This window comes from Meriones unguiculatus, chromosome 19, assembly GCF_030254825.1.
Source record: "Meriones unguiculatus strain TT.TT164.6M chromosome 19, Bangor_MerUng_6.1, whole genome shotgun sequence".
Taxonomy (NCBI): domain Eukaryota; kingdom Metazoa; phylum Chordata; class Mammalia; order Rodentia; family Muridae; genus Meriones; species Meriones unguiculatus.
In genome coordinates this window covers 66,739,325-66,855,556 of record NC_083366.1, presented here as the reverse complement: position 1 = coordinate 66,855,556, position 116,232 = coordinate 66,739,325, and the positions used below count along the sequence as shown (strand labels likewise).

The 116,232-nt window shown below is 48.4% G+C and overlaps 1 protein-coding gene and 1 long non-coding RNA gene across 4 annotated transcripts; one reads left to right on the top strand and one right to left on the bottom strand.

Annotated features, from left to right (window-relative positions):
• Nucleotides 1–70,855: 70,855 nt before the first annotated feature.
• On the bottom strand, nt 70,856–94,177 carry LOC110552353 (uncharacterized). The gene is made up of 4 exons (XR_002476644.2): nt 93,466–94,177; nt 74,273–74,328; nt 73,114–73,238; nt 70,856–71,684 (listed from the first exon to the last, which is right to left on the bottom strand). It is a non-coding gene; the product is annotated as an uncharacterized LOC110552353 (long non-coding RNA).
• A 2,776-nt stretch (nt 94,178–96,953) lies between these two features.
• On the top strand, nt 96,954–110,301 carry Nfil3 (nuclear factor, interleukin 3 regulated). 3 transcript variants are annotated; one of them, XM_021643589.2, is made up of 2 exons: nt 96,954–97,086; nt 108,503–110,301. In XM_021643589.2, exon 2 carries the CDS (start codon nt 108,655–108,657, stop codon nt 110,035–110,037), a length of 1,383 nt encoding a protein of 460 aa, XP_021499264.1. In that variant the 5' UTR covers nt 96,954–97,086; nt 108,503–108,654; the 3' UTR covers nt 110,038–110,301. The 3 variants fall into 3 exon arrangements, with proteins under 3 accessions (XP_021499264.1, XP_021499262.1, XP_021499263.1); XM_021643587.2 differs by lacking the exon at nt 96,954–97,086 and adding an exon at nt 98,765–98,944; XM_021643588.2 differs by lacking the exon at nt 96,954–97,086 and adding an exon at nt 104,529–105,199.
• The last annotated feature ends 5,931 nt before the right edge of the window (nt 110,302–116,232 follow it).

The window sequence follows — 116,232 nt, the reverse complement described above, 5'->3', positions numbered from 1 at the left end:
GGGATGACCTTCAATCTCTGAGCCTCCTGCCTCCACCTTGCAAGTGCTGGGATTACAGATGTGCACCGCCTTCTCCCCAAGATGTGCTGGGGATCACAGTGCCAGGGCCGTGTGCGTGCTAGGCAAGCACTCTACCGACTGCACCCAACCCCCATGCAAGACTCTGAAGGTGCTTAACAAGTCAGGCAGCTGTGCTCGGTGCTGAGAATGCAGTGCCGGAACACAGCGCTTGATTTCCCGGCATCCTGGAGGAAAGTTGCTGACAGAGGGTGCTGCGGGGCCAGAGAGAACCAGAAGGTGAACAGGAGTCTGGTTTTGTCCACGTCCTCCACGGTAAAGCAGCAGCATTGTCCGAAGGGGGATAAGAAGGTCACAGCTATGCCAGGCTATTTACAGAGAGTAGGTTCGGCATGAAAATCCCCAGGAAAATGCTAGCTTGAGATGTTTGGTTAAATGAGCACGTGTGCTATGTATGTGTTCCGTGGGTGTCCGTACATGTGCCTGTTGGTGGTAGGTGTACAAAAACTGTGTGTGTGTGTGTGTGTGTGTGTGTGTGTGCGTGCGTGTATGTGTACATGTGATGCCAGGGTCAAGTAGGAAATCTTGTACTTCATCTTATTTTTTAAGAAATGGTCTTTCACTGAAGGTGATGTTCATGGATTCTGCCCGGCTGCTAGACCAGGCAGCTCTAGGGATTGCCCTGGCTCTGCCCTGTGACCATCCCTCGTTAGATTTCAGACATGTATCACTACATCAGCTCGTATCTGACCTTGGGTCCTTGTGCTCGGGTGGTGGGCATTTACTAAAGGAGCCATCTCCCCAAACTGATGCTACCGTATCCAAGACACGACTCACTCTTTTGTTCTCTGTCTGTAAGCTTAAACTTATTTTTAAAAATCATTTTTCTGCAACTGTATCACTGTGGTGAACTACCTGCACCAGTCAGCTCAGTGTGCTGTGACAAAATGTCCCTGACTAGGTGGCTGAATCGCAGACATGTCTTCTCTCCCACTTCGGGGTGTTGGGAGCCTGAGGCCTACTCTTCAGCTGCTAGACGTGTCTCCCCACAGTTAGTCCCCCTGCACCCTGATCCCATCTGATCAGTCTCGGGATGTGGGCCCTCTCTAGGGACCTCCTTTTTACTCCATTACCTTTGAAGAGCCCCCTACCTGTGAGCACAGTCACTTCTGGGATATTAGAGGTTACAGCTACAACAAATGAGTGCCGGACAGGGTTGGGACCTGGGGCGAGAGGGACTCATTCTCAGCCCCGATAGTCTATTGTCACTGTCAATTACTATGTGTATTGGACCACAAGGTGCCTGGGCCTCTGACCAGTCGGCTCATTTCATGTTTCTATAAGGATGGCGAAGGCTCCTGGGAGGGACTCCATGTCCTTGTCAGTGAGAAGAACTGCCTTTGGACATTGTTGTGCCCGGCCATGCTACACGCGCATGTGAAACAAAGCGAGGTCCAGCACTAGACACAGGCTCCCTACACGCACCTCACCGGTCCTGAGATGACCTTGTGGGTGGGTAGGGGGAGAGGAGGCCTCGCCCACATCACTTCGAGATTGTGGGGAGAAGGACGCTTGCTTGGTCCTTTAAAAGCACTTCTCATTGGATCTGGAAGTCACACCTTGCCGTAAGCAATCCTTCCTTTCCCAATTTCACTGAAACTTACATCTTTATTTCCTTAAATAAACACAGCTCTCCAGACCAGAAATTCTCCATTTTGGCATCTATCCAAAAATGTTCTTTCTGCCGTCGCAGGCGTGAGTATGAGCTAATGCCACCCCCCCCCTTCCTGCTGTCATGTTCTCACAGGAGAAGCAAGTGGGAAAAAGCATTCCTCTTGAGATGAGTAAATTCCCTGTCAAATGAGTTGCTGGATTTATGTCACTGAGATGCAAACACTGCCACCCCCTGACACCAGGAAGCTCCAGTCTGCTCAGTTTGTGTCTTAGGGCTTTTATTGCTGTGATGGAACACCATGACCAAAAAGCAAGTTTCAGAGGAAAGGGTTTATTTGGCTTCCAGATCACAGCCCACCACTGGAGGAAGTTAGAACAGGAACTGAAATTGGGCAGGGTCCTGGAGACAGGAACTGATGCAGAATCCACGGAGAGGGGCTGCTTATTGGCTTGCTTCCCGTGGCTTGCTCAGCCTGCTTTCTTATAGACCCCAGGACCACCAGCTGAGGGATGGCACCAACTACAATGGGCTAATTGAGAAAATTCCTTGCAGCTGGATCTCATGGAGGCATTTTCCCAGCTGAGGCCCCTTCTCTCTGATGACTCTAATTTATGTCAAGTTGACATGTAAAACCAGCCACTACAGTTTTTTTTTAAAAAACATATATATATATAATTTTATATATATAATTTTTTATAAGTATATATATTTTTTTAAGACAGGATCCTACTCAGCCAAGCTGGCCTGGAACTTTGGGAGTTGCTATATAGACAAAGATGGCCTTAAACTTCTGCTCCTCCTGCCTCTGCCATTCATGGACTAGGATTACAGGGTGGGCCTCTATTCAGGTTTCATTCTGCTGCTGTGATAAAACACTGAGCAAAAGCAACTTTATTCTGCTTCCACAGCCATGACACAGCCCATGAAGTCAAGGCAAGAACCTGGAGTAATGTTTATACACTAGAAGGTCCATGCTCAGCTAGCTTCCTTATATAGCCCAGGATCACCTCACTAGGGAATGGCAGCTCCCATCATGGGCTGGACCATCCTATATAAATTATGGCATATCCACAGGCCACCCTGATAAAATTATTCAAGTGAGAATATTTTCCTCAGGTAACTCTAGACTGTGTCAAGTTGGCAGTTAACGAGGGCAGCGGTGGGAACGAACTGTCCGTGATGCTGGGGTATGTGCTAATGCTGGGGTGAGCTCTCTCCCCACTGAGCTGTGCCCCCAGCTCCATCTTGCTGTGCCTTTTGTAGAGGACGACGGCCAGTGAAAATCGGGGTCTACACAGTATTTTCAACAGGGACACCCCACACAAACAATCGGCCTCACGACTCTGAAGTAGACACACCTGGGTGACAAAGGCTAGACCACAGCAGACGATGCAGCTCTGACTCCCACCCACAGCAGGGTCTTGCTGTATAGCAGGCTAGCCCAAAACTTATTAAGTGTACCAAGGTTGCCTAGGCCTCCTGGTGGGAATCACGCATGGAAACGGGTATAAAGAAAAGCATGTTTGCTCTACTTTTTCTTATTTTCTTGCCAATTCAGGACTCAAACCCAAGACTTCACACATTCTAGTCCAGCACCAAGCTGCATTACTGGTATGGAAAGCAAACTGTCCTTGATTCACTGTAGTTGGAAGAAAGTAACAGTAGCAGACTTCAATAAGTTATATTGATGAAGTCATGCCTAGAACAGCTGGTGAAAGGGCGGCACAGAGGCACACTCACAGTCAGGTGGGTAAATAAAACCAAGTGCTGAAAGAGGCTGAGTAGCCAAGAAAAAGAAAACCGAGAGACGAAGGAAAGAAAAATACAAGGTGGGCTGGGATGCAGCTGGCTTGCACTGGTTGAGTGCTGGCCTAAATCCCGCTGCTTAAGAAAGAAGAAAGGAAATGCCAGAGGAAAGTCTCAGCATGTCAGTCAAGGCTCAAGTTAACTGTAGATGCTCTAAGTGCGTCAGTGAAAAGGCTGAGACTGGCGGGTTTACGATCAGAACCCAGGAGCTGGAGGGATGGCTGAGCATTAAGACAGGCAGTGATCATGAGAGGACCTAGAGTCTCCAGCACCTGAGCCAGGCAGCTCGAAACACCTGTATCTCCCTCCCCAGGGGATCCAGAGCCCTCATCTGGCATCTATGGCACCCACCTGCACCCACGCATGCTCATAGCCCCGCCCAGACACACACAAACACAGAAATAAAAAAAAAAAAATCTTTTAAACCAGCTGTATAGTCAACAAAGTTGCTTCAAATATAATCTGGGTTGCAGTTCCCACTCAGGCAGCCATATTAATATAAAAATTACCTATTGTGAAACAACAAAAGTCTATTGAATTCAAGTTATGTATATTGTGGGACTCATCTCTGAGGCCTGCTTGTGTGTGGATGTGTCATCCAGCCAAGGCCTTCTCCAAAGCCCTGCCTTTTCAGTACACTGCACATGAGCCCTTTCAGAGGCTGGAAAGTAAACAAGATAGTTTAGGGGGTTAACATCTGCCCAGCTCCAGTGTGTTAAGGCTTATTAAAAATCTAACAGGTGTATGTGTCCTTTATTTATATTAGTAGTGAGTTAAGGAATATTTACATATGTACTAATAATCATATGAATCAATACTAAATATTAATAATCATTCTACAATAGACAAAAACTGAAAACAACCTAGATGTCCCTCAACCAAAGAATGGATTTTTTAAAAATGTGGTACATTTACACAATGGAATAATACTCAGCTATTAAAAACAAAGACATCGTACAAATTGCAGGCAAATGGATGGAACCAGAAAATATCATTCTGAGTGAGGTAACCCAGACCCAGAAAGACATACATGGTATGTACTCAGTTATAAGTGGATATTAGCCATAAAATACAGGAAAACAATTCTACAATCAACAGACCCAAAGAAGCCAACGAGGGTCCAAGAAGGATGCTTGAATCTCACTCAGAAGAGGAAATAAAATAGACAGTTGAAGTAGATGGAGAAAGGAAACTGGGTGAGAGAGGGGTTGGGGAAGGTAACGGGTAGAGATCAGGTGTGGGGAAAATGGGGAGGGGTCAGGAGATGGGGGTTAGGCCTAGAGGAGAGAAGGAAGTCAGTGGGGGGGGGGAGCATCACTGGGACTCAGTGGGGGAGGGGCATCACTGGGACAGGGAGGCTCCTGGGGTTCTATAGGGGTGATCCTAGCTGAGACCTCTAGCCTCAGGGGCGCCTGAGTGGCCACCTTCTGTCAGTGGAGGGAAGGGGACAGTAACACACCCATAAAACCTTCAACCCAAAGTTGGTCTTGCCAAGAAGAAGTGTAGGGATAAATATGGAGCAGAGAGTGAGGGAATGGTAAACAATGACTGACCCAACCTGAGACACTCCCCATGGGAGACAGCCAACGCCTGACACTACTACTGACACTCTGCTGTGCTTGCAGACAGGAGACTAGTATAACTGTCTTCTGAGAGGCTTCATCCAGCAGCTGATGGAAACAGATGCAGAGACCCACAGCCAAACAACAGGCCGGGCTCAGGGAGTTTTGTGGAAGAGTGGGAGGAAGGAGAGAAGCATTTTTTTAAACAACGTAAAACTACAAAATAAACCATATTTAAAAGCTCATCATGTGACACTTATGTACTTTTTGTAAGTAGTTCTTCAATTTTAGATTGCCACCTAGCTTGTGTATAGTTAAAATCTGCTTATCGGTGATCGCATGATGCTTTACCAAAGGTATTTTTTTAATGCAAAGGTCATGTAATAAAATAAACTTCAGTGTTTAAAGAAAACCTGAAAGGAGAAATAGGTAGTTCTTCCATTTACAGTTGGAGGCTTTGACACTCCTCTCAGCAAATGAAAGAGACTGACAGTGGCCAGCACATGCCAGCAGCTACTGAGTCTCTGGTTTTGGGATGGAGACCACACCCTACAGAGATCAGACTGAGCTGCAAAGTGAGCTTCCGTGACTTTTCAAGCTGAATTTAAAGCGTGTGTATGTCTGTCTGTCTGAATGCAGGTGGCCACAGAGGCCAGGGCATCAGATCTGCTCAGAACTGCAGTTATAGGTAGTTCTAGGCTGTATGTCATGGGTCCTGGATGGAAGAGGTCAGCACTCTTAACCACTGAGCCAGCCATCTCAACAGCCCCCTTCAGAAAATTTAAAGGAATTGAAAATTTACACAGACTGTTCTTGGCCATTTTAGGATTAATCAAGAAATAAGCAGCAGAAAGATAATGGGGGTTTTACTTTCACAGGTGCTTTTCTTAGTGTCTGAATGACACACTTGTAGATAACCTGGAGGCCATAGCAGAATTGCCAGAGAGAGTCCTCAGAATCCACATCAAAGCCAAATGCGTTAGCGGTGTGGTATACGTAGCAGAAAGCCAGGAACTCCACTAGAAGGTAGAAGGTGAGGGTTGAGGCTGGAGCTTGCCCTCTGACCCTCACATATGTGGCATGGTGCATGTGGGCCGCATCCACAGATAAACACACTACACACACACACAGACTTACACAAGTACTTCTGAAGACGCAAAAGTTCCCAGTGAGATTCTTAGAAAACAGACTCCCTCAATATATAAAATGAAATAGGCATCACACCACATTCCAGGTTTGCAAAGCTGGCTTGATGATGAAAGGTGGATTCATCCAACACACTATGTAAAGATGAAAAATCGCATGATCACATCAAGGAAGGAGCGTCTGAGAAAGCTCAGCAGTCGCCAATGACTTTGGAACTCTCTCGGGAAACTGCACCTAGAAGGAGCATCTTCAGCTTCATGAGCAGCACAGCGAGGACCTTGCGGCTAGAGCCACACAGAGCGACGGGGAGTCCCAGCAGCTGAGTTCTGTGCCGGGGGCAGAGGCGCGAGCCAAGGGCCCCTCTCACCACTGTAGTCAATGCACTGTCCGCGTTCCAGGCTCTCTGGGGAAGCAGAAAAGAAAATGCAGGTCAGGTCAGCTGGAAAGAGTGATATAAGACTATTTCTCTTTGTAAGTGACATGATGGCTAATGTAGAGAAAACAAGGAAGAGTAAAAGTAAATGACAGACAACAGAATATCAAATGCGTAGAGCTAGTGAGTCAGTCCACGGCGTCACACAGCGTAAGCTAGTGTGACATGTCAGGCTCATTTCTTAGGCCTAGAAATGAAAACTAGTGGAACGCCAGACTTAAATCACCATTTACAGCCACTCAGAGACAGCTGCGCTTGTGTGCTCACTGTGAGGGACAGGGATCAACCCTGTGCCCCTGTGTGCTTGCTTGGGGTACACTTGGACCAGTTGAGCAAACACTGGTCCAGTTTCTAGAGCACATACACAGGTTTTTGTTTCTGTTTTGTTGAGACAGGAGCATGTGTGGCCCAAGCTGGCCTTGGGCTAACCTTGTGTCTAAGGACGCGCTGTAAGTCTTGATCGTCCTACTTATACCTCCCGAATGCTGGCTTACAGATGCCCAGCATCACCCCTAGCTGGGCGCCACGCTCACTAAGTGAGCGCTCTACCAGTTGAGCTGTATTTCCCGCTGCCTACTCATCTCTGAGACTTGCAGTAGTGGTTTGTGAAGGAAGGGTAGACGTTTCAACCTAAATCTCATACCGCAAACCAAAATCGGCTCAGAGCAGACCCCATGTGTGATAGCTATTCTTGGTTGTCAACTTGGCTACATCTGGAATTAAATAAAAATCCAAAAATGGAGGGCACATCTTTGAGGGATTTTTGCTTAATTTGAAGTAGGAAAGTCCACTTCTAATCTGGATCACGAGGCAGAAATACATACCCTCTGCTGGAAGGACGTGGAAGGAGGAAACTTTTGCTCTTTGTTTTGCTGGTAAGTTCATTCCTTCACTGGCGTTAGAGCTTATTCCTTTGTGATTCTAGCATACAATGAAGGCCAGCTAAGACATCCAGCCTTGAGGACTAAGCAGCTATGGGATTCTTGGATGTTCTGTTTGTTCATAGGCAGCCATTGTTGGATTAGCTGAGCCACAGCCTGTAAGTCATTCTAATAAATCCCCCTCTATAATAAGTATATAACATATAATACAGTAGACAATATAGGATAGTATATGATATTTAGTGTATACGATACACTATCAGTTTAGAGACCCTTAGAGAACCTTAGAGAACTCTGACAAAAAAAAATCATATTTTAAAACAAAATGTAAAGGTTATACAAGTAGAAAGAACATAGACCTCTTTGGGGGCTCATAAAAGGCATGTCACATGAAGGGAAAAGATAAGAGTGTAGACTTTACAACAAATATAAAAAATTCTGTGGCCAACAAGATGACTCATCAGGTCAGGGTGCTCGCCACCAAGCCTGGCGACCTGAGTTTGATCCCTGAGCCTCACATGGTGGAAGAAAGGAGCAGACTTCTACACATCGCCCTCTGACCTCCACATGGGCAGTGTGGCAAGCACCCACCCTGACCTTCATATACAAAATAGGCATACATTTTTCAAAGTAGTAAAATGTTAAAGCTCTCGTTCTGGAAAAAAACAAAACAAAACAAAACAAAAAAAAAAACAGGGATTAAGTATTCCACAAACCACTTGCTTGATGAGAACTCATGTCCAGAATAATAACACCCAAAAGTCAGCATTGAAAAACATTAGAAAATGGACAGGAGGCAAGAAGAGGACATGAAGATGGAAGATGGTCATTGGAAGATAGTTGCTGGTACTGTTAGCTTATTAAGAAAAAGTAACAAAAAAAAAGAAAAGAAAAAGTCAGACACCATTGTGGATCTATTAGACAAGCTAAAATTAAATCTGAGTATCAGCTGTAACCCAGAATGCTGCCACAGGGGCAGAAGAATATGTCCCTTGTGGGTGCAGCAGAGAGATGAAGCAGACACCATAGAGTTTAGTGGTTTCTCAGAGACGGAAGCAACTCCCCCAGGGTTTGTAGCTGCTGAGGAGCAGAGCTCACTCCTGGAGTGTGTGATGGTCTCATTCCGTCACCAGCGAGACAAAACACACACCACACACCACACAGTTACTACCCAACTCTGCTCCCTGAGCCTTTATCTCATCCCGTCAGTGAAATCTGGGCTTCGTGCAGGGGCCTGTGAACAACTGTGGAAACATCCATACCAGCCCACTCACTCCACCAGGAGTGGCTGGTTAGGGCCACCTATGGCACTCCACTCATGGAACACACAGGAACGGCTCTGGCAGTCCATGCCTGGACATCATACAGGGCGCAGATGATGTCAACAGAATGCACATTGTGTGACCTCATCTGTGTCACAACCTTGAAATAACGAAACTGCTGAGATGGCAGAGGGATCAGTGGTTGTCAGGGCTACAGGCCACGGTGGCTCTGACAGAAACAGAAGGGAGGATTTTACAGTGAGGGAACACTTTCATTTCTGAAGCACAGTGGTAACTATGAAAGTGCTCCCATTGTAAAGTGACACACACCATTCAGTGCCAGCCTCCTTATTCTTAAGCTGTAAAGCGTTGGAGGAAGCTGTCAAAGCACTGGGGACCTTTCTTCACACTCTCTGAAATTTTCAGGATCTCTACATTCAAAAGCTTTAGAAATAACAAACTTTTTTTTTTTTTTTTTTAAATTAAGATTGTCCATTCAAAGCGAAACAACTCAGGCTTTCAGGGCTACACGCACAAATTCAGAAGGACTGAGAAAATAAACACCCAAGGATTGTCCCTAGGAATAATGGACATCGTCATACCAGGTAGAAGGGGTCTTTCTGAGCAGGCCGTGAAGTCCGGAATCCCAAAGAGGAAGGCCAGCGAAGCTGACAGTTGGCAATGCCAGTTCTGTTCCACCATCCGTTGAAAATGTAAGACCTGCCTGTGACGAATTTGCGGCCCATATTTGGAACGCAGTACAAATAACAGCACACAAGGTCCTTCTAAGAACAGGAAGTCGAAAACAGTCCAAAGAAATACACAAGGGGAGAAAACCAGAACAGGAACAATCCGTAGAAAGCAGCGTGTGATCTGGATAAATAACCCACGAACCGTGGAGGGAGGTACCACGGTGTTCTAGAACATTCCGAAGGGGCTCTCAAACACTTAACAGAACCTTGCATTCTTCAAGGGTGTGGCCGACGAGTGCCTGCAAGTCATGGACAAGGTCACTCTGAATATCAATTTGATAATAGCCATAAAAATCAAAGTATGGTGACCCCTGGATCCATTTAAGCATGAGAAGTTTATCTCATGGGATTAATGGGTCAAGGGAGGAGCAGCACAAAAGGAGAGGAGTCTGTAGTGTTGTGTCTGCGGTCCAGAGTGAGAACAATTTTCACCTCTTTCACTTAGTACTGGTGTGCTTACACAGAACATGATGTGGCCAGGCATGAGAACAGCACACAGAACAAAAATCAGTGAGACAAACCAGCCACAGTGTAAATCAAAATATAGAGGCGGCAGCTTTCATTTTGAGGAGGAAGTTACTGGCGCTTCTGACACACACCCCAACAATTATGGATATATGCACATACGCAATGCAGTCCCCCGCCGTGTCCCCCACCCTCGCCACAGCCTCGTGCTTTCAAAGTCTCCCATTAGAAATAACTCGACGTCATCCTACACCCTGGGCTCTCACAGTCTTTCTGCCCTCTCTTCTGGGAAGCTCTCTGGGCCTGGGTTGGGGGGAGCCTGTCCCTCGTCTGTCCCACTTAAGACTGAGAACTCTTCTCTTCTCTGCGCATTACCAGTCGAGAGCCTGTGCTTTCCGGTCACAGCGAGGCTGTCAGCGATGGCAACAGCGTTCACGAGGCCTGACAAGCTCAAGCCAGACGGCATCCCAGCACGGAGTGGGGCGAGGGGAGGTGGCCTCCGTGGGCAGTTCATAGCTGCTGGGAGAGCAGTCGGCTTTCATGGCTTGACTCCTGGCAGGTTGGACACAGTGCAGAGCAGGCCCCACGCTCTCCCAGGAGCAGTTGGGAACACAAACTGGTGGGTGGAGGCGGGGATTTCAAAGTTGGGTGAGTAAGGAGGTGAGGGTGGAGATGGGAGGAGTTGGAGGATGAGTGGATGTGATCAAAATACACTTTGTGAAACTCTCAAGGAACTTATAAGAATGTTATTACAAAGATAAAAGAGCAAAAACAGTTTCAAAAAGAACGCAAGCTCGCTGGAGCAGAACCGGCCCTGGGGGAACAAAGGAGAGAAGGTGAGCTGGGCGGCACTGGGTCAGCCCAGACCTGCTTTCATCCTCCTGCCTTGTGCTCTCACACCCACCTATGGAGTCCCCACTAATACTGCCAAGGCAGCAGAGCATCACCCTGTACCCGACACCTCCACCAGGGTGCGGAGAAGCAGCAAGAGACCTGCAGCTGACAAGCAGTGGCATTTGTGGGGTAGGCGTGGGAGGTCAGACGAGATATGCCTTCTCAGACGTCCTGGGCCACGGCAGCACTGTTATCTCTTCCTGGGATGGAGACAGGAAGACATGGATGGGAGATAAGCGAAGACCAAAAGTTTCCCTAGGACCCACGGCTGCCTGGAACCTCCACCCCATTTCCAGTTTGTAAAGTACTTGCTTTGCAAGCAGAAGCGACTGAGTTTCAGCTCCAGACCCTAGGTGAAAAAAATAAAAAAAAAGCCCAGTCTAGTGGTGTGTGCTTGTAATACCAACATCGAGGAAGCAGACAGGTGAATCTCAGGGCTCGCTGAACAGCCTAGACTACCTGACAGTAGAGGGTGACCTCTGGCCTGCCTACCTACCTATGTGCGCACACACACACACGCACACACACACACACACACACACACACACACACACACACACACACACGTTATCAAGAATATTGACACTGAGAAGGACTGAAGCCGTGGGATGGACCCATTTTGAACACCCTGCCCCTAGTAAGCCCCACACTGTTCTTGGCAGACTAGAAAGAGAAGCCAGCCAGCGCTCCATAGACCCTACCCCCAGAATTCCAGAGGCCCCTTGTCACCCACCCTCCTAATCTTTCCTGATGGCTCTGGGAACTGCCAAGCATGTGATTTCTCCTAGTATATATGTCTTTTTTTTTTTTTTTAACATTAACAAGCAGCAGTGTTTCTCTTTGTGGAATTAAACTTCACAAAAATATCTTTGCAAGCAGATTTGTGTCTTGATAACAATCTGTTGATTAATTTGGCTGCTGAATGCTGATGGGTGCTGGAGTCTCTGGGAATGCTTCCAACAGATACGCATCAGTGTAATTAAATCCTTCCAGCGTTTTACAACTGTCACAGTGATGTTTCACCACTGACACCAGCCTGGCTTCAGCTCCAAGTGCTCTGTGTGTGTGTGTGTGTGTGTGTGTGTGTGTGTGTGTATGCACTTGTGTATGTATGCACATCTGTGTCTTTCGTAGCATCCAGTATTACTGTGCTTGTGTTTCCTCCATGGCCAGTTTTTTAAGTGAGCTCCGTCAAGATCCAAGCACTTGCTATCTGAGGTACTTTGTATTGGAAACTGTCCCCTAAAGGGTCACGAGTGAAACGTTTGGTCCTCAGCTGTGGCGTTTTTAACATCCCTTGTCCATTTCTAGGAGTGTGAGAGTCCATTATTCCAAGAGGTGACTCTTTTAGTAGCAGCAGTGCTTGCGTGGCCAGGCTCCACCCTGGGAAGTTACTCCTGCTGTCTAGATTCGGAGTCATGTTGTTGACTTGTTTGTAGCCCTGGCTGGCCTGGAACCCACGGAGCTCTTTCTGCCTCTGCCTCCTGAGGACTAGGATGAAAGCATGCACCACCAACCATGCCTAGTACTAGACTCTGTGTCTTAGCAATGTGCTAGCGCTGCCTGTGCACACTGCTTGACTCTGCACTGTCTCGTGAGCATCAGAATCCTGGAGTCAGAAGGGCTTGTTAGGCTTGTGGGCAGCCCCCACAAGTCCTCAGTCTTGTGGTCACTGTCACATTACAGGGCTTTGGGGTTTATAAAATGCTCAGTTGTAATCTTCTTAGTCACCCAGATGCCCAGTAGGACAGGACCTGACAGCCATAAAGAAATGTTAAAGCAGAGGCTCAAACGATTTTCTTCTCTAGTTTCTCCTTGAATTTTCCACATGACTGCACACTAAAATACGTGTCTTATTCTACTCACTCATTTCTGCATACTGGCTATAGACTGGAGTGTGTCTCTGTATGTGTGCATATGCATATAAATATGTATGTGTGTACATATGCATGCTTGTGTGTATATATGATGTATGCATATATGTATGCATGTGCATGTATGTATGTGCATATATGTATCCATGTATGTGTGCATATATGTGTACATGTATATACGTATATGTATGTGTATGTATATGAGCATGTGTGTGTGTGTGTGTATGAGCATATGTATGCATTTCTAATATTCAGCATGTGGCACTGGAATATAAATGTAGAATATAACAAAGTGTATTATTTAACAAGTGAGAAATCAGAGATTTTCACCTTTTTTGTAAAGACAACTTTATTGACATAGCCATACCTACTCACCTACATGCTGCCTGGGGCTTCTCTCGCAGCAGGCCAAAGCAGTGGCTGCTTAGGCTGTTTGTCCTTACGGAATAAGGTAAAGTCCCTCCCTGCTGGCCAAGTGTGCCCAGCTCTGCAATAGACAATAGACTTTACAATGCAGCACATGTCATATATAGCACATGTGCTGCTAACTTACACATTACAATAACGTTCTACATTGTGCTTAGCATGTGCACATATGATTACACATATGTCTTATCCTGGCTAAAGTTTGCCCTCTTGAAGCATCAGAGTGTTCCTCTCTAAACTGGGTTTTGTCATGTTGGAACGTCCTAGCACTGCCTGGTGGGTTTGCTTAAAATGCACAGAAACTCTTAGACAAAAGTAGTGATTGGTACAGCAGCTCCCAAACACGGCTCTGGCTGGGTTCTGTTCTGTCTTCCACAGGAATCATTAGCAGATGTGGTTGCTTTTGAGGCTGGGCCTCACTGAGCACTGCTATTCAAACTGGGGTTGAGAGATTGTTTCCCTGGGCCACCAGAAGGCATGACACTGGCAGGGAACCAGCAGAGTTGAAGGTTGGGGTACCGACAGAGCAAGAGCTTTGGTGTCCAGAGCATTTCAAAGCCGATTTGAGGCAAGAGATGGAATAAAGATCCACATGTGGTAAACAGATGTGTGGAGATTGTGTTCACCGTGCTCAGTCTGCTGTGTTTTGCTTCCTAGACAAGACGTTATCACAAGAACCAGGGTAGAGCATTCGGTGCTATTATGCACTATTTATCCCTCTAGATGGCACAGGAAGCAGGCCGTTTCTTTTGTATCGGCTTCTCAGTGTGCTCCGGAGCCTTTGACCGCAGCAAAGATTGTTTGCTCCAACCCACGCAGCTGAAGTGGGCTCTGGTTCACAGGCGTTAATGAAGACAACATAAGCTGTTGGCAGAATGGCAAACCTTTCTGTTTGTTGACAAGGACGCCTGAATAGCCTTCCTGGAGCCAAACTGCGCTCAGCTAGCACACATGAGTACTCACAGAGGGCACCGGGGCTCTGTGGACAGCTACTGAGCACCAGTTCTTGGAATGTCAACAAAGGTTTTCGCTGAATAATACAATAAACTCTGAGGCTCTGTGAAACTCACCAACTGGGAGATCCGAGTGTGGAAGTGACCTGCCTAGTGGTCTCCACTCTCCCTCCCAACGTGATGACGTTGCCAGAGCTGATCGCACTTGCAGTGGTCCTGGCCACTGCTCAGCTCCTGCACGGAGTTTCTTCTCTGCATATCCCTGCCATCCTCAGGGCTTTAGTTCATAGCAGGTTTGTAGCAGCGGCTGGTGGTATGGAGGCCTAATGACAGAGAAGCCTCTGGATGTTTCAACTGGGGAATGCGTCTCTGAGTACCTGGCTTTTCCTGAAAGAATATCACATCCAGGAGAAGGCTTGTCCATGTGACCTCAGGATGGCTCATTTGGTGCTCTCTGCACCTCTCTCTGGAGCGCTGTGGCAAACCAAAACACACGTGGGCTCTCGGGGATGGGTACTGATAGTCCACCACACTTTGGCCTCATCTTGATCAGCACTCTGGGAACTCATAGGTTTGATGAGCTACGGATACATAGCTGTACTGATATCTACAAAAGAGCAGTTCCGGGAGCCCCCACCTCCACTCACGGGCACCCAAATCTTAAGATGCTCAAGTGTTTGCAAAACCAACATGTCTCTGCACACAATGATGCCAAATCCCCTCTCTTATTTTAACTTACTATTACTTATAAAACTTAACGTGGTCTGGAGAGATGGCTCTGTGGTTAAGAGCACTATCTGCTCTTCCTAAAGGACCTGGGTTCAATTCCCAGCAACCACATGGCAGCTCACAACTGTCTGAAACTCCAGTTCCACAGATTCTGACACCTTCATACCAATGTAGAGAATAAAATTAAATAAGTTATTTTAAAAACTAAAAACAAAAAAAAAATACTTACAGAGACTTGTTGCACTGCTTAAGGAATAATGACAAGAAACAAATGCACAGGGCTGGGGATATGGATGGCTCAGTGGGTAAAACTGAGACCCTAGCAAGCCCGGTGACCTAAGTTTGATCCTTGGAGCCCATATGAAAAGCCTGATTCAGCAACATGGTGGTGAGATGGGTGCATGGTCCACCAGGCAGCAGCAAAAACACCAGGAGAAACTCTGCCTCAACAAGGTGGGAGCCAAGAACTGACCCCAAGCAGTCCTTTGCCCGTCACGTGGGCACCGTGATGTGCAAATGCTTGGCATGTGTGTGCATGTGAGCATGCTCGCACACACATACACACACACACACACACAAACACACACAATTTTATCGAGATGCAGCTATGTTTTTTAACCCCTTCTCATTTCCTTTCACTGGTGACAGAATCATGGTTTGGGGCTCACTGCTAATAGATGCAACCCTCTGGAAGATGGCCGGGTGGAGCCTTTATGAGCCCGTGAGGTACTTCATCTGCAGACTGCCAGGTTGCCAGAGTCGCGTGGTTTGCCTGTGGGCAGCCGCTGCATTGTTAGTGGGTCGGCATGGGCAGAGGAGAGGAGGATTCCCTAATTACACTCGGCTTTCCTCTGTATTGCTAATTAACTCTGCTCTGGACACGGTACAGCTCTTGCAGAGATAAGGATCGGCAGTGGCTCAGCCTTGCTCTCACCTGGCTGGTGCTGGCATCAGCCCCTTCGATGGGTTTTGGCACAGCCCGCACAGCTTACAGGCTCACAAGGCCACAGGCCTTTGGAAAACCCTGGAGCTCGCTTGCTGTGCTGTCAGGCCTGTGGGGGGTGGGGGAGGACTGCGTCACCTGCTAATTATCCCCAGCTCGTTAGCTCCAGCCATGATGCAGGCAGAGGGGCGTCTCCCCACACAAGGCGCTCCAGGACAGCGGTTGTGTGAGCTGGCTGTGATCTAGCAGCATGGCGTCTCTTGTTTGCTGTGCCCTGATGTGACCGAGGGGTGGGGAACAGCTTTCTTCTCTCAGATGCTGCACGTCTCACTGCACGGAATTGTGTGATCCCGGGGCAGAGAACTCAGTTTTCGTCTCCTGAGTCTGGACCATGCCTGAGCTCTGGGCCTGGCAGGGGGATGGCCCAATTGGCCAAGCGCTTGCCTCACAAGTGTGAGAATCTGAGCACAGTCCCTAAGGCCCACATGAAAAGGCAGGCATGGCAGTGTCTCACACACACACAGGGATGATGGCTCATAATACCAGGGCTGATAAGATGCTTTTCAAAAGTAACAGTGATGTTATTGCTGAAGCTCAAAGTTATGATGGAGGGAAGAAGACTGGAGTATGAGGAACACACAGCATAGCAGAAAGGAAATGAGTACCAGGGAGCCTGAGGGGGGGAAGTGGCCGGATGACAATTGGGGCTATGGGCTCAAGTGTTTCTGCCCAGCTATTCAGGCTGAACCTCAACGTTGCCGTGCAGATGGTCTGCGTGTGGTCAAATGGCTCACTGGGATTGTCTTCATTCAATATTAAATCTCATTCAATGTTTTCATTCAAAGATAGTGCTTGCACTGGGCAAACACAGAGGCATACACACACGCATCTACTATACATATGTGCACACAGAGGCATGCACAGGCAGACACAGATGCACTTATATGCGTATGTATACCCCCAAACACACAAACACAAAAATGCACAACCATATAAACATGTGTGCACATACAAGCATGCACACATGTGTGAACACACACTAAAGAAACTGAGGCAGCGTCTCCTGTCACTGGTCTCAACATTTACTTTTCAGCGTGCACACGTGTTTGACTGAGGAGGAGCCAACGGGAGGAGGAGCCAACGCCGTGTCCCTTTGCAAGCAAGCAGTGCTAAGTGGCTTATTTATACACACCTGGGGAGTTCCCAGCTTGTTATTCGGAGGAGGCGTGAATGATCCAGGAGGCAGATCCAGGGTGATGCGGCTTTCTCTGCTTAATTTCCCCAGTGAGCTGTAATTATTGATTTACCAAATGAAGGACTCCTCTTTTGGGTAGGCAATCATTACTTCAGCTAATCCTGAATACCTAAATGAAGGAAGCCATGAGTTCCCACTGTCTTCTGTGCCTCCCAAGCCCCAGGCTGCTTGGGGTTAGAGTGCCCCCTCCTGGGAGCTGCCCCAACGAGCCACCAGCCTTGTTTTTAGCGTTATGGGTGGTATGACTGAGTGTGTAGCACACGCTCTACTTGTCTGGGTGGTTTTTTGCAGTGTCTTAATTGATCTTCAATTTCTCCTTAAAACAACACACTGCTGTGTGAAGCCAGGCAGTGAGATCCCCCGACACAAGCCGTGCCTGTTATTTCTGACTGCAGCAGCTGCATCTGGGCTTGCCACGGCTCTCCATGTGACCCACCGTCCAGCCACCTCAACAGCACCTGTGAACTTTCCGGGGCTCCCACCAAGTCCCACTCAGCCGAAACCCAGCATTTGAACAGCTGCTCAACCATTCTTCCCACTAATGTGGCACTGTTGTCAGTCTGTGGGGCTCCACCTCGTGCCTTGTTCCCATGGGGCGTGCTGAGCCTCCCAGAACCTGATGCTTTCCCCACAGAGTGCCAGTGCTCATTGCAGAACGGGCATGCTGGCTGCTCAATATCTCCCTGGCCACTGTCACATCTGTAGTGAAAATTTTGGTTTCTTAAAAAACCTGGTTGTGTTATGTGAATGGGTTTTTTTGTTTTGTTTTGTTTTTTGTTTTCTTTTAAATCCCAGGTGTGGGATACAGTATTGCTTCAGATTGTCCACAGCAGCAAACTATAATGTGTCTCATGCTCTGGCAGGGGCATGATTTCTACCAGCTGCAGATAGTTTAATTCTGGAAACTCTTGAGAGGGTATAAATAGGAACACCCCAAGAGGGCCTGTGGCAGCTGCTGTCCCCCCTTGCTGCTCCCTCTCCCTCCCTCCCCCCGCTTCTGGTTCATCCTGCTGCTTGCATTTGCTGTTGCTGGTTTGCTGGACTGCTGGATATCCTGGCAAAGAAGTTTGGATTCAGCAGGAAGTAACCTACAGAGGACTATGCCCTTTCCCCTCTAACCTTTCCCTCCCAACTAGTGTTGGGGGGTGGGAAGGGATTAGGGTGGAGAAGGGTTAGAAGGGAGGTAGAGGTACAAGAACTCAATAAAATAAATGAAAATCAAGCAAGCAGACAAACAAATGTGCCTAAATATCTCCTCTCCCAGGAGCAGTCCTTTGGTTCTTCCGCTCTGTCTAGCATCTGCCCACGCAGCTGCTGGGAGCACACTAGGCTCTCCGAGCTCCTCACACCACAACCCAAGTATGGAATTCCTCACTGCATATGCTTTGTCTGGAGCCAGTAAATTTAGATTTTATTAATATGTGGGCTTAATGAATGATGTTTCTGAGGCCCCGGATTCTACATCCCTAGAAGGTGTCTTGAGTTTGATCTTTGGTGATGGTGGTGATGGTGATGTGTGTGCTTCTCTTCCTTTTACTGGTGTGAGATTATTTAATCCCTGTGTTTTCATGCCTGTAGTTAACTTTCTTGGGTTAGACTTTTCTTTCTAGCACCTCCTGTAAGGCTGAATTTGTATGTAGATATCGTTTAAATTTGACTTTATCATGCAATATCTTATTTTCTCTATCTATTATGATTGAAAGTTTTGATGGGTATAGAAGTCTGGGTTGGCATCTGTGGTCTCTTAGAGTCCACAGCACATCTGTCCAGGCCCTTCTGGCCTTGGAGTCTTCATTGAGGTGTAATTCTACTAGGTCTGTCTTTATATGATACTTTGTTTTCTTTCCCTTGCATCTTTCAATATTTTATCTTTGTTCTGTATGTTTAGTGTTTTGATTATTATGTGGTGAGGAGCTTTCTTTTCTGGCCCAATCTGTTTGGTGTTCTGTATACTCCTGGTACCTTTACTGGCATCTCCTTCTTTACATTAAGAAATTTTTCTTCTATGATTTTGCGAATACATTTTCTGGGCTGGTGTCTCAGCATCTGGATTTAGGTGCTGATTTCTGGATTCGTCTTTGTTGGGTGGGTGTTTTGTTCCTTGCTTTCTGTTTCCTGTCTGGATTTTCAGAGAATGTGATAGCTGGTGTGGTCACAGGGAATGCCCACTGGGGTTGGAGGCTGGGTGATTGGGATGAGTTGGAGGAAGGAAGGTTGTGATCCACTGTGGATGGGGTCAGAGAGGAAAGGGAGACCACAGTAGATTTCCATTTACAGAGCTGGTATTGAGACATGAGGGAACCAGCTCTCAGGAGCAGTAAGAGAGGTGTGGGTCTGCTTCCAGCCCACCTTGCCCAGAAGGAGGTGGCTTTTGGGTAGCAGGGGCACCTGGTGGAGTTGGGGTCTGGGACAAGCCAGTAAGTGGAGGAAGGGAGGTTAGAAAGAGATGCTCTGGGGGTGCATAGGCGATAAGGGCAGCGGTGAGGATTTGTAGCTGGAGTTCTGTCGCAGTGCTAGGGACAAGGCTCGGGGCTGGGGCTGGGGAAACAGAGAAAGGAGAGGGTCTGAGGGCAGCCTACCTGGCTTTCTTTAGTTTTTGACTTAAAGTCTCCCTTTTCATATCTAATTCATTAATTTGAGTTTCTCCGTCTTTCTTTGGTTGAGCTAGCTAAAGGTTTGTCAATCTTTTCAAAGAACTAACTCTTGGTTTCATTGATTCTTTGTTTTTTATAACTTTCACTTCTTAATCTTTTCATTTCATTAATTTCAGCCATGATTTTGATCATCTCTTCTTGCCTAGTATTTCTGAGTGTTTGTTCTTGCTTTCCTAAGGCCCTCAGGTTCATCATTAAGTCATTAATTTGAGAGTGCTCTAATCCTTTGTGTAGCCCCTAACCATTATAACTTCCCCTCTTACGATTACCTTCTTTGTGTCCCATAGATTTTGTTATGTTGTTTTTATTTCCACTAAATTATAAGAATTAATTTTTTTGTACTTGATTTCTTCCTTGACCCAACTATCACTCAGTAGCACACTGTCTGATCTCCATGAGTTTGTGTGTTTTCTGTGGTTTCCATTGCTGTTGACATCTCGCTTTCTTTCGCTGTGCTCTGATAGAAAGCAGTGCATTTCAGTTCTCCTGTGTTTTCTGAAATTTGCTTCATGTCCTCACATGCGGTCAGTTTTGAAGATAGTTCTAGGGGATCCTGAGAGGAATAGGTATTCTTTAGTGTTTGGGTGGAATGTTCTGTTGGTGTCTGCTAGGTCCATTTGATCTGTGATGTCATGTACCTCCAGTGTTTCTCTGCTTAGGCAAAACACTCATACACATGTAAAATAAATAAGTCATAAGGAAACATCTCAAATCAGTGTTGTGGTTTGAATGTGAACTGTTTCCTATAGGCTCAGATTGAGCAGCTCAGAACTCCTGTCTGTTATCTCAAAGTGCTTGTGGGTCCTCTGTGACAGACACCGGGTGTCACCCAGGGAGGCTTCTCATTAGAGGCTTGATGGGGAGATGTGCCCACTTTCCAGTGAGCTACCCAGAAGCGAGCTCACACGCCCCCACCTGTTTGATGTGGAAAGTGAGCCCTGTGGGTCTGCGGGGCTGGACAGGAAGGCTGAGCTCGGATGCAAAGAAGAGCAGAAGCTGCTGCAGAGTGAGCCCTTGGGGCTTTGCCAAGTGTCTCTTAGTTAGAAAAGCCAGTTTTCAATGGTGAGTAGGGAAAAGTTAATGCTTCACTCTCTGTCCTGACCCCGAGGTAAAGCAGGAGCAGCCTAATTAGATTATGTTTTACCCAGTCCACTCAGTGAGCCACTGATGACCCAGAATCCCAAGGGTGAAGCCCACGGTCCCCATGTGAAGGATGAAAGTCCACTGTATGCTCAGACGTGAATGGGTTAATACAGATGGATAAATAATTCATACTTGGGTTTTTCTTAGATGTCGTAAACAAAGAATACCTTGGGGAAATCAGACTTTAACAATCTCACCTTATGGTTCCTTTGAGAAAGGAAAAATTATTCCTAAAACATTGTGAAATATCACATTATTCTTCTCTTGTGGGGAGCATCTTGTTCTGAGAATGTATTGTGAATTCTAAGAGCGTGTTAGAGAGTTAGGCAAGGGAGCTTGCTAGCTCCAGATGCCACTGAGGAACTACAGACAGACATCGGTGTGGGGGAGGGAGAGTCAGTTTTCTTTAAGGGTGTGGCTGTGGGCGGGGGCAGGTGGGTCAGGCTCCAGGGGGTGGATTCACACCTAGAAGTTTATCAGCAGGACAATCTGACTCAATCAGTTATTCTAAAAGAGGGAGAAAGAGAACAGGAAGTTGGAGGTAGAGGTATTGGGAGTTGGAGAGACAGGTTTGGCTCCAGGGGTAGGGGACGAAGCTGAATACAGTAAAGATGCATCCTGTGAAACGTCAGTGAATCAATACAAATGTTATACTAAGAATTAGAAACCCTGGAGAGTTAAACTTTTTAATTAGAGGCTAATGGAGGCTAGATATAGAATTTGCCGTACTACATTTGCAATTTGATTTTTAAAAATGATTCGTTTTAATGTGTATAAGTGTTTTGTCTATATGTATGTAGGTGCATGACACGTGTGCCTGGTGCCCACTAAGGCCGGAAGAGGGCATTGGATCCCCTGGAACTAGAGTTAACAGAAGGTTGTAAGCTGCCATGTGGGTGCTGGGTACTGAACCTTGGGTCCTGTGCAAAAGCCGCCACTGCTCTTAACCACTGAGCCATCTCCCCAGCCCCATAATTTTTAAGTTCATGATTATTTCAAAATTTTAAAAAAAATTAAATAAAGGTATTAGAGAAACAAACCCCTAGGTGTATCATTTTGAAAGATAAGGAGTTGGCCTAGGATTGAATAATAGTCTTCAAAAGGTGGCACAGCTCATACAGTAATTCGTTCCTGCCACCCCTAGTGACATGTGAGAGAGACTGGAGATGTCTTTGAAGGAACCCTGGCTGTGTCTCAGAAAGCACCTTTGTATGTCATTCTGCATGAAGGAAACACATAGCATAGCAGGTGGACCCCAGTTAAGGAAAATGGTGACACAGAACAGCGTTCCCTAGATTTAGAGAGTCCCCAGGATACCACTGAGCTGGGGAATGAACTGGCAGGGCCGCCTCATAGTAGGTGCCGGGCTTCTGTGCACCCAGCAAGTAACAGGCCCTCACACATTCAGCCAAGGAACACAGTCCAGAGCGTGCAAGGCTAGGTTGACTTCCGGGGAAACGCTGAGCTGGGCGCACCACAGATCCCCGTTCCATCGCCATGTCTACTGAAACAGGCGACTGTTGGGCAATACCTCAGCAGCCTTGGTGGAGGTGCCTTGGCCAGGAGCTCCACCCTCACTGAGCCTTCTCAGTGCAGCTCAGTACCCTGTTCCATGCTTCTCGCTCACCATCAGTGCTGGGCACAGCAGCATCCAGAGAAGGCCCCTGCGATGCACACCCTGGTCGCCTTGCGCTCTCGCTTGTTAGCAGCCTCACCTTCCTAGGACAGGGAGATCAGTTCCTCCACCATGTAGGAAGTCCTGTCACCACCTACTAGACTGTGTCAGAGCAGCGTGCAAGTGCCACTCGGGGGAATGCTGGATGACACACACACAGTTGACAACCTTACTTCTGATGGACATGCAGCCCAATGAGAGTGTGGTGTGTGTGTGTGTGTGTGTGTGTGTGTGTGTGTGTGCACATGCATGCATGTGCCTCTGCTCTGCACTAGGTCTCCTGAGAAAGAGCTACATCCCTGTACATCCTGTCCCAGGTCACTGGTGCTGCTAATATGACAATGGTGAACTTGAGGCCATCTGGGTGGACCATCTCTCACTTGTGTGTCCCGAGAAGCTTCCTTTGCCCTGAAGAAACTCACCACAGCCAGGTTGGTCCTGAACCCATTTCTGACCAAATGTTCAGAACACCCTGGCTCATGCTTGCTGTTGGTGGCTACACAGACAGTTTACACGACGCTGTATCTGAAGGTCAGGGACTCTCAGTTTGGTGAGTACAAAGTCAACGCAAGCAGCTACAGGGCATGAAGAGAGGCCGCAGTGCTGAGCAGGTGAGGGGAGCACGGAACACGGAAATGTTCCGTGGGGATGTTATTCAGGAGCCTCACAGATTATGAGCTATATGGTTACAACCTTACATTACATGCTCACTGGAGGAGAATCCTACAGTCCTGAGCACGTCTGGTTGAATAAAAGAAATGACAAAAATGTCTGCAGGCATGCTCCGTGTGTGCTGTGATGGTACAGCTGAACGTGACAGAAGGGCCACTTTAAAGGTGCATGGACACGTGGCCCTGCTCTAGGAGGGGCCCGCCACGCTTCTTGTCTGACAGTGCCACAGTGGACAGTGGGGCTGGTGTTGCCAGCTCTGGAGCACGGTACCACCGGGAGCTGTTTGAGCATGGGCAGCCACTTCTCCTCGACTTCATGCTCAAAAGCCACTGGTGCTCTGGGTTCACATCATTCACTGCAAGTAGGAGCGAAAATGCAGCCACGGCATGCCAGGAAGCACTGAATGGAAAGGAGCACAACGGGTCAGTTTGTTTCCCTTCTCTCTCCTTGCTCCTCTACAGGTCGTGCAGGATTATCAGCACAGTCTTCAAAAATGATGTGCAATGGCTTCTGTTCACATTTGTTTCCCCCCTGGGTGAAGAGGGCTGAATGACAAGAGCTGGTCCCTAAACCACAGCCACAAGGCTCAAGATGGAGCCCTCATCCTCGGTGATGATCTAGGCACACCACTCACGGGAGGTGCTGCGTGCCTACTCTCATCTCAACATTTGCCTCTCTCTTCATGGTGCTTGCAAACACAGAGCTGTCCAGTGGCACTAACTGTCCTGCACTTTCTCCAGGCTTCTTTTGGCTGTTGCAGGACACCCTGTGCGGTTGTACGGTCTGTCTGTGTGTCCACTTTCAAGCTCCTTGCACAGAGATGTCTGTGAACCAAATGGAAAACAGTAACATAAATGCTAAGCTCTGTTCTCCTCACCATTGATGAGGATCACAGCTCATGTCCCAAAGCTTGTTTAAAATCACACACACATACACACACACACACACACACACATACACACACACACATTCTGTCTCCTCCATCACTCTGTTAGGCATGGGTCCCCTCTCTCTAAATTGCTGCATGCACACTTAGTGACACTTGATTGTCTATGCCACAGTGTCCTCTTCCCACATTAATCAACCTTCCTTGTGACTTTCTATTAGGTAAGTGACAGACACAGATCCTTTAATAGACCTGTGTTGACAGGAAGCCTCCTTAGAACATAATGTGCAAAACATGCTGTGAAAAGCAAGACTTTGTCTCCTCCTACAGTAACAAGACACTGTCCATCCTACAGTAACAAGACACTGTCCATCCTACAGTAACAAGACACAGTCCACCCTACAGTAACAAGACACTGTCCATCCTACAGTAACAAGACACTGTCCATCCTACAGTAACAAGACACTGTCCATCCTATAGTAACAAGACACTGTCTCCTCCTACAGTAACAAGACACTGTCCATCCTACATTAACAAGACACTGTCCATCCTACAGTAACAAGACACAGTCCACCCTACAGTAACAAGACACTGTCTCCTCCTACAGTAACAAGACACTGTCTCCTCCTACAGTAACAAGACACTGTCCATCCTACAGTAACAAGACACTGTCCATCCTACAGTAACAAGACACTGTCCATCCTACAGTAACAAGACACTGTCCATCCTACAGTAACAAGACACTGTCCATCCTACAGTAACAAGACACTGTCTCCTCCTACAGTAACAAGACACTGTCCATCCTACAGTAACAAGACACTGTCCACCCTACAGTAACAAGACACAGTCCACCCTACAGTAACAAGACACTGTCTCCTCCTACAGTAACAAGACACTGTCTCCTCCTACAGTAACAAGACACTGTCCATCCTACAGTAACAAGACACTGTCCATCCTACAGTAACAAGACACTGTCCATCCTACAGTAACAAGACACTGTCCATCCTACAGTAACAAGACACTGTCCATCCTACAGTAACAAGACACTGTCTCCTCCTACAGTAACAAGACACTGTCCATCCTACAGTAACAAGACACTGTCCATCCTACAGTAACAAGACACTGTCTCCTCCTACAGTAACAAGACACTGTCCATCCTACAGTAACAAGACACTGTCCATCCTACAGTAACAAGACACTGTCCATCCTACAGTAACAAAACACTGTCTAAACCTACATTAACAAAACACTGACCCATTTTATAGTAATCAAACAGTTTCACTTTACAGTAACCAAACACTGCCCCAACCTGCATTAATAAAGACACTGTTTCATCCTACAGTAACCAACATACCTTCCGGTCCACAGAGCTGACACCTGGTGGACAGGAAGTAGAAATTTTAAGGCTTCAGCTCAGCAGCCACGCATGAGGCCCTGGCTCAGTCCTGAGCAGCTGGGCACAAATGTGTTCAGTCACATGCACTGTGAAGAGACAAGCACAGAGGCATGTGCCGTGAAATCTGTGGTCTTTGAAGGCAGGAATAAGGGTCTGAGGAGCTTGTTTGGAGGAAGGAGCTGCTGCAGAGTCTGGAGCTTGTAGATGGCGTGACTTGTCCCTTCAACCTGGAGCAAGGCTGGACTCAACACAGAAAATAAGGGTCAGGCTGTGGGGAGCGTGTTCATACTTCACCGTGTCTTCACAGCTGAGAAAGGTGTGGGGCACAGCAAGAGGAAAGCCATGCACAGGAAAGTCTTTGCATACGTGGGGCCACTGGTGCAGGCATGCTTGCTGCTTCCTGGCTGGTGTGAGCTGCTCTGCCCCACCACATGCTCCTGGGTTGGGTTGAAAGCTCTGAAACTGTGAGGCTAAACCTTTCCCTTGAGATTGTATTTGCTCAGGCATTTTGCCACAGTGATGAGCAAAGTCCAATGCGAAAGGTTCTGGCAGGGCCTGGGTCGATGGCTTATCGGCTGAGAATGCTTACTCTTCTTCCAAAGGACCCTAGTTTGATGCCCAGCACCAACACCGGATGGTTCACAACCCGGGCTTTGGCAATGGTAGCAAACGCTCTGCTCCGACCCACCCCCCACCCCCCCTCAGACCAGACTTCAGATGTGCTCATCTGCTTCTTGTCTGAAATTGTTCTTTGTTAACAGGGAACCCCCTTTTGTTGAGTTTTAATAACAGAGTTAAGGTCTTTCATCACCCTTTGGCCTCGTTTCCAGAGAGTTCTGTGGGCAGTGATGCTAGTGGAGGTGAGAATGACGAGCCGGGCTGGGTACGTGCGGAGCGAGGAGCTGAGCTGGGCACGCTCATACAAAGTGAGGAGCGGGGCCCGGCAGGTGCTGAGTGAGGAGCTGGCCTGGGCTGTCTGCACACACCAGGCTGCTGACAGTCTGTGGGAGGATCTGCTGCGTCTCTGGTGGAGGCTGCCCACATCAAAGCCCTTCGTGGAGCTCCATGCCCCCCGGAGCCTCCTCCCCACATTCTGCAGAGACCTGCTCAAACAGTGACGTGTCCACCAGACACCGTTAAAAACCAGCGTGCAGAAGACAAGCAGGGAGCGTGTCCGTGTTGGCGCTGGGCAACGGCCAGGTCCGCTTCATTCCAAAGGCTGTCAGAGTAGCTAGGACCTCATCCAGAAGAAAGCCGCCCGACTGACGGTGCGGTTTGGCCAGCAAGGCTGTTTGTTCTTAGAGTTGCTTCAGAGGAACCCAGAGGACGAGTCCGCCAAGAAGACACAGTATTTCCTGAAGCATTACGTCACACGCAGCTCTAAGCCAACAGGGGCATCTTGACTGTAAGAAGTCCCCATGAGATGGATCGTGGCGACTCTGCCCTTTAGGGACACATCTTTAGCATTGAAGCCCACATTTGTCTCTTGATGAGTCACTGCAGCTAGCAGTCCCTCAGCCTTCCTGCTTCCCAGGCATGGGCTAAGGTACTTTGCAGGTACAAACTCTTGACACCTGCTGCTTTATAGATGGGGGATCTGGAAGTGAAACAGCACACTCGTGCCTGCGAGTGGAGAAATGGGTGGAGCCAGATGCTGCTCCGAGGACTGTTCCCAGTCCTGGAGCTTCTGGAACTTTATCGGCTGCAATACAGAACTGATCCCTGACCCCTGACCCCTGGTGGAAGCTCTTCTTAGCACCACGGGAAGAGCTGGGCCTTGCGTGTGGAGCCTGTAGCGAGCAGTTAACCCAGCAACCTGAAAGCCTTGACTCTGCCGCTGACCGGCTGTGTGATATCGGTTCACTGATGTTCAGCAATGAAACACATCAAGTTAGCATTACTCCCCATGCATTGTTCTAAGGAATGATGTGGAGATGCGTGTCCCATGGAGTGAACACAAATGGAGTCGCTGCTGCCCAGCTCTGGGCCTCTCCAAAGCGGTCCTGTCCTGCAAGTAACCCAATCTCAGGCATGAAATGGTACTTGAACCCTACCTCCTTTACCATCCCTGAATCTTAAAACATAAAGACCTGAGGACTTTCACACTGCTTCTATAATTGTATCAACGCCCTATACCGCCAACACTACCAGACACAATAGAAATTTAGTTCTGGCCTCCTTAGTTTGAACTTTGCTCTAAAGAACCCACATGTTTGTTTGTTTGTTTTTGTTTTTGGTTGGTTGGTTGGTTTTTATTTGGTTTTTGTTTTTTGTTAGCTTTACAGCAAGGTAACAATGCGGTCAGAGTGGGAGCAGCTCACATCACCTCCTCCTCCTCCTGGGCAGTGGCACTCCTATTTCTACAGCTGCCCTTGGGCAACCATCCAAATTGGCAGCGAGAGACTTAGCCAGCCAAGTGAGAAAGCCAGGTGTGTGAACACACCCTGCCTCAACAAAGCCCGGCAGTCATGGCTGAAGACCGGGGCCTCCTGACCCAACCTGCGCAGTGAACCGGGGAGGGCCGAGCCCAGAGGCAGGGGCCCTTGCCTGCCTCCAGCCAAGTTCAGAAGTAGACCCTCATGTGTCCGCCCCTTTTCAAAGGGTATTTTCTTTTCTTTATTTTATTTCATTTGGAGGGTGCCTGTGGCGGGGTAGCGTGCGTATGGCATGTATATGTGAGCATAGATGCACAAACGTGTCAGCCTATGCGCGGAGCTCAGAGGACAACTTTCAGGAGTTTTTGAGGCAGGGTCTTTTGTTTCTTTGTTACCTCCTGCACCAAGCTAGCTGGCCAGTGAGCTTTCAGACAATTCTCCCTTCTCTACCTTCCATCTTGCACAGGAATGCTGGAATTACAGGACTGTGCCACTGTGTCTGGCTTGTTACATAGATTCAGGGGTTCAGACTCAGGCCATGAGGCTTACGCGGTAGGAACCTTTACCCAGTGAGCCATCTTCCTGGTCCCTCACCATTCTTGAATATGTTCTTTCAAATAGTAGCCATGTGGCATTTGACAATGTGCCAGAGGGGGGTTTCTGCTGAGGCAGGTTTTGTAGAACCTGTAAGGAAAAGACATTGATAGGCATGAGTAAGAAATCCAGAGCGGCAAGACAGAGCTCTGAGGACTGAAGAATCACAGGCAAGGAGCGGGAACAGAGGCTGGGTTCTGAGCCCGAGGTCATTGGAGGGTAACATTAAAGACAACAGTGGGAAGCAGCCAGAGCTTAGGAGAGGCTGAGACAGTGAGCCAGGCAGCCTGGCTGGAAACCTGGGTTCTCGGAGCCATGGAGAGGGAGATTGGCAAGGGCTGACACAGAGATCCTACACTGTTAGAGCATGGTGAAATGGTGGGTGCTTCATTAGAGAAATAAAGTTAACTTTTAACTTCTATAATAAACCCAGGCTCCCAAGAGACTAACAGCAAGCTTGACCTCCAAATAGCTCACCCACCGTCCATCCATCATTTGTGTTTATGTACTCAGGTCAGTCCATCCACCAGTTCATCCATACACCCATTGATCCATCCACCCACCCATCCATTTCTCACCCACCATCCATCTACTTGTCATCAGTCTATCTATGAACCAATCATTCATTTACCTACCGGCAAACTCACCTACACACCACCCTACCTACCATCCTCATTAATTTGCCCACATAGCCATTCACGTACAGACCTATCCACTTACTGTCAGTCCATCCATCTATCTAATCATCTACCCATCGTCCACCCTTCTAGCCCTTCCGTCCTCAATTCAATATAAATACTAAATGTGAAGTATTTTTAAATAAAATACTTGAATAAATAAATAAATAAATAAATAAATAAATAAATAAAATAAATTTCTTGAAACTGAAAAGGGGGATAGTGCTGAACGACTTGAGCCAAGGACACGTTTTCCTGTCCTGTTAGGGACTCCACTCCTTGCCTCTGCATGGATGTGGTCAGGATCTGTCTACATTGATAGTAACTTAGAGAAAGTGTGGAAATGTAAGAGCCAGGTGAGTTGTCAGAAAACAGTTAAGTCTCTTGGAGGAAGAGCTGCCTTCTCCATCCAGTGATGGATCATTTGAGTGGAAGTGGGTGACATCCATCTGAGGGAGTTACTCACTTGTTGCTTAAAAATGCAAATTCAGCTGCTTCAAGCAACAAACTTTTTTTTTTTTTTAGTTTAAAAAAGTAGGTGTTTAAACGAACATCAGTACAAAGTCCCAATTTATTTCTAATATCAGAGATCAGACCTCTACTCTTGCCTGATGCATCTAAAACAAAAAGGGGGAACTGTAGAGAGCTGCGGAATGCTATGCCTTAAAGATGGAGCTGGTTTCCGCCTTCCACCTTCCCGATGGTGAGTGCTCTCTGTCACGAACAATTCCACATTTGGCTAAGGCTGAGGATCTGGCTTGCTTCCATGTATGTGGACCTATCTGCATTGCCCACGTGGCACGCCTGGGTTGGCTACCCAGAGGCTATTTAAGCTGTGGGCTGGCTTTCCCCAGGGTCTGAGGATTGTTCAAGGTTTCTAAATAAACTGCATTGAAAAAAAAAAAAAGTAGGTGTTCAACCAGGCATGGTGGTGCACACCTTTAATCCCAGCACTTGGGAGGCAGAAGCAGACAGATCTCTGGGAGTCTGAGGCCAGCTTCGTCTACAAAGTGAGTCCAGCAAAGCCAGGGCTACACGGAGAAACCCTATATCAAAACAACAACAACAACAACAAAAGTGTTGCCTGTATGTACCTGTATGCACCATGGGCCTAGTGTACCATGGAAGCCAAAGAAGGTCATCTTTGAATAATGGATCATCTCAGAATGGAGTTACAGATGATTGGTAGATGATTGGATGTTGGGAATCAAACCCAGATCCTCTGCAAGCAGTAAGTGTTCTTAATGAATAAGCCATTCTCCAGCCCAGTAGACACTTTTTTTCTTTTTGATTTTTTTAGACAGGGTTTCTTTGTGTAGCCTTGACTGTCCTGAACTTGCTTTGTAGAGCAGGCTGGCCTTGAACTCACAGCAATCAGCCTGCCTCTGTCTCCCAAGTGCGCCACCACACTGGGCTCAATATGCATTTTTTTTTTTAATCTCACAGTTTCTGTGAGTCAAGATGGTGAATGCTTCCCCGTCAGGGGCCAAGTGTTTTCTGTGAACCCCAGCCCTATGTGCTGGATAATGTGCTGGTTGATCTCTGACTCGACAAAGACCCCTCCGAGAGCTGGGTTCTCCAGAGGAACAGCCTGGCAGAAGGAATTCTACTCACTGCCCACTCCATCATTCAGAAGGGCAAGTGGGTGTGTGGTTGCAATCCCAGTTTCAGCCAGCCTTGGCAGAACCTCGCTGTTGAGGAAGGGGAAGAAAGTCTCTCTGAAGCTCATAGAGTCAAAGTGGGCTAGTCAATGCCACGCTGGCCTCCATTAACCACTTAAACCAACTCTGGCTTCCTTGTAGAGCATGGACAAACATCACCACCGTAGATCATCTGACACTATAACTTGATATAAAGTGTCCACACTGATACCAGTGTTGTCACAGAAGGTTTTCTGTCTGGAAATGACACATGACATTTTGTGACACTCCTCCTGCCATCACCATTTTTGCAAACACATGAAAAAAAAAAGGCAGGGATAGTTTCTTCTGGAACTCTGGTTGGTGTCTCTGTCCATGAGCAGTATGAGATGTTTGAACCTCCCTTGCCTTCATGACACAGGAATGCACCTGAGGAGTTCAGAACAACCTTGCCTTCTGTCCTAGAAGCAGCCATTTCTCTCTTTAGCCAGACTCATACATTATTGGGGGAAGGAGGGAGCCATATCATAGAAAAAGACAGAAAAGTCAGCAATGACTCTTTCTGACTTCCAGCAGAGACCCTTTGAGACTACTTTCTGAGAAAATAGATTTTTTAAATGCAGGGTTTTAGATACTGCTTTGGAATACCCACATTTACTGGCATCTATAAACAAGGAAGATGAGAAGTACCAGCCTTTAATGTTGTCTCAGCCAGCAGAGGGACCTGAGGGTCTGCCTGGGGGAATCTCTCTCAGGGAAGACAGAGGGGGCCTCTTGCCTGCTGAGGAATAGATGAGAGGATTTCTCAGAGGAGCAAGGTTAAGGTGAGGAAAATGCCACAGTCCTCCACACCCTGGCTCCCTGTGAGAAGGACACAGTCAAGATGGAATGTGGGTGTGCAGATTCCAAGCAAGCTTGTCTTTGCTTTTGTCTGAGATCCCCCCAAACAGCCACAAAAAAGCAGCAGTGATATTGAGAAGGCAAAGACAACAAGCTTGCCCCACCATCTGTCGTTGTGGAAGCTGCGGGATCACCTTGCACAGTGGAAGATTGTGTGGGTTGCAGAATGAAGCTCACAAGGACCCAAGAGCCGATGATGGTGGGGCCTATGGAACATATGTGCAGTCCTTGGAGATTTGTGCTCTGTAGGGCCGAGTTGAGAACCTTCCCAAACATTCTCTTAAGCCTCGTTTGTGTAGCATTGGCAGCAGTGGCAAACAGAGTGATTGGAGCCAGAGAGCCTCCACCAGATTTTTCCCTGAACCGGATCCTGCTTGGGGAAAAGCACCTGAGGCAGCTTCGATAAAGGATCCCAACAGTGGAGTGTTCCGTGGAAGGACTGCCTGGCGTGGAATTCTCCAAAGGAGTCCCATGTAACCCGAGAGAGTGGAGTCAAATGTCACTCAGAATAATTAGGAGCTTTAGTGATGACTTTGACTTCTTATTAAGATGAAATCATTCCCCAAATAAAGTTACATATCTCTGGCAGCTGTAAATCATAGCACATGCTGAAGTTCATACGGTTTGCCCCTCCCGCCAAAGCTCACGTGGAAACTTAAGTGTCGTTGCAAGGCTGAGAGGTGGGGCCCTCTGGAGAGCTGAATGCCTTTCTTTTGGGACTAGATTGATTTTTGTGGGTGTGAGTGGTCAGACTTGCAGTATTCAATACCATAAGAACTGATTTACACACACACACACACACACACACACACATACACACACGCTTGTTCTTTGCCTTTCTGATTTGTCAACCTGTCACCCTCATTTTGTATGACAACTACGTGTCAAAAAAGCCTTTCTTCTGTGCAAACTTCCCAACAGAAAATGGATTAAGAAAACTCGAACTTTTGAAGTGGATTAAACTGAGGTTGCAAAGCTCAGTTGAGGAAGCGTTTGCATAGAATCATAGCCTCTGTTCAAGGTCAGAATATTGAACCAGCGTGCTGGCTAGTTTTATGTCAACTTGCCACCAGCTGGAGCCATTTTGGAAGAGAGAACCTTGGGAAAATGCCTCCACCAGATTGGTCCGTGGGCAAGCCTGTAGTACATTGTTCTTGATAATTGATGTTACAGGGCCCAGCCCACTTGGGCTGGTGGTCCTGATGCCGTAAGAAGCAAGCAGAGAAAGCCACGAGGAGCGGAGCCAGTAAGCACTGCTCCCCATAGATTCTTCGGCATCAGCTACTGCCTCCAGATTCTTGCCTTGAGCTTCTGCCCTGACTTCCTTGGACAGCAGAAACAAACTAACAGGAAACAAACCCTTTCTTCTCTAAGTGGTTTTTAGTCACGGTGTTTTACCACAGCAATAGAAACTTAACCAGGATGGCTGGTGAAGAAAGAACAGATCTGGGCCACCCTGCTGGGTTTTGTCTTCTCTATCAGCTTGTGTGGTGTTCCCCCCATCTAGCTTTCCCTCTAAGTCAGAGGTTCTCAATCTTCCTACTGCTGTGACCCTTTAATACAGTTCCTTATTTTCATTTTTTTCCTGGTAACTGTAATTTTGCTGCTGTCATGAATTGTAATGTAAATGTCTGTGTTTTCCAATGGTTGTAGGCGACCCCTGTGAGGGAGTCATTCCACCCCCAAAGGGCTCATGGCACACAGGTTGAGAACATTTCCCCCAGGAGGGCTTCCAACAACTGAGCATCACCAGGAAGCAATGAGTCCTCCAGGAGTGCGGAGCCCACCAGCGGATCCCGGGGACCACAGTTCCTCCCCTGATGGGTGATTCCAGGCCAGAGGGTCTCTGGCAAGTCCTAGATGGCAGATGAGTGTTGAAACTTGCCCTTAGGACTTGGCATCCTCTTGCATCAGGAGTCAGGAGGATGATGGGTGTGGAGTTTCCAGCTCTGTTGCCAAGAAGACTATTTGCATCTGCCCCTCATCCTGCCTCCGGTGCAGCCAGCTCAGCTGTGCCCGGCCTGCACGGGCCTCGATGGTCCTCATGCTAAAGGACGTTGCAACCGGTTGATCTCTCTCTTTCTGTGTGTGTGTTTGAGAGAGAGAGAGATGTGTATATGTGTGATGTGTGTATGTGTTTGTGAATATGCATCTGTGCATGCAGGTGCATGTGTGAACATACATATGGTATATATGCATTGGTGTGTGAATATGTGCATGTAGGTGCGCATACATGTGTGGTGTATGTCGTGGTGTGTATACATGCAGGTACGAGTGTGTGTGTCTGTGTCTGTGTGTGCGTGTGCACGTGCGCGCTGTCCATGTCTTCCTTAATCCTTTCTCAGCTTCTGTTTTGATTCAGGCGGATCATGGAGCTCCATGCCTCAGCTGGGCTGGCCGGCCAGCAAGCCCCATGTGTCCTCCTGTGGTCGACCCCCATGCTGGAGACGCAGCAGTGCACAGGTGTGTCTGGCTGCCGGGGATCCTCAGGTTCTCAGCAGAGTCAGCCAACCCTTGAGTAACCCATCTTGCCGAGCCCACATTGATGGGATTTATCGATTCCCTGAGGATTGCTTCAGTACCCCCGAGGCATGTCCTTCCTGCCGTGGTGGAAGGCTCTCCCTCCTCCCATCACACCCAGCTGCTCCGCTGGTGGGCCAGTGCTCCCTAAGTCGAAGCAGCCGCCACAGGACATCCACGTGAGCACCACAGCTAAGTTTTCTTCTTTCTGCTTTTAAATGTTTAAACAGTTAAGAATGTAGGGAGTGGAGAGATGTTTCTGCAGTTAAGAACCCTGGCTGCTCTTCTAGAGGACACAGATTTGATTCCCAGCACCCACGGGGTAGCTCCATTTATAGCTCCAGTTCCAGGGACCTCATGTTCAATTCCAGCCTCTGAACGCATGAGGCATGCACCTGGTGCACAGATATGCATGCAGGCAAAACATCCGTACACACAAAATAAACACAATAACTTAGAAATGAACTAAAACACAATGGAAGAGTTCTCCCCCTGCTTCCCACCTGTCCCTCCTCCCTCACAACACAACCACAGTCTCTTTTCCTTTGTCATCGTCACACACACATTTGTCCCTGTAGTGCTCAGTCCCTGTAGTGTTGCCGGCTCTCTGACCAGTGTGCCCAGCCATGACATCCACAGCGTGTTAGCAGCAACCACGGCTGAGAAGCCAGATTCTGGTACTATCCCGGGAGCCTGTGTGGGCCCATGTGGGTCCAAAAAGGCATCTCAAGATGGCCCCACTCTTCTCACGTTCTCTCTAGGTTTTCCTCTTGGTGCTGATGGGTGTGCCTAAAAATCAAGACCTAGTGTAATATGGAAGGGAGAGATAGCTAGCCAGGATGCCAGATGGGTCCGCAGTTTTCTATTGGATGATAAAAGTCCCCTCCTGATTTAAGGAAGTATGTTTGCCCCTGCCGTGGATCAATACAGCAAGCCTCCGCAGCGCTGACAGCAGAAGCCTGTCCCTGCTTCCTCTGACAACATTCTTCTAATGCTCAGTGTGTGTCAGCGTGTGTCAGTGCCAACCTCTCGTAACAGCAATGTGGGCACAACCTCAGGGCACACTCATTTTTTATTTTTTGTACATTATCATCCTGAGAGCCGAGAAAGCAGTAAGAATCAAGATGAAGTCGTTTGTGTCAACTCTGACAAAGCAAAGTAAACAGAGCCGGGAGGGAAGGGAGAAGGCTCTCACACTCAAAGCCTGAGAGGGGCTGTCACGGAATGCTTCAGCTGCGATGCAGAGACCGCATCACACAAGGAGCCTCCGTGGCTGGCGGGCGGCTCAGCGGCTAAGGGTGGCTCTGCTCTGCCTGAGGACTCAAGCACAGTTCCCAGTGCTCACTCCAGGCAGATCACAGCTCCCTGGACCTCCAGCTCTAGGAGAGCGAAAGTCTCCTGGCCTCCGTGGGCACGTGTACACACATGCAGACACTAATGCAGTATATACAAATGAACAGTTTTTTAATTTCCAAAGTGCCTATGTATTCTCACTTTTGTCTTTAAAACCTTCCCCTTGCCTCAGCCTCCTTGAAGACGGGTGTGAATTGTCCCCCTGACACTCTGCCACTCCCTGGTACTGCTAGTCCAGCAGAATGCTTTTATTCTCTGTTGAACTTGTGTCTCCTTCTGTCTCTTAAGCTCAGGTTGACATGTGGCTGACACCCAGCCATCCTCTCTGTGCTCCCGGTTCCTTTGCCTGTAGCCTCCAGGCCTTCGGATGAACACAGGTCAGGCATGAACTAAGACTTCTCAGCCTCCGATGGGTGTGGGCAGCAGTGTGGGCGGGGCCTGGAGGGCCTCCCGTGGATGTAGGCAGCAGTATGGGCGGGGCCTGTAGGGCCTCCAATGGGTGTGGGCAGCAGTGTGGGCGGGGCCTGCAGGGCCTCCAGTGGATGAGCTGCAGCAGTGTGGGCGGGGCCTGGAGTTAGAGCTGGTGCTGCCAGGCAGAACCCACGATGGGATTGTGTCTATATAGAGAGCAGTGCTCCAGGCTGCCCTCTCCACTGCCACTTCAGACATGGCCCCGTGTGTCAGAGATGAGGCAAGGATGACGTTTATGGAGACGGAGTGAGGCAGATGCCAGAGGTGGCGGATTCGGAGGAGGTGCAGGGTGGGGCAGAAATGTGCAGTTCAAGGGAGCGCTCAATGAGCAACAGCTGGGCCTCGAACCTCTTTCTCTCTGGTTTACTCCATAGAGTATGTTGGAAGGGAGGCTCAAACAGCAAGCTCCGACTACAGGTCACCGATCACAGTCACGTTAGGAGTCATAGGGAGGGAGCTTGTGATAAAGCATGGCCTGAAGTACTCCACATAGAAAAGAGACAAAAGGAATACCATCAGTTATGTTCACAGTATACAAAACAAACTTTGCTGTGGGAAATGTCACAAGATGGGGGCAGTTTATAGTATGAAAGGGTGAAAATAACAGAAAAATGCCAATCACAACACAAATGTACATAAAAATAGGCTCTCAAAATACAAGAAATAAGAACTGGGGCCTTCATATTGATGCCCGCAGTCTATGCTGCATGAGTCTGTGGTCCCGTTGCAGCTGGAGGCCATGGTGATGTCAGTGGCCCATTTTACCGCCAGAGGCCATGCAGATACCTGTGGTCTGTGCTGCTGCCATGCTGATGTCCACGGGCCATGCTACCACCGAAGGCCAGCTGATGTCCTCGGCTTGTGCTGCCACTGAGGACTACGATGGTGCCTGTGGCCCATGCTGTCGCAGAGGGCTGTGCTTAAGCCCGTGGTCTGTACTGCCACGGGAGACCGTGCTGAGGCCTGTGGTCCAAGCTGATGGTGGAGACCTTGAGGGTATCTGTGGTCCACACAGCTGCCAGAAACCACGTGGAAGCCCATGATCCGCACTCCTGCTGACTGTAAAGGGCAAGGAAGCCGCTTTTGCGGTGGTTAGCTATGACCGCAGACTCAATTTTTTAAGGGGTCTGTGACAACTTCCACCCCCAAGCCCCTCAAAAGTCACAGCCTGGACAGAAAGCTATGGAAGAGAACTCTTTAAAATTGTAAAATTGCCACAACTGATGACTTCCGGTGGGGTTTCGGGTGGGAAAGGACACAGATTTCTCTAAGGACTGGAAGTTTGACCATGCTCCAGTGGGTATATAGGTAACACTGGACTTGGTTTTTTTCCTTCTTTTTTTTTGGGGGGGGGGTAGGGGTAACAGGATGGGGAGGGTGAGCGAGGGAAGACTGGGAAGTGAGTGTGATCAGGGTCTGTGATGTGAAATTACCAAAGAATCAAAAAAAATAATATGTTGGAAAGAAAAGAAAAAAAAAGAAGGAACAAGGAAGGAGGGAGGGAAGAACTGGAACCTTTGAGGTGGCTCAGCCAGTAAAGGCACTTGCCGGCAAGCATGATGACCTGATCTCAATCCCTGGGACCCACATGGAGGAAAGAAAAAAGAGACAAAGTTGTCCTCTGACCTCCATATGTATCCCATGGCCTGTATGTCCTCTCATATACTCAATAAATAAATGTAATTTAAAAATCTTTAAGTAAGACTGATGAAATAGAGGATAAAGAAATACTCAACAACTCCAGTTGAACATTTTGTTGATAGGAGTATCAATAAATGACAGAGCAATGGCTATTCAGGAAATCAGGAGGAACAGAGAAAAACACCACTCTCACGCAAGCTGACCTCACCAACACACGGAAGTCCCCTTCTGCGTGCACCTTCGTTTCCTGCGCTTTCCGTTAACAGAGTCAAGTGGGGTGCTGTACGCATGAGTGCGTGGTGCCCACAGAAGCTGTAAGAGGGCGTCTATGCCCTGCAGCTAGTGCAAATGGCTGTGAGCTGCATGAGGTAGGTGACCGAAAGCAAGCTCAGGTCCTCTGGGCACTTTCAGCTGCTGAGCCATCGTGCCAGCCCCAAGAGGGAAAGTATTTAAATAAAAAAGAAAGGAAGGAGAGAGGGAAAGAAGGAAGGGGAAAAGGAAGACGGAACTATTTAGCTTCCTTACCAAGAAGGAAGAAAACCCCAGGAATGATGGTACGTACTCCTAATTCTAGTGCTCGGGAGATGGAAGCAGGAGAAAGGTGAGTTCCAGGTGAGCCTAACTACACGGGAAAACTGAGTCAAAAAAAAAAAAAAAGAGTGAACCAAGCAACAAAGCTGTGAGAAAGAATCAAGACAACAGTAAATGAAAGGAAATAATAACGACTGAAGTAAAAATCCATGACAAGAAAACAAACACCTGACCCAGCAGCAATGCAATAAGAAATGCGTAATTGGGAACATCAACAAAATAAGCCCTAGTAGATAAATGATTTAGAAATAGGGAGAGAAGACACTTAATTCCAAAATGAAAGTACACAAAGTACATTACCGCCAGGTCTGGATGGTTGAAAGAACTGTTAGCCCCAGGAAGCCATCTGTGTCCACCGTACCGGGGACACGAACGTGCTGCCACAGCTGGCATTTCACGTGGCCTCTGGGGGTTTCACCGGCTGAGCTATCTCCCCAGCCCCTGCAAGTGGTTTTTAAAGGAAAACAAAGGAGTTCTACCTCAAACATCAGTTACGCACATTCTGAGTCTCAGGTTGCACCCCCCTCCCCCGCCCCCGAACAACCCCTACAACAAATTGCTCTCCCTTCTGGCTTCATCATTCTAAAGGAAACCAGTCAGTCTTGCCACCAGTCTTGAGCTGAGCATTTCTCCACAGAGGAACCGAGTCTCCGAAAGGGAGGACATCCAATCCGTTTGCAAGGAAGAAGCGTCTGTGTGTGTGTAATTCTCAGCAGCTGGGCTGGATATGTTTGGCATGGCTACTGCTTTCTGTAAACTCTTTTAGAATTGAACTGACTTTGCTTTTAACCCCTCCTCAGAATAAAGCAGACAGACAGAGTCCCATATATCTTCGGTGCTCCTGCCCAGGATAATCAGCATGGTTTCCCCAGCTTCTCACCTGCCTTTTTCTTTGCTTTATAAGGCAGCGTGTGCTGACATGAGAATTACTACTGAACACTCAACTTCTGGATGCTCAAAAGCAAATATTATGCTCTTCTTAATTTGTCCATTTTCATAATATAAATGCTTACACCACAGTATAATCATATCATAAACCTGACATCACAGAACTCCGAGCTGAGAGATGCATGGTACCATAATGCCTCTACAGAAACAGGATGGACACAAATGGTGTTAACACTATAACACTAAATTTTAGCACATTAATTAGGAGCTGGTGTGTTGTGACTTACTATTACCATTACTGATAAAACGTCAGTTGTAATTTTGTGATTCTTTGGTCTTGCTACAGGGCCTTGCTGGGTAGTGTAGGCTGACTCCAGACTTGCCATCCTCCTGTCTCAGGATCTCGGTGCTGTTCTGTGCAGACATGTACTTGGAGCTGGGCTGGAAATTTGTATTCTTTGGTGACCTCTTTGCTATCAGGTGATTTTGCAAAGGGCCTGGTCATTCAGGTGAGCTCCATGTGTTTACTTGAAGGCTCTTCTGATTCCTTTCCGCAATAGGGATGCTTTTTCTTCATCATTAGTGGAGGGTCCATCGGGTTCTTTCATTGCTTCATCATCCTTTCCCTAAAACATACTTTCAAAATACAGTTCAGCCTTTGTACACCTCTCCCTCCAATGATTTACACCCTCCCCCCTCCACAATGATAAATATTGTTGTGAAAGTTTTCCTACAACTCATAAGACTCAGGGCCAACGGAAGCACGAGGCTGTTAGGAAGCCTCGTGTCACATATGGAAAAGACAGAGGACAAAAGACAATAATTAAAGGTTCTTTGGATCAAGCTGCTCCACACAGTGAGGGTAGGAGCCTCTGCCCCTAATGGGAATCTGCAAAAGCTGCAGCTGCCAGTGCACTTGGGAGTGAAGGAGCTTCAGAGGGAGAGAAGGATGTCCACCCTGACCGCTGATCCACAGGGATGGAGGCACTTGGAGGAACAGGAACCAATGTAAGGAAGAAGAAAGGAGGGAGAGAGGGAAGGAAGCAGGGAGGCAGAGAGATGGGAAGTCAGGAAGAGACTTCTGGGAAGGAACCAGACCAGAAAGGAAGAAACAAATTATTGTTACTCACAGATAATATAATCTACTATATAAAAGTTCTAATCCACTAAAAAAAAAAAAAGAAAGAAAGAAAAAAGAAATCAGTTGATCATGATTACAATGCAAAAGATCAATATATGAAAATCAGTTCATAGCTCTATTTTATGATGGGCATTCTGAAAATAAAATAAAAAACAATTATGTTTTCAAAAATATATAAGATACTTAGGTATAAGTTTAATAAGCACAAGGCTTATGCAATGGCAACCTCAAATATTATTAAAATAAAGAAAAAGATAAACATAGAATCCTGAACTTATTGATACTGAAATATGCTTGATGATAGCGACAGTTAAAAGATTCAGCAAATTTTTGTTCAAGTACCAGGTAGGTTTTTTTCCCCAAAAACCTTAGCAAGCTGTTTTTAAAATGCATATAGAGGGCCAAGGAAATGTCTCTGTGGATGAAGGTGTTTGCCGTCAAGCCTGATGACCTTTGATTCCCAGGACCCACGCATCAGGAGAAAGAAGAAACTGACCTATTCGTTGTTCTCTGACCTCCACACCCAGACCATGTGGCACAGGCACCCACACCCACATATACAAATTAATTAATTAACAAATTGTTTTTCAATAGAAATGGAAGGGACCAAGGAATCTTCAAACAGAGCAAAATTGGATGCTTCACGCTTCTTGACTGAAAAATATTGAGAATATGCAACAGTCAGGACTCTGGCTGCACAAGGGGAGCACACAGTGACAGAGTAGAACACAGAGCCCACAACAAGCTCTCACATGTTTAGTCAAACACGTTACAACAGAGCCAAAGTGGTTTAATGAGCAGCAGCTGTTTGCTCATTTATCTGTAGGTGCACATGTTCATGTGTTTACATAGCTGGGGAGGTAATAGGTTGAGAGACCAGAGGTCAATCTTAAGCGTCATTCCTCAGGAGCCACACCTTGTTTTGCTCTTTCCGGAGAGCCTCACAGGTTAAGCTAGGCTGGATGGCCCATGAGCCCTAGGAATCTAGCTGTGTACCTCCTCAGCACTGGCATTAGAAGAACACACCACCGCAGCCTGCTTTCTACATGGGTTCTGGGGACTGAACTCAGGTCTCCATGCTTGCAAGGCATGAACTTTACCAACTGAGCTATCTCTCCAGAGCCCCCTTTTTCCTTTCAACACACAGCTACATAGGCACATGCAACAGCATGAAGTGTAGCCCATACATGCCAACTTTCCTTGAAGTGGATCACAGACAAGAGAGCTAAAACTTCAAACATTCCGGAAGACATCACACCACATTGCAAGAATGACTCTTGACATACCAAGCCAAAAACACAAACAACAGACAAATAAACCAGTCTGCAGCAAAATCAAAGACATACTATTAAAAAAGTGAAAGTTGAGCCCACAGAATGATTGAAGACATTTCAAACTATGGATCTGATAAGGAACATGAATCTACCATATGTAAAGAACTCCTACGACTCAACAAAAAGACAACACACTCTTAAAAGGGCAAGTGGCTTAAACAAACAATTTTCCAGAGGAGGCAAATGGCCAAAAAGCATACAAACGCCCAGCCTCACTGGTGCTTAAAGAAACAGCTGTCAACGCACACTGAAACTCCCCACCCACAGGATGGAGCATGGCCGTAAAAGAAAGACAGACAAGGGTCCGAAGAGATGGTCTCGTCAGCAGAGTGCTTGCTGTGCAAGCATGAAAACCTCAGTTCAATCCCAGGATCCACATAACATGTGTGTCTGCAACCTAAGCCTGTGAGAGTGAGCACACTGTGATTTCTGGGGCCCACTGGCCTGTCAATTTATCTGAGTCATAAGGTCCAGGTTCGGTGAGAGACCCTGTCTCAAAATAAATAAGTAAGAAGTAAGTGGTAAAGCAGTTGAGGAAGATACTCAGTGTCTACTTCTGACCTCAGAATACATAGATACACAGGTGCACACACACTGTTGGGAACAAGCAAAAGAAACTTGTTCTCCACACTGCCATTTTGTTTTCAGATTCCATTTAATCATAGGAGGACACTAAGTTCAAGGTCCCAGGCCCTAGGGGAACTGGGGACTTCCCAATAGTTGTCTGAGTCCAGCCATCCCAAGCACAACTTCTCCACCTTGTTTGCATGGTCAAAAAAGATCATGTTCCCAGATTCAGGGACCAACTCTTATCCTGACTGGTGGAAAAACGTAACAGTAACTTGGCACAGATGTTTGTGCTTTGCAAATTTAATGATTCTGTGATATTCTGGCACGGGGTGGCCATTCAGGTCCTGAGACTGTTCGGTCAGTAGCCCTTGATTACAATAAAATTTTTCATCTGCATTGACCTGGTGTTTGAGTTATGTTGGATCTAAGCATAACAGTACACATACACAGACAAACAACAACACTACAGTGCTGGCAAGATTAAAGAAGGTAAAACAATATAGATGTGGATTTAATTCTCTTGGGTATTGCCAGGCGGTGGTCGTGCACTCCTTTAATTCCAGCACTTGGAGGCAGAGGCAGGCCAATCTCTGAGTTCGAGGCCAGCCTAGTCTACAGAGTTAGTTCCAAGACAGCCAGGGTTACAAAGAGAAACCCTGACTCAAAACAAACAAACAAAAATATTCTGTTAGATATTGTGCTGGTTAGTTTCCACTGTCAATGCTATACAAGGTCACCTTGGAAGAGAGACTGAGTAAGAAGAAATTGTCTAGATCAGATTTGTCTTTGAGAGGCTGATCTGGAAGGAAGACCCAGCCCACTGTGGGTGGCACCATTCCCTAGGTAGGGTCCCTGAGCAATATAAGAGAAAGTTAGCTGAGGACAAGCAAGAAAGGATGCGTGTGTTTATTCTCCCTGCTTTTGCCTGTGAATGTGATGCTGTGAGTTCTTGCCCTTACTTCCCTCCAATAAGGGAGCATGACCTGGAATTGCAAGCCAAATAAGCTCTTTCTTTCCTAAACTTGCTTCTGGCATTTTATCATAGTAACAGCACAGGGGTGGGTATAAGCCCAGAGTTCCTGTGATGTGGGGTTTAAGGTTCTGAGTGCTCCAAGGGAACTGAAGATATATCTACACAAAAGTGTGTCAGGATTACAGCAGCACTGTTAAGAGTCAAAGGTGGAAAAGCACAAGCCTGTTCATTAGCTGGCAGGTGGATAGTAAAATGTGGTGTGGCCTTACGAATGGAGTATTCTCAGCCATAGGAAGAAATGAAGTACCAAAGTGTTACAGGGTTCATCCTTAACGAGACTTTCACTGGTGCTTGGAAAAGAAATGCCCAGCTCCTGCAGAAAGAGGTTCTGTAGCCTGTGCAGGGCAAGAATGGTCCTAATCTTGTCCTCTTGACCGTCCTGGGTGCTCTTTTCATCTTGCCCCAAAGGAGACTGACTCTGAAGCTAAGCAGATTTTACAGGAGCTGAAGTGGCAGATTTCTATTTAAGACAGCTTTATCTGTGATGACAAAAACATGTTAATATTTTCTTCTCCATATCAAAAGCACACTACCATACAATGAACCTTGAAATACCATGCTCCGTGTGTGTGTGTGTGTGTGTGTGTGTGTGTGTGTGTGCGCCCTACAAGGTCAGAAGAGGCATCAGATACCTTGGAGCTGGAGGTACAGGTGGTTGTGAGCTTCCTGGCTTGGCTGGTGACATCTGAACTCAGTGCCCTCTGGGAAAGCGGCTAGGGTTCTTGACTGTTGAGCCGTTGCCTCAGCTTCTGTGCTGTGTAGCCACAGCCTTCATTCTGTGTGATGCTATGTCTATAAAATGCCCAAGGCAGACCTACCTATACGGACAGAAAGTATGTGAAGGACTGCTTAGGGGAACGGCTAAGCAGGAGGTTTAGGGAGACTGGCTGCTAATGATTGTGAGGTTTTTCTCAAAGAAAAAGGTGAAAATGTCTTTATTAGAGTTTGGTGTGGGCTGCCCAGCCCGGTCAACAAGTTAAAAAGCATCTGAGTGACACAGAAAATGAGTGAATTATATGCTGGCTTGTATCTGAATAATAACAATATTTAAGAGAAAATAGCAGAGAGTCCCAGAATGTGAGAAGATTGTACAATCTGCTGCTCTAGGCCTGGAACCCTTCGCCTTCCCTGTTAGATATTTCCTAAACACCAGCCTCACAGGACAATAAATGCTTCCTGTCTCGGGCTGGCCCACCCAACTTAGTCCTTGTCCGGTGTCCCTGGTGTCAAGGGAAATTGGCATCTCTGAAAACCTCCCTGACAGTGGGTTAGAGTACCCAGAATGCTCTTTGAGGCTGAATGCTCATGAGGCTGAAGAGCCTGTACCCTGCGGTGGAGCTGAGGACAGATGCAGAAATGTTGACAGCAGGGCCTCAGCAGAGGAGACAGTATCTTCATGGAGCAGCAGAGATACTGAGTGAGGTATTTCTCCGAGGACAGTATGATTCTGATGTATATGGACTATACAGGAGGTGGGCTTGCTGTGTTCAGGACAGGACCAAAAGGCTTGGGTACAGCAAGCTACTCACTCCCACTCTGGCTGCTTGCTCATTCCTGCCATTTCAGAAGACATTTCAGCCACAGTGTCCAAGAGGACTCATTTATGCATCTCAGAGCCACTGACCCACCAGATGTGAAGCCTGGGCAATGACAACACGCATCATTTGGGGAGACATTTACACTTGTAAAGTCTCCACAAATACTTGCTAAGAGTAAAATGGTGGTTTGTGTCTTCTCTAGCCATTCTTTCTGAATATCTATTCCTGGCAAACTGTTTGTCTTTGCAATATTTAATTAAATTTCATTTCACGGTTTAGAGATTTTTCTCCATTTGACTTGTCGTCATGCAAAAATGATCAGCCCGCTCTTGCTCTCTAACCGAGCATAACTGTGCAAACATTTTGAGTAAATGATCGTTTCTCTTGCCAGGAGAAGCTATTTCCATGGGAGGCAATAAGACTGAATTATCCAAGCAAAATGGAATGACGCCAAGTGCTTGCAGATGCAAAGAGACTGTCAGGGGTCTTCTAAGTGTGCCTATTAGCAAGCAATCAAATCAACTTTAAACAGAAGGAAGCAACAAAACCTGAAAAACCTTAAAGCTGGAAGGTAGGCCTGGTCACCAGCAGCACTGAACCAGCCTACTTTCTACTGCCCTGTAAACTGTTTTCAGCATAAAGGCAACACTCAATTTGCATGCTCCAGAACATTCCAGCTTTCTTCCTTTCCTTTTGGAACTCAATTTCCTACAGAAACACTTAAAGGGCAGTGTTTCAGGCCAGCCTGTGAGTTCGCCTTCAATCCTCCTCATATCAAAACAGTTTTGTGAGGAAAACTGTAGAAAGTAAAACTGCAACCATGTTGGTGATTCAAACACCAAAACTATAAAAATGAAAAGAAAAACGAATGGTTATCCCTAAGGTTCTCTGCGGAAATCTCATGCCTTCAGGTATCTGGAGGTTTTAAAAAGTTTCAGCATTTTTCTTCACTCTGTCCTGATTTTCATGCAACTGTCAGGGGCAGCGAAGACATGGGGGAGGGGAGCGGCACAAGAAGGCAGTTCAGCTCAGTAACTGATGTTGGTTCAAATTTTGGGAGTCTGACTCCTAGAGGTTTATTTTAGGCGTATTTAAGCACAGCACAACTTGGGGAAGATTATTCCGGTGATGATTACGTCAATCCCTCCTGTACTATAGAGCATCTATCAATCTTGAGAAACAAAGTAAACTCAGTAGATCAGATGTGACCACATCAAAACTCTTCATAAAGTCCATGAAGATGGGTTCTAGAGACTGACTGAGAAAAACAAATTTAGGGTAAGGGTCTTAGGAAAGGTCTGGTGCTTGAAAAGTCTCTGGCCACACACACAGATCACCAGGAGAAAACGCACACCTATTCCAGCCTTCTGGGCAAACAACAGGTTTTGCATTCCTTGCCTTGAAGAAACAACCCTGTGGGCTTAACATTGTAGGTTCTCCTAGTACAACGGTTCCCAAGCTGTAGGTCACAACCTCTTTGGTGGTTGAATGACCCTTTCAAACATTGGGGTCACTAACGACCTTTGGAAAACACAAATGTTTCCATTATGATTCTTAACAATAGCAAAATTAGTTACGAAGAAGCAAAGAAAATAATTTCATGGTTGGGGCACACTACAGTAGGAGGAACTCTATTAAAAGGTCACAGGGTTAGGGAGGTTGAGAGCCACCGGGCTATTGCCTGTCTGTGCAGCCAAAGATCTCCATGCTGCCGCTGGTGGTCCCCAAAGCCAAGCTTTGTAGCTGCTTCCTCAGAACTGAAGCATCCCCCTTGGTTGGAAGGCTCATTAAGTCCCAGGAAGCTCCAGGGATTTTTGAGGTTCACGAGGCCCTCCCCAAGGTTGTACAAATGTTGACAATGGCTGAGGAGAAGGCGACTTTCCCTCCCATGAGCAGAGCCGCCTGGCAGTGGACAGACACCTTGGTGATGTTGCTCTTACATCTGCCAGGGGCCGAGCATGGCAGTCCTTCGTTCATCTTAGCTGATGCCTGGCTTGGTGGCCAAAGCTGTTTTATGCCCATGACTCGTAAAAACCAAACCAAACCAAACCAAATCAAATCCAGGCAGTCCAGTGCGGAAGCAGGAAGACAGAGCCCTGCAGACTGCCATGCCACCCACGGACCCGCCCTCCAGCACAGAGCAGAGGAGGGCCGTAAATACCTCAGCCACGAGGCCAGCCTGCAGCAGGAGCCACCACAGTGTGCGAGTACATAGTGGACACAGGGGAGAGCAAGAAAGTGGAGCAGCTTGAGCCCCAGGAAGAGAGATGGGTCTGGAGACTCAAGCAAGGAGAGGCGTAGCCTGTGTGAGTGGCCAGCCCTGTCACCTGGGGCCATGTGACATTCCTGCTGGAGCTGCCGCTGAAGGTCATGTCTGAGTCTGTGGAGTTTTCTGTCAATGTCCATGGCTCATATCATCACTAGAGAGCATAGGTAGGTGTCCTGGTCAGGGCAGCCTCCTCGATGTCCAGGAGCTGGCCCTACCTCTCACTAGACTTGGGCCTTGCACTCACCTGGACAGCACAGTAGAGCTGGCTCTGGAGGCATGGGTGCAAGAGCATGAGAATGGGAGAGCTGACCCTGCATCCTGCCATTGGGACACCTAACCGGAGCCATGCTGGAGAGCTTGCCCTGGTGGTGTGCATGAGAGAGAGCCAGTGTGCTGGCCAGCTCAGCACCCACCAGGTCCAGATCCAGGGCTCTAAGTTGGCCTACCCCAAAATCTATATCATCTGCAAATGATTGGGGCAGGTGGATGGGCCAGTCCTGCTGATCCAAAGCTGCAGGATCTCCATGACACAGGGCAACAACAGGATGACTGGGAGGAGTCCTGGTGAGGACCCAATGTTGATGGGGTCACAGAAGCCAGAGATCTTGAACCAGACCCATGACTCACTGCAACACACATTTGCAGTGTGGGACACACCGTGACATACTACAGCTTCCGTGATGGGATGTTTCCTATGCTTTGTCTGTCTGTCTGTTTGTGTGTGTGTGTGTGTTTCACTTGGGGGCAGAGGTTGTAAGGGTAAAGGGTGGATATGAGGGGATGGGGAGATTGGGAGAACTGGGGTGCCTAATGTGAATTAATGAATAAATAAATTTTTTTTTAAAAAAGAAAGCAAGTAAGTACTTATTTACTTAAACAAATAAATAAAACATATACCTAAAAAACAAGGGAAAAGACACATAAATCTGTGGTGAAACTTAAAAGATCTAGAGATTGGAAAGAAAGCCCAGCAGTTAAGAGCACTGGCTGTTCTTCCAGAGGACCTGTGTTCGGTTCTCAGCAGCCACACGGCAGCTCACAACCGTCGGTAACTCCAGTTCCAGGAGGTCTAACACATTCTCTGAAGTCCCAGGGGTGCAAGTGGTGCACAGGGACACACACAGGCAAAACAGTTGTACACATGAACAATTAAATATGTGTATCTGTAAGGTCTAAGTACAGGTGACCGACAGGAAGTAGATTTGACACATATAGAATTGACACCTGTAGCATATAAAACTCTTTGAAATTCCATTAGAAAATGAGTTTAAAAACTATGCTAACTCATCAGATGGTTTTGAAGAAATTAATACTAATGACCAGTAAACATGAAAATATGCTTCCCTTATTGGCCAGAAAAAATTCATTTAAAATTTGCTTTAAAATGAGGGGGGAAATGACACCCTAATGAAGTGAAGGTTTGGGCGAAAGGGCGCTTATTTATGCTGCACAGGGGAATAGGAAAAGCAGCATTGTGGAAAGCAATGTGGCAGCCATTACTAACCGAGTCAAAATACGCACACCCTTTGGCCTAGCGATCTCTCTTCTCAGAATATAGCCTCGTAGACAAAGGCACCCATCTCTGAGGGCACTGAGGGTGACACTCTTGACTGACAGAAGACTGCAGGCCGTGTGCACAGCATCCCGCAGGGAGACAGACACAGGACGAGGCTATCCTCAAAGCAGAGACTGATATCATAAAACTGTGTGGCTGAGTGTATGCCTCTGGTCACAGGAGCACGGCAACAGGTGTAGAAAAGCACACATGGGACCTTTAGCTTTGGATATGGCTGCTGAGTGTGAAAGACAGAACTAGATGATAATGGTGGTGATGGTTTTTCCTATGAGAGAAGATTGTGTTGCAACCGGACCTCAGTTTGCTCAGCTGGAAAATGGCCCACAATCACAGCTAAAGGAGTTGCTGGTCAGCGAAACCCTCAGTACCTAAGTGCTCCAGATTTCATGAGTCTATATCCTTTTCGGCAGCATTGTCCTGGGGCTTCCCACATACGTTGTTCCTCTGCCTGGGAGAGCACCGTTATTTTGCACAGTAAGCTCCATCACAGAGAAGCTAAGTTGAACAGACTGATTGCTCACCTTCTGCTTCTGCTCACGGTCCTGCCTCTTGGCTGTCAGCTGTCACATAAGGATGTTTGGGCCTCATTGATGTGCTTTGAGACACGTCAACATAAAAGTGGTTAGATTCTCTAAAGTGAGTGAGTTTAATGAAACGTATTTGCCACAGTAAGTGCCACGCATGCTCAGGACGTGATTGCAAATTAGCATTTTCCTCTTAGTACAACATTCTTATTTATTCTTGATAATTTCATACAAATATGACAATGGTTCTCAACCTGACACTCATGATGCCTTTGGGGGGTCATGTATCAGATATGTGCCATATCATAAATTTACATTATGATTCATAACAGTAGCAATATTACAGTTATAAAGAAACAACAAAATAATTTTATGGTGGAGGTCACCATAACATGAGGAACTGTATGAAAGGGTTGCAGCATTAGGAAGGTTGAGGACCCCTGAAATACCCAGTGTATTTCTGACCCACCTACTGCTACCCCCTGCAGCACCCAGATTTTTTCTCCCCACCTTTCTCTTTCATTCACTTTTCCCCCTCCTAACCTGCTGAGTCCAATGAATGACAAGCACATTAGCCTAAGTACTGGGGTCTTCTACTGGGACATGGCTGGCCTCCAGGGCTCACACCCTCAAAGAAAACTGTCTCCCTCCTCTGACAGCCACCACCCATAGCTCCTCAGATGGGCTGTGGCCCAGTGTGACCTTCCAGTGCCTGGGCTGGAGTGACGGTAACTGGCTTGATCTTGCACAGGTCTTGTTCAGGCAACCGAGCCGTGTGGGTTCACTACTGTGACCACCCTGTCCTGTCCAGGAGGGCTGTTTTCTCTAGTCCTCCCCAACCTCTGACTCTTAGAGTCTCTCCACCTCCTCTTCTACAAAGAGGTTGTGATATAAATGTCCCGTTCATAGCTGAGTGCTCCATGGGAAGACAGTATGTGGGTATGGAGGAACTCACTTGGTTATTTGTGTCTTTTCTTGCAGCTTCAGTATTTAATAATAAAGCTTCAGGTGTTGTCTTAATTACTTTTCTGTTTCTGTGATAAAACGTCTTGATGAAAACAGAGTTAGGGAGAAAAGCTTTATTTGGGCTCACAGTTAGAGGTACAGTTCACCGTGACAGAAGTCACAGCAGCAGGAGCTGGTCACCCTGCAAGTCAGGAGGCAGAGGGCGATGGACGCTCGTGTGCTGCTCACCGCCTCCTTTTATTCACTCCAGACTTCCCAGCCCAGGGAATAGTGCCACCCGCAGCAGCTAGCTCAGCTGTCCTCAATTAACTCTCCAAAGGCAAGCCAGAGGCCCGTTGCCCAGGTGATCCTAGAACCTGTCAAGCTTACCACACTGTTACAGACATAAATGAAGATGACTTTTTAAACAATGAGGTAATGTGTTTCTCCACTAAAGAACGACCAAGCCTACAGTGTTATTCATTACTTCCTGAGAGAGATCAGTGAGTGTCTGCAGACTGAGTGGACTCTTACAACCACCCCCCTCTCTCTCACACACATGGGCACTGACGAGGCTCCAAAGACAGCTGAAGTTCCTCCACCAAGTGTTTCATTGCAGCAGTCAGAACAGGAGCAAGCGTGGCCTTCATTGAGATTCTGCTGTCCCTTCTGAAAAGCTGGGTCATGTGGGTTTGTCTTTAAGGCGTGTGTCCCAGGAGTGGCACAAGGTACCTGCTGGGCAAGCCTGCCACCACAGGGTCATCAGAGCTCCATGACCTTATGTTTAAGTTACCCAGCTGGTCCAGCAAGAAGTCCAGGGTGGGATGGGGGAAGGAAGACAAGGCACAAATAGCTCACAAGGACAGACCCTGAGGTCCCTGAGGGAGACAGTTGACCGTACCAAGCTATTAATATACGGAGTTATTGGTGTATGGGCAGTGCATCTGTTTCTTTGCACAGACTCAATTTTGTGTTTTCTCTGGAAAAGGGTTCAGTGGTCAGTGAGGGAAAGGGCTGCAAAAGGCCAAGAACAAACTGTCCTGGGTGAACCTTTTCCTAGCCACGGAGAAGTGTTGCTGGACAAATCCAGTCTGTCCTTGTGAATGTCTTTGACTGAAGCCACAGAAATCTAGACTGGAGCCTCTTCAAAGGCTTCCTGATAAACTGAAACAGCAAAAAGAACCATCCTGAGAAGCAAGGGAGGTTAAACACCCAAGCGGGATTGCACTTCTCCCTCTGTAGGGTGACGTCATCTTCTGGTAGATGAGCATGTCGTCTTAGAGCTTGCATGGTGGCGGCCCTGTGGAGGCAGAGCTTCGACATCTGACAGAGCCTGACTACTGTGAGTTTGTCCTTCATTGTAAGGCTTGGTGGCTGTGGGCTTTATTGGGGCAGCAGGGTAAACAAACATGTGGGAACTAGAGACAGTGAAAGGGTCTGTTTCAGAAAACAGACACGAAATAGAATTCTGTGGCCGTGGCCGTGCTGTACCGAGTAGTCTTCAGCTGAGGCACAAGCAATGGCTGCAAGCGCCATTGTTCTAGAACATGTGTTTCTTTAGGGCGGGGCTTAGCTTTTTGCCAAGGTATCTGCACCTGTCAAGCAGGATGGAGACTGTCTTCCTCCCATGGGGTTTCCTGGAGAAAAGGTGGCCCTGTCCCTTACCCACAAAGGAGAGGTTTCCAGTTGCCCTTTGTCAAGCAGAGCCAAGCATACACGCAGTCCAAAGTAGTAGTGCATTTGAGAAAGTCTCCACTCGGAAACTGTTGCAGATGCACAAACAGGAGATTAATTCCACCCACTTCCAATGTCCCTTTACTGGCATTCCTACAGTTCTCTCTGCAAAACCAGACACCCAGCCCTGGCAAAGGGGACTTGGTTCCAGGTTGTGGACAGAACCTGGCTCTGCTCATCTCAGCAGTCCTGGACCTTGCATCATGCTTTTTTTTCTGGAAATGTTCACTATTTTGGCTCACTTGACCTTTCTGCCACCACCAACAGTGGCGACAGGGAACTACTGTTCCCTGCTGCTCTCCAGCCCTCAGCCTGCTGCCTCTTGCTTTCATTGAAAATCACGTGACCAGACATTCCCTGACCGTTGCCAAAGATGGTACTCTGGATCTTGCTTAAATCCACACTGAGAGATATTTAACAAAGCAAATGTCTTAGCATCCCAGTCTAAGGAAAGCCAAGGAGCCAGCCCATCCAGATTCAAGGACAAAACCACCTACAACATGAGAGCTCAAGTACGGAAGCTTTGCCCTTTTGAACTGAAGAACATTTGTTGACATTTATCTGGAAATTAGATAACTTTATATTAATGCCAACTTCATGATTTTAGTATTTGTATTATGTAAAGTCAATTCTCATATCTTAGGAATTGCACACTGAAACTTCCAGGGATAGAGGGGATGCTGGATGAAACTTCATTTTTAAAAATTTATGCTTATGCATTTGCTTGTGCATGTTGTTGTAGGGGAGTGTGCCGTGGCACATGTACAGAGGTCGGAGGACAACTTGCAGAAGTCTGTCCTCACCATCCGCCATGTACAGTCTGGGGACTGGACAAATATTATCAGGCTTGGCAGCAAGCACTGTTATCCACCTTTACCAAACTCACAACAGTCATGCCAGAGCCTTCTTGCCAGCCCTGGAAAAATCTTTCTTTCACATGATTCAGACAAACAATGACACAGGAAACAATAATAATAGCATGGGGTTGGGGGTAGAACTCAGTAGAAGAACCGTGGTTGGTGTGTGCAGGCTCTGGGCTCCACCCCCAGAGAGCAATAATGATAACAGCAGTAATCAGCAGTGTGTTTCCAGAGGGAACGATGGGGCACTCATCTGAGTGACTCAGCTGAGGTCTCCTGGAAAGGTGATACCTGAGGCAGGCACCAGGGAGGCTTCTAATAAGCCAGGAAAGACGTGACACAACAAGGAATGTACTAAGGGTCTTAATTATTTTTCTGTTGCTATGATGACTCATGACCAATGCAATGTATAGGAGAAAAAGTTTACTTTGGGCTTACATTTTCAAAGGGTGAGAATCCATGGCTATCATGGTGGGTAGCATGGTAACTAGCAGACATGATACTGGAACAGTAGCTGAGAGCTTACATCTTGAGGCACAACCACACGGCATACAAAGAAAAGCACTGGGGAGGGTCTTTTTAAACCTCAAAGCCTCCCTCTAGTGACACGCCTTCTCCAACAAGGCCCCACCCTCTAATCCTTCCCAAACAGTTCCACCAACTGAAGACCAAGCATGCAAAGATGTGAGCCTATGGAGCTTATTCACATTCAAACCACTACCTACAGAGACACCGAGACAGGGAATGGCCAGAGCCAAGAACTCTGCAGACCCAGGGCCTACACAAAAAAGGGAGGGGAGGGGAGTTGTTAGTGACAACAATCCAGATATGTTTCCCAATGAGGTATAGAGACCCACACTGCTGAGCTACTCTATTCTGCACAAGACAGCTGGGGGGAAATGCTGGGGTTTTGATAATTTCCCTAGATTCTTGGAACTGTCATTTCTTCACTTAACTTTGAATGCTCCTGCAGAGCAGGCTGTGGTTCTGTTTAATCGCTCTCCCTCCCCACATCTGAGGGTCTCTCCCTTCCTCAGTGTACAACCTTACCTTGCTGCCAGTTCTATACTCAACAGACAGCGGAGGGCTAGGAGTGGTGTCCCCAAAGGCACAGGTATAGGAGCAAAGCCTGGCACCAGAATGGCCCAGGGTCCCAAGAAGTGGTTCAGGATGCAGGGCAGACAACCCCTTTCAATTAAATACCTGGAGAAGGTGGTGGGTGTGCCAGGCTGGCAGCTGCTGGCAGGAGAACAGACGTTGAGTGTGGATATGGCCAGGTGAGGATGGAAAACTTGTAAGGACACAGCAGGGAGCTGTTTACTTCTTGAGCTCACTGAGAAGAGGAGCCAAGGGTGTAGGCTGGCCACTGTGGTCATCAAATGGGGTGTGAGCACTGTAGGAGGATGTGAAGAGGCTGCAGTAGAATTCAAGATCTCAGAAGACAGCAGCTCCTAAGAACTCACACCTGCTTCTCCTCTAAGTGTTTTGCTGTGCTCCAGGCTCACCTTCCCAGAGCTATGTAAGGCCCAAACAGCAGTGTGCTAAGGATGTGTAGCTGAATGCAGATTCACAGCCCTGCCTCTCCTGAAGTCACCACACCAGGGGACACAGGGTAGCTCAGAGCCACCTCACAATCTGTAAGCAGCCATCATCTTCAGACTCAGAGGGTCAGGGCTGGGCATTTTTTTTTTCTCTAAGTGTTTTTGCATCATTCTCTTGCTGAGCCTTCAGTGTCCACCAACATTTGCTTAAATGATGGGCTGCAGGAGAAATCCCCACCAGAGTTTCAGGGCAGACTCTGGCAGCTTTGCTCTGTGGCTGTGTTTCTCAGCCTCAGTACAAGATAGGATGCGCGTTACTTCCCCCTTCGCATTGCACACTAGGTCTCTGGCCTTTCAGTGTGGTCTGAGCAAACTTGGGAGCAGCAATCTGGCTGGGTTTCAGAAGGTCTCCATGGATTTGGGGACAATGTGCCGATGGGTAGCCTATGACATTCCTTTAGACTAAGCTTGGCTACATAAGCATGGTCACATTCCTTGCCAATGAATGGGGCTTTTTTTTCTTTCTGGTTTTGTTAGTAATCTTTCACTTCCTATCACTCAGGGGAGAAGGGGGCTCAAGGGGGCAGCAGACTTCACAGGGAAATTTTCTCTGGAAGCTGCAAAGGCTGAAGGGAAAGATCCAAAAATAGTGTAGGAAATTAGTCATCCTTCTCCAGGCTGTATTTGGTTACAGTTTCAGATTTCACTTTATGGAGCTTTAAGAAACTGGACATGCAGAAAGTTTCATAATCTCTTCCATGGAGGTCAGAAAGATCCATTTTTATAGCCCCAAAGAAGAGGCAAAGTTCTTATTGACCAGAATGTGGTAAACATACTTTCCATAATGGAAAACCATATTTTTGGAACTTGGAAAGAACTTGATTCTTCTACTTTTGTTAAGTTTGTTATACCAGAGGTCATTAATTAGGTTGTCTTTTGATTTACTTACTTAAAACAGAAACTGGAGTCTATGGAAAGTCTTTCTCTAGCATGCATATAAACATTATGAGGCTAATATATTAAACACACATGTATCCATTAAAAAAGTACTCCTGAAGGAGAATTAAAATGGAAGGACACTAATGAAACATTCCTTGCCCTTTAATCTTTGGGACTACACAGGAACTTGTGTAGTGCAGGCTGGTCACTAAGGAGACAATGGTGACCATGAACTTAAATTCTCTTGCCTCTGCTTCTCAAGTGCCGGGATGACCGGCATCCCCTCTCCCGCCCATACCTAGTACGTCATCTAAATACTTCTACCTTATTACCAGGCCAACCAAGTGCTTGGAATTTCACTTTTCACTTTGATTTTGCATCCAGATCTGTCTTAAGCAATAAGTGAATTTGGGGAATGAAAGGGAACAATTGCTGCAGACAGCCCTGTTTTTGGAGTCCTGTGAATGAATGATGTTGAATCCCAATGTGAGAGAAACTGTGATGAAACCCTGAGCACAGAGAGAGGCACATCTAGGCTTCTCTGCCTAGCCTGGGGATTCCTCAGCCACCGAGCTCTGGCTTGATGCTGATGCAAATCATAAAGTGTGGTGGAGCCATGTCTGCAAATAGCATCTCACGGCACGCTGTCCTGAGGTGATGGAGCATGAAGGCACTGAGCATATGGGCTGCTGGTCCATAGCGTCTGCCTCAGTGGGTGCTTTGAGGAACACAGAATGTTCAAAGGCTTTTGTTGGGGTAGGCCCTCCCACCCCACATCCTGGGAACTTTCTGACAACGCTTTGGCAGCAGGCAGGCTCATGCTCCCAGCGCAAAGGAGATGCAGAGAACAGAGAGCTTATAGCTGTTAGCACCACCCTGGTAGCATCCAAAAGAAACCGAAACCCCAGCTAAAGGATGCAAAGGGAAAGCAGGGCTGGCCTGCAAAGGTCCCCATGGCAACCAGGACAGGAATGGACAGAAACTTTCAGATAAGGCATTTCTTTATCTCTGCAGACACATATAGAAAAGGACCTAATTGTGGGCTTCTGGCAACTTTTGGTGGGCTCCTTTCCACCCTCCCATACCAGGCTTGAGAACTCTTCCTCAACTGGTCTTATATTTTCATCTTTAGGACCCAGCTGGCATCTCTATAATTCCTGGTATTTCTTGGCTGCCACAGGATCCGGGATAAAGGACAAAGAAGAGAAGAAGGACTGCAGAGCCTGACTGTGGAGTCGGAAGTGACGAATTGCCTGGGAAAGACTAATGGAAAACTCCCTTTATCAGAGGGTTTTACCCTAGACAAGGAGGTTTTTCAAGTCAGCCTTCAGGGGAGCATATTCCCAGCTCAGCCTCTAAGACTGTGCCTGTGGCTGGACTGCAGAAAGGAGTTTGTCCCTATAGCTCCTTGCCTCCAGGAACCTCCACACTTCTAGGCCTGTTATCCCTGACCTACTGACAGACCAAAGGCCCTTTGATCTGTAATAGAAGACCATCTCATTGAAATTTAAATGTTGACCCAGAAGGCCTGAGTCAGGCCACAGAATCCAAGTTTCTAATGAGACTTGAAGGTAGTCAATATTGCTGGCACAGGTACTACACTTGGGGATTGCAGTGATTTAAAAATAGAGCCTTCTGCATCAAGACTTCTGCAGACTGGACAGCTGGCAAAGCAACTTGAGAGACCATCAGAGGTCAAACTCACTGTGACATCTTTACTGTATTAGTCCTTTGTGTGTTGGTGTCTGTCTTGGTCACTGTTCCACTGTGGTGAGGAGACACCATGACCATGGCAATTCTTACAAAGGAAAGCATTTAAGTGGGGGCTGGATTACAGTTTCAGAGGCTTAGTTCATTATCATCATGGTGGGGAGGATGGTAGCAGGCACAGCAGGCATGATGCTGGAGCAGTATTTGAGCTCTATATCCTGATCCACAGGGATGGAGGGAGAGAAGGAGGAGAAGAGGAAGAGAGAGAGAGAGAGAGAGAGAGAGAGAGAGAGAGAGAGAGAAGGGAGAGGGGAGAGAGAAGCATGCTAACTGGACTAGCATGGCTTTTTCAAACTTGGAAGCCCACCCCCAGTGACATACCTCCAACAAGGCCACACCTCCTAATCCTTCTCAAATAGTGCCACTTCTGATGACTAAGCATTCAAATATATGAGCTAATCGGGGCCGTTCTCACTCAAACTATCACAGAATTTGTTCATTCCTCTCTTTATTATGGCAAAGGTCTACATCTCAGTCTTAGGAATTTTCCTGGAAAGATACTAATGAACATCAACACTTGAAACAGTGGAAGCACCATTGACTAAAAAGCTTCACATGGTTTAGCTAAATAACCTCCATTCTGATCACTGTACACCTGTTCAATATAACATGATCTGGTAGGAAATAAGCTGAATGGTTAAATTTCACTTAAATCATTTACTAGAGAATCATTCATTTAAACTATACTGAAAACATTTGTTAACAATAGTGTAAAAACTAATAGTTGAAAAAGCCTTCGGTACCATCTCCCATAAGTTAAGCCTGAATATAATTTCAAGCATATTTCTTATTTGTTTCGCATACAACTGACATATGAAACATTTTAACAGGTGAGCATATTTTCAGTTGCTGCATAACACAAGTCATTTCTTTAAAGTGGAATTGAGGACTTGGGAGATTGTTTAGCTATTAAGTGCTTGCTGTGCAAGTGTGAGAACCCATGTCTAGATCTGTGGAAGCCCAGGTGCTGCTGGGTGGATGTGACAGGATGCCCATCACTCCAGCCCAGGAGGGTGGAGACCTCCCCAGAGCAAGCTGGATAGTGAGATAGCGTATCAGTGAGCTGTGGGTCCGATTGTGAGCTCCTGCTTAATGAACAGGATGGAAGAACAACCAAGGATGAGTCTTAATATCAACCTCAAGCCTCCATATGTACACATATCTCCACCATCTGTGCAAAAACATGTGTGCCACATACCAAAAAAAATGTTGAAATAAGAAAAAAAAAAACACTAAGGAATACTTGGTATTTACTTTATTCGTGTGGTAGGCTTATGTAATTGTACCTGTCATGAGCAAAGAAACAAATTCTAGTAGAATTATGAAGAGAGAGAGAGAAAAAAGAAACTATGCAGTGATGTTGTGTCCTTTAAGACACGTTGTCTTTCAGGGCATTACTATAGAAAGCCATAAATTTACTCAAGTCATGCTAAGACTGCTCAAAAACCATTTTACAATCCGTCTTTGGGAACAGGTTTCAAAGTCAAAGCTGAATTATATAAAACTGATATCATTTTGTGACCATGCTCAAAAGTGCAATAATGAACCTGAATGAGCCCAGCTGTTTTGCAAGCGTTCTGCAGAGTCAAACTTTATTTTCCTGATTAGCTTCACTGTCCAAACATAACATCAAATAACGGAGCGGGTATTATTTTATAATAAATAAAGTGAAAGTTGGGATTAAAATTCCTCAAGTATAATCACACATGGTAAAGCTTTGCTAAGAATGAAACTACTTAAGATGAGGGGGATTAAAGCAATTATAAAACTGGAATTGTAAAAGTATCAAGTGTTTGTTCTAAGAGAAAAGCATACTTCGAAGGCTGACTATAAAACACCAAGCCTCCCTTCTGTGTGCGGCTAACAGCAGTCTGAAGTGAGAACTTCTCCAGTGTGTTCAGTGCCTTTGGAGACCAGAAGAGGACACCGAATGCCCTAGGGCAGGAGTTACCAACAGCTGTGAGCTGCCACAGCGTTGCTGAGAGTCAAATACAGGCCATCTGTAAGAGCAGCCAGAGCCCTTAACCACGGAGCCCCATCTTAGGCAAGTGAAAATGCATACAAGTAGCTCTACAGTCAGCTCACTTGAAAGCTGATGGGCTCTGGTTCCCACCACCTACTGGAGGAAGTAGTAAGACATCAGGCACCTCCCTCTGCAGGGATGATAAGGAGATGCTGGGCATCATGAGGAAGTGCGCACAGAGGTGCACACAGAGGTGCACACACCGGGCTGTGTGCTCTAAGCTCTTGTCTCCTTTACCAACCATTGGGTAAAGAAGATGGGACAGAGTGGAATTTGTTTTAGGAAAGAGCAAACCTCTTGAGTCCTGGTGCTGATGGACCCCTTGGCATAGAGAAGAGGAGTGGCCACAGATAATTTCATTTCTCATCAGAGGACTGACGTGTCCGGAGAATTTCAAGGAAGGCCTCCAGACATATTGGGATGCCAGTGCGAAGGCTGCCTTCGGGAGCACTTTGCAAGCTTTTCTCAAGCTCAGTTGTCTAGATGCTGTGCTGGCCAGTATTGCTGCTAAGAAAGTATCTCAGGGCTGAAGGACAGCTCAGTCAGTGCAGCACAGCGCAAGCTAAGACCGCAGAAAGCAGGTTAAAAAAAAAAAGGCAAGTTTGGTGGTGTATGTCACCTTAGTGCTGGGGAGACTGGCGGGTCCCTGGGTCTTCCTGGCTGGCCAGCCTTGCCTGCTTAGAGAGCTCAAGGCTATTGAGAGATTCTGCCACAAGGGAAAAGGGGAGGCGGGACAGGAAGACTAGATGGTACCTGATGTATACACACACACACACACACACACACACATGCACACATGTAGGTAAACATGTACATACACACATACACACATAAACTAATTAATCTTTTAAAAAATTTAAAAACACAATTATTAATTCATTTGTTTTTTGTTGTGTAAGACAAGAATCTCGCTATGTAACCCGGGCTGGCTTCTAACTGAGGTCCTCCTGCCTCATCCTCCCTGGTGCTGGGATGCCACACATGCACTGACTACCCCGGATCATTAATTTGTTCATAATTCCACAATATTTTTATTCATAACTTTGCGTGCTGGGCAGGGCCTGCTGAGGACAGCCTGGGACAGTGTAGGACCCCCCAGTGTGTGGGAGCTGTATAACCTACCTCCAGGACTGCCAGCTCGTGTGACTGGCTTCGATGCCAGCTGTGATGAGCGTTCTGTCCAGAGCTACCAAGGAGAGGCCCCGGGTTCCCTCTGGGAGGCCTCCAATGGTATAGTAAAATACAACAGCACGAAAATCTCATGGAGATAGCCTTTTCATAAGTGCTAGCTTCCCTCGGAACTTGAGTGAGGAATCTTTGCGACAGTCTTTCTTTTAACAAATATTATGTTTATATTATATTTGCTTTATGTGTGTGAGTGTTTTGCCTGCATGTGCATTTGTGTGTCACACGAGCCTGGTGCTGAGGAGGCCGTAAGAGGCTGTGGATTCCCTGGAACTGGAGTTACAGGTGGTTGTGAGCCACCATGAGGGTGCTGAGAGTCAAATCTGGGCTCTCTGGAAGAGCAGCCCGTGCTCTTTACTGTCGAGCCATCTCTCCAGCTCATCTTCTTAAAGCTGGGGGGTGGGCTTGGTAAAACATTTCCACCAAATTCTCTCGTAAACCCTGTACTCCGAGTTTACAGAACTGCCGAGAGCTCTCCTGTGAAGGGTGTTGGACCTATGGCTGCTGACTTCAGAGCTCAAGACATGCTCCATACTGTGGTGGAGAGTAGAGACTGGGGGTGGAAGGGGGCGGAGCAGCAAGGGTAACACACGAGGAAGCCAGTTTACAGGAGCTGCTCAGCCAGGCTTCATACGGGGAAGCTTGCTCAGGCAAGTAAGCAGAGAGTGACTGGAAACCCTTCCTTTTGTGGCTTTCATCAAATGAACAGAACGTCCAGTAAGCAAGACAGTGATACGCAAAAGAAGGAGAAACGAGTGTCGTGTGAATGCCTGGTAAAAAGCCATGTGTCTTGTGGTCCAGGGCATTTGGGGTTTTCCTCTCTGCTCATCACCCAGTCCCATTCTTGGTACTCTCTTCCCCTTCCTTAATAAATGGTCTCTTTCCCTGATTCCCAACATTCACTCCTTCTCTGAAGCTCACCCCACTTTCCCCCAGTCTGTAGCTGCTTGCTGGTCTCCATTGCTGCCCTGCCTGCTTTCTTGGACCCTAACTCAAAAGAGCACAGCCATCTCTCTCCCTTTGCCCATCTCCTTTCTCCCAGCAGCTGCCAATATTACAGCCTCCCAGGCCTGTTGTTTCCCTCCCACATGCTAACAAAATGGCCCCCAAGCTTCTTTCTGAGTCCAGTTTTTAATTCTTTAATGAGAGTAAGAATCTACACAGGGAGCCGGTTTTCTCGGTTACACCATCTCCTCTCGGAAGACCCTGCAGGCAAACAAAATGGTTGTGCGCTTCACCTGTGCACACCCGAAGCACCCTCTGAGGACTGTTTGAGGCAACATCAAACTGAAGGGTCCTTTTTTCCAGTATCCTCATGAATATATAATACGGCACAGTCGTATTTATCTCTTCCTATTCCAATACATTGCCCAATATTTCAGTCTGCATCCTCTCATGATAAAATACCTGAGGTAACACATTTATAGAGGAAGGGCTTATTTGGGCTCACAGAGTAGGTGGACTCATTGATTTGAGCTTCTTCTAGGTGTGTTAGATGTCAATGGTGGGGGGCAAATGGCTGGGGAAACTGCCAAGTTCATGACGAGGGGGCAGTGGATAAAGAGCCCAGGGTCCCACAGATCGCTAACCTTGTACCACTTCCCAACAGCATCCTCTAGAGACCAGGCCTCTTCACACAGAGAGCTCATTTTGTGGATGTAGGCAGTGGGGGGACTAGGTGTGTCATCACCACATATGTCCTTTTGTATAGGCGTGGGACCAATCTTTGGACATGCAGGGCAGATTCCACCAGTTGTACCCACGGGCCTCCTGTGGACAGGAGATGGCTTCCTGGAAGAATGAGGTACCGTTCTGCTGTGGTCAAGCCCTTCACATTTTATTCCTCAGATGTGAAGCAGCATCTTAGGAAGAACATTCGTCTCCCTCAGACCTGTGCTTAAAGAAGTTCTATTCCCTGTAGGGAAATGACACAGCACAAAGCCAAACATTTCCTCCAGGAAACAAAGGCTGAGGGAGGACTTCCGGGGAGAGAGGGAATAACCCCATTATATGAGGTCAATGTAATCTTGGTATGAAAGCTAAACAAAGATAGCGTAAGAAGAGAAAGTTACAGAAGCCAATATTGCCCAAGAACATATACATAAGAAGCGTTGACTGAAATATTAGCAGGTCAAACCCAGATAACTGTCAGATGATAACATGTCTTTACGCATGGGCTACTCCGGGAATTGACATAGGAGAATGCATGACATTCCTCGATCAGCTCACACAATTTACCACATTAACGGTAAAAGCATTAAGAGCAATATGTTCATGTCGGTACTTGTAGAACGTGGTACATACTCATGTCCCAAACTCATCAGCTGAAGAATCTGCCCTGGGTTAGTTGCAGAATAAGGGGAAGCAATCTCATTGAAGGAAAACACAGCATATGCTACTCATCGGCAAACTCAGAGGGGGTGATGGAGGCTTGACGTCACATCACGCTGCCTGAACATCACACCAGCCACCTGAACAAGGCATTGTGCTCGTGCGAGCTATGGGCCCAGGCCCTTTGTGAGAGGTTTCAGATCCTCAGATCATGCTCCCACATGCATGTGTTGAGTCATGCAGATGACTTGGGGGGGGGTGGAGCCCTCTGGGGAACACAAAGGGGTACTAGGAACTCCGGGGTTGAGAAGCGAGCTCACCAAAGTGTCTTGTGGAGAATAAGTCACACTGTAAAATCAAAAGCCCTCAACTGTGGCTCACAGCTGTCTGTGACTCCAGTTCTTGAGAATCTATTGCCTCTTCTGGCCTCTGCTGGCACGAGTCACACAGTTTATGATCATCCTCAGCTGTGGGGGGGGGGGACTGTCAAGCCACAGTCTGCTATACATCTCAGGAAATAACTGGTCTCATAGCAATGACCTTGGCTGTTGTCCAACGTCTGCCACAGTCCTTTAAAAATCCCTCCTTGACAAGGAAACTCAACAGCTTTCTCTCTCTCTTGGGAATTCCCACTCTTGGGAGTTTCTCTCACTTGCCTTTACTTTCTCACTTTTCTGTGATTTTCCTTAATAAAGCTTGTTTCTCTGTTGCTGAAAATAAGGGTATTGGGCTAAATCTGTTTATTATTTGCCCTATAATTATTATGGTGGTATTATCTAACCTGCTATCATAATCATTAAGACATAGACACCTGTTAGATTTTATAATTGCCTTATATCACCTTGGGCTGGGCAGATAATCTCACCCACGTTACCGCATATCTCCCAGCCCACATCCCATTCCATCTGCTTTAATCATTTCTATCTGGGCTACCTTCCATTCATAATCCCAAACTCCGTGCTTGTATTCTTCATCGGGGCCTTTCCACACCATCCTCAGATCCTTCCTCTTGGCCCATGTGGCTTCCTCCCTTCTCCTCTCCTTCTGTTTATCTCCTTCCCAAGATCCTCTCTGTCCCAAGCCCAGGAACCTTAGCCATGCCTACCTCCTTCTGCCCTGCTCAGGTACAGGCCTTTTAATCAACCAGTCATGGATAATGGGAAATATTCCTTCTCATCACATGGAGATAGTTGAGTACCATTAACAATGCCCAAGGTGGTAACCAGATCTCAAGGCACTGAAATCTGCCCTTGCATAGAGACCACCAGACCAACCGCCAGCACTTCTCCTTCCCTTACTCCTGGGAGTGTCTGCATCTTTATTCATTGTTGGCTCGGGACAATGAACTTGAGAGTCATGGTCCCAGGTTAGCCTTAGACTGTGTCTGGCACTCCTGGGTCAAGCACCACAGTGCTGAGAGAGATCGTGTCACACTCTCAACCACCCCACACGGCTCTCATTGGATAAAAGAAACTTTTCTAACTTATTCAAAATTCAGTACAAAAAACAAAAACAAAACAACAAATAGCACCAGATATAGACCAGAATAAACCAAGAATAGAACACGAGAAGAAGCGGGCCACTGTCACTACTTGTGTGGACTGTATGTGTTTCCTTTCAGCTTTGGGGAGCACTGGCACTACCAGGGTGCCAGGCTCACCAGTGTAGTGAGCTCAAGGGTGAAGAACCCCATCATGGGGAAGCTTTGTGCTTTTATCCTGGTCAGAACCTAAGCTGACTATGAAACAATCAAGTTGTCAACTTGACACAAGTTAGAGTTGCCTGAGGAGAGAGAACTTCAATTAGGGGGGAAAAGCCTCCATAGAACTGGCCTAGAGCTGGGGAATTTTCTTAATTAGTGATTGATGTGAGGGGACCAGCCCATTGGGGGCCATTCTACTCCTTGGGCTGGTAGTCCTGGGTTGTATTAGAAAGCAGGCTTAGCAAGCCAGGAAGAGCAAACCAGTAAGCTACACTTCTCTAAGGACTCTGAATCAGTTCCTGCCTCTGGTTTCCTGCCTTGAGTTCCTGCCCTGATTTCTCTGTGTGACGGTGTACAAAGTGTAAGATAAACTAAACCTTTTCCTGCCCAAGTTGCTTCAATCAGGGATATGTGGTTAGAAGCTAAGGGCTGGTGTTGAACCCCTACCTAAGACAAGGTTTCAGGTAGTTCAGACTAGCTCTAGACTCAGCCTGTAGCTAAGTATGACCTTGGACTTCTGATCCTTCTGCTATGTGCTGAGATTACAGGTGTGAACCGCCATGACTATTTGGTGCTTCACTTATGTTAGACAGTTACTCTACCAACTCATCTGCATGGCCAGCCTCCCTGCCAGCTTTTCACAACCTTCTGCTGCTTTCTTGTCACTTCTTGCACTAGTTATGCGTCTTTGAGCTCTTAGGTCAACGTGAGTTTATTTCCTGAAGTTCATGGAACAGTGTCAGCTCTTATTTTCTGTCTTTTGGGTTCATCCTTCCTCTGCCTTTCTCGGTGCTTCTGTCCCATTTCTGAAGGACTCCTGTGATAAGGAGAGTCCTGTCTGGATTAGTAACTTTCTGAGAAAGGGCAGGTTGCAGAAGACCCAGAGCTGTTATCTGGAAGGACTTTTTCACCCAACTCTGTGGTCCTGTTCATGGGAGCAAGCCTGTGTGGTCAGCAGCCAAGCCCTGATGTCTGAGAACAGCTGGGATTAAAGGCAGTTAATGGGGCATAATGGCTGCCTTGGGGCAGCCAGCCCACTAATCACTGAAACCAAGAATCTTCTCTTTCCTCAGTGTCTGGTTCCTCTGCAATGTCAGATGGGGACACCCTAGGCCAGGACCTTTCACTGGACTCTGGAGAGTCTTGGTACCATTTTGTTGTTGTTTGTTTTGAGAAAAGGTCTCAAGTGCCATGCTGACCTTTAACTCACTGTATAGACAAAGCTGACCTTTTATTCCTGATCTTCATGCCTCCACATTCATGTGTTGGGAAATACAGGGTGCCATATTCCGTTCATACAGGTGCTGGGAATGGAACCCAGAGCTTCTCGCAGGCTAAGCAGCACTCCACCAACTGCACTGCATCCACAGACCCCTCATCAACTTTTTATTTAAAAAAACAAAAGCTGCCCCCTCAACCCTTGACCTTCACCACCTTTAGCATTCAGGAGAGCTGGCCATCCAGCATGAAGAGCAGGAGAGCTGTTCCTGCCCCTCACTGGCTGCAGCACTTGGGAAAGCTGGCCCTGCACCTCACCTGAGCAGCAGAGTAGAGCTGGCCCTCATGGCAGGGGCATGGGTGAGCCTCCCCAGGGGCATGAGCCTGACATGAGTCAGCCTGCTACTTCCTGCCTTGAGGTGGGGTGTGTGTATGTTGGGGGTGCATCTTACCCGGGGAAGCACAATAAAGCTGGCCCTGATGGCGAAGGCACAAGTGAGCCAGCCTAGAGGGTATGAGAGTGGGAGAGATGTCCCAGCCCCTTGCTGGGTGTAGCACTGGATGAGCTAGCCAGGTCAGTTCTGGAGAGCTTGCCCTGGTGGAGCAGTGCAGAAGAGCTGGTGGGCTGACCAACTCAGCTACCACCCAATCCCAGACCCAAAGCTTTGAGTTGGCCTACCCCAAAATCTGCCTTATCTATGAACTACTGGAGGATGTGACAGGGCCAGTCCTGCAGGTCCAAAGCTGCAGGATCTCCATGACACACAACAACAGCAGGAGAACCAAGAGGATCTGGTATTGATAGTGTAGCAGAAGCCAGACCAACGACGCAATCAATGCAATGAACTTTTACAAGTAAAGATGTGTGGATGAAAGGTGAACCGTGGGACACAGCGTGACACATGGCAGTTTCCTCCATGAAACGTTTTCCAAGCTTTGCTTTGTTTTGAGGGGGAGGTCGCAAGGGCAGAGGATAGTTATGAAGCAATGGGGAGATTAGTGGAATTGGGGCGCATGATGTGAAACTTAACAAATAATCAATGAAGAGTTTAAAATGTCTTCTAAAAATAAAAAAATGAAGTAAATAAATAACAAAAAAGTCCTCTGAGCTGGAGATGACATGTAGAAGCTGGCTGACGGCGACATGTCTTTGTTAAATGTATTGTCTGGCAGATGTCTTCTTGACACACCCAGTGTCTTCCGTGTAAACAGCAGGGAAGAAAACCCAGTGGCTCTTACTCATTCTCACCTATTACTTATTTTTTTTTTAGTCATTTTAAAATTGGCTGCTGGGGAAACAAATGAAGTTGAATCCTGGAGTGTTTTTATAAAATATGAACACACACACACTCATTTTAGGCTTGGGGATTTTGGTTTGCTTTGGGTTAGTTTGGCTCTTTGGTGGTTTTGTTTACTTTAAGATGGGGGTCTCTCCGTGGAGCCGTGGCTGGCCTGAAACTCCCAGTGTAGCCCAAGATGGGCTCAAACTCACAGGGATCTGCCTCCTAAGTGCTGAGATTAAAAGTGTGCCCCACAGACTCATTTTAAAAGTTCCAATTTATTTTAACACTTCAGCCATATAATAGTTTACCTATAATATTTTAATTAATAAGAAAGTATCAACCCAGGTCCAGGCATGGTAGCACACACTCTTAATCCCATCACTCGAGAGACAGAGGCAGGAGCATTTCTGTGAGTTGAAGGCCAGCTTGATTTACATAATAAGTTGCAGGACAGTTGGAGCTACTTAGTGGGGCCATGTCCAAAAAATTTTATCAGCCCAATTGACACAATATAAGAGAAAGTTTCCTAAAGCATGGAGAAACAAAGACAGTTAAATCCTGAGAACACAATTTTTTAAATCATGAATTAGAAAGCCAGATTGGAAAATGAAAAAGACCAGTTTGGGATTTCTTCAGAAACACAAAACTGCCTTGTCACGTGCAGGGACGGCCTTGCTGACAGAGCCCCATACAGCTCAAGAAAGCTGTCTTCTGGCAATCCTGCAGAGAAACAAGCTGGAGCAAGGCCGCCCCCACCTCCAGGGGTGAGGTCAGCCATGAGGTCACTGTGTTGCATGGCCGGAGGAGCATGGCATGGGCCGCAGCTTGCTACAGAAGCAAACTTTGTCTTCCTCTGACCCTTGCTCTCATTCTGATACCCCATGTTCGGGGCTTCCCAGGCATCATCTCTCAGGCACATTTCCCTGTGAGCAGTAGGAAGCAATTAAGATCCACCCACAGACAGTTGTTTCAGATTTTAATTATCAAAACGAACCCCTGAAAAGAAGGAAAACAGGGAAGAAGTGTTGAAGTTCAAGTGCTGAAAGTCTTACCCACTTCTGGATTTTCAAGAGTCACAAATTAATACAGTGAAAAGAAACCAAACGCCTTCTGTTGAAGCTAAGGTGAGACCACTCCCAAGGGGCAAACTCTCCAGCTGCACAAAGGGCAGAATTGCCCATCTTCACCCTCCACTCGGCCTCAGGGCTGAATAACAGACTCCCCAGTCTCTGTCCAGTAAATGGTGCTTACACGGAAGAGGGGCTTTTGTGGCTGTCATGAAGGGAAGGGCCTTGGTGTGAGGAGATAGTCCTGATCTGTCTAGGTGGGACGTAAAGCTACCAGTGTCCTCACACAGCAGAAAGACAGATGGAGGCAGGCCTGTGACTGGTGTGGCCAGAAGCTAAGGAACACTGTACAAATGAGAGAGTCTGCAGAAAACAAAGCCCACTGCACCTTCATTTCTTCCTCTCCTCATTCTCCTCCTTTCTTGTTGTTGTTGTTTGAGACAGGGTTTTTCTGTGTAGCTTTGGCTGTCCCAGAACTCACTCTGTAGAGCAGGGTGGCCTCAAACAGAAATCTGCATCCCCTGGCCTCCTGAACGCTGGGATTAAAGGTCTGCGCCTCTTTTTCTTTCCTCCTCCTCCCTTTCCTTTTTTTGTTGTTGTTTTTGTTTTTGAAGGATGTGTTTTAGATAGAATCTAACATCATAAACTTCATATCCCCAACTGTCCTGGAACTCAGAATGCTCCTGCCTCTCCTAAGTCTTGATGATATATAGCATGGCCTCTCTCTGGCTCCAGCCCTCAGGTTCATCCTGCTGAGTATAATTTTGACCTGACCTCCAGAGCTCCTGACCTCCAGGGCTGAAAAGAAAAACATTTCTGTCCTGTAATGCATGGGCTGTACAGAAATCTGCTACGGTAGCAAGAGGTAACTCACAGACTTATGCAGGCACGGCACACTCTCCCTTTATTAAATTAACTTATGGACATCAAAGAAGCTAAAACATACACTGAAACAGGTGTCTAGAATTTGGGCTTTTATTTTCATTTAGGTTTTTTTCTCTGGGTGCTGGGGATGCAGCAAAGTCGGTGGAGTCTCTGCCTACCACGCACAAAACCCTCAGGTCCACCTCAGCACCACATAAACCAGGCACAGTGGTGCACATCTGTAATGATGGTGCACATCTGTAACCCCAGCACTTGGAAGGGGGAGGCAGGGCATCATCCTTTGCTGTATAATGAAAGCAAGGCCAAGCTGGGATAAATGAGACCCAGTAAAGAAATAGAAATGAAAACTGGAGAAGGAAAGGAAAGAGGGAAAGAGGAAGGGAGGAAAGAATGGAAAGGAGAGAGACAGAGAGGGAGACAGAGAGAGACAGAGAGAGCATCCCTTTTTGTTCTCTTTGTACAAATTGTTACCACAGGAAGATGCTGGGAACTGAACACAAACACAATACTTTTCTGTACTGTTTGTATGACTTTGTATGAGCCAATACTTATTTCAAACTTTTTTGTTTTTTTGTTTTTCAAGACAGGGTTTCTCTTTATAATTGCCCTGACTGTCCTGGACTCCCTTCGTAGACCATGCTGGCCTCAAACTCAGAATGTCACCTGCCTCTGCCGCCCAGTGCTGGGATTAAAGATGTACACCACCACACACAGCTTATTTCAAATGTTTTAGGAAGTTACACAGACTTTTCATCTGGACTGCCCTTTTCCCCCACCTCAATCCCAAGCCTTGTGTTGAAGTGAGTTGAGCAAGTGGAAAATGAAATATTTGTTTCTGGGGAAGGGCACATAGGTGATGGGTTTAGGAACGGCTGAGAGACTGAAGATCCCATTTTCCAGAGTCGATAACAGAAGGTAGACAGGAAGTGGGGACCACAATGACCATGTGCCAGTGATGGGGATGAACGGGATCGCTCTGTCCTCCCTGCACTGAGGTCATCATGGTAAACAGAGCCATTTTCCCACTTTGGAGCTGAGGCAGTAGAATGGAGTCCTCCTGCCCCAACATGTCTGAGGTAACAGTGTCTCAATTGTAAGTTATAGCAGAAAAGGCGTGGGGCTCTGATCACACCTCCAGGGAGAGAGGGCCTCCCTTCTGCCGTGTCATATCAGCTGGAAGACAGAAGAATCCGGTATTGCCAGTCTCCAAATCACAATAAAACCAACAATGAAACTGCTGAGTGAGGAATACAGTGTACCAGAAAAGAACTTAACCCTTCTCTTGCTTTCTCAGATGCTGCCTAGACTCACCAAGAAGTGACACCTGTTTGACCACTTAGGATTCTTGTTGCATTGCCTATGTGTGTGTATATATCACACATGGGCACTGTGCATAGAGTCCAGAAAAGGGAGCTGGATCCCCGGAGCCGAGCTGTGGCTACAGGTGGAGCTGCCCCATGTGGGTGCCAAGAACCAGAATTAGGTTCTCTGAAAGAACAGCAGGTGCCCTTAACTGATGAGCCTTCTCTCCAGCTTAGAAGTCTGATAAGACGCTAGCCCCAATTCTGTCCAATAATTGAACCTAGGCACCATGTTCTGTTAAGGACCCTGACGGGTGTGTGTGTGTGTGTGTGTGTGTGTGTGTGTGTATGCACATTCACGTGGGGTACATGTGTGTTATGGCCTTGCATGCACATATAGAGGTCAGAGGACAACCTTTGATATTATCATTCCTCAGCTGCCACCCACATTGGACTTATTTTTTTTTTTTCTTTTCTTTTTGAGACAAGTTCTCTAAATAACCTGGACCTCATCAAAAGCCTAAACCGGCTGGCAGCGAGCCAGGGGTATCTGCCTGCCTCTGTTTGCCCAGTGCTGGGGGCACAAATGCCTGCGATGACACACGGCTTCTTTTATGGGGTTCCAGTGACTGAACACGGGTCCTCAGACTTGCAAAGCAATTCTTTAACCTGAGTGGTCCGCCCACCCAAGGTGCAAATGTTTCTCTTCAAGGTGCATGTGCAGTTAGTGTACACGTAACTCGTATTCCAGACACATTCTTGGACACCTTTGTTTACATGTTTACACCATGTAAACAAAAGGGAGACAGATTTCCTACCCAGTGGAGTGTATACTCAACAAACAAGCAAACACTAATAAGCATTTAAAATAAGAATTACAATTTTATGTGACGTAGCAGAGGAAAGGAATGGTGAAAATGGCATTCAAGCAGACTGTAAAGAGGCCGAAGAGGTAAGGCATGAAGGTATGGAAGAGCCTGGAAATCACAGATTTGTGGATGGCTCTCAGTGCAACCATGCCAGAGAGGAACGAAGACCTGTGTTCTGGTGAATGGAGAGAAATGGGGCCTTCTGCATGAGAGAGAAAATTGTCTTCGATAAAAGCAAGGTTCTTTCATTTCTGCTACTACTTCTCAAACTTCACACACATTTAAAAAAAAGATTAGTACTGTGGGAGAATACAGGTTTAAGGGGGCAGGACTGTGGAGGGCCGTGGGACACAGCTACAAAGCTAGTCTGAGAGACAGTCCCGGATGCTCCAGGTAACCCGGAAGCCTCCAGTACCTGGACACAAATGGCCTCTTGCCAAAGCAATATACCTGTGGCCAAGCTTGATGAGCTGAGTTGGATCAGGAGGACTCACACTGTGGTATGGAGAGCTGCTTGTTAAGCTGTTTTGTTATTTTTTCACCTGGGGAAGTAGGTTTTGAAAAGGTCAGGTGGTTCCACACCTTTTCCTATTTGTATTGATGTGATTTGCTTGCTTTGCCTATAAATAATGAGCCCTGGAATAAACCTGCGCTGCTTCAGTCAGACTGACAGCCCTCTCAAGCGGATCCCGTGGGTAGTATGATTTGTCCTTGCTCCCCACTCAGGTACTGTTCGACTCTGCCGGCGGGCTCCGGCACAGGACTTGCATAGTGGTGTGCTGAAAGCGTGAATTCCTCACTTGGTTTTCTCCAAGTGTCTGAAGAGGGGCTGGTTCCCATCCTCAGCCTTCCCCAAGAACTGAAGAAGCAATGCTCCCACATTTCTTTGCATTACCCTGTGAACAAAACCAGAAAATGATGGTTGTTGGGAAGGGGAAAACAACGAAACAGACAAAAGAATTACTGCAAGCTAATGGCCCTGATAATGCAAAAATCCCTAACCCAATGCTAGCAGGCCTCATTAAGCTGCACCTTAGAAGGACTATTGGCAGTGATCAAATACGGTGTGCCTCTGGAACACAAGGATAGTTAAACTGCCACAAATCATCAATGTGCTGCCAAGATTAATAGAATGAAGAACAAAAACCCTATGTTTCTCTCTTAATGGGAGCAGAAAACACATTTGCCAATATCTATCCCCTTTTGTGATAAAACCTCTTGAGCGATTAAGTATGGAAGAAAAGTACTGCAACATTTTAAAGGCTTAGAAGACTGGGTCTTTAGCGAAGACCCTGCTCAATCATGAAAGTTGACAGCATTTGGTCCCATACAGGAGCAGGACAAAGCTTTCCACTCATTCCTATTCTCGTAGCACTGAAAGCCCTAAGCAGAGTAATCATTTTAAAAAGGCATTAAAAACAGAAGAGATGGTGTTAAACTTTATCTGTGAGCAGGGGGCTGTATTTCAGACTGTGAGTGTCAAATCACTATAACTAGGCTTAAGTCTTTATTCATCGAAATAGCAACTATTTTGTATACAACCAACATACAAAAACAATGTTTGCATACAAACAATGATTGTGCACCATCAATACATCCGTGCCAATGAGAAATGTTTATTCCTGTATTGTGAAAATCCGTGCATTGGGATTTGATGGACTCTTGGAAAGCCATTTTACAGCCTGCTGGCTGTGGAAGTGCTGACAGCCACCCAGATGCTTGCTGAGAGGCTGGATGAATATGGCAGGTGAGGCAAACTTTGTCAGTGTCCACGTGAGAAATTTGTTTCATAACTTCAGATACACTGCTGTATTTGGGCTTGAGAGCTGTCCCAGGTTCCCAGAATTCCCTGCTCGAGCCCTGGAGAGCAGCAGTTTTCTCAGTCTCCCTTGATAGTTTGGGATGAAATGTGACCTTACCAGGGTTTAGGGTGGAAATAATAGTCATACGGTCCCATAGAAGACTGTAATCCACGCTCTTCAGGCTCCCCAGCCCTCTTCCAGAATCTGGGCCCGCAGCCCTGTGTGTTGGGTCACCGCAGCCTGCCAGCCCCCTTCTCTCATGATGGACAGTCACAACCATGCACTAGGGTCAGCTTGTCTCCCCACACCGCACCCCACTCTCTTTCATCATCTTTCCTTCTGATCTCACCCTTCTACGCCTGGGAAAGTGAGCGTGCTGCACCAAGATGAACAGAGCGCTTGATGTGTGGACATGTGCCTTACCACCAGAGAAGAGCACTGCGAGGAGCCATTTGGCTCATTTGCATGAAGTGAATAACTCAACATCTATTCTCAAATGGATAGAGCATTGTAATTCGCTTACCCGTTCTTTCCTCGTTGTCATGGCCTCCAGTCATCATTGCCTCACGCACATCCACGTACTGGCACGGGGCTGCTTCAGGACCGTTTGGTCCACCAGGTCAAGTTGCTGGCTCTGTCAGCACTGCTCTGCTTTTGTGAAACAAGAGCTATGACCACCCAAGCCTGAGATCTGCTTCATGTCCCCAAATCCTCACAAGAATGGCTTAGTCAAGTGAAGCAAATGGTCCTTCTGAGACCAAAACACCAGCTCTGACAGGTGCAGGTCAGACCAAGCCAGTGTCAGACAGGAAGAGTTCCAGGCAGGATCACTTGCCCAGTGTCCACCTGTGGCTTTGGGTCTCTGCTTTCCAGAACAATACACAGATAGGATGAAGGGGGTGGGGCAAAAGAGAGGAGTGGTCTCCAATCTGAATGTAGCCTGTTTGACAGGAAACGTCAAATGTCTCACAACGAAACTTTGCTGAAATCTGGTTAGAGGGAGCTACACTTGAAGACCTCTTTAAAGAGAGAAGTAATGTGAGAAGTTGAGGATGTCACACCCTGAAAGCTTCAGGAGTGTTAGCAATTCGGTAGGTGGGTGATGAGCAAGGTGTATGTCGTGACGGAGTTGTCTTCCAGTCTGAACAGAAACCCAGTCTTTCTTTTAAATGGGATGTTCTGCTCGTTTATTAATGTCCGCAGGGAAGCCAGCTGAGCCCCTGGTTGTTAACCTTTAAATGCCACGTTACGTCTGAGAGTGCAATGACTTGGCTTCCTATCTGTTAAGATTTTCCTCTAGCTCACTCAGGAACATTGGCCAGGTTTGTCTGCGTAGATCTGTTCTCGACACAACTGAGAGTCGCTGAACAACGAACGGGGGTGTGTTCAGAGACAGCAGCAGCTCTGTACTGACTTCACAGCGTGCCTTCACCACAGGCCAGGGCAGGCTCTGGGTGTTGCCCTCGGTGCGGTCAAGACGAGCAGAACCACATTCCCAGCTGCTGCCAGCTGCTGCCAGCTGCTGAGGCCCACTGCTCACCATCAGCCTCTGCCTTTGGAAGAGGACCATGGAGAAAGACTGACAGGGGAGCTAAGTATCAGCCAGGACCCGGTGAGGGGGCACCCACGAAACCCTGAGGGTCCATCCCCAGCGCTGGACAGAGCAGGCATGTGGCACCTACCTGTAATCCAGCACCAGGAGCTGAAGACAAGGAGTGGGAGTTCAGGGTCCTCCTGGCTACATAACAACAGTCAGGGATTTTGGATTAGCATCAACATACACACATTGACACAAACATGCACAAACACACTTATACACAGAGAGGGAGAGACAGAGAACACACACATACACAGACAGACATACACACATACATATATACACAAACACATACATACACTGACACATACACATACATATATGCACACACAAGAGACAGGGTTTGACACCGACTTTATCATGGCTGTGATAACTCACTGTCCTCGCCTGCTTCTTCAGTGGCTGTGATGCCACTGTTGCTTTTTCTGCCTTCCTATAGGTCACTATGTGACACGCTGCTCCATTTCTGACATAAACCATAATGCCTCTCATTTCTGCTATAAAACTTTCATGGGGGCTGCTGGGGAGATGGCACAGTTGCTGCACAAACTTGAGGACCTGAGTTCAAATCCTTCAAGTCAACAGTAAGAAGCCAAGTATGGCTGTGTACTCCTGTAACTGCAGTGTTGTGGGAGGTGAAAATGGAATGGCCTCTGGGGCTTGCTGGCCAGCCAGGTTCAGTGAGAGGCCCCATCTCAAGAGAGTGAGTCAGAGAGTGATAGAGCAGGATGCCCAATGCCCTCATCCGGCATAGGCACAAATATGGGTGCATACGTATGCGCACGCGCACACACACACACACACACACACACGCACGCACACACACACATACCCACACCCAATGTTATTGAATACCATAAGCTTAGTCACTGTCCTGAGGTTGTTCACTTTCTCAAGGTTTTCTGCTTCTTTTTATTACAAATGTCAAATTTCAGCAAATTGAAAATAATACATGTTTTGACTTTTAGTGTTGTGCTGCGTTAAATACGATGAAAGGAGAAAACCCTTCTCTTCCAGTACAGGGTGATTTCATTGACTGTTTCAGCAGTTTCTAGCTACACCCACCTGTAAGATCAACTTAGCCAGTTTCTGCTTCTGTTTCCAATGCTCTTTTCTCATTTGGCATTGGGTTTCTGCTGTTGTCACAGATTCGGGCACGTAGTTGACCTGTTCGGCTCTTTTGCATTTAGGACATGAAATATGAAAAAGTGTCTTCCCTGAAGGTTCTGCACTCATCAGCTGTAAAGTCATTTGAGGGGGTGACACCTCTCACCTAATCTGCAGGAGCTGTGTAAGGGTTGCTCTGTATTCTTTTAATGGAACATTTAGTTATTCTGGGTCTTTTTGAGTTGTTTTGGCAAAACAGAATCTTAGAAACTTGACAGCTTTATTTCCATTTTTTTTTTTAATTTCCTGGAAGAAAAGCTGAGTATTTTCTCCTCATTCCTGTTGATCTCATTGGTAGCTAAATCATTCCTCTGCTGTGTTTTCCTGCTCTCTGGTGGGGTGCAGAACCTTTTTTTTTCTCAATCTGTCTATTCCTGTATCCTGTTCAAGAAGTCACTGTAGTGTTGAATGATGGGTCCTCCTAAGGGTGCACCATGCCTTGACCCCAAGAGCTAGAGAACGCCACCATATTTATAGAAAGCCTTTGTAGGTAGTGTTGGGTTTCAGACCAGGGACAAGCGGCTGAGGTGCCTATTTAACATATCAAAGCTGAGCTGGCCTCCAGATTCTCCCAGCATCCCTCAGTCTCTACCTGTTTCAGGGCATGGCTGGCACACCCTGCCCTCTAGCCCAGGGGATGGGCTTCCTCTCCCCTAGGAAGTTGCCTCCCCTAGAGGCAACTTCTGTGACCTCTTCCTGTGAGATCAGTAAACCTGCCTGAGAGCTGCCCCCAACAAACCTGACTTTATACTTTACTTTGTCTGAATTAGCTCATTCTGTTGGCAGAGAATACATGTCAGATAGTTCTAGTTTTCTTCTTTGTTGAGAGGAGAAAACACTAGGCAAAGCCAATTTAGGGGGGGAGAGATTTCCTGCATTTTATGACTCTCAGGTCATAATCTATCCCTTGAGGGAAGCCAGGGCAGGAGCTGAAGACAGGAACCTGGAAGCAGGAACAGGAGCAGAGGCTATGGAGGAGTGCTGCTTACTCGCTGGCTTTAGCAGTTTGCTTTCTTGTACAATCTGTGCCCACCTGCCCAGGCGTGGTGCCACCCACCATGGGCTGTGCCCTCAATCATTAGCCAATATGGAGTCGATTCCTTAACTGAGGTTCCCTCTTCCCAGATGACTCCTGCTTGTGTCAAGTTGACAAAACCCAGCACACACACACACACACACACACACACACACACACACACACACGAGGATGTCGCGTGACAGCTGTGGGTCGCCTGAGGAGACTTTAACCCAGCAAGCACCCCAACGTGAGCTGAGCAGACTGTTGGAAACAGAAAACTTAGGTTAGACAACTCAGTGACAATGGTGGTGACCTCAGGGGTGTGGCCAGCACCAAGAAGGCTACAAGCACTTGGGGGAAAAAAGCTTGAAAAACTGGACATTCAGGGAAAGTGTAGCTCTGCCGGTAACAGCAAATAGAGATAAGTCGGGGCGGTTTAGGATAGCCACTTTCAGAGATTCCCGTCCTTGCCTCTTCCACAGCCAGGGGCCTGGAATGACCGGAAGGGCTCTGGCTGCTGCTCTCCGGATGAAGATTGTTCCCCTTGAATCAGCTCTGTACCCAGAAGCTGTATGATGAGAGGATTCACCTCATCATACAGGGGATGATGGGGGATGGGGGCGGGGATGACAACTGGACTGACCCCCTCCCCACCTCACGCCAGTGTCTGTTAATCCCTATAAACAGCTCCCAGACTGTATCTCCATGGGATGTCTGTGCTGCTCGGGGACCTGCCCCGCTGTGCAGCAGCCCTGCCCTCTCCCCGCTGTTCCCACCCACGACTCTGTAAGAAAGCTCATCTAAACTCACTGTCCATGAATTTCACTCCTCAGATTCACAAGACTGGACCCTGGAGACTCCTGAGTCAGGTGTGCGCTTGAGCGTGAGCACCTGGGCCTCAGCTCCTGACATAAAGCTCATCTGAGCTCAAGGAGAAAGCTCTGGAGAACTCAGAAATACTCTATTTCCTGCCCCCATGACTGCAGCCACCTTGACTTTAAGCCTAAACTGTAGAAATGTGTAAACACATTTCTAGAATTTGACTCACCAGACTTGTGGCAATCCTTGAAAGGCCTGATGGTCACTGTCTGGATCTCAGCCTTTAACTTTGCCCTACTGCATTCCCAGACAGGATTTTACCATTTACTTTACACACTTCTGATTTATTTATCTTCTTCAAGCTTTAACATGTCAAACTTCACATCATTTTTTTTCCAAAAGCTTGTTTTTCTATATAGAGACATGGTGAACTCCCAGCCTGGAAACCTGATGAGGTGCCATGCTGGCTGGCAAGGAGAAGGTACCTGTGCCCCTCCCTTCGTATGCCAGATTATTGACACAGCATCCCTGAGAAGCTGGAGCCTCCCAGGAGCCTCGGGCTGGGGGAGGGGAGGGGTGAAGCCTCTACCAGCCAGAGGGATAACATGGTCTGACAGCCTGTCTCACTACCTGGGGCCAGAAGAAGAGACATTCAAGTGCTACCTACCAGGTGCCACTGCGATGTTCAACTGTGTGATGAAAAAGATGGATCCCACACTGGGGAGATGAGAGTAAAAGGGAAGCGGAAGGGTTTGTGCACTGTGAAGAAAGGTGGAACAGGAGACTTGAGGACAGTGAGGAACAGGCAGATGAGAGGAGTCTGTGCCACAGCCTGAGGCCATGATGAGGTCCTAACCCAGGCTTCGGCCAAGGGCCATGTCTGGACCCATGGTCCTGCTGCAGCTGGGGTCCGTGTCAATGTCTGTGGCCCGAGTTAGCACCAAAGGCCACGCGGATGTCTGTGGGCTATTGCTTAAGGCACTGTGCCGAGCTGGTTCAGCCCCTGGATGTGAGCGAGGGAGAGGTGCCCTGCCCCTCCCAACCCTTGCCCCCTGTGGCATGGGAGAGCTGTCCCCGAGATCATGAGAGCCGGAGATCTGCTCCCCTTCAGCTGCAGAGCGGGCCCTGTACCTTGCCTGGGCCACACAGTAGAGCTGGCCCTGGTGGCATCAAGGTGCATAAGCTGGCCCTGGGGGCATGGGAGCAGGAGAGGTGGTGGACTGACCAACTCAGCCACCACCCAGCTCCAGATCCAGGGCTTTAAGGTGGCCCACCCCAACATCTACCCCATCTATGAACTGCTGGAGTGCATGAAGGGGTGGGTCCTACAAACCAAAGCTGCAGGATCTCCATGACACAGGGTATCAGAGAAGAGTTCCAGAGAGGATCCAGTATTGATAGAGCAGCAGAAGCCAGAGGCCTCGGACCAGACTAATGCCTCATTGCAATGGACATTTGCAAAAAAAAGAAGTGTGGACAAAATGGTATACTCTGGGACTCCAAAACCCACTCCAGCTTCCAGGACAAGAATTTTTTTTTTTTTTTTTAGTTTTATTTTTTGTTGTTTAGAATTTTTTTCTCCCATTTTATTCTCTTTTGGAAGGGAGGTTGCAAGGGCAGAGGGTGGATACAAAGGATTGGGGGATGGGCAGAGATGGAGAGCAAGATTCACAAGAAATCACTAAAGAGAATAAAGTGAAAAAAGAGTTCTTACGAATCTTTACATTATAAACCAATGTGCATGAGTGTGTATTTCCACATATGTGCATGTGCATGCTTGGGTTGGGAACTGGTCTGTTGCTCTGTGTACACAAATGCTGATTTCTGGGACCTTAGCTCTGGCTGCAATCCAGAGCAGGGCATTGTCACACAAACCGATCAATGTTGTGTAAAATTTGTCCCCAGTTATCTCTGATTGGTTAATAACGAAGCTGGAGTGCCAGTTCTGGACAGAGGAAACAGGTAGGCAGAGGGTCCATTCCTTGTCCTGGGGTCTCAGGTAGGGACTATCAGGGCAGGAGGAGAAGGAGAAAGAAGAGACAGAGAGTGGACATCACCATGAGGAACTGAAGGAACAAAAACAGCCCAGACAGGACCGATATGGCAAGTAAGTTGGGACACAAGGCTGGGAAACAGCAATACTGGCATAGAGGATTAGCATAAATGCATATCTGCTCAGTTACTGAGCTTAAAGCTTATTAATAAACTTAACAAGCCTCTGTATCATTTATCTGGGAACTAGAATGGGTGATTTGAAAAGCCCACCACCAAAAATATAAACTATCACATCATACTTGTGAAAAAAAAAATGGGCATGAGCTCACATTTCTGTAACCACAGCATTGTGCAGGGAGGAGACAGGCCAACAGCAGAGCTTGGAGCCACCAGTCTAGCCAAATGACACCCTCCATGCTCAGCAAGTGACCTTGTCTCCTGGGAGTACAGAGGAGAGGGATAGATGAAGACCCAGGTGTCCTGACTTCTCGTTCACAGGATGAAGGCACCTGCAGGCACAGACATGCACATCCTGTAGTGCTCATCTTAAAACTTCACTGTATCTGGGGTGTTTAGGCCTCATCCTCCCTTCTAACCCCCCAACCCTTATGTGGGAGAGAGAAGGTTAGTGGGGAGAGAGGGCCCAGCCCCCTTTACTGTTTAGGGTCACGGGTTTTTTCAGGGCTCTACACCAACCTGGGTCAACCGCAGACGCAGCTACTACCAACACAGAATGCCACACCTTCTCTGTCTCCACTCTCACAGTCCTAGGCCACACCCCTCTCTGTGCTGCACTCGGAAGGCTGTTACCAGCTGGCAAAAGCCATGCTCTGCACTAGACAATTATCAGCTGCTGACAAACTGCAGCCCAACTAAAATCCCATACCTGGGATTTTAAACAAAATTTTAAAACAAAAAGCATATTTGCATAACTGAATTTACAAAGAAACCAAAACTTCCATTACTGGATCCCTGTGAGTTCAAGGCCAGCCTGGTCTACAAAGTGAGTCCAGGACAGTCAAGGCTACACAGAAAAACCCTGTCTTGAAAAGCCAAAAATGTTTTGTTTTGTTTTTTGAGCCAGTGTCTTACTGTGTAAGCAATGCAGCCCTGCAACCTTGGTCTTCTTGCCCCGGCTTCTCACCTGCTGGGATTATAGGCATGAGAAACCCTACCCAGACCTGTCAAGTTCCTCCTTTCTTTATCCCATCCCTCCTTAGCTTTTTAGTTTTGTTTGTTCATTTTGACAGGGTCTCACTGCTATTCAGCCCAGGCTGGCCCAGAATTTTCCTTGTAGACCAACCTGGTTTTGAACTCCCACATGGCTAGTTTGCCAGCTTGCTGTAGGAACCTCCTCCATCTCCTCCAAGGGCTGGATTTACAGCTAGACCGACATACCCACCCAGCATGTATGTGGGTCTGGAGATCCAAAGTCTGGACTTCACGCTTGCACAGTAAGCATTTTAGCCACTGAGCCCGCTCCCCAGCCCAGGAAACCTACATTAGCTTTGAGGACACAGCCTGGGGGTTAAAGATGGAAGAGATTCCCCCTGTGAGGAAAGGCCAGAAATCTTCAAGTCAGAACTGCCACAAGATAAAATGCCATTATTTAATGATAAGAGAATATAAAGACATGCACACCCCATGTTGGGGCAAATACACAAGACATAAGCCATAAGGGTCTGAAGAAACACACAGGAGTGGGACATGGGGCTTCACAGTGGAGAGGTCAGTCGTGTAGACAGAATATTAATGAGCACACGTTGGACGCGGGTTGTACTTCTTCAATTTAAAGATTTGCTTTCTTCCTATCTATGTGCATAAGTGTACTTCCCTGGGGCTGGAGTTACAGCCCAGAATGTGAGTCAGGTCCTGTAGAGTGAGCACTCTTAAACTCCCTGCCATCTCTCCAGCTCCCACGTTTCTTACTGTGTGTGTGTGTGTGTGTGTGTGTGCGCGCACGTGCATACATATGCCTCAGCTCGTGTGTAGGCGACAGAAGACAATCTGCAAGAGTCAGTTTCTCTTGCTGTCCCATGGGTCTCAAAGTCTGAACTCAAGTCATGAGTCTTGGCAACGAGCACTTTCTCCTCCAGAGCCACCTTGCAGGCCCTCTGAGTTGCACTTTAAACCAAATGGCCCTAATGGACGTGTCCAGAACATTCTGTGCTGCAGCAGCTGCTGAGAACACACTCTTCCCAAACACACAGAATATTCTCCAATGTTTTAAAACCGTAAAACATGTTTTATTTAAATGACTCTTTTAGGGAGGGAAACACATACACATTCTTCTTCCGTTGTCTGCTGTCGGCACAGCAGGCGAGCTGGCTTGAGAGTGCCCAGTATTTTAAGTAGCAAAGGAAAGTTCTTCATCATAGCAGCTATTATAAGAAAAAGAAAAAAGAAAAGCAGAGCTGGTATTAAACTCAGTGGAGGAAACCTAAAAGATTTGCCAGCAAGACGCAGTCCAAGGTGAAGATGCCGGCCCTCACCACTTCCGTTCAGTGTGGGACTGGAAGCCTGAGGCAGAGGGATCTACCAAGCAAGATGCAGAAACCAGTAAACAAACAAAAATAAGCATTTAAATCACAGAAGAAAAAATAAAAGCATCTCTATTTACATATGATATTTGGGCCACGTTCCCCAAAGAATCCACCAAGGACAAAACCCTTCTAACTAGGAAATAAATTCAGCAAAGCTAAGAGAACAAAATGGACACACAAAAGGCAGTGTCATTTAAAAAAAAACTGTGTGCAGCCTTTATTAGTACTTTACTTATTATTATTATTATTAGTGTGTGTGCCTATGAGAGAGAGAGAGATTTAAATGCTTATTTGCTTGTTTACTAGTTTATGCTTTGGATGGTTGGTTGGTTGGATAGTTATTAGAAAGTCCAAAGACTTTTTTTTCTGGAGAGATGGTAAATGGCCTTTTTGTTGCCTAGGCTGGCCTTGAATTCTTGGGTTCAAGCAATCCTCCTGCCTCTGAGAGAGTTGAGACCCCAGACATGTGCCACCATGCCTGATTGCCAATAATACTGTTAACAATGATAGAAATAAACTAATGAGATTCCTATGGAATCCCAAAAGACTCAGACTAGCAAAAACAGATCCAAGGAGCAGGAACCAGCAGGAAGAATCACGCCAGCTGATTTTAAATTATATCATGAAAATATGATGCTCAATGGAGCATGAGCCGTCACAAGAACACACATGGCAGACGGGTATAAACACACATGCTGACTGGCACAAGAGGTCAAAGAGTCGAGCACAAAACCCTGTAGGCAGATGCGCAGGCAGGCAGGCTGGTGAAGGCAAAGGTTCTAACTAAGGCTCAGGCCTCTGCCCTCACAGCCATGTTTATACATGACCCACACAAATGTGGCACACCGCCAAAACTGGGCATGTGACAGATTACATCACTGTTTTCTTTCAGGCTTCCCAGATGTCCAGTATCAGCCATGTGGTGCTGACTCATTCTCTCCCTCTGTCTAACATCAGCCATCCTGGTATGTGAGGGATCTCAGTATTGGCCAGTGGTGGGCAGAGGGGAGAGGCTCTGTTACTGTTAGTACTGGGAGGCCGTCCGTAGCCTGGAGCCCATCTCTGCACCCAGGCATGAGCATCAAAGGTAGCTTCAGACTCTTGGTGCTGCTCTACCCTGCCCCCCAGCTTCCGGTTGCACTGAAGTCCCTCAGAAGTGAGTGCTTACTCCACACACCCTGCCTACATCTGTTTCAAGGAGACGTTATTCATCTGGAGAGAGGACTTTGACGGATAAGCCTGAGGTCCTTCGTTCAGATCCCCAGGACCCAAGGAAAAAGCCAGGCACCAAGACACACACTGGGGAGACAGTTCAGTGGGTCTCTGATACTCACTGGCCTGCTGGTCTAGCCAATTGGTGAGCTGCAGGTTCAATGAAAGACCCTGTCTGAAAAAATAAAGTGTCCTCCATATGGACAAATATGGGTTCACACGCAGGGGCACGCACAGAGAAGCCCAGGAGGAAGTCAGAGAAGAGAGGAAGGACTGTGAGGTGTGAAGGTTCTAAACACAGAGAGGGGCGGAGTGCTTTCCACAGCCATCTCTAGGACCTATGTGAGGCTGCTCTTGGTGACAGAGGCAAGTGTTCTTCAACACATTCTCTTCCTCAAGCCCCTGGTGAAAGGGTGTGGTTAGTGGGGGCTGTCAGCTCGACAGAATCTGCAGCCAGCCAGCGTAAGAGCCCCTTAGGGTGTCTGTAGGGACTGTGTTGGTTGCTTTCACTGAGGTTGGAAGACTCCCTCACCACAGGTGTGTCTAAATTCTTAGTTACTGTTGTTTTGCCATCGTGAAACACCATGACCAAGGCAACTTATAAAAGGAAGCACTTAACTGGGGCCTGTTGACACTTTTAGATGTTTTTAACCCATGATTATCCTGGCAGAGAGCATTGTGGCAGGAGTGGGAAGGAGAGGCTGAGAGTTATGTTCTGATCTTCAGGTAGAAGGCAGAGGGAAAGAGTGGGCCTGGCATGGACTTCTGAAGCCTCAAAGCCCATCCCCAGTGACTCACCTCTTCCAAAGAGGCCGCCCCACCTAATGCTCCCTGAGCAGCCCGCCAACTGGGAACTAGACATTAACCCAAGTAAATTCAGGGCCATTCCCATTGAAACCAGCTCAGGGTGGTACTGTTCCATGGCTGGCACCCTGGAGGAGGCAGACGGAGCAGCAGCACGCTCATCACTCTGCTTCCGGTTCCGGATGCCAGGCGACCACCTGCATGGAGCTCCTGCTGCCTTGACTTCCTGCCATGATGGAAGGACTGCACCTTGAACTGCCAGCCAAATAAACCCATTTCCTCTTACATTGCTTCAAAAGAGTTCTTTACCACAGCAAGAAGGAGAGCAACCAGACCGACAGAGGGGACATTGGAAAAAAATGTCAACCTACCCAGACAAGGGCTAAGCGGATGCTGCCCTGGCTGGCTGGAAGCTGCTGGAGCCACAGTGCCCACAGCCTTCACTGTGGGGCAACCAGGAGACTGGGACCTAATAACAAGTCAGTAGGAGTGGCCTGAGGCCCAATAGCTGATGGTATTAGCTAAAGGTCTGGAATTGGCTTATCATCCTGCCTCGTCTCAAGCAGCTACCAGGCATTCACACCCCATAAACAGGATATACCTGGAAAATCCTTATCTTCAGAGACTAGAAGAAAACATCCCAGGGCACCCTATATCCTGAACCTCACCCCACACCACAAGAGCTCTAGGGAGCGCAGGGACAAACTTTTCATACAGGCCACCTGGAGTGTTACCAAAGAAATGGAAATGGCTGCTGGGTAAACAAATAGCAGCGTCTTTCTGGGGGTGGTGGGTCAAAGCTAGATGTAGGGAAGGAAGGAGAAAGTCGCGCCAAGAACTGGATAGAATGTTCCAAACAGAAGAAATTGCCCAGGCAAAGGTCTCGGGGCGAGAAAGAAAAAGAAAAAGAGAAGAACAATAAAAAGAGAAGAACTGGGGCCTGAACAATAGGGGTGTTAGTCAGATGGGTTTGACAACCTCTGAGCCCCACGGCTAGGTGCCCTTTCCATAGGCACCACGGGAAGGGCAGTCACAGGGCTGACTGTGACCCAGCTTGCTGTGTGGAGAGCAGGGACACGGCATCAAGGTCAAGAAACGTCACAGCAGCTCGGCCCTCGGTGGTAGCCGAGAGGATAGAAGGAAGCGTTTTAAATTCTCAGAAGGGTCTCCTGAGATGGAAAGGTTTTGCTACATAGCCCCTGCTGGCCTTGAACTCAGTATCCTCCCACGTGCACTTGTCAGAGACTGGGATTACTGAGTGCACTATCACATCAGCAGTCAGATCACATACACTTTACAGAAAAAAATTCCTAATATGTGACAGGCCCTCCCTACCTGGGACCCAGGAGGAGCCACCAAGAGGCCCTGGCAGCAACCGCATCTCCTTATATACATGCATAAATAAAGTCCTCTGTTGCCCTTGCAAACAGGTCCCAACTTTGCTCCCACCTCACTCACTCTTCATCACCAGCTGTGTGCACAGCTAATTCCTACAGACAGGCTGCCGTCTGTCCTGCTAAGAGGCCCCTGTTGGCTGCAGGGTGGCTTCCCACGTCCCAGATCACCGAAGCAGCCTTGTACGCACCTTTGCTGACCATTTCTTGGGTGGGTTCCAAGCCCTAACCCCTAGCTCCTCCGATGTGGTCTCAGACCAGGACTGTTGAAGAGGTGAGCTCAGTGCCACGCCTGATGCTACCACCAGAGTCACCAGCAGAGGGCGTGATCATTCTGTGCACACTGCCTTGTGCACACAAAAACCTGACCTCAGGGCTCCAGGGCTCCAACTCCTTCTGGCCTCTGTGGGCACCCGTACTTATGTGCTACACACACACACACAGCAATCAATAAGTATTAAAACATAAAATTAAATATTTTAAACACCTTGTTTTATTTCCATGTTTCCATTATTAATGAAGTTCCTCTGTTTCCCTATTCTCCAAAATTCTTTGAACTTGACATTTTCCAAGCTTAATTAACTTTTATCATTTACCTAATTTGATGCTGGATGCCCTCTTACTCTTGAGTGTGTATCAACATATTACACTTAAAAAAAAGATTAACATACTTTCTGCTTCGAGTATGTTAACCTTTTGTCTTGAAATAAAGTTCTAGTCATTGATTTTTAGCAATTAGGAATTGCTGCATTTTTATTCCTGTGTGTGTGTGTGTGTGTTCGCGCGCCCTTGCATGCGCGTGCGCATGCACATGCAGGCGCACATTGGAGCAGTTTCTGCGAAGGCCAGGTCCCCCAGGCTGGAGTTACAGGCAACTGTGAGCTGTTCTATTGAAAGCAGGTCCTCTGATGGGCAGCTGGGGCTTTGTGCAGATCCCCTAGTAAGGGGAGAGAGGTTGTCTCTGACATGGACTCTGCTACCTATTTTCTCATCACTCCCGTGATTCAACTTAATGAGCTGGGGTGTGTGGATGGGAAGAGGAAGCTCCCCTTATCTGAGAAAGAGGAGGGGGGGAGGGAGGAAGAGGAAAAGAGAGGGTGGGACTGGGAGGAGAGAAGGGAGGCACTATGATCATATGTAAAGTGAATAAATAAATAAGTTAGATTTTTAAAAAAAGAAAGTATATCCTCAATCTAATGGGCTATGATGGTGCAGGCCTTTAACTTCAGACTTAGGAGGCAGAGGCAGACACATCTCTGAGTTTGAGGTCAGCCTGGTCTACAGGGTGAGCTTCATGATAGGCAAGGCTATACATAGAAACCTTGTCTCAAAAAACAAACAAACAAACAAACAAAAAACTAAAATGAAACAAAAAAAGAAAGAAAAGAAAGAAGATCCTCTCCAAGAGCAGCAAGCATTTTTAACTTCTGAGCCATACAGCCTGCTACAACTTTATTAGACAAAAGAGGATTGGTTTTACTTGCTCAAGCGTGTTGATATTTCTTGTATAACTTTGGTTTCACTATCTCCCTCTTGCTCAGAGCTCGCATCTGGCTTCCCTTGGTTATTTTTAGAACTTTCATGTGTAATTTGCTGTCTTCAATGTTTAACTTCTGTTTGGAATGAGGTAAGGGTCTAGCCAGTGGTCCAGACAGGATGCATTTTTCTCTGTGTTGGTAGACCCTCTGCCTCAGGTATCTCAGCTGCTCCAAGAACACTGGCATGCCAAAGACCTTCCCCTGAGCCTGAGGTCCTGCAAGCTGACTGCGGCCTCTGTTGGGATACACTCGTGAGACACTTAGACAGCAGGAGTGGGCCATTCCCCTCTGCTCTGTGGCTCCTGAACAATGCATGTGTGTGTGTGTGTGTGTGTGTGTGTGTGTGTGTACACCTGTGTGTGTGCCTGTATGTGTTCATGTGTCATGTGCATGCAGCAGCCAGAAGTGACCAGCAGAGAGCGCCACATCCCCAGGAATCAGAGCTGCAGGCAGTTGTGAGCCTCCATGTGGGAGCTGGGAACCAAGCCCAAGTCCTCTGCAAGAGCAATGAACTCTCCTAACCACTGAGCCATCTTTCCAGCCCCTGATTTCAACAATTACATGTATCATAGTATATGTTATTTTATATCTACACATTAATCTATTTCTGGATTATCTAGTCTGTTTCATTAATCTTCCCTTCCTTTCCTACTTTGTGGGGGAGGGGCTGGGCATGTGGGGACTTGAACCTCCAGCTACCACTGAGCTACATCACCAGCTACATCGTCAGCTCATTCTATGATAACGTGTTGTTTTAATTAGTTAACTATCTGGGAGCTGGCGAGACGATTCAGTGGCACTCACCTACATTTACTATCTCTAGAGCAGTGGATTGTGGTTTGTTTGTTTGTTTTTTTTACCCCCAAATATGTTCAATTTCTTCATTTATGGCTCTATTTTTATGTCATTGTTGAATGCTTCATCACATCTTTAAAGTTGTTTTAAATAATCATTGTGTGCACGTGTGTACATGATGTGTCTGGCGGTACATGTGACAAGGCCATGTGTGGAGGTCAGAGGATAACTCTGTCCAGTCAACCCTTTCCTTCCATCTCTATGTGGTTTCCCAGGTTCAAACTCAGGCAGGCTTGAGGAAAATCAAATTGCCAGGTTTATTCTGCAAGCGCTGTTCCCTGTGGCACCAAACTCTCTTTAAGGTCCTCTTTAATCATTTCTTTTCATAGATCAGTTTTGCTTCTCTGTTTGATGTAGCTCTCAGTATAATGGGTTTCATTTTACAAATAACATGTTTCCTTGATTATTCTTAAAACATTCAAACTTATCCTGTTTTGTTTTGTTTCCAAGACAGGGTTTCTCTGTGTGGCCCTGGCCCTCCTGGACTCACTCTGTAGACCAGTCTGGCCTCAAACTCAAGAGATCTGCCTGCCTCTGCCTCCTGAGTGCTTGAGATCAAAGGCATTCACCGCCACTGTATGGCTCAAGCCTATCTTAAACTATAATAAAGCCTACCATTTATTAAACGCTGCCTGGGGGTGGGGTAGGGTGGAGAAGGCCCAAAGGTTAAACATGCTGCTCTTGCGGAGGGCCTGAGGTCGGTTCCCAGCCTCCATATCAGCAGGTTCATAGGGACCCATAGCTGCAGGTCCAGGGGATCCAATGCCCCTGAAGGCACCAGAGCGCATGACATACTCTCAGACACAAACACATAAATAAAGTTTAAAACTTAGCAACACTCCCTGCCCTGCACACCAGACATAGTCTTTGTGTTACTTGTTCAAACAAAGATACAGTCCCGAAGGTCTGTTTTGAAACTCTATTTTATTTGGGGTACTTAAGCCGCCACCTCCCTTCCACCAACCCTTTAAAACTAGGTAAGAGAGAGAAGGTTAGTGGGGAGAGGGGCACAGACCCCTTTATTTCTCCCAGCTGTTTAGCATCGATGGGTTCTTTTGGGGCTGTACCAGTCTCCATCAACAGTAAGTGAAGCAAGCAGTCTCCTTCATCTATTCCTCCAAGCCACTGGGACACCACCCATCTCCAGTCTCTGCAAACTGCCACCCCGTCTGTCTTCTTCTGGGCTCTCATATTTATATTTCTTGGAGTCCAAGACCCCGCCCCTCTCCTTGCTACAGGGGCTGGGCCGTTACCAGTGGGCAAAGACCACAGCCCACAGTAGGCAATTATCAGCTGCTGACAAACTTGGATCAAAACAAAAGCGTATTTATTTACATAACGTGACTGAGTTTTAAAGAAACCAAAACTTCTGTTACCGGTCACAAAACACTGCTCTGTTGAAGGGTGGATGTGCTGGGGCTTGAAGCACTGGATGTTCTGCCTGAAGCTTGGGTGTACTCACTCACAGCGTCCTCTGGCCCTGCCTGTCACAGTGGCTGCTCAAGTCCCAGCATCACACATATTTTCAACTCAGAAAGGAACACAGGCGCCACCTACAGCTTCTGTGACATCTCTAGCCTGAACAGATCAGTTAGCACCTTGACACTTTTCCTCAGAGTCAATGAGCAGAAATCTGTTACCTTCAAAGTGAAGGATAGATAAAGATGAATGGACATGGAGCTGGGTGTTGAACAAGTCAAACTGCCATGACTCCCATCCTGAGACCTTCACCAAGGCCTTTGCTGGGTGGGATGACCTGAAATCTACCATGTGTAGAAGGGGAACCTGGGTGAGGAGGGGTCTTGGCAGTTTATTGTGGCCATACAACAGGAATCATGGGATGCATGCCTTAATTATGGCCCTACAGACACCTCTCTGAAGTCACAAAACTTCTGCTTCCAAATACTAGCATTGGGCTCAGGCCTACAACTGAGTTCCAGTGTGAGTGGCAGTGGGTGTGACACAGGAACCTGCTTTCCTATGGTGCTCCCTGGCCCCAGTCTCACTGCATTTGCTGTAGTCTTCAAAGTCTTGTCAGGCAACATTTTTTTCACATGTGTTTCCCAACTTCAGTATGAAAATCTTTACTGTTTTCCTGTTGAATTGGTAAAGAGAGAGGGAGGGGGACCTCTCCAGGCTTCCGGCTGCAGGATGATCCAGCGGGTAAGACACTTGCTGCTCCTCTAAAGCACTTTTGTTTGGTTGGTTCCCAGCATCCACAGACAGCTCACAACAGCCTGTAACTCCAGCTCCTGGGGTGGCTGTGATGCTCTCTTCTGGCCTCCAAGGGCATCTGTATTGTCAAGCATATACTGCTCCCAAACACAGACAGAAATATACAAATTTAAAAGCTAAAATAAATCTTTTTAAAAAAACACTCCATGAAAATAAATGCATGAATCATTCCTTTCCTGGTGAGATAGAGGTTTACTTACTTTCTGGAGACACCAAAACAGTTTTGGTTTCCCTGCAAGTGCCCAGCTATGGAACAAACTCAGAACCAGGATGGCTTTGTTGAACGGCGCAGTCTAGCTCTTGATCTCCGCTGTCCCCACTGGGACACTGTTTGCTAACGAGCTTCCCGAGGGGCAAATCTTGAGCCATCCCAGCAATCAGATGGAATTAGGTAGCACATGCTAACACTGCTGAAGGTGAACACACGCCACAAACACACCAGAAGGATCCAGAAGAACGTTTTAAAAAGAAAAAAAAAAAAAGAGAGAGACAATACCCTGCAAACAGCCAACAGTCAATAATTTTTACTAACAAGAAAGTCACCTTTTTTTTCTTCTCTAGGCTGCACTGTTCAGATCTTCCGTGTGTCACATCAAAGTATGTACAAATTCTTTCCACTGCCCAGCCAAGTGACCACAGTTAAAAACAAAAGCCCTCCCCCACAACAGCTTCTCATTTGAGCTGCATAAAAACACATCTTTTCAGCTCTGCCTCTTTTTCTTTAGTGTGTGTGTGTGTGTGTGTGTGTGTGTGTGTGTAAGGGTGTGCAAGCTCAAGTGTGAGTGCGTGCACCTGGGCATGCTCACAGGGGGCCAGAAGTCAGCACAGTGTCTTCTTCAAAAGTTCCACGTTTCCTCTTGTGTCTGCAGCCTGCTGGCTGGGCCCACAGCACTACCAGCCTGGCCAGGGTCAGCAGAGTCAGACTTGACAAGAAGGTGAGCAAGGACACTGTGCGTGCAGGTCTGTCTGGCACGTCAGGAAGGCGTTCCCTAGCACAGACAGTGTTTCCCTGCAAGGCCGAATGGCCTCGCTCTCTTTGCTGCTTTTAGTGAAGGGTTCCTTGTCAGGAAACTTACTTTCCAGAAGAGAGCTGGGTTTGACATCTGTGTTTTCAGGAAGAGTGAAAGAAATTGGTAGGGCCTGGGTTTCCCAGAAATGGGAGCTGGAGTCAGAAGAGTCTGCTCCCAGAACTGGAAGGAGGATGAGAGAGAAGGGAAGGGAGAGAGGAGGTGGAGAGAAAGGAAAACACTAGGACCAGGGGATTTGGTGCCTTGCTGACTAGACCTCTCCAAGATGGGACCAGGACCAAGGTGTCCATGCTGTGAGGTGACATTCACCTAGTGGCTTCTGCGGGAGCTACAAAATCCAGGTTGCTGCAGCAGCAAAGCCAGAATGGAGGTAGCCAGAATCAGACTGGCTGTTGGTGACTGGAGAGGTTAAGGCTGCAAGACGGCTGCTCCAGAGTGCAGGCATTAAGCCCTGGGACTGCTGAACCTGAGGGGTTCAGGGAGAGTCATGCTCACTCGACACAACCCACGTGTCCTGGCTAGTTGACATAAGCTGGAGTCATGTGAAAGGAGGGCTCCATTGAGAAAATTCCGGCTGCAGGGTCTTTTCTTACTCAGTGATTGATGGGCTGTTCCTGTGGTCTCAGCTTCAGCCAGCCCACCTGCATTCCTTAGGTTTCTTGTTACCACGACAAAAGGCCTGACAATAAGCAATTTAAAGAAGAGAGCTTTTCTTTTGGCTTAGTTTTAGAGACTACAGTCCACAACGTGGCAGGAGCCTGGTCGTATCTTCTCTAGAGTCAGGAAGCAAAGAGAGAGAGAAAGGGAGAGGGAGGGAAAGAGAGAGAGAGAGAGAGAGAGAGAGAGAGAAGGAAGTAGGCCTGAGCTATGAACCCTCAAGGCCCACCCACGCCACCCCACTTCCTCCAGCAAGGCTCCCCTTTCTAAAGGTGCAGCTTTCCAAAACACTTGCCGCTCCTGGACACTAAGTGTTCAAATCCAGGAAGGCAGTGGGGCTGGATCCCTGGGCCACGCCTCTCATCTCCAGCCAGGATGCTTCTGGCCCATCTTGCCCAGGAAGGGAGCAGGAGCTCTGCTCCAGCCATACCCAGAGCTGGACCCGCTTGCTCTAGGCTCCTGTCTCCTGTTTGTAGAGAGGGGAAGGACAGGAGTCCTGGATGTGTGGGATGCCCTGCGAGGGTGCGAGCATGCCATTGCCCACCTGGACGGTTTCTCACGGCTGCCCCTGCACGGACAGAGCTGAAGCACGGATGCAGCGTGTGAGGCTCTACCGCACGGCTTCTCAGATGAGGAAACGGGCCTCAGGATCTCGGGCCACACAGAGGCCCAACCAAGTCCCGACAGTATTTCTTTTATTCGTTCTTGGGTGCTGGAGGTGGAACCCAGACCCCACCCATGCTCGGCGCACGCTCCACTGAGCCCAACCTCAGAGCCACTAAACTGGCACCCACCCTGGAAGGAAAGTCAATTCCCACAAGGTGTCCTGGAGCCTCTATATGTACGTCATAACATGTGAATGCACACACGCACACACACATGCACACACAGTGTTTTAAAAATGTACATGGAATGGGAAAAAAGGAAAATGAGGAGGAGGAAAATGAGGAGGAGGAGGAAGAAGAGAAGTGCTCTGCTCCCTGCCGTTGGATGCGGTTCTCTCCTCCATAGTCTGGGCTTTCCAGTGACAGTCACAGTGTGAGCGTGATCTGGGTTGTGTTTTCACCCCACCATCCTCCCCACTTTCCTTCTAGTCTCTATGGGCCTGGCTTCATCCTAGTGTGTCCAATGAGAGAAGAAATGAGGTCGTTATCTATTGGTATCAAACTTTGTTCAAGAAATGCCTGAAACCTAGCAGGTACTCAATAAACGGAAGAATTAGTAACCGAATGTCCCCGTTTATCTCTGGGTGCTGGCTTGTAGCATCGTGTTTCAGTGCTGGGGATCAAATCAAGGCCTCGTGCATTGTACACAAGCACTCTGCCAACTAAGCTACCCCGCCAGCCCCAGGCTGAGCTTGACTGAGCTCAGGGTGGGGACCCTGACACACACCAGTCTGTGCTTCAAGCCCTTTCCCAAGCAAAGGTAACCCTGGTGACTCTAGTCCCCCAACCATCCTGGGGTCAATATGATTTTCATAAGTGACTACCAAAAAAGGGAAACTGAGGTGGACAGCAAGGGAGGAAAACGGCCTGCCCCAGTCACGGTGTTGGGGAGTGGCAGCAGGGAGTTGGGATGGAGACAGGGGTTTCCATCTCCATACCCACCACCTCGTCCCTGCTGCAGCATTCTTTGGTGATGCCAGAGCCTTGTTTTCTAGCACTCAGACAGCACACAGCCTGGCAAGATGTGCCCGAGTGTGTGTGACTGCAGCGTATGTGATTGTCTCCAAGCAGCAGCAGCTGAACCCTGGGTGCATGTCACTTCAGTATGTGTGGTTGTCTGCAGCTGATATCCGTGTGTGTGTGTGTGTGTGTGTGTGTGTGTGTGTGTGTAACTGTTGCCCTGTGTGTGTAGCTGGTGTGGTCGTCTTTGTGCAGCAGTAGCCGAACCCCAAGCATTTGTGCAGCATTGCTGAGAGCTGATGAAACTGGCAACTTCTCAGAAGACCAGAAGTGTGGTCAAGCACCAGCTTCCTGGCTCCTGAGAGCCTTTGACAGACAGAGTACTCACCTTCAATGCTCGGTGAAAGAAAGCTGCGTGGGACGATTTCGCCCCTGAGTCTGCCGGGGTGCAGAGTACAGCATGGAGGGTGTAGAGGAGGAGGCTCTCCGGGAGAGCATGCAGAGCCCGGGGCCCAGGCTCCCTCACCTCGCCTGATGGGGGCTGGAGCCAAAGATCATCCCTGCCACAGCACCATTTCCACCCCCCACCCCCAGGCCTGATGAGGGAGCAGCCCCTCAGTGCCTGGGCGACCCCCGGCGAGCCTAGGGCATGGGATGTTCTAGACCCCAGGCCTCAGCTGGGCAGCTGTGTCTCTTTCCAGTAAAGCACTCTGGGCAGGGCTTTGCAGAAGTGTTTAGATAAGCTTTACACCTCCTTAGCCTGAGTCGTATCGTAGAGTGGATGTGTCATCTCTAGTTCTTAGTAGAAAGGGTTTTTGCTAGAACACGTTTCACAACTGTGGATTTCACATCCTTGAAACCCTGCTGGCTCTGTCCCGCCTGCCAACTGCTGCCAGCAGGCTTGCTCCATCAACCACATCTGCAGTGGATGCCATCAGCTGCTTCCAAGGCCCTGACCATTTGGAATGGAGCCCCCCACTCCCAACTCTGCTGCCTTGGGGCCTGTTGCCCTTCCTCCTGCACCATCACCTGCATCTACCGTTGAAGCCGAATGAGCAGAGAAATGCTCAGTGACTGGCATGTGTACCACGAGCGGCCGAATCTGAAGGCACGCTTCCGTTTTTTGCAACACTCTTGCATTTCCCTGAGTCATTTGGAAAGCCTTTGAAATGTGCTGGAACCCCTCAGCTGCCCTCCTCAGGGGAGAACTTTGTAAGCTGGGACAGAGCATGTTCACCTTCTGGCTTCCCGGTTTTAAAGCCATCCCTACTCCAGGGAGTGTTATTTGACCCTATTCTATTACTCAATCCTCTGGCCCCCACTCCCACAAAACAAAACCGCCAAACCAGTCTTTGGAGAATTAGGCCAGGCATATTCTGTGTGAGTCTGGATGATGGGACCACAGAGCAAGAGCCTGGCAGGGGTGAAGGCGGATGGTTGGGAGTTGGTGGGAAAGCTGGAGGGGAGGCTGCGGAGGAGGCTGGGGTGTGTGTGCAGCAGGACTCTAAGCTTTCTACTCCACCATGGAAGGAGTCAGTGCTTGGTGGAGTAAAGGAGTCCAAAGGTCAAAGCTGAAATGCCACCCTAGACCACCAGCCCACACTAGAAAGCTTTAACTAAAAAGGCAATAAGCAAACAGCAACTGACAGGTCTCTGGAAACAGTATGAACTGCTTTGCAAAGTTTAATTAAAAAATACAAGACAGAGATGAGGAGAGGTGATGGAGGTGGCAGAGGTGGCAGAGGTGGCAGCGGCGGTGGCTGCGGCACACACCTTTAGTCTTAGCACTGGGAAGCAGAGGCAGGAGGGCCTCTGAGTTCAAGGCCAGCCTGGTCTACAGCGCCAGTTTCAGAACAGCCAGGGCTGCACAAGAAACCTTGTCTTGAAAAACAACAACAAAAAATGTTTTTTGTTTTTTTTTAAAGAAATGAGAAATGAGCCAGTTAAGGAGTTAAGGGCACTGGATGCTCTTAAGAGCAACTGGACTTTAATTATCAGATTCACAAGGCAGCTCACAACCAGCTGTAACTCCAGTCCCAGGGGATCAGCTGCCCTCCTATGGCTTTTGTAGGCACCAGGCACACATGTGCTGTAGACATACATGAAGACAATACACTCATACACATAAAATTGAAATGAACAAATCTTTTCAAACTTAGAAGTAAATAAAAGGTGCTAGAAGGCCAACAAACACAGTGCCGTGGTAGGTATCTGGCTTTCATGCTGGCCATGGTCCCTACGTGAGGGCTGTGGTCATTAGAGCACTGAGCAACTGAGCTTTCCCACCAAGAAATTCAGAACTCGGGTACACAAAACAGGGAGAGCTGCAGACTTGACTAGTTGTCAGCCTGTCGGTCCCCCTTGTGATTGACAGAACTTTATTTTCCATCTTTAGGCTCCAGTCAGGTAAGCCCTAGACCAATTCATTGACTCATTCATTCATTAAGTCACTCATTCAGTCAGTCAGTCAGTCATAAACAGTCTCACATGGCCTAGGCTAGCCTGGCACTGACATTATAGCTGAAAATGACTTTGAACTGCTGATCTTGCTGCCTGTACCTCCCGAGTGCTGGGATTACAGGCATGCACCACCATATCGGTTTTCTGTGGTGCTGGGAGTTGGACCCGGAGCTTTGTGCAAGATATGCAAGTGCCTTACCAACTGAGCCACAACTGGTCCAATATTTTATTTACTTTTAAGTATATCACATTTATTTATTTATTTATTTATTTATGTACTTACTTACTTACTTATTTACTCAAACCCATGCCATAATATACACAGAGAGGTCACAGGGCAACCTGAAGGGCCCGGTTCTGACCCTCCAGCATCTGAATCCTAGAGCTCAAAGCTAGGACAGTGCCATTATCCTCTCCGCCATCTCACTAGCCTCACTTTGAAAGAAAATGGATTCCTGCAAACACTGGAAAGCAGGCTACCTCTCTCTCTCAAACACCCCCCCAAAAGGTATTTTTAATGTCAACTTTTGAAAACTTGGCGCCACGGCTCCCTGGCCTGGTGCTGTAACAATGAAGGCATTTTCTCTCTCGTGTCACGGTCCACAGGTAGCTCCCCTCCTGGACCCTCCTAACGCACCTAACTGCAGCTAACCAGGTGTAGCACGGTCCAGGGCACCGAGCTGAAGCTGTCTAACTGGGCTCAGAGCTGGGCTGACACCCAGCACTGAGAGGGGAAACCGCTTGGGAAAAGCCTAGCGACCAGCAGGCTGGACCTTGCAGCTGGACACGTCCTGAAGCTTTTCTCAGGAAGAACTACATTCTCACTCTCACATTCTCTCCCTGTTCTCGGCTCACACCTCTTACGCTCGCTCACGGGTAAGAGAGCAGGGCAGGACAAGAACAAAGCCTTTTGCGAATGTTTTCTGCTGGTCCAGGCCACCGCAGATCCCAGCACTGAAAGGAACCAACCGCTTAGAGTAAGAACACCTTGGGTTTTTCCTGGGAAGGCAGCTCACCGATAAAGCACTTGCTTAGCACGTAGAAGACCAGGACTCAAGCCCCAGCACTTCCAGGAAAACCCAAGTTTGGACTTCATACTTGAGTCAGCTCTCCATCCTCTCCGTCCTCAGGAGACCCTACTTTCAGGCTGCCATCGGCACCCTGGAGGCTTGGGGGAAGTCCTCCAGCCCCAGGGTTATGCTTCAATTTTCTTCTGGTGCAGCTCATTGCAAGCACTTGCCCGGCAGGTCAACCCTCCGGAGTGTGTGACACTCCATCGCCCAGGTCCTGGAGACCAAGCCTCCGCCGCCTTGTTGATCTGTTTCCTAAGCGCCAGGAGGCGCTAACGAGTTATTTTCCAAGTTGCTATCGGACTCATCTCTCACACTTCCTCTGATTTCCAAGTTAGATGACAGTGACGGAAGCACCGAGGCGGTGGAGGCGCGGTGTAAACTGTCCCGGGGATTGAAGACCGGCATCAGGTTTCAGAATTCAATCTACAGCACAGCTTCGCGGGTCAGAGCCTCCGTTCCTCCGCTGTCAGCCTCGGGTGAGTCAGGCAAGTTCGGTTGGCTTTTTGTGAAAACGTTACTCCTACCTCGGGATCCTATGACGTCAGTAAATTCGAGAAAAGTGGAACCGATTAACCAAATCAAGATTCGTTTTCATCAGGGTCGTCAGTGCTTCCAAACAAAGGTGCAAAGGGGCGCTGTGTCCCTGAACTGCTCAGCGCCTGCAAAAGGAGGCTCACCAAACTATCTGTGGCTTGCTGGGTATCTCACGAGACAGGCTCCGTCGTTACTGCCCCGTGAAGGCGTCCAAAAGTCCAACCGGTGAATGGTCATCAGACCAGCACTGAGGATGCCTCCGAGATTCTCCGTGTACTTGTGTGCCCGGGGTAGGTGGGAAAAGATCCACTTAGTAAGATGTTCGGCGGGAATGGGGGGTGTCACGCACTTTGGACTTGCTTTCTTTAAAACAAAACAAAACAAAAACGAGAAGGTGGGGGAAGCAGAGGGAGGGAGTCACTCGAGTCCCGCTCTCACAGTCCTAGCAGAGCAGGAGGCCGACTGCTCAAGGACCTCGCCACCTGCCACATTCCGTATTTGGGCAGGCGCGTGCGTCACTGTCAGGAATATGGCTCCCTCTGCCAAGGCCAGCACTAACCTTACGTGTCTTTACGCGGGGAGTGCAGGCCACGTTCCTTTACAACAGCCAACCTGGTAACTGACTGCAGAATGTGCCGCCAGATGCTCTGTTTCCCATTTTCTTAAGTCTTTTGTACGGCTACGGAATTGGGGAGGGAGGGGCCGACGTGTTCGCTGGGGGCAGAAAGGACAGCGGAGCTACCAGCTCCAGATGCTCGAGGTGGGGGGGTGCCCGCCGTGGCTCGCTCCAACCTGAGTACCGAAGGCCGGCGGGCGTCCCAGGCGGGCGCACCCCGGCCGCGCGGACCCTCGAGTCCTCGGCAACAGCAGCCACCCCTCCACGTGGTCGGGAATGCAGACCGAGCGCGTCCAGCCTGGTTTCCCAATCGTGTTACGCAACAGCTTCGTGGGGGTCGCCTTAGCCCTAATTGTGCCGGGGACGGGGAGGGGAGGAAGGGGGCGGTGTTCGCGTTGCTGTCGCGGCGCCGTTGGGAGAGGAGCCGGACCTTTCGGCGGCCGCGCAGCCCGGCTGCCGCGCCCCTTCCCGGTCTCGGGGGGACGGTGGGCACAAGGAGGCCAAGGTCCCCGCCACGCCCGGGTGGCGTGCCCTCGCCCGGGGTTCTGTGGGCAACAGGTAGCACGGTCCGCTGTGGCTCTCCGGGAAACAAACAAACAATAAAAAAAATTAAAATTAAAAATAAAAAAAGGTGCTGCGCCGAGGAGCGCGGCGACCCGGAGGGCGCGGCCCGCTACGGGCGAAGGGGTCCCGGGCTCCTCCCAGGCGCGCCCGGGCTGCTCCGCGGTGCGTCCCATTGCGCAACGCAGCGCTCGGCGCGGGTCCCCGCGGACGGCGGGGAGCAGCTGCGGCCGCGGCCGGAGAAGGACGCGGAGTGGCGGCGGCGCCGCGGCGGGGAGGACGGGGCGGGGCGGGGCGGGGCGGCGGGGAGCCCGCCCCTGTCGGCGCGGCCAGTGGCGGCCGTCCGGGGGCGGGCGCGGGCGCGGCGATTGGGGCGGCGGCCGCCCGTCACCGCGGGCCCGGCGGGCGGCGACGTAGCGCGGCGCTCGGAACTGACCTACTAACACACATCTCTCCGCGCGGCCACGGCGCCCGCGGACCCGGCGCGCCCGCCCGTCTCCCGCGCCGCGCCCTCGCCGCCGCCCGCCGAGGGCCCGGCGGAGCTCAGCCCGCGCCCCGGGGGCCTCGGGCCCGGTTCCGGCCGCCCTTCCTTTCTCCTCCCGGGCCGGGGGAGCTGAACCACGGTAAGCGCTCCGCCCACCGGCGGCCCTGGGGGGACCCGGCTCCGCTCGGCGCCCGCTCTCGGAGCGCGCCGCCGGCGGGCGTGGGGCGCGGGGCGCGTGCGGGCGCGGCGTAGGGCTGGCGGGAGGCGGCGTGTGTGCGCGGGGCACGCATTACATAAACTTTTGCTGCCTTGGCAGGAGGGGGACTCGCCACCTTAAGGTAGCTGCTTTGATTGCAGCGCCCTGGCGCCCGCACGTAGCCCTGGCTCCCTCCCTCTCCCCGCTATTGCATAACGTCTCCGGATTTCAGGAAAATTGATGTTTCGGTGGAGAGGAGCGCGCCGGGGAGGCGGAGTGGAGGCCGATCCCCTTAGCAGCCAGACGACGCGCCCTGCTCTCCGGGGTCCCCCCGGCGCTGGTCCCCTCTCCCGGCTGGCCAGGGGGAGGGTTGAGTCACGGGGAACCGTGTCGGTTTGCTTAGAAGGAGGGTTGAGAGTGCGAGCCGTGACGGCGTTCGGAGATGCCTGCGCGGCGCTTGTTAGTGTCAGGCGCCGTGTCGGCACCGACGTTTTCCACCCTGTTTGTCGTCAGCGTGTTTTACGAGCCCTCGGGAAGGTGGAGGGATGTGTCCTTTCTCACATTGCATAATGGGCCCGTGGTGAAGCGTGGGCCCCGAGGACGAGCCGATGGGAGAAAGTGCGCGCGAGTGTGTGCAAGGATTTGGTCATTTGAGCGCAGCGTTGGGCATTAGATCCTTATTGGTACCCCTGCATCGTCCCAGATAAGCATGTTTTTAAGACGATCCTACGGAATTCATTATTAAGAAAGGAGAAATCCTAGCGTTGGGTACCGATGAGCGCGGGGGAGGGGGGGCTCCTTAAATGTTCCGAGGTGTTATTTTTAAAACCCGGACGAGCCATTGTGACGTTTGCCTCCCCACTTTCCCAGCTGGAATGCGTTCGGTTCCATCAGCTTTTTCCTCACCTTATCGTCATTGGTCTCTCTCTCTCCCTCTCTCTCTCTCTTTTAAGACACCACAAGACAGATCATTAATAGATTCCTGGAAATGTTATGTTATGTAACTGCCGAATTCGCTGGCCGTTGAGCGTAGAAAGGACGCTAATTACGTGATTTTATAATCTGGCCACAAAGAAAGTAGGGCAATCTCAGCGTTTAAGAATGTCGTTATCAACAGGGGTTTTGTCGGTTCTTTTAAAGGATATTTTAAGCCGGAAAGTGACGAGCGGCTAAGCTTTGACACAGCTCGTGCTTGCCAATTGTGTGTCTTTTGCCCTAAATGAAATGTACGTCTTTCTAAATTTAGCCCTATCACATTTTAACAATCGTGGCCTCGGTGCTATTTCTGGTCTCTCCGGGGCTGTGTGCAAATACAAGCTCAAGGCCATTTGCTGTAGTTTTAACTCCACGCCTTCCAAGACCTCTGATAAGACTGTATTTTTAGGAAGGCATTTCGCAGCGCCCAGTGACTGCCGCTGAACTGAACGCGGGGCCCCATTTATCATCTGAAAGGACACTTTGGAGAAGCTGCTGCGTTCGGAGGCCAGCAGGGAATGGCCAGGCGTCAGTTTCTGTTCTGGCTTTTGTAAATAACAGCTAATGAGGTCAGAGGCATTTGTTTCACGTCATAATCTCCCCAGATCAGCTATGAGCAATGGCAGGCAGATATAGGTTAGTAGATTGTATTTTTGCCTCTGTAACCTAGTTTTTCTCATTGGAGATGGATGGATATGGTAAGTATCCGGATATTCAATTTCTTCCCGGACTCTTAGTGTAATGACGTGTGACTGTACGTATTTAATAGTGGCTGTGAGTTTTCTTAGCGTACCGTTTACAAAATTGAACCACAGTATTATTTTAGGGGCTGGAAGCATTCTAGATAGTGACCCCCGGAACACATTATTACCCCCATTTCGGCCATTTTCCAAGACTCTGCAGTTGCACCAATCCCACCCCCTCCCCAACTCGCCTTCCCCCCCCCCCCCCCGGCAGCAGATCCGACCCCCTTTGGGAGCTGGGCTAGGAGACCCAGGCCTGCCTGAGGTCTTGGCCACCTTCCATCACGCGTCCCTGCGCCCCCCCCCCCCCCGCTCCCGCCCCGGGGACCGGGCACGCGCCTGGCGGCGGCAGGCGGGGACCTCGGCCCAAGATGCACCCCTTGGGCAGCGGCTGGACGCGCCTCGCGGTGGCCCGCGCGCTTCCCCGCCCCCTCCCCGCATTCCTTTGTTCTGGCGCGGGGGTCCTCGCGGCGCCGAGGCCCCGCTGCGCCGCCCACCCGGCGGGAGGCGGGCCCGGGGAGCGGCGCGGCTTGGGGGCGCGGCCGCCGAGCGGGGCGGAGGCTCCAGCGGCCCAGTGCGGGCCCAGTGCGGTGCCCTGCGCTCATCGGGAGGCCTGAGGCGGAGAGCGGGGCGTGCCTTCTCCGGGCGGGCTCCCGCCGAGACGGGCCTGGGCGGACACAGCGAGGGCCTGATTCCACTCCGCGGCACCGCTAACTGCGACCCCACAGACACCTTTGTTTCTGGAGTCCTCGTTGTATTTCTGAGCCAAGCAAGACCTCTAAATGGCTACAGAAAAGGGGGGGGGAGGCAGTCTTGTCATGATAGAAAGGAGGGTTCCTGCTTGAACGTGGCTAGTTGAGCCCACTTATTTTTGTTTTTTTGTTTGTTTGTTTGTTTTGCTTCTTTATTATTCTTTCTTGTACCTAAAGTTTATTGTCGAAGGCCCAAGATTATAAAGATGGTCAGGAGTCCCTAATTCACAACCACCCACACAGATGCAGCGATCCCTCCGTAAAAGTAGCCCTTTGCGCTGTCATCCCAGCTGCAGGTTTCTCAGAGTGGGCGTCCGGTGTCACAGCGAAGCATCCAGGTGTGTGGAGGGTGATCCGCTCCGGCTGCTGTCTGTGGATTGTAGGCCTGGCCTTCAGCGCCGGGATGCTCCTGGACACCCTAGGAACCCTCTTTCAGTTACTGACAGACAACTTTGGGAGGTACAAAGGGGACAGGTGCTGCCCAGGCCTCTGTCTCCAGTTACTGTAGACCTTCACTGGCCTCCGGAGAAGCTCAAGGGGAAGGCTGTGGAACTGGACAGTTAGCAGGGGCTCAATGGATGTTTCCAGAATGCTAGTGTGAGGTCCCTTTCCTCTACTGAACCAGATCTCACAGGAAGGGCAAGGACGGGTTGGTATTGGGCCTGTGTATTGGGCCTGTGAAGATCCGTCCTCTCTTTTGTTTCTGAAAACTCTTGCCTTGTAGGTGTTGTTAAATGTCTACACCAAGGGAATTCTTGACAGCATCAAAGCACTTCAGGGTCCCAAGTAGCTTGGGGTAATGTGGGAGGAAGGGACATCACAGCAGGAGTATCGTGGCCTTTTCCAGATCTCTGGAACTTATCGTGACTTGAGCTCTCTAGCCTGGCTGATGTCTGCTTCTAACCCTCGGGTCTGAGATCACCTGTTCTCACCTCCACTTGTACACGTACGCCATCTTGGAGTGTGGTTGGAGCTCTGTGGGCGACAACTAAAGCCAGAGCCCCACAGACTGATGCTTCTCAATCTTGTTGACACCTGGGTCTGGGGGAGCCAGGGTCCTCTCAGGTGGTACCTCGCAGAAAGGGCTGGAGCGTGGAGTCTCACTACCCTGATTCAGAAATCAGAAGGGCAGTTACTACACAAGGCAGGTGGAGGACCCCCCATCACCCCCGCTTTACAAAAGAGGCACTCAGGGAAGGTGGTGAGCAGTCCAGGCCAGGGCTGAAGAAGATGGGAGCTCTGCTAGCCGTGCCCGCCGGCCTGCCTCGTCCTGTCCGTCCCTTCAACGAGTGAACACAGGCTCACTGTACTTGGTGAAACAGTTTCCTTTTCTGTGTTGAGGGCTTATCTCGGCAATTATAACATCACCATGATGCAACAGCCTGCAAATTAGAGCCCTTTGTGAAAGGCTGTGCACACGTTGAGCAAGGCCCCTGACTCACCCCCGCCAGCGGAGCGTTCTAGCTGACCTAGCCGTGGCCATCAGCGGGTTCCGAGATGTAGGTCTGATTGAAGCGTAGGCTGGAGAGGCGCGGTCGGAGTACTCAGCGTTATTTTTACCCAACTTAGAAATCACACATGCCTCATTATTTCCATTGTAACCCAGATGGCATTGATGCTGTTAAAAGTTGTTTATTTTTAATTTGTATTGAGGAATGAGAGCACGCTTGGGATTCGAGTCAAACATAACAAACAATGTAATTGAGATTTCCTATAATGCTCACTTCTTGTTTTTGTCAGGTATGCCTGCATTTCGCCGGGTTAGCACATTGTTTGATATCCTGTTATTTTTCTCAATTTTATTTGAGTTGATTTTTATCCAGATTGGCCTCACAAATGAATGTCGAAAGACACTGACCTTCGATCACAGACAATTACATAAGAGAGGTTTTTTTTTTTTCAGTTTCAAAATTAGTTTTTACTGCCGCCACCCCTGCTTACCTCTCACATTTCTTTGCAACTAATTTTCCTGTCGTTAGAAAGGGGGAGGATTGTGTTTCTCGTATGGCTTTAATTAGAGTTTGAGCTTGTTTTTTAAGTCTAGCGGGGATTTGCTGGATGCCATTCGTTAATAATCCTGGCTTTGAGGACCTGGTTTCACTGGAGTTTGGGTGTTTATAAGCCTTTCAATTATCAGAACACGGTGTCTTTTATTAACTTTCTAGGGATCTTAAATATAATTAAGTAAGTAGCCTTCAAATAAACCTTCCACTCTATTCATAAGGCGCACAGCTCAATAAATGGCAGTTACCTGGAGTGCTGATTAGGAGAGTGAGCGAGAGCATTTGAAACCAGGCTAGGGAGATTGGAGATCTTGAGGAGCTTTCCGCCATGCCTCAGCCCCAGCACCCACCTACCCTCATTTTGGTAACTGCTGTTGTTTTATTCTGCTGCCATTATGCTCTGCACTAGTCCAGGCTGTGATGTAGGTGTCCCCTGAGACACAGAGGGGAGTAGGATATAGCTCACTTGGCAGTGTTTGCCCTGGGCCCTATCACCAGCACCCCATAAAACAATGTCAGAGTGTATGCCTACAGTCCCAGCACACAAGAGGTCATGCTGCAGGAGGATCGGAAGCCCATGTTCATAGCAAAGAAAAGAGGAAAGATTCCAGGGGAGTTACTAAATTCATCAGTTATCTTTTCAAGAAACACAGGGGCTTGGAGAGATGGCTCACTGGTTAGGAGCCCTTGCTGCTTGCCTAGTGGACCTGCAGTTGGTTCTGAAGCCCGGCACCAGGCAGTTCACAGCTGACTGTAACTGCAGCTTCAGGGCTACAACACCCTCTCCTGACCTCCATAGGTGGGGACACAGTGTGCTCACACAGGAGCACGCATAAATAAAAACAACAAATCCCCTTCTGAAAACTCTTTTCCCACAGGTAGTAATGGTTCCCATTTGGAAGCTTCTCTACTAGGTTTTTACAAATACCTTTCTCTATACACACACAACACACACACACACTCTCTCTCTCTCTCTCTCTCTCCCCCCCTCCCCCTCTCCCTCTCCCTCTATCCCTCCTCCTCCCCTTCTTCCATGGGCTTCATGTTCTCAGGCTGTGAGGTTGTTTTCATGGGTGCTCCCGCGTGTCCTGTCTGCCTCTGCCTTCCAGACTTCCTCCGTTACGTTACAAACGCTTGGTCCTGTGGAGACTGTCGTTTACACCAGTTCGTGTTTCAGCCAGCGAAGCTCACGGGTGTGCTAATAAAGGGCAGGGTTGTCGTCCAATTCTTGAAGTTTAAATCTAATTTTCAAGTAATCCCTTGTTGGACTTGGAATCTTTTCCTTTCCCGTAAGCTGGATCAGGTTTTGACACATTTATTTACAGATGCATGCAAACAAAAAGTGGGTCAGTCCGTTGCCGGGGTAGGGCTGGTCCGGCAGTGAGAGACAGCTCCTGTGTATGTGCCCCACGTGTGCACCAAGCACGTGTTTCTGCTGGGCCTGGGTGTACTTTGGCCTGCTGAGCAGCTTCGGGCCCTGAGATGGGCACTCAGGAACTAGGTTGTTTTGTTCTCCGTGTAAAATGTCAGTGGATTAAAGTGCTCACTGCTCAGACCCGATGACCTGAATTCAGTTCCCAGATCCCGCTGTGGAAGGAGAGAACGCACTTCTGAACGCTGGCCTCTGACCCCACACATGCCACAGGGTGATAAGAAATAAAATAGGCTGAGCCTACATCTGAGGAGGTGATGAAGTGATCAAGTGGCTTTCCCAGGTTTTCACAGGTAGGAGCCATGGCTCCGGGTTAAGAGCCCTTGCTGGTCTTCCAGGGGACCCAAGTTCAGTTCCCAGTACCCAACCAGGCTTGTGGTGCATCTTGATACCTAAACAAGGAAGATGTCCTGTGCTCAGTGCACACTGTTTTCATTTCTGTCTCTGTAGAACCTGAACTGCCTCGACTCACCTCTGAGAGGTCAGAGGTCAGAGATGTGCATGTGTGTGTGCGCGTGCGTGTGTGTGTGTGTGTGTGTGTGTGTGTGTGTGTGTGTCTGTTGTAACCACGGGAACCCCTGCAGGATAAACTCTGTCTAGAGTTTATGTTGTCTATTGGACTCTTCTTGCTTTTCTTAGGTCGGGTCTTATTTTTTAACTGCAGAGAGTATTTAGGTCACCTGACTTAAATAAACTCAAGGATCTGGGCTTATGAAATACAGCTCCTGCCTGCAGCAGGTTGTAAAAAGCATGGCCGTGGTGGTGCCTTCACGGTAGGCGTGGGAAAGTATGTCAGCTGGCATGACGCGATGACTGCTCTTAAATTTCTCTTTTTTATTTGTGTCTTTAAGCAGTCATATCAGCTAATGGATGTAATGGAGTTAATGGCACTAAGAGGGGTAACATCATAGAACTGGCATTTCGTGTCAGTTATTCACCAAAAAGGAAACACAGTGACTAAGCTACCCCAGCGTTCTGTGTTGATCCCAAACAGTGACACACAGGTGAAGTCATGGCTAGATTAGTCATGAAGAGAGACGCAGGATCCGAAGCAGCCGTCGGGAATGTGGGTGCTTTTAGAAGCTGTGCTGAGGGGATAGGTGACTCCGAGGGTCAAGGGCTGTTAAGTATGAATCCCCAGAACCCATGGGGAGGTAGAGCATGCTTAAAATCCCAAGTGCTGGGGAGACAGAGCAGAGACAGGCAGGTCCTGGGAGCTTCCTAGGCAGCATGTTTATAGAAACAGGAATCTCTAGGTCCACTGAGCGACACTGCTTTAAAAAAAAAAAAGATGAAGAGGTAATACAGACGACTCCTCCAGCCTTTACACACACACATGCACTTTATGCATATCATAATAAAATAAAATAAAAAGAGACTGTCAACTACATTTGCCCTGCACTCATTGTTGGGGAGCCATCTCTGATTTAAACTACTGCGTGATCTCTGGCTAGTAGCACAGTCTTTCATTTCTGTCTCTTAGCTGCCTCTGTGTATGTCAGCACAAGCTAGAGCCACTGGAGAGGAGGGAGATTCAGCTGGGAAAATGCCTCCATAGGGCTGGGCTGTGGGCAAGCCTGTAGTGCATTTTCTTTATCAGGGCTGTCTGGAGTAGGCTCCAGCTCATTGTGGGTGAGGTCACCCCAAGCAGTTGGACCTGGGTTCTATAAGAAAGCAGGCTGAGCAAGCCATGAGGGAGGGACGAGCAGCATCTCCTCGTGGCCTCTGCATCAGCTCCTGTCTCTGTATTCCTGCCCTGCTTGAGTTCCTGTCCTGACTTCCTTCACCTGTGAACAGGGATATGGAGGCAAAGCCAAACAATCCCTTTCCTCCCCAAGTTCTTTGATTGTGGTGTTTCATCACAGCAATAGAAACTCTGCAAAGTCATTGGGTCACAGGAACGCTGACCCCTTGTTGAAACAGATGCACTTTTCATTTTCTTTATAAGATGATAATGGGGCTGGAGAGTTGGTGCTGCTCTTGCAGGGGACCTGGGTGCAACTCCCGGCACCCACACAGTGGCACATTACCATTGGTGAGTTCAGCTCCAGGGGTGCAATGACTTCTTCTGGCCTCCCAAATGTACTGGGCAGGCAACACACTCATACACGTATTTTTTTTTTTTTTTAAGATAATGATAGGGGCTAGAGAGATAACTCATTGCTTAAGAGTGAGTGTTGCTCTTGCAGGGGACCAGAGTTCCCTTCCCAGCACCCACGGCGGGCAGCTTACACACTCTTGGAGCTCCAGCTCCAGGGGGATCTGAAGCTCCGGCCGTGGCAGGCACTGGCACTCACATGCACATGCCCACACAGAAAGACACACAAATGTACACATATTCTGTTAAAGATTAGTCATAATAATATTAATGCTGTTGATAATGGGGGTTGAAGCAGTTGTTTTGTGTCAGGATAAACATCCCCTTGAAGGGGAACGGTGTGTGCCGGCTGTGTGCATGTTTGCTCTGTGGAGTCAGAATCAGACCCCAAAGCATGGAAGAGGGGTTTATTACCTTGTGACAGATCCTGGAATAGAACACTTACCTAGCTCTCTCCTGGGTTCTATCCCCAGCATACATGCGCATGCACACACACACACACACACACACACACACACACACATGTACCCACTTACACATGTACACACACACACACACCACAAAGTAAGACCCAATTCATATTATAAATATTTTACTTGTGGGTGTGAAAAACAGTTGATGGTTCTATTTTTCAGTTCTTATATTTTATTTGAAACTGATTACTAAGATCGAGAGAAGGTCTTTCCATAATTACCTTTCTCTGGTTTTGAAGTAATCTTAACTTTCAAGAGGGCTCTGTTTAAGAAAAGAAAGAAAAGTCCCTCTGAATAATAAGTGTTTTGGTACAAAGGGGATATATAACTGAAGTCTGTTAGGCTGAATTTTAGGACCTCAAAAGCACTTTGGCACTCCCTCCTGAAAGTCTGAGGTCCTTGCATTTCGAATCTTATATGTAGAGGTACTTCAAGTAAGTGTAGCAGCTTGATGGAGAGGCCAGTAGGGGTCCCATGGGAGACTGGGGGCCACCAGGCCTGGGGAGTGGGGGGGAACAGCAGGTTAGCAGGTGTTGAGGAGTTTACTTAGCGCAGTTCTTGCAGAGAGATGCACGTTTTCTCGGCAGAGTCGTGTTTTCTGTCTGAAGCGGGGCAGGCACCATTGCAGGGTTGCCTGTCATTTCCTCCTGCACTGAATCACCCTATATAGCGCACTTGGCCTTTTATCTCTGTTAAACACAGCTTTCCTCTGTCTGACCTGGGGGGAGGGGGTGGATTTAGGGATGATTGACTAAGTGACAGATTTAGTGACTGGGTGGGTAGGTGAGTGACTGAGTAACTGATTTCCTCACTCTCCTGGACCGCACAGTCTGCTGCAGAGAGTGTCTTTGCCACTGAAGTGGAAGAATTTGTGTATTGACATCTTCTCCCAGCTTGTTCACTCTTTAAAGAAAATACCTGAGCCGTGTTTGCAACCGATACTCCTTGGCTGCTCAGCACATGCCCCCTGGTAGCTGCTGGTCCACATCTGCCCAAGGGACTCATCATGTTCTCCTCTGTTGCAGATAACCCATGAAAGGCACCTGACAGATTTATCCTGCAGCCGACAGCAGAAGGAATATTGATGGATGAGAAGCTGAAGGCTTTCAAACCTGAAAGAATACTGGGAAAGTGATTTGTTGTCCGCCGTCAGGTCCGTGGGGTAAGGACCTTTCTGATGCAGCTGAGAAAAATGCAGACCATCAAGACGGAGCCTGCGCCCCTGGACCCCACCAGCAGCTCGGACAAGATGATGGTGCTGAGCTCGGCCTTGGCCGACGTGGCAGAGGACCTGGCCTCGGGGGAAGATTTGCTCCTGAATGAAGGGAGCGTGGGGAAAAACAAATCCTCCGCATGTCGGAGGAAACGGGAATTCATTCCGGACGAGAAGAAAGACGCCATGTATTGGGAGAAGAGGAGGAAGAACAACGAAGCCGCCAAAAGGTCTCGCGAGAAGCGCCGGCTCAACGACCTGGTTTTGGAGAACAAGCTAATCGCGCTGGGCGAAGAAAATGCCACTCTGAAAGCTGAGCTGCTCTCTCTGAAGTTAAAGTTTGGCTTAATTAGCTCCACGGCGTACGCCCAGGAAATCCAGAAACTCAGTAACTCCACAGCGGTGTACTTTCAGGACTACCAGACGTCCAAGGCGGCTGTGAGCTCATTCGTGGACGAGCCCACGATGGTGGCGGCCAGCTGCATCTCCGTCATCAAGCACTCTCCGCAGAGCTCCCTCTCGGACGTGTCCGAGGTGTCCTCCGTGGAGCACGCACAGGAGAGCCCCGCGCAGGGCGGCTGCCGGAGCCCCGAGAGCAAGTTCCCCGTGATCAAGCAGGAGCCCGTGGAGCTGGAGAACTTGGCCAGGGAGCCCAGGGAGGAGCGGGGTGCCTTCTCCACCTCCATCTACCAGAGCTACATGGGAAGCTCCTTCTCCGCCTACTCCCACTCCCCGCCCCTCCTGCAGGTCCACGGCTCCACCAGCAACAGCCCGAGAACCTCGGAGGCCGATGAGGGTGTGGTGGGCAAGTCTTCCGACGGGGAAGACGAGCAGCAGGTGCCCAAGGGCCCCATCCATTCTCCGGTGGAGCTGCAGCGGGGTCACGCCACCGTGGTGAAGGTCCCAGAAGTGAACCCTTCTGCCTTACCTCACAAGCTCCGGATTAAAGCCAAGGCCATGCAGGTCAAAGTCGAGGCCTTGGACAGCGACTTTGAAGGCATGCAGAAACTCTCCTCACCCGCAGACATGATGGCCAAGAGACATTTCGACCTGGAGAAGCACGGCCCCTCGGGTGTGGTCCCCCCCTCCCTCACTCCTTTCTCAGTGCAGGTGACGAACATTCAAGATTGGTCCCTCAAATCAGAACACTGGCATCACAAAGACCTGAACGGCAAAACTCAGAGTAGCTTCAAAACGGGAGTGGTGGACGTCAAAGACAGTGGCTATAAGGTTTCTGAGGCTGAGAATTTGTATTTGAAGCAGGGGATGGCAAACTTATCTGCAGAGGTGGTCTCGCTCAAAAGGTTCATAGCCACACAACCTATCTCAGCCTCGGACGCCAGGTAAATGCCTACTGACTGAGCTGCGCGCGGAGGAGGACGCTGTTGGTACCGTGCCGAATTTCCACTGGACCTCTGATGTCATTTCACTGTAGTGTGCAGCCGGTGTCTGTCTGGTGTCCTGTGTGCACACGCTGAAGACTTGATGCCCTCACTCTGCCTGTGTATAGTCAGATAACCCCCACAGAGGCTGTACATACCGAACGTTATTTTTGCTCTATTCTAAAGCGTGTATGTTGCCACTTTCAATAAAGGCTTGGTGACAAACACAGTGCTGGCCCCGTTCCTCTTGGTCTGATGGGAAGAGAAAAGGCCACTTAAGTTTCTTAAGGTAGACGCTGGGGGGTGGATGTCTCAGTTGGGGATAAGGTGCTCCCCACACGATCAAGACAACCCTAGCACATGTACAGAAAGGCAGGTTCAGGAGCACACAAACCTCTAACTCCAGAGAGGGGGAACTGGTTGGGGCACAACCCACAGGCAGATGGCTAGGGCTCACCTGCCAGAGGGCCTAGCCCACCTGGCTAGCGCCAAGTTCAGTGAGCGGCCCCGAATCTAAGAGTAAGGTGGAAAGGGATTGAGGAAGACACTGGGCATCGCCCTTTGACCCAACACACTCACATACATGTACAAGTAAGTTGCCATAGTAGAATTAACGTGGAGCGTTTGCTTCCCCAGAATGAGAGAAGACTGAATTTATTTGTTTTTTAAATTTTATTTATTTGTGTTTGTTTCGCAAGCAGTCATGTGTTTAGAAACCTAGAGACAGCGAGGGCCTGGGGGTCCAGGAATAGAGAAGAGGGTAGGGACGGCGAGGGCTCCTGTGCTGGGGTCTGGCTGGCGAAATTATTCCCTGCAAGGTAGTTTTCATCAGGACTGAGTTTTCTCTGGTTTTCTTACGTGGAAGACTCCAAGCGGTTTGCTGTCTCCTTAGTCACCTCCCTTTTAAGTGTGACACATGGGGTAGCTGAGTCACTGACCCACTTTCCTGGATGAGAGACCATTTTTAAAAGCGGATGAAAACAGGACGGAGGAAGTGTTTTTTGTTTTTCCTTCGCATTACGCTAAAGCTTAGCAGTTATAGAGTGTGACCAGGCAGAGAGATAAGCTAAATACCATTTAGATGTCATTAAAGGAATTTCTGAGAGCCTATCAGTTACCACAGGACAACATCTGTATGATTCAGGTATCTTTATTGACTTGTTAAAAGACTCAAGCTATGTAGTTCAGAGGCCGAACCTTTGCCTAGCACTTGTGGCGCCCTAGGCTTCCCTCCCCAGGGGGCAAAAGATGTGTGAAGGAGAAATATTAATGATGCCTCCCTAGCTTCAGACATTAGAAATGATAACACACAGGTCTGGAAAGCATGACCCCAGCAACTGGGGAAAAGACCAGGCCTGGCCTTTTATTTGTCCAGAATTCTCTACATGTGTCATGAGACAATCGCCGTGTGCCCTTGCCATGCGGCTGGGTGGTGGTCTGTGTGTCTCTCTCAGGTGGAGTGGATGGGCGGTGGACAGTGTTCCCAGCAGCTCGCTCCTTCCCCAAGCTCTGTGTCTCCATACTGGTCTTTCTGCACTGGGCACAGGGAACCGTTGTGCTGTGACCACACTTATTCTTACTTGGCGCCGCGGCACAGTTGACCGCAGTGCCTGGAGGCAGAGCAGGCAGTGTGCTCGGGCCGAGTCTTTCTGACACCACATCCAGGACAGCCCCGTGCTTGTTCTTGGCTGTGTTATCGGCATTGTGCACTGTGGTTCCTGGTGTGTAAGGGACCTGCTGTCGCACACATAAACACACGCACACTGGCCACCTGCTTTGTCCTTTAGCTCTGGCCTCTACTTCCGTCCAGGTCTCCCAGCTAGAGAAATATTTGTCATGGTAAGGCCCTCTACTGTTCTCAGCCTTATTACAGGCTGAGCTGGGGTCTGACAGTCACCCACAAATGCTGGAAAGCAAAGAAGCAGGCTAACGGCCAGAGACAGAGTCTAAATACTTCAATAGCCCAGGATGGGCACGATGAATCACAGCACAGTGGCTGTGACACAGCAGAAATAGGATGTAAAGTTTTCCTACACGGGAAGAAGTGTCCAGGGCTGGGCTTGGAGTGAGGCAGTACAGCAATAAACCCAAATGTGTAAAGCCCTGGACTCAGTCCTCAGCACTACAGAACAAAAGTCACAATAAGGGAAAAGGTTACAGTGAGGGGAAAGGAATCCCGTCAAGCTTGCTGGGAGTCAGCCCCGTGAAATAAGAGCTTGCGTCTGTGCTGACACATCCAGACAGTGGTCCCCTGTCTCTGCAAATGCACCCAGAGGAACAGTAGAAAACTGTCTCTGGCCACACTACCTCGGACACACCCACTCTTATCTGATCTTGGACGCTAAGCCGGGTTAGGCCTGGTCAGTACTTGCATGGGAGAAGAGTCTCTAGGGACTGGAGAGATGGCTCAGCAGGTAGGCACATTCGCTTAACTGCACTTTCAGAGGACTCAGACTTGGTTCTCAGCATCCGAATTGGGCTGCTCTCAACCACCTGTAACTCCAGCTCCAGAAGACCCGACACCCTCTCCTAGTGAGCTCAGACACCAATATGCACACAGCACAAACACAAATAAAACATAAATATTAAAACATGATCTGTGGCAGGGTGTGGGCCGGGAGCATCGCAGTCATGAGGAGAATGAGAAAGCATTAAGAAAAGTGTTAGTTATTCAGAAAAGGGAGTTGGCATTCTGGAGGGCCAAAAGGCATCATGAACAGGGTCAAGTGCAAAAGGGAAAGTCTTTTGTTCTGAATCATTTTTCCCCCTGCAGAACCATGAAGAATGCTGGCATCATACCACTGCACCTTCCCAATCTTGGTAGCTGACGTTTCTGGCCGGGCCTCAGGAGTGTGGTCCTAGAGGCATGGCCTCCACAGCCAGGATGCCTCCCAGATTCATTGCCAGACACAAGCAGTCAGTGGGGGTGCCTCCCCTGATTCTATATCTCTTCTCTTAGTGTCACATTGCCTTAGCATTTCAAGGCCCTCCATTTTCTTTGAAAAGATGGCTGAAATGTTATGCCTTAAAACTAAAATGAACCTCATCAACGTGTGAAGAACCAAAGAAGTAGTGCAATAAACAGAACACTTCTGCTGTGTGCTACTAACAGGAACCCCTGTTGCCCTCACGTTCTGCCCAGAGTCCCCTAGAATGATAAAAATGGGCTTGACAGTAGCTTAGTTGGTAAAGGGCTACTATGAAAGCATTAAGACCTGAGTTCAATCCCCAGAATCCACACAGAAAACTTGGATGTGAGGCCCGGCATGGAGATGCACGCCTTTAAACCTAGTGCTTGGGAGGCAGAACAGATAAATCTCTGTGAGTTCCAGGCCAGCCTAGTCTACACAGTGAGTGCCAGGACAGCCAAGACTAAGTAGAAAGACTGTCTCAGAGAGACACACAGAGAGAGAAGAAAAGCAGATATGGAGGTGCAAGCTGGTAGTCTCAGGGCTATCGAGGTGAAGACACAATCTCTGGGGCTCACTGGTGGCTCAAAGGTAGCTGCCAGCTTCAGTGAGGAATCCTGTCTCAAAAACTAAGGTAGGTGGTACCTAAAGCACACCTGACATTGGGTTCTGGCCAGCACACACATGCGCACACACACACACACACACACACACAGTGAAGGCTTACAGCCATGCCTATTAAGAGAAGGAGTATACACATCTCAGAGCACCAAAAAGTCTCAGGAATATCCAAAAAGCAGCTCTCAGGTTAGCCTACAGAATGAAAGGAAGCCATAGCCAGACATACCGGAAGGTCCTCAAGGGCCGAGCCCCAACCCCCAGGCATGAAGAGAGGGATGGCTGCCGGTTCCTCCCTGGAATGCACTGGGTGTGCATTGCATCCTCATCGGTAGCTCGTGTGTAGGATTTGATTGGTTAGAGCCCTGCCTCTCACATGCCTTCATCACAAGGAGATGTGTCCTTTTACAGTCATGCTCAAGATCCCCATGGACACCTAAAGCTACCGGTAGCCACCGGCTCTACACGGACTGCGTCTTTCCTACACACGCCTGTGGTAAAGTTTAGTTGGTAAGTTACACAGTGGGAGAGCAACAGCAGATCAGAAGAACAAGAGTAGTGCAATAAAAGCTTAATTAATGATTTAACTTATTCTTAACTGTGCATGTGTCTAAGACCTGTGTAGGGTGTGTGCACATGGGGCAGACGCCATCGCAGGGCAGGAGTCCTCACTTCCCTCGAAGCTGCAGTCACAGGCACTGCTGTGTTGTGGAGACCAAACTCAAAACCTCTTCAAGAGCAGTGTGCGTCACCACCTACCAAGCCGATTCTCCAGCCCCTAAAAGTTACTCTCTAGATGAATTGTTGAGGGGTGCAAGCAGGAATTAAAGTTCGTTCTGAGCTATTTAGAAAGTTCCAGGCCACAGGAGATCCCCAAACACAAACAAAAAGTGAATTTCTAGGATTTCCTCTTGACAGTGGATACCTCCAGCAGCTGAGTCTGTGCGACAAGGGTGGCTACTCTGCTATCAGCCTTCCAGGGACTCCTGCGGAAGCTTGCCCAGCAGCCAGCAGTGCAGTGTCCAGGATCCAAGCCCTGTACCTGGACAAGGAGGGCGCGCAGGAGTCAACATGGGACACTTCAGAGGGGAAAAGGCATCTGTGGAGGAAGGGAGATGATGGAAGTACCGTGATACCTATAACAGTTCCTGCACTTGGGAGGCAGAGGCAGAAGGATTGCAAATTCAAGGCCTGCTGGGGGCTCTGTCATAAGAACCTTTCTGAAGCAAGAACAGCAGGAAGCTGTGGTTGAGATGTCTAGTTTTCTAGTGTATAATAGTTAAATAAGGGATCTCTGTATTAGCTTCAAAGAAGGAAATATTCCAAAATAAGACCAGCTCACCTGTGTGTGGCTTCCGGTGGCTGCCCACACACCGTTCTGAACAACAGTGCTCTGATCATAGATAACTTTCTGCCACACAGGCATTTTGCTGGTGTTAGAGGTTCGCCTCGTTGGAGGCTGGGAATGTGGCTTGTGTGGTGGAGTGCTTGTCTGGAGTGCACAGCACCTTGGGTCCTGCCTCCAGCACTGCATAAACTGGGCATCTCATCACACAGGAGGTGGAGGAGAGAGGATCAGAACTTCAAGGGTGTTCTTGGCCGCTCTGAGGGTGTGAGGTAAAGCTGAGACTCCTGTCTCAACACACACACACATACTGTTAGACTTTAACTGGTAGCTATTAAAGTCAAATTTGAAAACCAGAAAACCTTCACAGATGGAAGGTCTGGCAGTCCCAGCTGCCAGGGAGGGACAGGAGTCACTGAAATTATTTATTCACCAATGATCTGGGCTGTATCCATTGGCCACTTGGGCCAGAAAATTTCAACTGAGGATTATTTGCCACTGATAGGAGGTTGTTAGGGCCCCAAATGCCAGTAAGAATAGCAGAATGGGGTAATTCTGGATTATGAAGCACAGTCTTAGGGGGAAAAAAAAGGAGGATGTCACGAAGAAAACATCCGGAATACAGCTGGCCTTAACTTTTTGTCCATACTCTACAGCGGGAACTAGTGTGGATTCTAGGGGACAGAAGAAAACCTTCATTCAGGACATGATGGAGATCAGCGAGGAAGCTCAAGTGACTGAGGGAGGTGACAGAACAGCCCCCAAGAGCCTCCCAGAGCTGCTTGTGGGGGGCAGAACCCACCTCTGCTCAGCCAGGTGTCCCCAGCACATCCAACGCTACTTCAAGCAACTACGAAGAAAAAGATGACTGTAGGGGGCAGTGCTGTACGAAAGCCCAAGATTCTGGAGGCCGATAGTAAGGCGCCTTTGAAAGACAGAGTGGGGTCAGGCAGGATGGCTCACTGGGTAAGGGCAGCAGCTGCCCAGCCTGAAAGCTGGAACTTGACCGCTGGGACCTATATGGTGGAAGGGGAGAAGCAACTCCTGCAAGCTGTCATCTGACTTGCACACACAGGCCACAGCACATACATGTGTGTGAACACACACACACACACACACACACACACACACACACACACTGCCAACAAATATATGTAATAAAAAATGTAAAGATCAAAGAAAAGAAGCAAGCAAGCACGGAAGAAGACATGGAACAAAAGAAGAGGCTGGAGAGGAGGGAAAGGAAGTTGTTGGCAATCACAATAAACAATAGAAACAGAAGAAGGAG

Excerpts from the sequence above, each read along its gene's own strand:
- Nfil3 (XM_021643589.2), top strand. The coding sequence starts at position 108,655 with ATGCAGCTGAGAAAAATGCAGACCATCAAGACGGAGCCTGCGCCCCTG.